The 144,179-nt window shown below is 38.6% G+C and overlaps 1 non-coding gene across 1 annotated transcript; it reads right to left on the reverse strand.

Annotated features, from left to right (window-relative positions):
* Positions 1 to 128,212: 128,212 nt before the first annotated feature.
* LOC148092244 (U6 spliceosomal RNA) lies at positions 128,213 to 128,319 on the reverse strand. Its single transcript, XR_015715239.1, has one exon. It is a non-coding gene; the product is annotated as a U6 spliceosomal RNA (small nuclear RNA).
* Between the last annotated feature and the right edge of the window lie 15,860 nt (positions 128,320 to 144,179).

Consider the following 144,179-nt stretch of genomic DNA (forward strand, 5'->3'; position numbering starts at 1 on the left):
GAGAAACAAATTAGTGCAGAAGCAATAGAGAAATTTCTTCAGCCAAAGTGAAATATGTTGCCCCACCTTATCAGTTTCTGTGTGATAGACATCTCTGATCAGAAGTTAAACTTAATAAAATAAAATGAAAACCACAGTGGTTTTAAAGCCTTTCTAAGTATTTTACTATTCCTTTGAATTAAAAATAATTTTAAAAACCAGCCTAAAACCCTCTGCCCATTTCATAACCGTCTTCCTGAATGCACAGCTTGCTTGAGTTCTGCCTGGGAAAGGCCTCTTGCGGAAGTCCCAGATTCAACTTCTGGCATTCAGGAATTTTCAACTCTCTTGTTAATCAATTGGGTAATTTACAATGGTATCTTCCTTTTTAGTGCCCATGAGTACTGTCATTGTTGATTTGCTGCCCACCTTGGCTAGGCTTGGTGTCCCCTGGAATTTCTGAGATTCCTACAATTGATTCTGCCTGGCCTCCTTGCCTCCAGTCTCTTCCACTTCTAACCCACAGCAACCAGAGTCACCTTTCTAATTCTCCCAACTGACCATGTCACGCTCCTGCTTAACAGCCCACCTCACTGGTATGGAATCAAATGCAAACTCCAAAGCACAGCACCTGAGGTCTTTCCAGTTTGACCAAGTTCTCAACCAGACACACACACACATGCGTGCACATGCGCGCGCGCGCGCACACACACACACACACACACACACATTCAACAACACAGGCATTTTTGCTGTCTGCCAAACATGCCTTTTTTTCACATCTCTGAGCTCGCATATATTGTTCCCTCTATCTATAATGTTCTTCTCTGCCTGTGTCTGGTAAATACTCAGCCCTGTGTGCCTTACTTGATGCTCTCAGATGGACCTATGGTGTTCCTGACTGTCTGACCTTAGTGCTCTGTGCTGAGCCTCCTCCAATTGTACTGATCTCATTGAGAAACAAATGATAAAAGTTTAAGACTATTTTCCCCATTAATATAATCCTTTCGTGCAGGAAATGAAATGAGTGGTCAGTAGGAGGTTATTTTCCAAATAAAGATCAAGAAACTCAAAGGAACTGGTGCACAGGCCAGTCAACCACAAGCTGTAGAATGGATGGGAAACAATGGTTTTGGGTGTGAAAAGTCATCAGTTGGACAAATATTACTGATTTCTTCTGCTGTTGGTAAAAATTGTGTTCTTCACAGTATCACCAGGAAAGCAATCCATGGACTCACATACAGGAGATTTTGGTGTGGTAAGATTTATTTGGGAAATAGAAGGCTGCCCCTGGGTTTCCAATGTCCCATTGCCACCTGTCCTGCCATGGAAAAAGTCCAATCTTGTCTTTATCATGGCCAAAACAAAAGCCAGTGCCCAGAGTTTCTTTGTCATATTAAAGCTTAGACCTTTGGAGCCCACACAGTCTGCCTCAGTCCCAGGCAGCTGCTAGACCTGCATAGTTGCTGGAGATAGCTGCACAAATGAACTGGGGAACTCCTGTTACTGGAGCAGGGTGAGGGGAGAGAGAGAGAGAGAAGGTCTTGGGAAGGACCAGGCACTCTTTTCAAACTAACTAATTTCCCAGGTATTTGCAAGCTTCTGATGGATCAATCCCTTAACCAATCTATTATTTTCCCAGGCCAAATTGACAGCCTCTATAGTCTCCATCTTGGCTTTTATTGCACATGCCTCATAGAAGCACCTCACTGCACCGTTTTCACATCTGCTGTGCATGTGCATATCTGCCCCTGCTCCCTGACAATCTGGTACCCAAGGGCAAACTGCTCCCTACATAGGGGAAGGGAGGGCTGTTAATCCCCTTGATGGGCAAAGCTGCAATCCCCTGGAGTTTGTGAAACTGTAGCTTCCTGGTTAAATAGGCGTATGTTCCTAGTTGATTATGCTTAATAATGTCTAATTCCCTTTGCTCCCTTCCTTTATTAATATCTAGCTAACTACACTAACACTTCCTCCCAAGAGAATCTGGGTAAGCAGAAAGGCTACTAGGCAGCTAGAGAGGACACTAGGACCCAGGAGTGGGGAGAGCCATGGAAGCTAGCTGCTTCTAGTCTACTCAACAAAGAGATATGAAGACTGAATCTGTTCCACAGCAATGATGTCCCTCCCTACATTTTCCAAACCCACCTGCTTCCCATCCTTCTGCTCTACCTTGTCTTCTCTAAAATGCAGTGAATACACCACTTCATCTTTCACTGTAATTGGATAAGATTTTTCTGAGGGCTTTTATCACTGCGAGTTTTGAGCAGTAATCATTCATTGTCACTTGAGCTAATTGAAGAATGTTTTGGAATGTCTGAGGGCAAAACCTGGACAAATATACTGAGTTAATCTGAGTAGTCATTAAAAAATCAAAACATATCCTTCTCTGGGCCCTTTTAACACTGTCATGGATTTGTAGTATTTTCAGTATATTCCGTGATAACATCTGTTCATTTTAGTACAGTAATTCTATATGAGTGTGATCATCAGTGGGAAACTTGGTTGACTCTATACCCATCACAGTTTAAATAGAAGAAAACATCAGAAACTAAAAATTTAACAAACTATTAACCCATTTAGTGGACTGGTTATCCCACTATGAATTATCAACCAGATTCTAAGTTTTTCCTTTTTGTAGCTTATTTTAACAAAACAAATCTTAAACATGGAGTAAAAAAAGAAAAAGTATTTCAGACCTGACTCTGCCACTTCCAACTTGTGTAACTTTGGCTAAGTCATACTACATCTCAGAGCCTCAGTTTCCTTATCTGAAAAATGAGGGTAAGACCTACCTGACTTTCTTACCACAGGAGAAAGCTGTGATTCTCATAATTAGAAATGTTTTGGTTTTTTTTAATGTTTTAAAAAGTGTCCTTAAAAAAAAAATAATTTCCTGGCTTGTTAGTACTACCACCAGGCTTAGATGACAAAAAAAGAAAGGAGATTAAATATGTACATAGTAGCTCATCTTAAAAGAGAAGTTTAAAATTACTGTCTCCAATGAGATTTGGGGGTTACCAGTAGCTTGTTTCAAATGTATTTAATGTAAAGCAAAAAAAAGGCAAATTTCTAAAACCAAAAGAACAACAAAACCTTTGTGTTAAGATATATAAGATCAGTCACAGAGGAAGAAACTATTTATAAAAATAAGCTATTCTATTCTTAGGCTGTCTTTCCCCTTGCTAAATAAGTCTCACCATCTCTAAAAATTCATTTTATTCTTAGAAAATGTAAATTAGTATTATTTGTTTATTCAGTGTTGAGAGATTGCACATTCTCATGCTTATAATTTTATGAGTAGGTCTACATGGTTGTGTTGTGGATGCAGAATACACTCTGAGGATCTAGAATTTGCCCCACCCTCATCTTGAGTGATGGGTGTTGTTGGAGCCTTGAGAGCCAGCCAAGCAGAGAGATGAGTCTGCAGTTCCCCAGTCATGATGCAGCCGTGTCAGGGCCGGCCACTCCCACCTCAAGCTGTGGCAGAATTCTGCTGATTCATCCTCACACAGCAGAATTCTTACTGGGGGCCTGGGAACACCCTAAACTGTGTGACATAGAGTAGGAGCTTGGTAGAAGGTGGAGCAGAGCTCCAGAGTTGTGGCCTGATGCAGGCTTTGTTCAGGCCCCCTCATCTACCTTAGAGCAAGGAGAGGAGCTTGGAGCCATTGGATAAAGAATTGAAAGTGACTCCATGTTCTTCTTACATTATACTGTGTTTATTCCTATTGAGAAATCTGTTTCTTCAAATAGGCTATTACCTCAGGGAGAAAGGGATTCCTGTGGGTTACCCATAAATGCAGTTTGGAATTCTTAGCAGGTTTCTGGGAAAAATGACATCCATCTGTTCAGTGGGAAATATGAATATCCTCCTCTCCAAATTATTGGGTTCGCTGCAGATTTCCACCACCAGAAGCTGTTTCTTGGGAGAACGCTAGCCTGGAGGGGGGTCTCACTGTGCAATATGTCACACATGCAAATCTGTGTAATTTATTTCTTGGTTGTATTTTCTCCAAAAAGAAAGCCTGGATTAGAGATATGTGGAGAGAAGGGAGAACTGAGGATTCCCAGCAGCTTCCAGCAGCTCAGCACCAACTAAATGGTGGTTATCAACCTTAGTTCCAACTACCCATCATTGAGGACTCAAGCTCCCTCTCACTTTCTGAATGGGGGCTAGTTGAACCACCTTTAGCTCTCCTATCATGGACTCCCTCTTTTCTGGACCACATTCATAAGGAAAGGCTACACCTTAAGCACTTATCTCCCCCAGTAGCTAACACAGTACTATACAAGCTCAAATACATTTGTAAAATGAGCCAAATGAATGAATAAATGAACGGATGAACTGTTAGCTCTTATAATGATCTACTGTAATTGCCCATTTTCTAGTCTGTCTCCCTCACTAAACCGGATGTTGTCTTAGGGCAGAAGATGCCTGCCTTGTTTACCAGGGCTGTATGTATCCCACTGCCACAGGTACTGCCAGCCCATAAGTATTTAAAATATGGAAGGATGGAAAGAAGGCACAGGAGGATCCTGATCTTCTAGCAGGAATGGGGAATGTCTAGTCTGCGGGCTGTATACAGCCCAAAAATCATTAGGTCTGACCCTACCAAAGCAATGGCAGGCAGGACTTAAAATTCAATAAATCTAGGAACTTTTTTTCATAGCTAATCTCTAAGTTGATAACTTTGTATTGCCCATGAATGATGTTATAAATGTCCAAATGGCCGTTGGCAGTAAAACATTTCCCCACCCCTGCAAGGGCTTATCTTCTAGTTGGGGAGGCCAGATGGACACATATGGAGTAATCTGGTCCAGTAGTTGCAAGAACCAGTATTGCAAGAAATGCTAAAGGGCATTCTATAAGAAGAAGAAAGAAAAACAGAAATAGAGAGAGAGTGGAACATAAATATAAAGAATAAAATGTAAATAAATAAGTACCTATCAATAATAACTTTAAATATAAATGCATTACATGCTCCAGTCAAAAGACATAGGGTAGCTGAATTGATAAGAAAACATGTCCCATATACATGCTGTCTATAAGAGACCCACCTCAGAACAAAAGATGCACACAAACTGAAAGTGAAGAGTTGGAAAAAGATATCCTATGCAAATGGAAATAAAATTTTTAATAAACTGGGGTAGCAACACTTATCAGAAAAAATAGACTTCAAAACACAGACCATAACAAAAGACAAATCATTACAATACATAATACTGAAGGGATCAATCCAACAAGAGAATATAACCCTTATAAACATATATGCAACCAACATAGGAGCACCTAATTATATAAAGAAAATCTTGGTGGACATAAAAGGTGAGATCCACAGTAATACAGTCACAGTAGGGTATTTCAACACTCCATTGACATCAATGGATAGAACTTCCAGACAAAATATCAACAAGGAAACAGTAAACTTAAATGGCACATTGGATGGGATGGATTTAATTGATATTTACAGAATATTTCATTCCAAAGCACAAGAATATACATTCTCTTCAAGTGCATATGGAACATTATTGAGGATAGACATGTTAGGACACAAAACAAGTCTTAATAAATTCAAGAAGGCTAAAATTATATCAAGCATCTTCTCTGACCACAATGGCATGAAACTAGAAATCAATCACAATTTTTAAAAAACCCTAAAAAACAAATTCTTGGAGGCTAAATAACATGTTACTAAACAACATATGGGTCAAGTTGAGATCACAGAAGAAATCAAAAAGTACCTTAAGAAAAATGAAAACGAACACACAACAAAACAAAATCTATGGGACTCTGTGAAAACAGTACTAAGAGGGCAATACATAGCATTACAGGCCTACCTCAAGAAACAATAAAGGTAGCTATAAAGAAACAAAATGTCAGTAGATAAGTATTTTTCAACAATAACCTTAAATGTCAATGGATTAAATGCCCCAATAAAAAGATATAGGGTGGCTGAATGGATAATAAAACATGATCCAAATATATGCTGTCTACAAGAGACCCACCTCAGAACAAAAGACTCATACAGAATGAGAGTGAAGGAATGGAAAAAATATTTTCCAAGCAAATGAAAATGAAAAAAAAGCTGAGGTAGCAATACTTATATCAGACAAAATAGACTTCAAAATGAAGACAATAACGAGAGACAAGAAAGGTCATTACATAATACTAAAGAGATCAATCCAGCAAGAGAACATAACTCTGATAAACATATATGCACCTAATATAGGAGCACCTAAATTTATAAAAAACTTCTAGAGGACTTTAAGGAAGAGATCAGCAGCAATACAGTCATACTTGGGACTTTAACACCCCACTGACTTCACTGCATAGGTCTTCCACACAAAAAAAATCAACAAGGAAATAGTGATTCTAAATGACACACTAGATCAGATGGATTTAATTGACATTTACAGAACATTCTACCCCAAAGCTGCAGAATATACATTCTTCTCAAGTGCAAACATGACATTCTCAAAAATAGACCATATGTTAGGACACAAAACGAGTCTCTATAAGTTCAAGAAGATTGAAATCATATCAAGCATCTTCTCATATCACGATAGCGTGAAATTAGAAATCAACTACAATAAAAATACTAAAAGATATTTAAACACTTGGAGGCTGAAAAGCATGTTTTAAAACAATGAATGGGTTACCAAAGAGATTAAGAAAGAAATCAAAAACTTCCTGGAAACAAATGAAAATGAACACACAACTCCAAATCTATGGGACACAATGAAAGCCGTCCTGAGAGGGAAGTTCATAGTACTACAAGCCTACCTCAAAAAACAAGAAAAACTTCTAATAGATTCTCTAACCCTACAACTTAAAAACTTAGAAAAAGAACCACAAGAAAAGCACAGAGTAAGTAGAAAAAGGAAATAATAAAGATCAGAGCAGGAATAAATGGCATAGAGACTAAAAAAAAGAAAAAATACAAAAGATCAATGAAACCAAGAGCAGGTTCTTTGAAAAGATAGACAAGATGGATGAAACTTTAGCCAGACTCACCAAGAAACAGAGAGAAAACCCAAATAAACAAAATCAGAGATGAAAGAGGTAAAATAACAACTGAACTAACAGAAATATGAAGGATTTTAAGAGAATACTATGAACAACTAGATGCCACCAAGCTGGACAACCTGGATGAAATGGATAAATTCCTAGAAAAATACAACCTTTCAAAATTCAATCAGGAAGAGTCAGAAAGTCTAAATAGGCCAATAACTGCTGAGGAAGTTGAAGCAGTAATCAAAGGACTCCAAGCACACAAAAGCCATGGCCCGGATGGCATCAACAGGGGAGTTTTAGGAAACATTCAAAGAGGAATTAACACTTATCTTTCTCAAACTATTTCAAAAAATCCAAGAGAAAGGGACACTTCCAAACTGTTTTTACAAGGCCAGCATTAGCCTAATTCCAAAACCAGATAAAGACACTACAAAGAAAGAGAATTACAGGCCAATATTGCTGATGAACATAGATGCTAAAATCCTCAACAAAATATTAGCAAATTGGATCCAGCAATATATTAAAAAGATCATACACCATGACCAAGTGGGATTTATTCCAGGGATGCAAGGCTGGTACAATATTCGCAAATCAATAAACATGAAGCATCGCATAAACAAATTGAAAGATAAAAATCACATGATCATATCAATAGATGCAGAAGAAGCATTTGATAAAATCCAATACCCATATTTGATAAAAACTCTTAGCAAAGTGGGAATAGAGGGATCATAACACAACATAATACAGACCATATATGACAAACCTACAGCCAACATCATACTCAATGGGCAAAAACTAAAACCATTTACCCTAAGAACAGGAACAAGACAGGAGTATCCACTTTTACCACTCTTAGTCAACATATTACTGGAAGTCCTAGCCTCAGCTATCAGACAAGAAGAAAACATAAAAGGCATCCAAATTGGAAAGGAGGAAACAAAATTGTCATTATTTGCAGATGACATGATATTGTACATAGAGAATCCTAAAGACTACACCAAAAAACTACTAGATTTAATAAATAAATTCAGCAAGGTAGCAGGATACAAAATTAACACCCAGAAATCAATGGCATTTTTATACACAAATAATGAACTCTCAGAAACAGAAATTTAAAAAAAATCCCATTTACCATTGCAACTAAAGAGAAAAAAAAAAAGATACCTAGGAATTAACTTATCTGAAGATGTAAAAGACCTTTACTCAAAAAACTACAGGACGTTGAAAGAAGAAATAGAGGAAGATATAAACAGATGAAAAAAATATACCATGTTCATGGATTGCAAGAATTAACATCATTAAAATGTCCATACTACCCAAAGCAATCTCTAAATTCAATGCAATCTCTATTAAAATACCAACAGCATATTTCACAGATCTAGAACAAGCACTTCAAAAATTTTTATAGAACCAAAAACACCCTGAATAGCCATGGCAATCCTGAGAAAGAAGAACAAAGTTGAAGGGATCACAATACCAGATATCAAGTTACACTACAAAGCCACTGTAATCAAAACAGTCTGTTACTGACACAAGAACAGACATATCGATCAGAAGAACAGAACAGAGAACCCAGAAACTTACCCATGCCATTATGGTCAATTAATATTTGACAAAGGAGGCAAGAACATACAATGGAGTAAAGACAGTCTTTTTAATAAATGGTGTTGGGAAAATTAGACAGATTCATGCAAAAAAATGAAACTAGACCACCAACTTACACCATCCACAAAAGTAAATTCAAAATGGATAAAAGACTTAAATGTAAGACATAAAACCATAAAAATCTTAGAGGAAAACATAGGCAGTAAAATCTCAGACATCTCTCATACCAATATGTTTGCTGATACATCTCCCAGGGGAAGAAAAACTAAGGAGAAAATAAATAAATGAGACTGCATCAAAACAAAAAGCTTCTGTACAGCAAAAAAAAAAAAAAAAAAAAAAAAAGCCTGCAATCTTCCAAAACAGAATCAAGAAGAAACAGAATATCTGAACAGACTGATTATAACTAAAGAAATTGAAGCAGTAATCAAAAAACTTCCAACAAACAAAAGTCTAGGACCAGATGGCTTCACAGGTAAATTTCACCAAACATTCTAGAAGAACTAACACTTATTTTTCTCAAACTATTCCAAAAATTCAAGAGGGGGAAAGACTCATAAGCTCATTTTACAAAAACAGCATTATCCTAATTCTAAAACCAGATAAAGTCAACACAAAGAAAGAAAACTATAGGCCAATATCTCTGATGAACATAAATGCTGAAATATTTAAAACATTAGCAAACTGGGTCAAGCAATATATTTAAAAAATTATACAACATGATTAAGTAGTATTTATTACTGGGTTGCAAGGTTGATACAACATTTGCAGATCAATAAATGTGATACAACACATAAACAAAAATACAAGATAAAAAGCACAAGATTATTTTAAAAGATGTAGAAAAGTGTTTGATAAAATCCAGTATGCCTTTATAAAAAACACTCAGCAAAGTGGCAATCAAGGAAACATACCTCAACATAATAAAGGCCATATATGACAAACCACAGCCAATATCATACTCAATGGGCAAGAACTAAAAACATTTCCATTAAAATCAGGAAAAAGACAGGAATGCTTACATTCATCACTCTTATTCAGTATAGTACGGAAAGTTATAGCCAGAGCAATCAGGTAAAATTAAAAAAAAAAAAGGCATTTGAATTGGAAAGGGAGAAGTAAACTGTCATTATTTGCAGATGACATGACACTGCATATAGAAAACCATAAAGACTTAACCAAAAACTACTAGAATGGATAAATGAATTCAGTAAAGTAACAGGATACAAAATAAATATCCAGAAATCAGTGACATTTTTATACACTAATGATGCACTATCAGAAAAACAAACAAAAAAATTCCATTTACATTTGCTTTTAAAAAATTACCTAGGAATAAATTTAATTAAGGATGTAAAAGACCTGTACTCAGAAAATTATAGCGTACTAAAGAAATTGAGGAAGATACAAATAAGTGTAAACATATACCATGTTCCTGGATAGGAAGAATTAACATCATTAAAGTGTCCGTACTACCCAAAGCAATCTACAGATTCTACACAATTCCTATTAAAATATCAATGGTGTATCTCACAGAACTAGAACAAATATTCCAAAAATTTATATGGAACCACAAAAGACCCCAAATAGTAACAGTGATCTTGAAAAGAAGCTCAAAATTGGAGGAATCATGCTACCTGATATCAAACTAAACTACAAGGCCATAGTAATCAAAACATCATGGTACTGGCATAAAACAAACATATAGATTAATGGAACAAAATAGAGTGCCCAGAAATAAATCCAGGCCTTTATGGTCAATTAATATTTGACAAAGGAAGCAAGAACATACAATGAGGTAAAGACAGTCTATTGAACAAATGGTATTGGAATAAAATGAAACTAGATTAACTCTTTACACCACACACAAGAATAAACTAAAAATTGATTAAAGATTTAAATGTAATTCATGAAACAATAAAAATTTTAGAAGAAATCATAGGCAGTAAAATCTCAGACATTCATTGTAGCATTATTTTTTCTGATATATCTCCTTGGGCAAGAGAAACAAAAGAAAAATTGAACAAATGGCACTACATCAAACTATAAACCTTTGCATAGCAGAGGAAACCATTAACAAAATGAAAAGACAACCCACTGAATGGGAGAACATATTCCTTGATACATCTGATAAGGGGTTAATATCCAAGATTTATGCAAAACTTATAAAACTCAACACCAAAATACCAAACAATCCAATTAAAATATGGGCAAAGGACCTGAATAGACACTTCTCCAAAGAGGACATACAGATGGCCATTAGACATAGGCAAAGATTCTCAATGTCATTAATCATCAGAGATATGCAAATTAATATTTTAAAAAATATATCTTTATTGATTTCAGAAAAAGGAAGGGGGAGGGAGAGAGAGAGAGAGAGAGAGAGAGAGAGAGAGAGAGAGACATCAATGACAAGAGAGTTGTTTCATCATCGATTGGCTGCCTCCTGCATGCCTCCAAGTGGGGACTGAGCCTGCAACCCCAGCAGGTGCCCTCACCAGGAACTGAATCACGGTCTCCTGGATCCTAGGTTGATGCTCAACAGCTGAGCCACACCCTGCCTCGTTGTGCTCACGGGACTCGAAGAAAACTGGAGACATGGAGAATGTAGAATTTAGGTGGAGATGCAGAGGGTTGAGGCTCTGGAGGAGCTGCAACAACCCTCGTCACCATCCAGCAATTTTTATTGTGAGCCACAGAAAGGCAGGTGTGAAAGATAGTAATCAGTAGAAACTATAAAATGCGCATGATCAAGTGGCTTTGTTTTGTGCTAATGCTTCACATTTGTTCTTTTTTTTTTTTTTTTTATGATTTTTATTTTTGTTTAAAGTATTACAGATGTCCCTTTTTCTCCCCAATGACCTCCCCCCCCATTCCTTCCAGCCATAACTCTCCTGGAGACAAGCTTCCCAGATTGATAAGGATCTGTTTTCAGTTCCTGTCAGAAATGTTTCCCTCGTTTTCAAGGGGACATCTGCAATTCTGGGAAGCTTTCTACCCAACTCCTTCAGAGTTTGTTTGTTGTTTGCTGGCCTTTTCCTACACGGCCTGGCTGAGAGATGAAAATTAAAACCACAATGAGATATCACCTCACACCCATCAGAATGTCTACCATCAATAAATCAACAAACAACAAGTGTTGGTGAGGATGTGGAAAAAAAGGTAACCCTTGTGCAACGTTGGTGGGAATGCAGATTGTTGCAGCCACCATAGAAAACAGTATGAAATTTCCTCAAAAAATTAAAAATGAAACTGCTGACCCAGTGATTTCACTTCTAGGACTACATCAGAAAAACCCCAAATACTAATTCAAAAATATATGAACCCCTATGTTCATTGCAGCATTATTTACAATAGCCAAGATATGGAGGCAGCCCAAGTGCTCAGCAGTAGATGAGTGGATAAAGAAGCCGTGGTACATTTACACAAAGGAATGCTAGGCAGCAGTAAAAAAGAAGAAAATGTTACCTTTTGTGACAGCATGGATGGACCTGGAGAGTATTATGGTCAGTGAAATAAGTCAGTCAGAAAAACACAAATATCATATGATTTCACTCATATGTAGAATCTAATGAAAAAAATAAACTAACAAACAAAAGAGAAATAGATACTGATAACAGACAGAGCTCTCAGAAGGGAAAGGTGTTCAGAAGTGGATGAAAAAGGTGAATTGATTAAGTAAAAAAACAAAAAACAAACAAACAAAAACATTGACACAGACAACAGTATGGTGATTTCCAGAAGGAAAGAAGGGTGGGGGAGATGGAAGAAGATAAAGGGGGGTAAACGGTGGTGGAAGGAGACTTTATTTAGGGTACTGAGCACACAATGCAGTATGTAGATGATGTATTGTAGAGTTGTACACTTGAAATCTGTATGGTTTTATTAACCAATGTCATCCCAATAATTTCAACAAAAAAGAAATTGAATTTTAAAAATACCAATTATAGGCAACATAACACAGAGAGTTACAAGAGTTTCCTACAGAGACTGCATTATTGTGCATGTGTGGATAGGGTCCCCTTGGGCAATGAGGAGAAGCCAGCACCTGAGTTCATAGACACCAAAACCAGCTGACTCAACTTTAAATGTGTTAGAAATCTCCCCAGCCCTCACCATTTTTAGTCCCTGACTTAGCATGTTTGTCCTGAATTATGTTAACAGCTCCTTAATCAATCTCCCTTACTCAAGGATTTTCTCATCACTCTCCTTTCTCCCCCAAGGCGACTCCATTCTCTTCATAACCATCAGTGTATTCTCTCTAAAATACTATCTTATATGGAATTCAATGGTTTAAAACCTTTCAATAGCTTCCCCTTTCTCCACAAAATGAAATCCAAACCTATTAATTCCTTTGTTTGGCTTAACTGCCCTCCATCATTTTAACCCCTGCAGCCTCAAGTGTTGCCACCTCTGTCAATTTCCAACACTTGGATCAGAGTGTAATGTTTAGGATTACCATTCTGCCACTTGCTTTGTTCACACCTCAGTACCTTCAAATCAGATCTTCCCTCTCTTTCATACTCACTTCATCCAATTAACCAACCCCTACTTATCCTGTATCAATTTCTCAGAATGCAAGAGTAATATGCAAAAATCAATTGTATATCCAAATATGAGCAATGAATTATTGAAAATTAAATTTAAAATCATAGAATTGTTTGTAATAGCATCAAAAACACATAAAGTGCTTAGTGATAAATTCAACAAAATATATGCAAGTTTTATATGTTAACTATAAAACCTTGATGAGAAAAAATAACTAAATAAATGGAGAGGCAGCCTGTGTTCATGAATAAGAAGACTCTATTGGTAAGATGTTAATTATTTCCAAACTGATTTCTAAATTACAATCCTAATCAAAATCCTGGCAGGACTTTTTGTAGACCTTGACAAACTGATTCTAAAATATATATGGAAGGCAGACAGATCTATAATAGCCAAAATTTTGAAAAAGAAGTGCTAAGTTGGAGGGTTCACACTACCTGATTTCAATACTTACTATAAAGCTACAGTAATGAAGACAGTGTGGTCCTGGTCTGATAGACCTATAGTTCAATGGAGCACAATAGAGTCCAGAATTAGATCTTCACATGTATAATCAATTGATGTTGACCAATGTAACAAGATAATTTAATGGAGAAGGGAATAACCTTTTCAACAAATTGTGCTGGAAGAATTGCACATCCACATGTAAATAAATAAAATGGCACTCTGCCCTTATTTCAAATCAAATCATAGTCCTAAATGTAACTTAAAACTATGTAACTTCTAAAAGAGAAAATAGAACATATTGATGATTTTGTGTTAGACAAAACTTTTTTGAACAGGACACAGAAAACATAAACCATGAAATTTAAAAAATGCTAAATTTAATTTTATCAAAATTAAAATATTCTATTTCAAAGCCACTTTATTAGGAATAGAGAGAGAGAGAGAGGGATTTTTGTATGAGAAATTGGCTTGCACAATTATAGAGGCTAAGTCCCACAATCTGATGACTGCAAGCTAAAGACTCAGGAAAGCTGGTGGTATAATTCAAAACTGAGTCCAAGGGCCTGAGAACCAGGGGAACTGATAGTGATTCAGTCCAGGTCTTGGATAACCAAGAGCACCAGGACAGGAAAAAATGTATGTCTCAGCTCAAGCAATCAAGCAGGAAGGAAAAGAGAAAAATTCCTCCTTCCTCTGCCTTTTCTCTTATTCAGACCCTCAATGGATTGGATGATGCCACTGGCATTGGTTAGGGCAATCTATCGTACTGAGTCCACCAACTCAAATGCTAATCTTCTCTGGATACACCCTCACAGACACACCCAGAAATAATGTCTAATCAAAAGCACCCCTTGGCCAGCCAAATTTACACATGAAATTAATCATCCAGCTTCTGTTAAAAACATGAAAATACAACTTATAATTAGAGTGAAAATATTTGCAAAACATACATCAGGTAAGGAACTTGTGTCTAGAATACATAAACAACTCTCCAAAAGAAAACAAACAATTTGATTAAAAATTGGGCAAAAGACTTGTACAGACACTTCACCAAAAGAGATGTATATATGTTGCAAATAGACACATGATATTCAACATCATCAGTCATTAGAAAACTACCAATTCAAACTACAACAAGATGTAACAATACACCTATTAGAATGGGGGTGGGGTTTGTCAATGAAGATGCAGAGAAACTGGAACTCTCATAAGTTGCTTTTGGAAAAGCACAATGGTACAGACACTTTGGAATGAAGGTTGGCAGTTTCTTACAATGTTAAATATATATTTACCATAAGACCCAGCAAACTCATTCTTATATATTCATCCAAGATAAATAAAAACTTATGTTCAAACAAAAACCTGAATGTATATAGCAATTTTATGCATAGTCATCAAAAAATGGAAATGACCCAAATGAACTTCAACTGGTGAATAGGTAAACAAACTTGTGGAATACTACTCTACAATAAATAAGAATTATTGATGCATGTAACAAGATGACTGAACTTCAAATGAGTTATTGTTAAATGAATAAAGCCAGACTCCAAATCTATTTACTTTATGTCATTCTGATAAAAGCAAAAACAAAAAACAGATCAGTGGTTTCCAGGGGCAGGTGGGGAGGAAGGGGAAGAAGGGAATTTGGGAGGTGATGAAACTATTTTATCTTGATGGTGGTGATGGTTATATTACTGGGTTTGTCAAAACTCAGAACTGTATGCCAGAAGGTTGAATTTGATTGTATGTAAATTATCTCAATAATTTTAAAATTAACAAAAGGATTTTTCAACAGAGAGACAAAATAGTGGTGTAGGTAACAGCAGTACCCGCCCCTCCTACAACCACATCAAAATTACAGCTAAAATATAAAACAACCATCATTCAGAACCTCCTGAAATCTAGCTGAAAAGAAGTCCTACAACTAGGGAACTGAAGAAGCACATCGAGACCAGTAGGAGGCATGGGAGCGGAATCTGGGTTGAATCACGGAGATGCAGCCACAGTCCCACACACAGATGCCATGGTTTAAAACTGGGAGGAATATCTCATTGGTGTAGGTATCCCAGAGGAGCAAGGGATCCCAGCCCCACATCAGGCTCCCCAGCCCAGGGTTCCAGTGCCAGGAAGAGAAGCCCCCACAACTCGGAGCTGTAAAAACCAGCAAAGATTATGGCTGAATGACTGGAGGCTGCTGGAGTCCCGGACAGTTCCTCTTAAAGGGTTGGCTCATGGACTTATTCAGACACACTCCTGCTTAGCTCCAGTGCTGGGCAGCAGCTTGAAAGGAACCTGGAACATTCGAGGAGGAACTAACTTGCCTGGAATCCAGGGTGAGAGCTGGAGAGGCAGCTTTCTCACAGACAGAAGAGCTGGCAGAGGCCATTGCTCCTTTGAAGAGCCCTCCCCTCATGGAGCCATCAGGCAGGTGCCTTTTCTGAATCTCCATCAACCTGACTCATAATTTTGCCCCACCCTGGTGATTCCTGGAGACCCCCTTCCTCCCTACTTGCAAGCTATCCAAGTCACTTCCAGTGGCTTTTCTATGCAAGTGGCCTCTCTAGCTTCATGCTTAGGGCTTTCTTAAAATCTCTCAAACAAGCAGCAGCTGACCTCAGCATGCCCCATACCTCTCAGTAAGTGACCCCAGGCCTGACACTAGTAGCAGCTTACATGGTTGATATATTGGCCTCTTCTGGACACCTCCAAGCCCAGCACAAGTAGCAGCTATCTACAGATTGCTGTGTAGCTCATGTTGAGTGGCCCTGGGCAAGGCACAGGCAGAGGCTGACTTTGCACCTCCTGGGAGGCCCCAAAGACAGTACACCTGGTAGTCAGCTTCTACCACACTGGATTACAACCTTACCACACCCATGAATGACACACTCAAGGGCCAGACTCAGTGAACACCAAAGCTTCATTGACATAAATTCTGTTCCATAGGGGTGTTTCCAACTAAGCAGCTCTTTGGCTGTAGCTGCAGCTGGTCCTCACAGCCAATTGGCCAGGGGGTCCATTCTTCCCAGTGATGCCAATAGCAACCAAGGCTCAACTATAACAGGACAGTGCACACAGCCCAGTTCAGGTGACTGGGGAGGCTGAGCCACTGGACCCTATAGGACACCTACTACACAAAGCCACTCTACCAATTCCAGGGGACACTGTAGCTCTACCTAATACATAGAAACAAACACCAAGTAGCAGCCAAAATGTGGAGGCAAAGAAACATGTCACAAAGGAAAGAACAGAAGAAATCTCTAGAAAAATAACTAAATAAAATGGAGCTAAACAAGCTAGTAGATACAGAGTTCAAAACAATGGTTATAAGGATGCTCAAGGATCTTAGTAAGACTATTAAGGAAACTAGTGAGATCATCAATGACATAATGAAGTACCAATCAGAAATGAAGGCTACACTAACTGAAAGAAAAAACAATTTACAGGGAATCAACAGTAGAGTAGAGGACGCTCAGAAGCTAATCAGTAATTTGGAATATGAGGAAGCAAAAAACACCCAATTGGAAGAGAAAAAAGAAAAAAGAATTCAGAAACATGAAGATAGTGTAAGGAGTTTCTGGGACAACTTCAAGCAGCCCAACATTCACATTGTGGAAATACTGGAAGGAGAAGAGAGGGAGCAAGAAATTGAAACCCTATTTGAAAAAATAATGACAGAAAACTTCTCCTACCTGGGGAAAGAAATAGACATACAAGTCCAGGAAATGCAGAGTCCTCCGAACCCAAAGAGGCCCACAGCAAGACACATCATAATTAAAATGCCAAAGGTTAAAGACAAAGAGAGAATCTTAAAAGCAGCAAGAGAAAAGCAATTAGTTACCTACAAGGGAGCACCTATACAACTGTCAGTTGATTTCTCAACAGAAACTTTGCAGGCCTGAAGAGAGTGGCAAGAAATATTCAAAATGATGAAAAGCAAGAACCTACAACCAAGATTATTCTACCCAACAAAGTTATCGTTTAGAACTGAAGGTCAGATAAAGAGCTTCACAGATAAGAAAAAGCCAAACCAGTATTACATGAAATGTTGAAGGGTCTTCTTTAAGAAGCTAATGAACAAAAGAAACTGACAAACAAAATAGACCCAGAGACATTGAAGCATGCAACAGACTGTCATATCTCAGAGGGTATGGGGTAGGGAGTTGGGGGGTGGAGGGTGGGAAAGATTAACCAAAGAAGTTATATTCACATATGGATGACCCATGGACACAGACAATAATGGGGTGAAGACCTGGGGAGGGGGTGGGAGCTAGGTGAAGGGGTTCATTGAGGGGGGGAAATGGGACACCTGTATTACTTTCAACTATAAAGATAATTTTTTTAAAAAAAGAAAAGGATCCTTCTAGTACTCTCAAGACTTCAAAGAATCCATGAGCACTGCATTTAAACACTTAACTTTCAAAATCCTTTTGAATTTGTTGGAGGTGATCATTTACTGATGATTTGTGGATACTCAATTGACTCTGATCTGCAAGGAGAAAATGTAAAATGTATCTATCTTTCTTATTTTTTCTTTCTTTTACTTTCCCTCTTATTTTCTCTCTCCTCCTTCTCTCTCCCTCTTGAGTAAATGTATTCCTCTCTATGTTGCTGACAGTAGGGTCTGGAGATGTATTAATATCACCATTGACAAAAGTACTTTTTGTGAACTTCATTATATGGAGCTGCAAAGCCACACTGACATTGGAAACTCTAAGATGAGCTTTAATTACTAAAGTATTTGTTTTGTATGCAATATAATTTATATAGAGGCTTCCAGGTTTTTTCTTGTATGCTGTCAAATACTGCCCTGTTTCCTGTGGCAAACCTGTGCCTGGGCATCCACAATCTTTCTTATATAGAATAAGGAAGCTGGAGGTAATCTTAGACATCAAGGACATGATTATGAAATTGCAATCTTGGGGAATAGGGTCTACAATCAGAAAGCCTTCCAATAGACAGATCAATGGGGGAGATAGAAGTCTGATATACTTAGAGGGCACTGTGTGTTACTCTTGGAATTCTAGTTGCTGAAAATTTTCTCTCTCTCTCTCTCTCTCTGCAGTGGACATTTTCAAACATTTACAAAAGTAGATTGAATAGTCCATCACCCAGCTTCAAAACTATCAATTTATGATCAACTTTGTTTCAATTATATCCCCATCTACTCTTTACCTTAGGTCACTTTGAAGCATCATATAATTTCTTCTGTAAATGTTTCAGTATGTATCTCTAAAATATAAAGATCTTATTTTTAAAAACCTACAACTCTATTATTACACCTAAAAATGTAACAACATATTCATTGATATCATTAAATATTAGTATTTAAATTTCTAATGATATCATAAATGGTTTTATTCCCTTATATATATTTTTTGTATATGTGTTTAAAAACAGTTGTTTTAAACAGGATCCAAACAAAGTCTACACATTCTGATTTGGTTGTCTTTTATGCCTCTTTAAATCTATAGATTTTTTTCTCTCTTTATTTATTCCTTATAAACTTTATTTTTTAGAACAGTTTTAGATTTATAGAAAAGTTGAGAAGCTAGCATAGAGAGTTCTCATATACCTCATACCTAGTTTCCCCTATTATGAACATCTTACATTAGTGTGGTACATTTATTACACTGAGTGAACCAACATAAATACATTATTATTAAAGTCCATACTTTATTCAGATTTACTTAGTTTTTACCCAATGTTCTTATTCTGTTCCAGAATCCCATCTAGGATACCATATTACATTTAGTAATCATGTCTCCTTGGGCTGCTCTGGGCTGCGACAGTTCCCCAGACATTTTTTGGTTTTGATGACCTTGACAGTTTTGAAGAGTAGTGATCAAATACAGGGTGGGGCAAAAATGGGTTTATAGTTGATTGTATGGAAAATAATATAATAACTAATAAATAATGCAAGAATGAACTGTTTTGTGTACTCATACTGTAAACCTACATTTGCCCAACCCTATATTTTGTAGAATGTCTCTAAATTGGAATTTATCTAATATTTTCTCATAATTATAATAGAGATATGTGTTTTGGGAAGGAATATTGAAGACCTAAATTCCCATAGCATCATAATAAAGGGGGTATGCTATCAACATGATTGTTCATGGTTCATGTTGACTTTGATCACCTGACTGAGGTAATGCTTGCCATGTTTACCCATCGTAAAGTTACTTGGAAGGAAGTCACTATGCAAAACCCACATGTTAGGAGTGGAGGATTATGAATCATCTCTTTAAGGGTGGTGTATTTACACAAATTATTTGAAACTCCTTTACATGGATTTATCTCTTCTCCCATTTATTTATTCAATTAATCATTTATTTATATCAGTATGGACTCATGATTATTTATTTTATTATTTGGGTTATAATTTTAATACACACATGTTTATAACACCTATTATAGTCAAAAACTAAGAACAACCCAAAGTATAGAGAAATGGATAAACAAATTTGGTATATTCAAACAATGTAATACTATGCTGCAATACAAAGGAATGAACTATAAATATGTGCACAATATGTGTGACTCTCTAAATGATTACATTTAGTAAAAGAAGCCAGACATGATACATATTATATGAGTCCATTTAAATTCTACAAAATTTAAACTAATCTATAACACAGAAAGCTGATTAGTCATTGCCTGAGGATGGAGATGTTTGGGACAGGGGCAGGAAAGAGGGACTATAAAGGAACAAACTTTTGGGGATGATGGATATGTTCACTGTCTTGGTTTGGGGATGGCTTCATGGCTGAAAACATATGTCAAAATTTATTTAGTTGTACAGTTTAAATGTGTGCAGCTTACTATATGTCCATTTTAGTCCAATTTTAAAAAGCCTATGCCTTATACCCTTTAGTAATTCATTCTAAAGCAGTGAATTAGTAAATTTTGACAGGCACCTAGGATCATATTAAAATGCAGATTCTGATCCATTATATTTAGGAGGTAACCTGAGGTTCTGCATTTCTAAGCACTCAGATGGTGCCACTGCAGCAAGTCTGTGGGCCACACTTTGGATGCCAGGTGCAGTGATTCATCAACTTTGAGGTATATAAGAATCACCTGGGGGGCTTAAGGAACTTGTGAATACTTGGTACTCAAAGATGAGGATTCCATAGGCATGTGATAGAATGTGGGGGTGCATTATTCGCAAGACCCTCAAAGACTCTGATGCTCTGATATTTACCAACCATACCTGGGAAAACATTAACCAAAGGCTTGCAAACTAACTTAGTCATGATCTCTAAGGTAGTCAATAATTTTCAGATTCGCAGACATTATCTGGATACGTTCAATTCTTCCTTCTAAACTTTTTCCCTAACGTTTTTTTTTTACATAAAGTATATGGAATTGGAGATCCAGACATGAAATTGATAAAGTTGTCAGAGAAAAAAATGCAAAGTGAAGCTGGAGCCATTGAGCAGGTGAAAGTCCATAGGTCATTCTACAAGGAAGAGGGGAGGCAATTTAACATCTGGGGGACAAAGTTCCACCTAAAACTATAAAGAATTCACCACTCTTCAGGTAACATTTAAGAAAGGGCTCCTCCTTCCTTTATTCACTTTAATCTGAGCAGCAAAACTGTAGAAAGAGCTCAGGTTGCAGTTAGGCAAACTGGGATTCTCAGCTATACAGTTATGCAAATAGTATTCTAACTTTGGGAAAATGTCTTGACCCGTGGAGTCTCTATTTCTTTACTTGCTAAGTGGGGATAATAATACCATTTTGAGAGGTTCTGTTAAATTTGGAAATAATGCAAAAGAAGACCAATGAGTAACCCCCTTCCAATAAGCAAAGTAAAAAATATATAGTTCACAGAAAACACAAATGGAGTTTACATATTTAAAATAAGCTTTAGCTTGATTCACAGTAAGAGAAATGCATATTAAAACCACAATGAGGCATATTTTTTACTCATTATATTGACAAAGATCATTTTATACTCTAATAGACACTCTACTACACTAATAGTAAGAATATAAATTGTCAAAATACCTGTGAAGCCAATTTGGCCATATCAATAAAAATTAAAATCTTAATACTCTTTGAACCAGAAATTCCCTTCTAGAAGTATATACAAGTACTAGTATATAGAAAATGAAGCATTTATTGCAGTATTGTTTCTAATATTCACAAATATTAGAAACATCATGAATGGCCATCAATAATTAAATTAATATATAATATATATTATCTATGTAATATTATGCAGCCATTAAAAGAATAACATGTATGGAAGGATCTTTAATATATAAATATGCATAAACACATATGATGTATTTATTTATATACAAAAATTCTGGAAGAATATATGAGCAGCTGTTAATAGTAGCTGTTGGGAAGAAATTGATTCCTAGAGAATAGGTTAGTGGAAACATTGTATACTCTTTTGATTCTTTTAAAATTTTATTTATTTATTTTTACTTTTTAATTTTTCATTTTGAAAAATGTTCAGACTTAGAAAAATGTTGCAAAAATATCAAGGAATTCTTGTATCGTACTTTTCAAATGTTAAGACTTTATAAAACCACCATATAGAAAATTAATCTTAATATAATGTTGTTAACTATTTAAAGACCTTCTTCAGAGTTCATCAACTGTCCTACTGATGTCCTTTTTCTGTTTCAGGGTCAAGTTTTCATGATGCCTCCAATCTAGATTAGTTCCTCAATTTTGCTTTGTCTTTCATGACCTTGCTCAATACTATCAAGTTACTGTGTAAAATGTACTAATTTCAGTTTGTCTCATGTTTCCTCCTAGTGAAATTCAGGTAATACATTTTTGGCAAGAATAGCACAAAAGCAGTGTTGTGCTCTTCTCGGTTCATCATATCAGGAGGCATGGGATGTCAATATGTCTTGTTACTGGTGACCTTAACTTTGACACATAGTTAAGTCAGGTTTCTCCTCTTAAAAGTTATAACCAAAGAACTTATGTGCATTTATGCATAGCCCATGGACACAGACAATAGTGAGGTGAACACCTGGGGTGGGGTGGGAGCCTTGTGGAGGGGGGCAAGGAGGGAAAAAGGGGAGGAATATCTATAATACTCTCAACAATAAAGATAAATTTTTAAAAAATTGTTTCTCCTATTTGGTGGGGATATACTTTGTGGATACCCAAATGTTTTTTCTCAACATATTGACCCTAATAACCTCAGCACCTACTGATGATTGTCTACAACAATCAATGGTGTTTGCCAATTAGTAATTTTGATTTGCAACACTCCGTCTACACATTTCCCTCTCATGCTTATAAACTGGGTTTCTGCTGTGAGAAAACTTCCCGGGCCCACTGTAACTACTTACTTTCATAGTTATTTATATCAGTACAGACTCATGGATATTTATTTTATGTGTGTGTTATAATCTACTAACACTTAGGAAGAGCCTCTTGAATTTAGCCAGTGTGTCCTATTGACATATCCCTATCATTGCTTGTTCATGTCTTCTGGTCATTTTTCTATCAAGTGTTTGGACTTTTGTCTCTCAGTGTCTAAGAGGTTCTTTAATATGAGAGATAGTAAGCATTTGTCTATGATATATGTTACAAAGGCTTCCTTTTGAATTTTATACTACATGAGTATCATACTTATTCAGAAATTTTTAAAAATACTCTGGAATATGTGTTGTAGAAACAGACAAGAAGTAAAAATATGGCAAGCTGCAGGTTGGGAGTGATTTTACTTTAGTCTTTAGTGAGCATTTCTCTTGGTTCTCACTATTTGACTTGCCTTTTCTCTTAGGAACCCTCCAAGCAAAGCAGTAGACATGTGCCAGCTAGCAGACTTGATGAATGGCTAGGTCTAAGCAACAGACGGTGAGCCCTGACTCCCACTCTCTCCTCATCTCTCTTGGCACATGTGTCTGTGCACTGTCACTGGTTTCCAGGGAATAAATGGAGAGTTACACGCATGACTCATTATCCTTCCTCGTGGCCTCCTCATGCTCCAGCAACAGGAATGACACTCCTGGAGGTCTTTCAGAGCTTCTCTTCTAAATATAAATGCAGAGAAACTAAAAATAAACAGTGGTATAGGTGAATTTTATTAGTTCCTAAAATATCAGTACACCAACAGCATCAATTTAGCTCTCAAAGAGCAAGGAAGAAACTGGGCTTTTACAAATGAGAAAAGAAACTGTCAGAGGCTTGCGGAATAGCTAGAATATCTTGATTTTTTTTTTCCTTCAGTTGTGCTAAAGGCAGGACTGCAAGGAATTAGTTCTTCCATCATCTAATCTTTTTGTAGCACATGCCTTAAGCACACATAATGCTCAGGAAAAGAACTGAAGATCGGTGAGTCCACCACAGAAAACCAGGGCTGAGAGAACGTCATGATGAATCCCTGAATCATTAGAAGGTGAATGGGGCATATGAACAGTGCAGTGTGCACAGAATCAAGAATCAGCCTGACAGTGTCTGTCCCACAGTGTGCCACTAATACGTGTTTGAATAAGTGAATAAAAATGTATCCTATACTGCCTTAAAATATTATTAGGGATCTGAAAGCTGGTGTTAAGTGTGTAAGAGTTCAGATGAGAAAAGCAAGGCAGAGAATGAAGGGCAGCAAGACTCCTAAACAGATACTCTGAGCCAGCCAGAACTGGAAGTACAGCCAGTGGGTGAGACTTAGGACAGGACCTGTCAATACCCAACTGCACAAAGTACAACAGGTGACAAAAGCAATAAATAATCCAAGGCATGCCTGGAATGTAAGAGCACACCTGCAAGCAAGGTCAGCCCCTGCCGATGCCTATTCCAACTGCCTAACAGAGAAGAAATCACACTTACTGCAGGTAAAGCAGGCACTTGAGAATCCAAGTCACATAACCAGTTATCAGGCAGAGGCAATAGTATCTTCCAATACAAAGAAGGTAGCCAGAATACTTTTACAGCTTCAATATTACCATAAGAAATCTTTTCCCCAGCCACTTCTGGCCTCCCCATTCTTCCAAACAAATGCATACTATATAACCAACCACAGACATTCTCTGAACAGACTGTGTTCTCATACTCTTCCATGCCTTCACTTATGCTGTTCACTTTGTCTGTAATAACATTCATTTATTCATCCATTTGTTCAATCAGGAACAAATTTATTGATTTGTTCCCCTATTGTGATTATTTTTTTTTAGTTGCCAATTTATTGATCACTAATTGTGTCTCAGGTATTGTGCTAGGTGTTGAGAATATTGTGATGAACAAAATAGACATCTGTCTCTTCGGAGATAGAGACAATAAACAAATAGAAATAAGTATTTATTTACACATTGTGATCAATTTTAAGAAGAAAATGTCTATGTTAGGAGAGAAAATACCAGAATGGACTGACTGAAGAGACTGTGGTTAAGAGAGGCCTCCTGGTTACCTAACCTGTGAAGAATTTCCTCACAACCCACATTCAATGTGTCACTTTTCTCTGTGCTCCAAAATCATTTGTTTCTACCTTTGACTTGACACCTCTCTTTTATAGTTAATTGTTTCTATATCCAAGCCTCTCGGACCTCGGGTTATTAGTTCTCTCAGTGGAAAGAGGATACAGAGGAAAGCACATGAAATGTGGAGTCAGAAGACCTGACTCTGAATTCCATTCTTTCACATAAACTCTGGATACTTCATGAGTCATCGAATCTCATGATCTTAGTCTGGATTCCTTAGAAGCAGAGCTGGAGGTATAAAGGCTGTGCACAGGTATTTTGTTTGGGAAAAGACTCCAAAGAGTAGAAGTGAGGAATGGAAAGTGAAATGAGGAAGGAGGGAGAGCCAACACAAGGATACATTACTGAGTTGGCCATCACTACAGACAATGGGCCTCTAGGCCTTGGGAGGAGCCTTATGAAATGCATCTCAGATGACTGAGGGAAGCATTTATCTGTTGGCAAATCCTCCTACTGACTAAGAGACCCCACATGAGAACAGACCCTTCTCCATTCTAAGTTTCACAATACATGAGTTTCCACCAGATGCAGCAGATCCTCCATCTGAGTGATCAGAGACATTCCAGGGAAGGAAGCAAGAGTGCAAACCCAAGGTCAGATGCTGTGTAGCTGTACCTGAGTGAAGCTGGGTAATCCCTGCAGAGAACTGGCTGATGAGGCAGTAACTGGACTAAGAGGTGGAATGAGAGGATTAAAAGTGGAAGTGTCTGATCCCCTCATCTATAAAACAGATGCAGTAATGCCTGCCTTAGGTGTGTGAGAGTTCAATGACATGGTCTATGTGGAATAGTTTTGTAAACTAGAAACACTATGCAAACACCACCTCTATGACCATTGCGGTGGTGTTCCAGTTTATACCTCCAGGGAAAACACGTAGCAGACAACTAAGCAAAACATAAATATGAGTTGAGTAAGTAAGTAAGGGGAGTGAGGGAGCAAATACAGAAGTATCCCAGGCTCTTTATCCAAGCTTCCTATCAATATAAGATTAATAAATATATTTTACTCAGTCCAGGTTCCTTCCACATTCAATTAGATTTGAATGAAGTAAATGATGGCAGAAGAGGTATTTTTAAAATAGCTTATTTGAAAAAAATCATTAAGACCATGTTCTTGATAGAAGAGAGCTGGGAGGTTTCTTTGCCTCTGAAATGTAACCCCATTTGTGCTTAATTTCCTTTGGCTTTTCCCAGTGTCTAACAGAATGCTCAAACAGAAATCATTCAGAACTAGAAGATAAAATTCTCTCTGTCTTTTTTTCCCCCTCACCCTAGGATATTTTTTCCACTGTTTTTTAGAAAGAGGAGAGGGACGGAGAGGGAGAGAGAGATGAGAGAGACACATCAATTGGTTGCTTCCAGCACGCCCCCCAATTAGAGCCAGGGATCAAGCCTGCAACAGAGATGACATGTTCCCAAAGGGGAACCAACATACTGATGATCATTTGTTTGGATGCAGAAGACAAGGGAAGGGATAGTCAAAGTGAATCCCAGGATCTGCACCAGGTGACCAGGTGGATGGTAGTGCCATAAATTAATCTGAAATATAATTATATTTCAGAAAAGAAGGAAGAGGTTCATGGAGAAAGTAGAACAGAATTCAAAGAAGAGTAGAAACATGGTAGGAGGAGACATATGCTTGGAATGTTTTATTTTTCTCTATTTACTTTTGGGTCACAGGATCCTTTTTTAATATTTTTGCTCAGGAAAAATGATATAGTCCTCAAAGCTCTTAGGGCTCCCACATATGGTTATGCAGGTCATGCCCTGCAGAAGGGCATCTGGCCAAAGAGAGTCAGCTGTGCTGAAATGCAGTTCACGTCTGGTTCCTTAGGTGTGCCTGGCCAGGGCTGCACCTGCCTGGAAAAAAGGACACTTCCTTGCTGAATATTTTCCATTTGTTCTTCCAGATCCACTACCCACCACTCAGTCTCCTCTGTGGCCTGTATGACTGGCCTATATGGACTGCATCCCTCACTCCCTGGCTGAGTTCCACCAGTGGGAAGTGCTAGCAGGAGATCAAAAGAAAGAGAATTTGTTTCTCTTGGCTCCCCACACTCCCCACATGGCCATTGTCTCTTTCTCACTTTGTGGGGGTTACAGCTCTCATAGTACAGTTCCTTGTGGGTTTTGAGTACAGGGTTTTCTCCCCTTGCCCCTCAGGGCTGGGTGGTAATGACTTCTCACTGTTGCTAGCACCAGGGTGCTGTGTGCCATTCCTGGTGGTTTTCCCTGAAACTTTCCCACACTTCTGAAAATGGTGCTTTCTTCACACTCCCCTCAATTATCCAGTTTGCAGTTGTCATATATTTCCTGCAAGGATCAGGACTAATTCAGAATATTTTTTCTAATTAACACAAAGCAACATCTCCATTCATTTCAACATGCATCTGTGGGGTTGCGCCAGCCATAAGAACCCCTATTTTTAATTCTTACAATGGTGCTATATTAGCAAGGGTCCCTATAGATTCTGAAACTCAGGTCTCCTTAATACATCTGGAAAGTGGATGCCAGACTAGCTTTTCAGTCTGACCCAAAGTTTGAGTTGGAAGGGAAGAGGGAAGAGAATAGTTATCTGAGACTGTTCTGGCTGCTACAAAAAAGTATTACAGACTAGGTGGCTTATAAACAACAGGCATGTATTTCTCACAGTTTTGAAGGCTGGAAATCCAAGATCAAGGCTCCAGCATAGTCAAATTCTGGTGAGGGCTCTCTTGCTTGTTCAGATCCAGCGCCTTCTCACTGTGTCCTCACGTGCTGCAAGAGGCCAGGGTCTCTGGAGCCTCTTTTATAAAGGCACTAATCCCATTCATGAGGGCTCCACCCTCAAGACTGAAGCAGATTCCAAAGATTCCACCTCCTAATACCATCACCTTGGGGATTAGAATTTCAGCATGTGAATTTTGGGGGAACACAAACATTCAAAGCACAGCAGTGAGAAAGAGGAAGATACTCGGAGTCAGCAGACCGAGGGGAGAAGTGCTATGGATTTGTAGGTGTTGGGTGTCAATATCTATCCATCAAGCTTTCCTTGGGAATTGAAAGTTGACACTTGGGAATTGTTTGGGTGGAGCATAATGGCAGATGCCAACCTTCACTCTGCCAAAATGGACTTCTCCCCTTCTTTAAGGCCTCTCCTTCTCCTCCCAACCACCCTCTTTCCCCACCATGGCCAAATAAAAACTAATTCTAATTTTCTATAATTTAACCCTGGAATCAGGTACCAAAGAATATGTTCCTTAAACTTGCTGGTTTAATAAGATATTGTAAAAGCCACTGATCTTCACTCCCCCCTGCTATAAGGGTAGAGAAATTACTTTTAAAATGTATATTTTTAAAATGTACCTAATATATGTGTATTTAGATCCAATAATTCATTCATTTATTTATTCATTTATTATTTATTCATTCATCAAAGAGTGATCGAATGCCACCTAAGACTGGATCATTGTTTCTATTCTCAGGTGGCTCCTCACCTAGTCCTAAAGGGAAAGGGATGAGGTATTCAAGGACTACAGAAAGATGGGCTAATACAAAGCCAGAATAAGTAAAGGACAGGTGGAGGAAAAGGGGGGCCTGCAGCCGACCCTTCCCCTAATGACAGTGAGGCTAAGTCCCCATAATTAAGACAACCCTGGGTAGACTCACATTCGCACTACATGTTAATGTTCACTTTTTGCTCTCACCAACAGCTCTGCATGCATGGAGTGAGCTGTGCTAGAGGCCTACATGTTGCCAGATACTTGACCCAGCTGCATGTATGAAAGCCTTAGATATTGCAAATGTGAAGCAAAGGTCAAAGGAGCTAACGAGCCTGTGAGCTTGTTCCCCAGTCCTTTCTGTACTCAGGAAAGAGTAGACGACTTGTTTCACCACCGAGACTGAGAAAAAGGAACCCATTAGTTCACGTTCTTCCTGTGATCCTTACCAAGCTTGAGTAGGTGGTGCTGTGCTGAGCTACAGTGTTAAAAAGGCTCTGGCATCTCAAATTCTTTGCTTGGATATCTGGAATCCTTATTCCAGGAAGTTATACAGCTTCCAAACAGCACATACGAAATTAAGCTAAAATAAATCATTGCACTTTGATGTCCTGGGGAAATCCCAAGTATCTCTCAGAATGATAAATTGAAAAGATGTCAAAGCTTGTTCTGGTTTGCCTGCCTCCCCAGGGATTCCCAATTTCCCGAGAACCAGGAGTGTGCAGAGAGCCTTACTCAGCCTTAGAGAACTTTAGCCCTCTAATTTACATATGATTTTCTACACACCCAGCTACTGATATTTGTACTGAAGTGTGGGATCTCCCACAACCTCTTCCTTTGCCCCGCCCCCTACCAGATTGAAGGGGAGACAGAGAGAGTTTAGAACTTGAATGAAGATTTGCTTTCCAAAATCTTCTATTTTTTTCTCTTTACTTACCACTTTTCCTTCCATTTTTCTTTTCTTTCTCTTCCTTTCTCCCTCTTTATTTATTAGGTTACCCAATTATTCATTTATTACCTTGTATCTGGGGTCTGAGTTTAAGCTAGCTAGCACCCCTTCCTCATTAGGATTTAGACTTAAGTCTTGGACTATCTGGATGATTTGTGGGGTGGGCCTGCCTTGGGTCTATATACCTGAGTGACAGGACCCTCTGAGAAAGGATTCACTCCACAGGGAGAGGAAGTGGAGGACACCTACTAGATTCAATTGCAATGGTCCAGGATTTGGGTGGGGTTTAGGGTAGTCCTGATGGTATTGTGGAAACAGCACAGTATCTGTCACTCAGATGTCTTCTGGCCTAGCACCCAGGGACTTGTGCCTGAGTAAGTAAAATTAGAATATTACTTAGAATAAAAGAGCAAGTAAAAACTAAAATGGCTTTTCACTCAAATTTCCCTAGCTCACAGAAAGCAGCAGGAGTAGCAGCAGCCTGGAGCGAAGCAGATGTCAGAGTCCTTGACCCTGGGCAGCACAGCTTTGGCATGAACAGTGGTGACACAGCATGGAGGCAATGCCTCAAAAGGCCACTTTTGGTGTCAGCAGCAGTGGAGGCTTCAACCCAGTAAGCACAAGCAAGTGCCATGTGTAACAGCAGGGCCATGGTGCTCAGGATCTGTAGGATAATCACTGAAGGTTCCCAGGCTTTGGGGGATAAAACTGATGTAAAGATAGATAGTTGGAGGATCCACATAGTGATTTGGGTAAATCTAGAAAGCAGTGTTTTGTGTCCCATTTTAATTAAGATTCTGTTTCACTCCAGGTAGCTGAATTTAAGGGACACAGATTGTTACATAATCCTTAATTTAGTTCCCAAAAGGATTTGCAGAAGCTTTACATGAAAGCCTGAGCTATCAAAGGGCCACTGTTTTTAAAAAGAGAGTAAAGGAACCGTAGTTAAGAAATAAAGACTGGAAGGAAGGAAAGAGAAAAGACATTGTACTAGAAAGCTTAGTCAAGCAAATGTTTGTAGTGTACTTGAAACCCCTATCGTTTGGGGGCTGAATTCCTGAGGATGCAACTCTATGCCTAATCAATATCTGAAAAAGATGAAATGCAATTATTCCGGTGGAGATGTCATTATGGCCCCCAAATGTATTACTGTGCCCAAACAGAAATGTTCTATACAGTGCTACCTGGAGTCATTGAATTTAGCTCGAGTAGATTGTTAGAAAATTCTGATTATTGCTTCTCTGCCCCAGTGCTATAATCAGGATTGGGGTGGGACTTGGGGTAATCCTGATGGTATTACAAAGGAGCATTATAGGAGACACAGTAGCAAAGCTTCGAAGGCAGGATGAGCTTATAACAAACAGCTCTAAAGTGCAGCAAACTGGGTGTCAGGCTGGGAGTCATGCAATTGCCTGATGGAGCAGAAAGGGCTCCATATTTGTGACTCATGCTTTATCTCCACCTCTCCTTTCATTCTCACAGTGATGTGGGGAGCGTGGAAGGCAGGTACAATTATCTCCACAGTGCAGGTGAAGAAATCCAAAGCAGAGAGGGCTGTGACTTTTCTGAGGCCACATATAAGTATAGGACTGGCATTTGAACATGAGTCTTTGGTTCTATTATCCTGACTGGCTAAAGGTCTGGAATGGTAAATCATCTGGAGTTTTTTTATAAGCACTCTATAATATTCTGATGCTCAGCCAGTTTTTGGAAATTTACTCCCCTACACTATCTGTCTCAGCCAGAAGGCTCAATGGGTGAATCATCTCAGGTTAAACTGGAGGCAATAATAGAGGGATCTAATTGCTAAATGTGATTGGAAGATAAGAAGACATGTCCCTGATCAAGGAGCATACAACATGCTGGCAAATTGAGACAGGTGTCAAAGAATTAACAGTTCTTTTTACTTAATCCCTTTACATGTTTTTATATGTCCAAAGTAAACTCATTCTTACAGACAGCACCAAGGGAGGGACCATCTCTAGATGGATCCCACATGGATCACACTGACAACTGCAGTCAGAATTCAAATGTCCAGAATGAGCAGAGCAGACAGGGCCACGTCTGTCTGGGAGGGACACACACACACTATTCCGTGCTCCTCTCAGGAGAAAGGCCAAGAAACATGCCAACTGACCTGCAGTCCCCTCTGGTCCTTTAGAAATTCAAAATTACTGTAATTAAACATCAAAATGTTCTAAGGGTCCAGAGTATTATAGAAAGTTAGAACTAGAAGTCTTCCCAAGGTGACAGAGGGAGATGAGATGAACAGGAAACAAGGGAGCATTATAGGAGAGACAGCAGTAGCAAAGCTTCGAGGGCAGAAAGCTTCAACCATATGCCTTTGAGACTACAAGGAGAGCCCTGCTATGAAAAAGAGAAGAAATAACATTTATTAAGCACCTAATATGTGCTTAATCCTGTGTTTTCATTTATAGCTTGTTACATTTTATTCTCAAATGTTGGGAGCCGGTGATGTGTCTGGACATGGTCCACGTCACCTGAGGGTCTGAAGTCAAGGACTGGATCCTCCCCACAATTACCTTTGAGGAGGTTTGCTATCCAAGATAAAGAAATTAGCAAGGTCTGGGCTCATGCAGGAGGCAGGATATTTACTCTGAAAGAGTGTTTATGCAGCCTTGAAGGAACTACTTTGTATCACCCTCACCTCATTACCAATTGTTTGTTACTTACTATCTAATAAAGGCATTGAAGCCATTTGGGGCTGCTCCTGGATCCCATAACTTTGTTTGCCTCTTTCATTCCCGCCGCTCGAACCCAGGTTTGTTCATTTCTCGGGCTGGTTCCTGACACTCAAATAGCTCTATAGATAGATATTTTGATTCTATTTTTACAGGTAAGAAAACTGAGGCTTAGACAAGGCAGGTCATTTATCCAAGGTGACCCAGACAGTAAGAAAGAACCAGGACTTGAAATCCAGGTCTATAAGCACACAAAGTCCACATGCATGTGTATCTATATTTAGTGCAGCAAATGCAGTACCTATTAAGTTCCAGGCTCTGTCCTAAGTGACTGACAACGATTAACTCATCTACTACTCACAATGACCCTAGAAAATAACTGCCCTGTTATTTCCAGTCCACAGATGAGATAATTGAAGGAAAGAGAGATTATGTAGCTTGCTAAGATCCCATTTCTTGTGGCTGCCTGGCTAAGAGCCCATTCTTTCACTATGACTCTGTGGTGTCACTAAGTGAAAGGAAGCACAAATGCTGAGCCCTTACTCTGTTGGTGCTGTTTTGAGTACTTTAAATTTATTGACTTGTTCAGTTCCTGTGGTGGGGGAGTCTAGATATTGGAGGTCTGTAAGGTCCATGTAGTATGGTGGCTAAATTATAAGCATGGGCTCTGGAGTCAGTCCCTGTAATTTACTAGTTATATGACCTTGGATAAATCATTTAAACTCTCAGTGGCTATTTCCTCATCTGTAAAGTGAGAGTCATAATTATTTTTACTTCATAGATTAATTATTATTAGCATAGTGTCTGGCACGTAGAAAGTGCTGGAGGATTTTTGTTTGTTTTTAAGGCAAGCAAGGAGCTTGCACTTAATACACAGGGCCATTGTGTATTAAGGACACCTTAATATTGAGGGTGTCCTAGTGAAATCTTGCAGCTGGCTCACAAGGGTCAGCATCTACATAGTACTGTGGCCTTTACCTACTTCTCCTGCAAGGTCACTACCAGCTCCAGGACTGGCTATTTGTGGGTACTGTCCTTTGGCAGGTCATGCCCTCACCAGGGTACTGGCTGGTCATTGCTATTTTAAGCTGGAGAGATAGGTTTGGATATAACCCAAGAAATAAGCTGAAGGGGGGAACTAGAAGTGACCAAGAGACTGCAGAATGCCAAAAAGAAACTTGTCCACCCCAAGACCAGAGAGCTTATCCTTGATAAGTAGCTCAGTCTCTGCATCCTTGAAACTGAGACTTACCTGCCTAGCAATTAATCAACATTTCAAGGTTATTTGACATGGCAAGAAATAATAAATGATTCTGCAGTACAGAGATGACTACTTGGGCTTAGGGCCAAGGATGATGCTTGAGGGGTCCTCCCTGGCAACCAGGAGGCAGGAAGCCAAAGGGAGCAAGGCCAATAAGCAGCAGCCTGATGTACCATGGCTGTTACCAGGCTGGGTGCTCACTCCTCCATCCTCTCTCCAGCCTGGCCTGTCATTTTGGAAATTTGAAGCCCTGGGGATTCACGTGGTGGGGTCAGAAATTGCAGGCCAGAGCTGTTCCACCTATGCTGGGTCCTCAGCCTCAGGAAGAATGGCTGCTTAGTTCTAAATAAATACTGAAGAATGAAGCTGAAGCAGCTTAGTTTTCATGGTTGTCTCCATCTTCAGTGTTCCTCTTTGTTTCCCTTGTGCTTCCCACAATACTTGCTGAGTTTTTGCTCACATTATCTCTTTTGCTGATAGGCATTATTCTCTGTATTTTATAGGTGAAAGAACTGTGGCCCAAAGACATTGAGTAAATTGCCCAGGATGGCATAGAAAGGAAACAGGTCTGGAAAGGTGACCAGAGATGTGGGGAGGGCCAGAGTATGTAGGAACTTTTCTCTTTTATCTTTATCATAGAGCAAAGCAGCACCATTGAAAGGTTTTAAGCATGAGCAGGGCAAAATCAGACTTGCATTTTGAATAGGACACTCTGGCTGCTGAGTGGAGAATGAATTAAATGAAGGGAGATGAGTTATGAGTCTAACTCAGTTGTCCGGGTGAGAAGACATGGTAAACTCAGGTGTTAGTAATGGAATGAAGTGAATGGATTCCAGAGATATTTGAGAGACAAGGACCTGCTTTCTTTTCAGAGAACCCTGGAAAATAAGTGCTTCTTCTTTTCATCACGTTTTCCAGAGAAGAAACAGTCAAAACAAAGTAAGAAATCTCATATTCTGTGCTGGCCAAAGAATACATCTTGAAGTTCACCAAGAATTATTAGAAAAGACTTGGTGCTTTATTTGCAAACTTTTCATAAATGTAGTCTAGATTAAAGCAAGCAAGAGACTGACATATAACAGAGGGAAAGGGTGGGGGTGGGTGGGCAGGAAGAGATTAACCAAAGAACTTATATGTATATACGTATAACCCATGGACATAGACAATAGTGTAGTGAATGCCTGGGGAGGGAGCAGGAAGAGGGGGGAAGGGGTCAATGGGAGGGAAAAAGGGAACATCTGTAAAACTTTCAACAGTAACATAAATGAAAAAAAGAAAAAAAAAGAAATGCAGTCTAGGCAGTGAGCAACTAAAGACTATGGCACAACATAAAGTCTTTGGAGACGAAATAGGCTGGAAATTTTGAGAGCCCTAACATTTTCCAGATCCCTTCCCTGTCCCACATTCTAAGTGCAGAGCACCAGTGGCCTCTGCCACAGAAGCCACGTCTCACTAAGGACATGACAGCTTCTCCCCAATTCTGAAGGTCATTGCTCTTAATCTGTTCTATTTTCAGCATTTTACCACAACCCATGTCAAAATAAATGGAACTGGCAATAATAGATTTATGAAGAAAGAGTGAGAGAGCTAAATGGAGAGCTAGGCTAAGGGTTCAGGGAATGAACCTGACAACCAACTGGTGTAGGCATTAAAGTGTGTAAAAAGGGAACTTCTTGGAAAGCAAGGACAAAAAAGGCAGGGTAACTGAGCCAAGTAAGCCCTAATTATATAAAGATTTCCACTGAGAAACTAGAAGAACCATGGATGGATAAGTGGGTGTAACCTCAGGCATTTTATGGCTAAAAGCTGACGGTTGAAAAAGAGTGACTCCTAAATTTTCAGAGATAAATCAGACTCCAGTATGGGAGCTGGAAGCTCTTTGTTGCTCTCTTTGGGTGAGTGAATGAATGAATGAATGAATGAATGAATGAAACCACTAGATGTCCACTGGAGTTTGGTTCAGCCATGTGCATTGGTTCAGCCATTTTATTCAGCCACTGCCTCAGGAACATGCCTCCATCTGTTTACTCGTTTGGAATTCTGCTCCCACAGGTTTTCACGTGGCTGAATTCCTCATTAGCCTACCAGGAAGTATCCAGCACATCACTTTATTTTCCCGGAAGCACTTATTATTTGACATTCTCTTTTCTAATTTGCTTGTTTATTTATCTATCATTGATTGGTATCAAGTTCCTGACCGCAAAGATTTTATGTTTATGCAAAGCAAAGTCCCAGGCGCTATAACAGTACCTGGTCTAACAGGCACTCAGTGTTAAACAAAGGCCATACACTGATAAATCAGGAAGCTGAAGCTTTGTAAACATTATGTAAAAGTCATCAGTTGAAAGATGGGAAATCCAGGCAAATAGTTCATTTAATGTTTTTTTGGTTTGTTTTTTTAAAATATATCTTTATTGATTTCAGAGAGAGGAAAGGAGAGGGAGAGAGAGAGATAGAAACATCAATGATGAGAGAATCATTGATGGAGTCCACAACCCGGGCATATGCCCTGACCGGGAATCGAACCCTGATCACCTGGATCCTAGGTCGAGGCTCAACCGCTGAGCCACGCCCGGCTGGGCTAGATAAATTTTTAAAAAATTTTATTGGTTAATTATCTTAGAATGTCTCAGGGACTGAAGCATATGCATATTTATAAAACAAATATAAGGCACAATATATTAATGTGAATAAAGTAATGCGCACATAAGTTCACTAATAAAATTAGAGCACTTTCTCAGTAATATCATTGCAAAAAATAGCCCTAATGTAAGTGTTTATCCAAAAGGGTGAAATAAAGTAACTACAAATTTGTTACTTCATTTTTAGAAAGATAATTTTATGCTTCTCCCAGGTTCTTCTAAGTTTACAAACAGCCACTTGAAGTTACAGCAGCCTGAATAAGTTAAATAGAGCCTTTTTTGAGAGCACAATTATTGTAAGATGTGAGAGTTATAGTTGAGATTCAGACCTAGTCTCCTAGAAAAGAAAACCTCAGCAGGAGAGTTCCAATTAGTCATATCCAGGGAATAAGCCAACCAACCATTGCAGAGGAATAAGAACAGGCCCCAGGATATCCAGGTCCCTTTCTCCTCTCCCTTTCATGGACTGGTGTTCACATCCCAGAGGTGAAGACACTCTTCAGATTTCAAGCTGCAGGTTACCAGAGCCAGTGTGAGCTCTGTCTCCTCTAAAATATCCTAAGCAGAGGTGTATTAAATGCTGTTGGGTCAAGATGCTGAGGGAACTGACACATGCTTTGTGTTGGTCAGGTTGTGATTCAGCCAAGAAATATCCATCAGGAGAGCCTGGCAAATGTGGATAGCTCAGTAAATCCCCACATCTCAACCTTTGCAACTGTGTACAAGCTTCTGAGCTATTATGCACAAAGCATATCTGGTTAAGAGTGTCTGAATGGAATTTCAGTCTGCTAATCTGTTTTCTAAATTTCTCATTAGCAATTTTCTCTCACCTGGAGGGGAGTCAGCATAAAATTAAAAATCAAAGAGATACAGGCTTGTGGCCTGTGGCTCTCTCAATGTTTCATTGCTTCTCCCTCCTCCTTCCACTCCTTGGACTGGAAGAAAGAAGGAAGGAATGGGGAGGTAAATTTGCATCTTGCTGCCTGGTGCTGGACAAAAGAAAGAAGATTCTTACAAATGACAGAAGGTCTAGAAAACCTTTGTCTTCATGCCGCATTGGAGCAGAAGGTATCCGGTGAGCTGATCCATCTTTGGGTGCCTATTCTAAGTTTATACACTTCATTGAATGTGGGCCCAATGTGGAGCAGTGATAATCAGAGCTATCTGACACTCCACCAACCCTAGGGTCCTAGCTTTCTTATTTACCTGTGGAACACCCCTTCACCTCCTCTCTACTTGGGGCCTCTGACTTGACAGATGAGTCTTATACACTCTTGGGGATAATTTTTCTGAATAGTCAGATCTTTCAAGTTCAAGATCCTTCAAGTTCAGATCTTTGATCTTTCAAAACATCATTTTGCTAAGCTGTCTCTGCTTTCTTGGAAGATCTATAAGGATGAACTTATTCTTACTTCATTTATTTACACCAACATATAGGCTAATACAGTTACTTTTCTACTTTATAATCTATTCACTCAACAATATCTCTGAGTGTGGGCAACTCACCAAGTGTCATGGATAGGTAGGATTAGGGGAGTGTAGATTCCAGCTCATAGGATTTCTCCCTATTACATATGATGATTATGGGACTGATACTGGAATCAAAAATCATTAATGAGCAATACCCAGTCCCCAAAGTTCCAAAACCACAATCTCACTGGCTTGAAGTATCAGAGAAAGAAATTCAGGGCTGACAGAACAGCTGGAAATTTGGGGTGGAAGGTAAAGAAATCTGAAAGTGATGAGCCACCAAAATGGTGAGACCCCAAATCTGAGTGTAAATTCTGCCCAAACCCCTAGTGACTGTTAAACCACACATGCATAGAGAGAACTGCACTGGGTAAATTTATGAATTTGCTGCTTTTTGACTGAGTACTTTTCTCTACACACTTCTAATATCAGAGGATAGAGCTCAGGGCAAACAGACCAGCAAAGGAACAGAAAAATCTGAGCATAAACCCTATCTAACAGAAATACAACCTACTACATTATACTTAAGTTACCTGGCCCTGCTCCATCCCATAATCATTTTAGTTTATGACCCCCCCTCTAGGAAGTGGTTCTGAAGTGCAGCAAGGACCAACAGTGGAGGGTGTTCTGGATGGGGCAAATCACCACAGAAATCTATAGGTAGAACTGCATAATATTTGCTGTTGGACAGGCTGTGGTGTGTGGAAGAATGAAAGATGAGAACAGTTATGAAAAAAAATGTATTGGATATATGTAGAAAATTCTCCAAACCAGGATTTTACAGGTTTTTCTTTGAACTATTAATAGCTGATAGGCAAGGAACGGTAATACACCCTCAGATGAACTTTGAGCCCTGTCACTAAGTATGGGATGAGAAAATAATCTTTCTTTTAATTGAGTAAAGGATTTTAAAGTCTGTACTTCTGGAAGCATATGATTTTGAGCTCTACTGACCATTTACTGTGTAACTTGAAAGTGATTCACTCTACCTCTGGCTTAACTTAGGTCTTCTAGGTTGAGGATTTCTCTTTGCTTTACAAAACAAATAAAAGTTCAACTCTTTAGCTTATGTTTTATATTAACAGGGATTTTCATATGCTGATTTTGTCCAGTGTAGTATCCACCTTCACAACTAGGGTTATAATCTTAATCTTCTGGGGAAAAAATCAATCACTTAAAAAATACTGACTTTGTAATAGCCACCAAAAAGAGGAAATCAGTCACACAAAGGCTAGTAAACAGTTCAAAATTCTCAGCATCACAGGAAAACAAAGAAATATATATTAATGAGTCTTCCCATAAAATTGGCAAATATTTTAAAAACTATAATATTCATCGTGTTAAGGAAAAAAAGGCCTGTAAATCTCCTTTTGATGGGATGGAAATTGATAGACTTTTTCTGGAAATTATGTCACAGTATTTGTGACAAAAATACACTCAAAAGGATAATGACTCTAACAATAGAAGTTTATTTCTTGCACACATTATAAATACTAGATTGGAGGACAGGTGCCACCAGCTCTCATCTTTAATATATGGCTTTCAAGTTTATGTGGAGCACATCTCCATTCTGACCAGCTGAAAAGGTGAGAAACACAGGAGACTGTCTATGAATAGGCCAGGAAGTAGCATACATCATTCCTGCTCAAACTTCATTAGACACAGTTCAGTCGATCACCAATCATATCTTACTACAAGGGAAACTGGGAAATACAGTTTGTGTGTCCAGAAAGAGAAGAATGTCAACTTTTATGACTGGCTAGCTGTTTCAGCTAGAAACTTTTAAATTGATTTGTAGAGAGAGAGGAAGGGAGAGGAAGAGAGAGAGAGAAACATCAATGGGCTACCTCCTGCACACCCCCTACCTGGGCTCAAGCCTGCAACTGGGCATGTGCCCTGACCTGTAATTGAAAGGGCAACCTTTCAGTACACAGAACAATGCACACCCAACTGAGCCACACCAACCAGGGCTCAGCTAGAAACTTTTAAAATATACTATATACACTTTAACCCAATAATCTAGGAATTTGGTTTAAGAAAATTCAGCTTGTGACAGACCTATTAGTCTTCCCCTAAAAACTATTTCCTTTTTCTTTTGTAGTAATGGAGACTACTTTTTTGCCACTGTGTGGCCATTCGATAAAAAGGCTATCTTTCTCAGCCCCTTTTACAACTAGGCATGGTGTATGACAAAGTTCTGGCTTGTGAAATTCCTGTGGCAATTCTTAAATTCAATTCCTAAAAGATTGTTGTGTACACTTTCCTTTCTTTTTGGACTTCTCCTCCATCTTTCTGCCCAGAACATGGATGTGAAACCTAGACACTTGATATCATTTTGCACCATGAGGATGAAGCCTGCATCCTAGAGATGACAGAGTAATGAGCTGTGTGGAATCAAAGTCAAAGTCAAAGAGCAGAACCCCTAATGCCCACTTCCAGTTTGTAGGTAAGAGAAAAATAAGCTTCCTTCATGTTCAAGGCAGTTATTTGGTTTGTTATCACAGCCAAATATAAACTAACTGATGTAAACACAAGATTTTTCTTCCAATATTTTTCTCTTTTTTCTGCTTTTCTATATAGAATGATGCCAATTTGTTAAAATATATTTATTATAATTCATTGGGTCATATTATATAATTAAATGGAAGATTAGAAATGGGAGCTCTCTTCTCAAAGCTGCAAGCAATGTACCCTCTTAAAGACTGAGATTTCAATTCACTTTTCTGGAAGACCAAGACTTTGTTTTGCAAAGACCACTTAAAAGGGTCCTTAAGGTGTACAAAATAAAAAAATAAGAGCCCACCCATTGTTAGTGTGGAAATTGTGTTGTTCTTTTTTTAAAATTTATCTTTATTATTGAAAGCATCACATATGTTCCCTTTTACCCTCATTGATTCTCTCCACCCCACCCGCAGGCTTTCCCCATACCAATGTATGTGTCCATAGGTTATGCATATAAGCATATAAGTTCTTTGATTAATCTCTCCCCACCCACTCCCCCACCCCCACCTTCCCTCTGAGATCCCTCAGTCTGTTCCATGCTTCTATGTCTCTGAATCTATTTTGTTTATCAGTTTATTTCATTTATTATATTCCACATATAAATGAGATCATGTGGTACTTGTCTTTCTCTAACTGGCTTATTTCACTTAGCATAAGACTCTCCAGTTCCCTCTATGCTGTCCCAAAGGGTAAGAGAGTCTTCATTTTTACAGCTGCATAGTATTCCATGGCATAAATGTACCACAGATTTTTTATCCACTTATTTACTGATGGGCACTTGGGCTGATTTCAGATCTTAGCTGCTGTAAATAACACTGCTATGAACATAGGGGTGCATAAGTTCTTTGTGATTAGTGTTTTGGGTTTCTTAGGATATACTCCTAAAAGTGGGATCACAGGGTCAAATGGCAGTTCCATTTAATCTTTTGAGGAAACTCCATACTGCTTTCCATAGTGGCTGCACCAGTCTGCAATCCCACCAGCAGTTTACTAGGGTTCCCTTTACTCCACACCCTCGCCAGCACTTGTCGTTCGTTGTTTGTTGATAGCAGCCATTCTGTCAGGTGTGAAGTGATACCTCATTGTGGTTTTAACTTATTTCTCTTTGATGATTAGTGACTTTGAGTAGTTTTTCATATGTCTCTTGGCCATCTGTATGTCCTCTTTGGAGAAGTGTCTATTCAGGTCCTTTGCCCATTTTTTAATTGGATTGTTTGTCTTCCTCTCGTTGAGTTGTACGAATTCTTTTTACACTTTGGAAATTAGCCCCTTATCAGATACATCCTTGGCAAATATGTTCTCCCATACAGTGGGTTCCCTTTTTGTTTTGTTGATAGTGTCTTTTGCTGTTCAAAAACTTATTTTGATGCAGTCCCACTTGTTTATTTTCTCCTTTGTTTCTCTTGCCCTAGGAGATGTATCAGCAAACATATTGTTGTTAAGAAAGATGTTTGAGATATTGCGGTCTATGTTTTCCTCTAGGATTTTTCTAGTTTCACATGTTATATTTAAGTCTTTAATCCATTTTTAATTTACTTTTGTGTATGATATAAGTCGGTGGTCTAGTTTCATTTTTTTGGATGTACCTGTCCAATTTTCCCAACACCATTTATTAAACAGACTGCCTTTACTCCATTGTATGTTCTTGCCTCTTTTGTCAAATATTAATTGACAATAATGGCATGGGTCAGTTTCTGGGTTCTCTGTTCTGTTCCACTAAGCTATATGTCTGTTCTTGTGCCAATACCAGGTTATTTTGATCACAGTGGCTTTGTAGTGTAATGTGATAAATGGTATTGTGATCCCTCCACTTTATTCTTTCTTTGTATTGCCATGGCTATTCGGGTCTTCAAAGTGTTTGTTCTAGATCTGTGAGATATGTTGTTGGTATTTTAATAAGGATTGCATTGAATTTCATCAATAGATTGCTTTGGGTAGTATGGACATTTTAATGATGTTAATTCTTCCAATCAATGAACATGGTATATTTTTCCATTTATTTATATCTTCCTCTATTTCTTTTTTCAGTGTTCAGTGTTCTGAGTAAAGGTCTTTTACATCTTTGGATAAGTTTATTCCTAGGTATCTTGTGTTGCAATGATAAATAGGATTGTTTATTTAGTTTCTTTTCCTGAGAGCTCATTATTGATGTATAAAAATGCCATCAACTTCTGGGTGTTAATTTTGTATCCTGCTACCTTGCTGAATTCATTTATTAAATCTAGAAGTTTTTTGGTGGAGTCTTTAGAATTTTCTACATACAGTATCATGTCATCTGCAAATAATGACAGGTTTGTTCCCTCCTTTCCAATTTGGATGCCTTTTATGTTTTCTTCTTGTCTGATTGCTGTGTCTAGGACTTCCAGTAATATGTTGAATAAGAGTGGTGAAAGTGGACACCCCTGTCTTGTTCCTGTTCTTAGGGGAAATGGTTTTAGTTTTTCCGATTGAATACAATGTTGGCTGTAGTTTTGTCATATATCGCCTTTATTATGTTGAGGTATGATCCCTCTAGTCCCACTTTGCTGAGAGTTTTTATTAACAGTGGGTGTTGGATTTTTATAGAATGCTTTTTCTGCATCTATTGATAAGATTATATGATTTTTGTCTTTCAATTTGATTATGTGATGTATCAGGTTTTTTTATTTGCAAATATTGTACCAGCCTTCCATCCTTGGAATAAATCCCACTAGGTCATGGTGTATGGTCTTTTTAATATGTTGCTGGATCTGATTTGCTAATATTTTGTTGAGGATTTTAGCATCTATGTTCATCAGGGATATTGGCTTGTAATTCTCTTTCTTTGTAGTGTCTTTATCTGGTTTTGGAATTAGGCTTATGCTGGCATCATAAAAAGAGTTTGGTGAGAGTTCCTTCTTCTTGGATTTGTTGAAATAGTTTAATTCTTCTTTGAATATTCGGTAAAATTCCCATGTGAAGTCATATGGGCCAGAGCTTTTGTTTCCTGGGAGCCCTTCAGATGCATCAGCAGTTATCAGCTTATTCAGGTTTTCTGACTCTTCCTGATTGAGTTTTAGAAGATTGTATTTTTCTAGGAATTTGTCCATTTCATTCAGGTTGTCCAGCTTGGTGGCATATAGTTGTTCATAGTGTTTTCTTACAATCCTTTGAATTTCTGTTGAGTTGGTTGTTATTTCACCTCTTTCATTTCTGATTTTGTTTATTTGGGTCCTCTCTCTTGTTTCTTGATGAGTCCAGCTAAAGGTTCATCAATCTTGTTTATCCTTTCAGAGAACCTGCTCTTGGTTTCATTGATCTCTTGTATTGTTTTTTTAGTCTCTATATCATTTATTCTGTTCTGATTTTTATTATTTTCTTCCTTCTACTTACTCTGGGCATTTCTTGTTGTTCTCTTTCTAAGTTTTTAAGTTGTAGGGTTAGAAAGTTTATTAAAAGTTTTTCTTGTTTTTTGAGGAGGGCCTGTAGTGCTATGAACTTCCCTTTCAGGGCTGCTTTCATTGTGTCCCATCGACTTGGAATTGTTGTGTGTTCATTTTCATTTGTTTCCAGGAAGTTTTTTATTTATTTCTTGATCTCTTTTGTAAGCCATTCATTGTTTAAAAACATGTTATTTAGCCTCCATGTGTTTGAATGTTTTTTAGCATTTTTACTGTGGTTGATTTCTAATTTCATGCCATTGTGGTCCAAGAAGATGCTTGATATGGTTTCAATCTTCTTGAACTTGTAGAGAATTGTTTTGTGTCCTAACAGGTGGTCTGTCTTTGAGAATGTCCCGTGTGCACTTGAGAAGAATGTATATTCTGCAGCTTTGGGGTGGAATGTTCTGTAAATGTCAATTAAATACATAATATCTAGTATGTCGTTTAGGGTCACCATTTCCTTGTGGATTTTTTGTCTGGAAGATCTATCCAGTGAAGTCAGTGGGGTGTTAAAGTCTCCTACTATGATTGTGTTGCTGTCAATCTCCCCCTTAAAGTCCACCAAGAAATTTTTTATATATTTAGGTGCTCCTATATTAGGTACATCAGTGTTTATAAGGGTTATTTCCTCCTGTTGGATCAATCCCTTTTGTATGATTCAGTGACCATCTTTGTCTCTTGTTATGGTTTTTATTCTGAAGTCTATTTTGTCAGAAATAAGAATTGCTACTCCAGCTTTTTTTTCCTTTCCATTTCCATGGAATATTTTATTTCATCTCTTCACCTTTAGCCTGTGTGAATCTTTTGCTCTCAGGTGGGTCTCTTGTAGACAGCATATATTTGGGTCCTGTTTTCCTGTCCATTCAGGTACCCTATGACTTTTGATTGGACCATTTTTTCCATTTACTTAATTTTGTTAAATATATCTTTATTGATTTCAGAGAGAGGAAAGGAGGGGGAGAGAGAGAGATAGAAACATCAAAGATGACAGAGTCATTGATCGGCTTCCTAGCCTGCACCCCGGGCATGTTCCCTGGCCCGGGAATCGGACCCCGATCACCTGGATCCTAGGTAGATGCTCAACCGCTGAGCCATGCCTGGCCAGGCTACATTTACTTTTAAGGTTACTATTAATAGATACTTATTTAATGCCATTTCCCCCCTTTAGGCTGATGTACCTTTCTCTCAGTATTCTTTCTTTTCTTTAGAGCAGTCCTTTTAGCATTTTTTGCAGTGCTGGTTTCCTGGTACTGAACTCCTTTAGGCTTTTTTTGTCTGGGAAGCTCTTTATTTCACCTTCAGTTTTAAATGATAGCCTTGCTGGATAAAGCAATCTTGGTTGCATGTTCTTGCTTTTCATTATTTTGAGAACTTCATGCCACTCCCTTCTGGCCTGAAGAGTTTCTGTTGAGAGATCTGATGTCAGCCTTATGGGGGTTCCCTTGTAAGTCACTGCTTGTCTCTCTCTTGCAGCTCTTTTTTTTTTTTTTTTTTAAATATATTTTTATTGATTTCATAGAGAGGAAAGGAGAGGGAGAGAGAGAGATTGAAACATCAATGATGAGAGAGTCATTGATCTGCTGCCTCCTGCATTCCCCCGACTGGGAATTGAGCCTGCAACCCGGGCATGTGCCCTGACCAGGAATCAAACCCCAATCACCTGAATCCTAGGTCAACGCTCAACTGCTGAACCACATCCAGCCAGGCTCTTTCTTGCAGCTCTTAATATACTCCCTTTGTCCTTGACATTTGTCATTTTAATTATGATGTGTCTTGGAGTGGGTCTCTTTGGATCCCTCTTGTTTGGAACCCTCTGTGCTTCCTGAACTTGTGTGGTTTTCTCCCTCTCCAGCCTAGGAAAGTTTTTTGTCATTATTTCCTCCACCAAGTTCTCTATCTCTTGCTCTCTTTCCTCCCCCTCTGAAACACATAAAATGTGAATGTTGTTTTGCTTCATGTTGTCCAAAAGCTCCCTTAGACTGTCCTCATGCTTTTTAAGTGTTTTTTCTTTTTGCTGCTCTGATTGAGTGTTTTTCTTTACCTTAACTTCTAAGTCACTTACTCTATCCTCTGCTTCATTGAGCCTGATTCTACTTCCTTCCAGTGTATTCTTGATATCAGATATAGTATTCTTTATTTCTGCATGATTCTTGTTTATAATATTTATCTTTTTTTTTCATGTTTTCACTAAATTCCTTAACCTATCATTATGTTTCTTGTTGTTCTCATTAATTTCCTTGAGCATTTTTATAACCATTACTCTGAACTCTATTTCTGATAACTTACTTAACTCCATTTCATCAAAGTCTTTTTCTGGTGATTTTTTCTTTTCTTTAGTTTGGGGGTCATTTCTTTGTCTCCCCATTTTGGTGGCTCTTAGGTTTGTCTCTATATATTAGATATCTTTGCTGTCTCCCTGTCTTATGGAGTGGGATTTTGTAGTATGAGTCCAGTGGAGCCCAGAGGTGTGTTTTCCTTCTACTTCTGAGCTCTTAACTCTAGGAGTGTCCTTTTTGTGGGTGTTCCTTTTGTGGGTTCCTTGGGTATCCCTGTTGTGATTGGGTCTCGATTGTTGTTGATCTGTCCTTGTGAGGATGCTCCTCTCAGGTTGCCTAACTGTGTATCTCAGCCCCAACCATATCATGTGAGCTGTTGTATCAGTACTTGTAAGGCTGGACAATATACAACTAAACTTCCAAGAAATGCGGGGTATTTTACAAAATATCTTGACCCTCACAATGAAAACAATCCAAGTGAAAATAGAACTGAGAGAGTGAAGGGAGACCACAAATGCTAAACCAAAAAAAAAAAAAAAAAGGTAGAAAAAAAGAAAGAGAGAAAGAAAAGTAAAGCTAGAGAGAGAAAAGTATGTTGTTGTTAATAGTGACAAAAATTTTAAAAATAATAATCATAAACTAAATTAAAATGTAAAAATAAAAAAGCTACTGGGAGGTAAAAGGGACAAAGAAAATATTCTGAAGGAAGGGCAAGCAAAAAATTAAGGGAGAGAATAGGAATAGAATAATGGTTGAAAAAATGAAAAAATAAAAATACAATAAAGAGAATAACAGAAACTAACAATTAAACAAAAAGACAGGAGTACAGAAGGGAGAAAAACAAAAGAAAGAAAAAAAAGAAGAAGAAAAAAAGTTATGCCGATGGATCGAAAGGAGAGAGAGAGAGGTAAAGCCAGGGCAGGGAGGGAGTCCAGTAAGAGATATGGGGAAACTATAGAGAAAAGCAGTAAACTTATTGGTTATAATGTTAAAGTCCCAGCAATCTAGCAGGGAATATCAAGAAAATATTGATAATAGAAACAAAGATAAAACAAAGCAAATAAACAAAACAAAACAAAGAAACAAAACAAGAAATAAGCTAAGCAAAACAAAATTCTTTTAAAAAAATTAATTAAAAATTTTAAAAAGTTAAAAAACATTATAAAATTTAAAAAGACCAAAAAAATTTTTCCTTTCTCTTTTTCCTTAGGGGGAGAGAAAATATCAATCAGGTGAGATTCTTCTGGGCAGCTTATGTTGTCTGTGGCTCACTGTTGTGTATGCTTATTTCAGTTCTTTTTGGAGGTACTTGTGTATCAGCCAATGTTAGTAGCTAAGTTTGGCTCTGGTGTCCTTAGGTAGGTGGTTGATCTAAGGCTCTCTGTGGACCACCTCCTCTTGTCAGCTATTTTGCAAACTTGTAGTTGCCTAGTCTTACTCCAGAGTCTTCTGTAGAGTCCTTAGGGTGCAGGATGGCTAGTGTAGCTCGGGATATCACTCCCCTTACTTAGATGTTTTGCTGTCAAGCACTCACTATGAGGGAGTTAGTCTTTGCTCCACAGTCAGCTTCTCAGTCTCTACCTTATCAGATTCTAGCTCCCCATGCACTGGCCTGCTGAAGTTTCAGATTGACTTCAGCATGTTGCCTTTTCTGTATGGGCCATTTCAGCAGTGTGGGTTCAATTGAAACACATTCCAGTGAGCACTTTGCCTGCTCAGCCCCCAGCAGGAGTTTTCAGCTTTTCCTGCAGTTCTCAAACAACAGTCCCTGAGAGTCTTATTCTTATAATATCCTCCTGTGAGCTGTTCTCCCTTCCCCCCTCAGGACTGTGCTCTGCAGGGTGGGGGGTATATCTGGGGCTTCAGTGAGCTGGACCAGTCTCTTTCCTATTGGGTGTGGTGCTCCTACACTGAAGGAGAGGCAAGAATGCTCCTCCCCTTCCTTCCCAGATTTGGTTGGCTGGTCGCACAACGTGCACACTTCAAACACTCTAAAATTCAGACACAAATCCCAGCTTCCACTGGTCTGTCCACCCAATGCAAGCCAGGAAGGTGGAAGCCAGTTTAGGGATCCAAAACTCAAAAACACACCAAGCAACACACAAGAAGAGAAACTGCCTTGCAAGGTCCTGCTGCCCCCCCCCCCCCCCTGCCAAGGCACCTAGCAGGCGAGGGCACAATGTCAGCCTCTTGCAGCTCTCCAGTACCTCTGATCTCAGTAAAGTTGGGAGGGTTCCATGTGCACTGCCACAGCACGCTTCAGGGCTGGTCAAAAATCCCAGAGTCTCCCCACTGGGAGCTCAGGGTGGAAGGACTCTCTTACTCTTCCCCATGCCACACAGATTAAATGCTTTCTGAGGCTCAACACAATGCCTTACAGGAAGACAGAGGGTCCCTGTATGCAGCTGCTCAGTGAAGACCTCTGGTCCCTTACTACTAGAGTGCCATACACTTTGGGACTGCCTTTCCTATGGTCAGCACCCTGTGCATAAGACACAGGTTGCAGCTGCCATTAGAAGCTTTGTTTCACTAAGAAGGTGCTGTCCCCTCTTCATGGGCACACTGTTTTCCTGGGTCCCTCTGCCCTCTGCACGGGCCACTCCTTCCATTCTCCTTGGCTCTTGATTTGAGATCCCAGCTTTTGGATGCCAGTCCCCACTCTCAAGGGGAGGGAGTTTTGCAGCTTCTAAGCCTCTGGGCTCAGAACCCAGCATAGGCTTCAGCAAGGACTCCCCCTTTCTACAGCCCTCCTTCTTACCAGACTCTGTTTCTTCAGTGCTCTCTACTAGAAATATGTCCACTCAGGTATATTTATCTGGTTTTTCCAAGCTGGTTATGGAGTATTTTAGAAGCGAATCGAGTTTGTGGCTAGGAGCAGGAGCACTCTGCTTCTTCGCACAGCGTAGCTACCTTCCCTCCTCTCTTTCTTTTTTAAAAGCTGTCTATCTAAAGCCAGAGATAATTTTTTTTTAGTCTTATTGATCTGTAATATACATACAATAAAATTTACCGTTTGTAACTGTAATGTTTGATGATTTTTGACAAATACATACAGCCATGCAACGACTACCACTCTAATCAACACAGAGAACATTTCCAGTGACCTGGAAAGTTCTCTCATTGTTTCCTGTTCCCAACCCACAGCTCCAAGAAAACTCAGCTGTTTTCTGTCATAATTTTGTCTATTCTAAGATTTCATATAAATGGAACCATACAATATGTAGCTTTGTGTGTGACTTCTTTCACTTAGCATAATATATTTTAGATTCATCATGTTGTATGTATTGTTTCTTTTCTTTCTTTTTTTTTTTTTTTTTTTACTGCTAAGTGGTATTCCATTGTACCACAATTTTTTTTTATCCATTCACCAGTTTTTTCCAGTTTAGGGCTATTATGAATAATGCTACTATAAACATTTACATACAAGTTTTTGCATGAATATATATTTCCATTCCATTTGGACAAATACCTACAAGTGAGAATGTAAGATAATATTATAGCTATATGAATTTTACAAGATACTGTCATATTGTTTTCCAAAGTGACTGTGCCATTTTACATGCTCATAAACAGTGTAGGAAAATTGCAGTTGCTCCACATCCTCACCAATACTTGATGCTTTAGTCTTCTAAAATTTAGCTATTCTTGAGATTTTCTCGTAATATCTCATTATGGTTTTTAATTCACAATTCCCTGATCACTAATAATGATGAAATTCTTTTAATTTTTAACCATTTGCATATTTTGTGTGTCTATTGAAATTTTGTAAACATTTTTTAAATGGGCTATTTATCTTATTGAGTCATAAAACTGTTTTTTACATATGCCAATTAATTTAATTTAAATTTATGCATTAAAATGGCATTTTATTATACATGCACTGGAAGGATGTCAGGTGTCAGGTTAATAAATTACATTTCTACTGACATAATAAGGAATCACAGACTAACTGAAAACTTATTAAATGCCCACCTGTGCTTGGGTCTATACCTTATAAAAATTCAGCTGAAATAAGGTCTGTCCAGCAGGGTCTGCTCCTACTCTTTGATCATCTGACACCCACCCTTATCATCTTCTATTCCCAGCTTTGGGGCATGTCTCAGGAAAACAGTTTTAAAATTGAAAAATCAATATTCAATTGTTAGTGGTTATGAATGGACATAATGAATAAATAAGGGAATTAATGAGGGAAAACTGTGAATAATACACTCAAATTAAACAGGGCATGGGCCTATTCTGGTTAGCAGAAAACTTGCCATGAATGTTTGACTATAGATTCAAACCAAATGGTGGTGGGTAATACCTACTGGTTCTGGAGCCCCTACTTTGAGCCAGATTTGCTGTGTATTTTATTTTGAATCCTATAGCCTTCCTTCAAGAAAGGGGTTATTCCCTTTCACTCCTCTCATTTTAGAGACAGAGACTGAGGTTTAGTAGGCTGAAATAACCTTGTTCAAAGTCACATGGTCAATAAGGGGCACACTCAACCTCGGACTAGTCTGACTCAAAACTAGAATATTCTTATTCATTATTAGATTAACAAAACAAACTGTAAATAGACTTTCTAGTCATTTCATTGGAATAATAAATGGATTAAATTGCTTTATGAGGTGCAAGTTTGTAGTGGGGTTTTTAACATAATATTATCACTTTTATGAATGCTTTATTTGATTTTCCAAGTTGTACTTTACATTAATACTTTCATTATTGTGTTGGAGTTTGTATCCCAAGTATTCTACTAGCAGATGATGTAGATTATGTTAAAAAAATTTCTCTGCATGATTTGAATACATATATATATATATAAACTAGAATATTCTTTCTTCTCTGCTGGCTGATTTTATCTGCATCATAGCTCTATCCTCTTGCACAGCTATCACCACTGTCTACATGGGCGATTAGCTGGTGATTGCCCTATTGTAAAAGCGCTGACACACTGGACAGTTCTTTTTTTTAAAATAATTTTTATTTTTCAACTACAATTAACATACAATATTATATTAGTTTCAGGTGTACAATTCAGTGATTAGACATTTATATGATTTAAAGCCGGCCCAGGCATGGCTCAGCAGTTGAGAGTCAACTTAGAATCCAGGCAATAAGGGTTCAATTCCCAGTCAGGGCACATGCTCGGGTTGCAGGCTTGATCCCCAGTCAGGGGTGTGCAGGAGTCGGCAGATCAATGACTCTCTCATCATTGATGTTTCTATCTCTCTCTCTCCCTCTCCTTTCCTCTCTCTGAAATCAATAAAGATATATTTTTTTTAAAAAGTGAGCACCCCAATAAATCTAATACCAATCTGCCACCATACATAATTATTACAATATTACTGCCTATATTCTCTATGCTATACTTAACATCCCCATGACTATTCTGTAATTGCCAATTTGTATTTCTTAATCTCTTCACCTTTTTCACCCAATCCCCCAAGCCCCTCTCATCTGACAACCATCAAAATGTTCTCTGTATCTATGAGTCTGTTTCTTTTATGCTCGTTTATTTTGTTTTTTAAATTCCACATATAAGTAGAATCATATGGCATTTGTCAAGAGTCTGTCTTATTTCACTCATCACAATACCTTCTAGGTCCATCCATGTTTTTGCAGATGGCAAAGTTCATTCTTTTTTATGACTGAGTCATATTCTATTTTATATATGCACCACTTCTTCTTTATCCATCCTTTATTGACAGAGACTTAGGTTGCTTTCATATCTTGGCTATTATAAATAACACTACAGTTTACACATGGATGCATATGTCTTTTTGATGTAGTGGTTTGGGTTTCTTCTGATAAATACCCAGAAGTGGAATTGCTGGGTCCTTTTTGTCTCATTGCATATAGCCTTTGTTTTTGAAGTCTGTTTTGTCTGGTAGAAGTATTGTTAGACCAGCTTTTTGTTTGTTTGTTTCCATTTTCATAAAATATATTTTTTCATCTCTTTGTTTTCAGTCTGTGTGTGTCTTTTGATCTAAAGTGTGTCACTTATAGACAGCATTTGTAAGAGTCTTGTTTTGTCATCCATTCAACCACTGAAGTCTTTTGATTGGAGCATTTAATCCATTTGCATTTAAAATGACTGTTGATAGATTATGTGTTTATTGCCATTTTATTATTTATATTTTTTATCTTTTTTCTTTTTTTTCTTAAAGAAGATTCTTTAACATTTTTTTGTAATACTGGTTTTGTGGTGACAAACTCCTTTAGCTTTTTCTTGTCTGGGAAACCTTTTATCTGTCCTTTGATTCTAAATGATAGCTTTGCTGAGTAGAGTAATCTTGGTTGTAGGTCCTTGCTTCCGTCACTTTGAATATTTTCTGCCAATCCCTTCTGACCTGCAAAGTTTCTGTTGAGAAATCAACTGACAATCTTATGGGAGCTCCCTGGTGGTTAACTAACTTTATTGTTTTTCTATTGCTTCTTTTAAGATACTTCTTTTGTCTTTAACATTTGGTATTTTCATTATGATGTGACTTGTTGTGGGCCTCTTTGGATTCATCTTGTTTGGAACTCTCTACACTTCCTGGACTTGTATGTCCATTTTCTTCACCAGGTTAGGAAAGTTTTCCATCATTATTTTTTCAGATAGGTTTTCAATGCTTTGCTCTCTCTCTTCTTATTCTGGTACCCCTCTGATGCAAATATTGTCTCAGACGGTCCTTAAACTATGCTCAATGTTTTAAATCTTTTTCTTTTTGCTGTTATGATTGGGTTTGTTTTGCTTCCTTATCCTCCAAATTGCTGATTTTATCCTCTGCTTCATCTATTCTACTATTGATTCTCTGTAATGTATTCTTCATTTCTGATTGCTCCTTTTTGCTTTCTATCTCCATTTTTATGTTTCCTATCTCTTTGTTGAAGTTCTCACTAAATTCATATACTCTTCCCTTAAGTTCATTTATACCCTTATAACCAGTGTTTTAAAGTCTACATCTGGTAGATTTCTTGTCTCCTTTTTGTTTAGTTCTTTTTCTAGTGTTTTGCTCTTTTCTTTCATTTGGAACATGTTTCTTTGTCTCCTCATTTTGGCTGCCTCCCTGTGTTTGTTTCTATATAATAGGGATAGCTGCTATGTCTACTGGTCTTGGTAGAGTGGCCTTATGCAGTAGGTGTCCTGTGGTGCCCAGTAATGCAGCTTCTCTGGCCACCCCAGCTGGGAGCTTCAGGTATATCCCCCTACCCTCCCTCCAACCCTCCTGTGGGCTGTGTTCACTCTCTTGTTGTAGTTGAGTCTTGAATGCTGTTGGCACATCAATGGGAGAGATTTTCCCCCAGGCTGGTCAGTTTCAATGACTAGCCACAACCACCATGGAAGATCTGTTGTGCAGGGGCTGACCCTACAGAGCATGGCTTGCTTTAGAGGGGCTTTGGTGCCTCCTGAGTCTGTCCATTGAGTGTGTCCTTCTTAGAGGTGCTTCCTTGTGGTCTGAATCTGTCCACCAGGTGCACTGGCTCTAGAGCCTCTCAGGAGGTGCAGGACAAGGTCATCCATCACCTGTGCCCTGCTCAGGACCATCTGGCATGAGCTACAGAGCAATCTGCAGATGGCTGCTACTTGTACTGGTCTTAGAAGTGCCCAGGAGAGGCAAGACTGCAAACCAAGGCTGGTTGCTTAGCATGAGGTATGGGGCATGTCAAGGCCAGATGATGCTTGTTTGAGATATTTTAGGAAAGTCCACAGTAGGAACCAAGACAGGCCATTTGTATGGAAAAGCTACTGGAAATAGCTTTGGTGGGCCTACAAGTTGGGTGGGGTTTCAGGGAATCACCAGGGCATGGTGAATAGCGATAGCCAGGTTATTGGAGACTCAGATATGACACCCATCTGCTGGCTCTCTGGTGGCAGGTCTTAGGAAAAAAAAACAAAAAACCCAATAGCTTCTGCTAGCACTTCCATCTGGGAGAAAGATAGCCCTCCAGCTCTTACCCTGATGCCAGAAAATTAATTTCCTCCCCTTATGTTCCTGGTGCCTTTCAAGCTGCTGCCCCAGCACTGAAGCTCAGAGTGAGTAAATCCAAGTAAGTTCATGTGCAGGCCCATTAAGAGAAACACCTGGGACTCCAACAGCTTTCTCTCTCAGTCACAATCCCCACTGTTTTTCACAGCCAGAAGTTATGAGGGCTTCTCTTGCCAGCACTGAAACCCTGGTCTGGGGTGCCTGGTCTGGAGCTGGAACCCCTCACTCCTCAGGGGGACCTCTTCAGTAGAGATATCTTACCTGACTTTTAACTGCCATACCAGCCCATTCTGCATCTCCACCCCACCTTCTATGTCTCTAGTTATAGAACTTCTGTTCAACTAGATTTCAAGCTGTTCTCAATGATGATTGTTCTGTCCTTTAGTCATGATTTTGATGTGGTTGTGGGAGGATGAGAATACCATATTTACTGTGCTGTCATCTTGACCGGAAGCCATAAAAGTGTTTTGTATATAATGAATATGAGCCCTTGTTAGATATATGTTGTACAAACATTGTCTCCATGTCTGTGGCTTGTTTTTCACACTTTTTGACCACATCTTTTAAAAAGCAGAGGTCTTTCATTTTTAATAAAGTCTACTTTATTAAGTTTCTTTCATAGTCTCTGCATTTTGTGTTTTATTTAAGAACTTTTGCCTAGCTCCATGTCACAAAGGTTTTCACCTATGTTTTCTTCTTTAAGATTAACTGTTTTAGCTATTCTTATTTAGGTTTATGGTTTACTTTGGGTTAATCTTCAGCATAGCAAGAGTTAAAGGGATGAGGTGTTTTGTTTTGTTTTTCCCATACAAATAATCAGTTGTCATTGAATTATGTTGACACCTTTGTGAAAAATCAAATGGCCATATATGTATGGGTTTATTTCTAGCCTTTCTATTATGTTCTATTGATCTATATGTTTATCTTTACAACAATACCACACTGCCTGATTATCATAGCTTAATGGTAACACTTGAAACCTGGTAGTGTAAGTCTTTCTACCTTGTTTTTCTTTTTCAAAATATTTTGAAAGAAATGCATATTTTTCCTTTGTGTGTTTGTGTTCTATTCAATAAATATCAATTACATCAAGGTGATTAATAGTGTTGTTCAGATCTTTGTTGAGAGACGAGTATTAAAATCTCAACTATGTGAAATGTGTCCATTTTTCCTTTTAGTTTGTCAATTTTCATTTTGTGTATTTTGAAGCTTTATATTAGGCATACAGACATTGTTTTCCTTTCTAATGAACTGGCATTTTCATATTATGAAATGTTCCTCATTATATCTGGTAATCTTATAGTATAAAAATCTATTTTATCTGATATTATTTTAACCAATCCAGTCTTTTTACGCTTACTCTTTGCATGGTTTGTCTTTTCCCATTCATTTAGTTTCCACATATCTGAGTCTTTGTATTTAAAGTACATCTCTTGTGGACAGCAGATAGCTGAGTCATGCACTTTTATCCACTCTGACAATTTCTACCTTATAGTTGGAATGTTTAGTCCATTATCATTTAATACAATTATTGATTTGGTTGAGTTCGGACCTATTGTTTTATCATTCGTTTTGCATTCATCTCTGCTGTTTTCTATTCTTGTATTTCCTTTCCTGTACTTTTTTTTTAATTACTAGAATAATTTTTGAATTTTATTTTAATTTTTCTACAGGCTTTTTGCTATAATTCTCTACATTATATATATTTGATTGCTCTAGAAATTACAATATATATTTTTAATATTTCATAGTCTACTAATAATCAATATTGTACCACTTCACATAATAAATATAGAAATCTTACAATTATATATAGGTCAATTTATTCCCACCCCTTATACCATAGGTATTATATGTACTACACTTACATACTTTAAACTCTGCAACATTTTTTTGTTTTAAAGTTATATGTATAATAAAGAAACCAAGAGGAAGAGGGTAAAAACCAAATAGCATTTATTCAGATAGTTACTACTTCTGATATTCTTCTTTCTTTTCTTAGGATCTGAGATTTTATATGACATTATTTTCCTCCAGCATAAGGTACTTTTTTATTATTTCATTTGTCCAGCTTAAGAGAAAGTCTTATAAGAATTTATTTGAATCAAACTGATGACAATTGCTGGGAAGCAAAATCTGAACAGAAACAGATTGAGAAAATGCTCTGGAGAATAACAGTTTTGCATCTTATTTTATATATTAGAATCAAAGGAAGAGACATAAGGAGGGTTACATGAAATTCATTGGTGGTAGATTATGGATGGGGGATAAAGCAAAGCAGAAAAATCTCTAAGACTAGATAAAAAGTAAAACAGAGAGATGCATGATTCTTTTACACTGGATATATGATAGTTAACATTCACAGCACATAGAGATGGTATATGGACAAGTTAATGTGGTTGTGCCTTTAAGAGGCCTGGGAAAGAAAATTACTCTGACATTTCAAATACATGTTATCTTAGATGCACAAAGACAATAGACAATTTCAAAGTTACTGATCTTCATCAAGGAACCTAAAGGCCTAGGACATGACTATCCAACATGACTACCCACCATGACCTGCTTTTAATTTTTATGTTCAGGCCACCCTGTGTAATCCCTCTTTTTCTTTTTTTAATATATCTTTATTGATTTTCAGAGAGAAGAAGGAAGAGGAAGAGAGAGAGTTGGAAAATCAATGATGAGAGAGTCATCATTGATCGGCTGCCTTCTGCATACCCCCAACTGGGGACTGAGCCTGCATCCTAAGCATGTTCCCTAACCAGGAATAAAACCCCAATCTCCTGGATCCTAGGTCAATACTCAACCACTGAGCCATGCATGGCCAGGCTTTAGTTACTTTTATCTCTGAGTTTATAAGGCCCGCCATGCAGGCCTCCCCTGAGCTTGTATGTTTAGTGTGTGGCCCCTTTTTCATCCACACTTGTAATATGGTCTGCTTGCAACAAATTCATTTATTTTTGTCTTATTTGGAAATTTCTTTACTTCACTTCAAATTTGGGAGGCTATTTTCACTGAATGTAGAATTCTGAGTTTTTAGGACTTTTGTGGGTGCATTTTGTTGTTTCTTTGTTTGTTTGTTTTTAGGCCTTTAAAGATGCTCTACTTTCATTTGGCCTCCATAATTTCTTATGAATATCAGCCTTGAAATATTCCCAGCCACCTGATTTCTTCTATAAAAACTAATCATTGTTCTCTTCTTTTGCAAGAATACAAACTGACTTAACCAACTTTCTTTTGACAAAGTATTGGTAGATATGTGAGAAGAATTTTTAGTTCTTTTATATAGTTCTAAATGAAGGGTTATTTAGGAGGAAAAATAGCACCTATTAAACTCAAATATCTCCAACTTGACCTTGAGTTAATTAACTCTGACCATAAGAAAAAAGACAGACAGAAAGAAAGAGCATCCTTTTCTAGCCTTGGGATGTGTGTTCACTGAATGACTTTTTTGAAACTGAGATGAGAGAGAAGTGTTGCTTTGATGGCAGGATTTTATTCCTAGGTGTATGGGAAAACTGGTGTTGTGCATAGCTGACCTGGGGCTGGAAATAAGCCTATAATTATATCAAGAATAAATCATCAAGGGGCTAAGCAACCTTTCTGGAAGCACTCTCATCTCTATGCCCAGATGAAAAGGGTAAGAGGTGGCAAACCCACAAGTCTAAGTGGTATGTGTAAACACAAAGAAATTAACATCTGAAAAATAAAATAAAATAAAAATGGAGGAAACAAACAGACTGTGGTTCCTCATATCCTGAAAAACACATAAACACATTTACAGTTCAGCTCCATTTGTCTTTGGTCTTCTCTAATGGCTTTTGAAAGGAATGTGTCTTGTGTTAGCATGAAAAGGGTGCTTTAGGCTCTTAAGTGTCTGAAAAGTTACACTACAAAGTTCCTTCTGGGTGGAGTATAGTTTGAGAAACCATATGGTATGGTTCAGACTACTATAGGCTTTGGAACCATGTGAATATGAGTTGAAATCTTTGCTGTGCCTCTTAACAGCTGTGTGACTTAGGAAGTGTATCTTGAATGCTCTGCCTTAAATCTTTTTGAAAGAAGATAGAAAATCAACAACAAATATTTAACCTCTCGTTTGTTAGTGTTTGTAACAAAACTTCTAATGCTCACCAGTACTCAGCTTTCCTCTTCCTCTGGGCACATGCGTAGTTAATGTGCATATCCAACCCAACTTCAAATCAGGACAGATACATGAAATTGAGTTCTATTCAACTGAATGTGGGTCCAAATGTTATACACCAAATGATATAATTATAGGCTTAGCTATAATTATGCCACATGATTCTCTTTGCTCCTTTTCTTCACTGTCTCTCATAATGGGAGCCACCTGAACCCCAAGTTATAAGTTGGAGGAGAACTTCTAGGATAGCCACCCAGCCAGAAATATCCACAATGAATTTTTGCCTGGGCAAGTAATAAATCTGTATTTGTATTAAGTTTCTGAGATTTGGGGGTTGCTTGTAAGCATTCAGCCTTCTTGATTAATAGACTTTTCTAACTATTCAGCAGGAAACATAATAATATCTAGTTGGATTACAGTGAAGACTAATTGAAGTTATGTATGTAGAGCACTTAATACAAGACTTGGCACGCAACTGAAGAAAATTTTGTTCTTTTCTAACAGACTACCAACAAATTAAACTAGTCTCCTTCCCTTTGTGGCAAGCAAAAATACAAATCTGTAAGTTCTTAGGCAATTTAACCCTCACTTCTTCTCTCACCAGTCTGGTCTCCCTAGGTGACTGCATTACAAGAATTCTTATAGCTCCAGAATTTTTCTCGATTCTTTTCCCAAGTTCATATGTCCTCTGTACTACCAGTCTGTTTCTGTAATCACTAAAAGAACTCCAGATTTAATAAATGAAGCAAAAACTTTAGATCCAAGGAGCTTTTAGCCAAACCTATACCCCTAAGCACACCAGTTTTTGCAAGCTAAAAGCTGGCAAAATCCATTCTCCATCTTCAGGGTAGATGGCAACATGCCATCTAGCTGAATGATTTGGGCAGTTTTCTGAATTCCAGGTGTAAACTGGCATCACCACTTTGTCTCTGGTAAAAGGGAAACTCTGGAGCTGCATGCATACTTATTTATTCTCTTTTTCTCTAACTTGTGACCAGTTCAAAACTTCCCTCTGTCAAGTAAAGGATATGTTCTTTTCCTGAACATATCCTATCCGTCCTCCCAAAAGATTGTGAAACTTAAGAAAAATCAGAGCAAATTGCAGAACTGGAAATTTTTTCCAGCTTATTGACCAAACAAACATAAGAAACTATCATTTGGGATGGACAACCCTAGATATTAACGTAATGTAGAGAGGTTTGGGAAAACATGTTCTCTTTTAAGTCTTCATTCTTGACAATCCACATTTTTCTTGGTTTTATTGTGCTTTGACTATAAGTTAAATAGGATTATAAATGTTGCCTGGGATTATTAAAAAGTAGGAAGTGATTTACATTGTTTTACATATAAGTAACATATTAAGTTCTCTGGAAATTATCTAAATTGATAGCAGATAAAGAAGTAGTTTCAATTTTAAATACAAGGCTGGGGTTAAGAAAATATGCAAGGAAAATTCTCTGTAATATTAAAAGACCATCTATCAAACCAGCAGAGACCTGAGAAGATGGACAGGGTGTACTCTTAGTCATATGGAGTCAGTAGAAATCCTCTTCCCACACACATCTTCCAGGCCAGTTGAAGAGGTGAGACAGTACAGGCCTATAGCTGTCGCATAGTTATCATGCCACAATTAAACCCATGTGACCAGACCAAGGTATCTAAGAATCCATCCCAAGATAGCGCGGCCTAGTGTATAACTTTCAATTTTGAAGATCCATGAGGAGTGCCCATGTTCCCAAGACCCTGGCCTCTATTGAAAAGTCATGCTGCATATAGATGGTAGATGGTTGGTCCACTTCCTTCTCTGAAACTAAGTGGGCCACTGGAGGGTGAAATCTATGGTCAGTGGAGCATATCCTACCCTTTCACTTTTGTTGTCAAGTTTAGAAAGATTGTGTTATAAGGGAATGACACTTAAGCCACTACTCAGAAAAGCCAAATGCCTTTGCTGTCCTCCTTTGTTGCTATACAGTCTTGGGGTAAAGTTGCCTGCTACCAGGCAAGTTAGTAGAGGTTCATTAAAATTTAGGATTTCAAATCTGCTGCCGAATTCCAGTTGTAGTCACCTTTTATCATCATCCCACCTCCACTGTTGGAGTGTTTTTATAATTTTTTTCACTTTATATCTATCTCAGGCCCCCAAGATTTTTCCAACACAAACACTTGCAATTGTCAGAAAAGGGGTCTCTTGATGTATCACCTTCCAGATATTATGACTTAGGTGCTAACAGATCCTTTAAGTACTAACAGGTAATTAAAAATTAAAATTAGAAAACACGGAAACAAAGAAACACAACATTTACCATCATGGATTTTTTTTATTCCAATAGAAAAGCCAAAGTCCCTCCCCCCCCCCCCTCTCTCTCTCTCTCTCTCTGTCTCTCAGGATAAACCTTATCTGGTTTTATCTTACACTATATATTCTAATTCTTAACCTAAGGCACTTGGGGGTTGGCAAAGATATCAAGTATTTTTTGCATCCAGCTTCAAGGATCTGCCCTTGGACTCAGACCTTCAGATGCTGTTAGGCCCTGACTTATCCTAACCCCAGGGACCTAAAAGTAGACCAACTGCCCTCCTTATCCAAATTCTACTCTTCTGCAAATCTCAGTCTTTTAACTATTATTCTAAACTATATGAAAACACTTAAAAATAATTTTAATTCATTTCAGGTTTTTAATTATATAAGCAATGCATGAACATTATTTTCTTATACAAATGAAAGCAATATGGCATAGGCTTAGGTCCCTTTGATCATCTCTCCAATCCTAGTCTCTTCCCAAATGTAACCACTGTGAGTAATCAAGCATCAACATAACATAAATCCTTCCAAATGTTTCTCTGCACTTACTTCAAATATGTGTATCTACAGAAAATATGTAGCTTTTTTTTTTTTTTTAAACTAAACAGTATACTACAAGAATCATTCTGCAATTTTCTTTGAGTCAAAACTTTAAAGCACACTGACTCTGATGATAGATATCTCTTCTCTATTGTACCTGGCTTTTCTAAAAGCCAGAAGATGTCTTTGTTTCCTCCCAATCCCAGGACTGGCCTCCCATCAGTCTATCCACAAAGTTCCTGTTTCTTCTCAGAGAGAACCCTCTGAACTGAGATGACAAAAAGAGGATTTGAGTTCAGTGAAGAAGGGAGTTAGATTGGCAACACACATTTTGTGTTTTCTCTGATTGTTCATCCAGTAGTTTTTGCCTGAGAAGAAGTGAACTTACAGAGTCTCCTTTTACCATGGGATAAAACTTGACAGAGACTTTTAAGAGACAATTGTCTTCTACCCTGCTCATTAGCTGGAGAGCTCAAAGCTGGGAAAAGTTGTTATGCAGGGCTGATTTTTACTCTGAAGAAAAAAGGTGGGGTCACGATCCTGCCACTGTAATAGGAATTCTTGACATAATTTTCACTAACACATTTAAATTATCAGATTCTGCACAGAATCTGTTGCTTGGTAGTAATGCCCATGTCACTTTGATGACCTATTTCACACTAATGATGACACAGTCTTCTAGAGGAAAGATGCTGCTTCTAAAAAATGATCAGAGCTTTGTCACAGATATGTATGACCACAAGATGATGTGCACATTTTATACAAAGATTATCTAAATATTTCAAGGGACCAGGAGCTCACTAACTTAAAAAGCCACCTACTGCATTGTGGGGCTACTTAATTGGCTCATTTTATTTTTATCTAAAATTTTGGATCTTATTCTGACCTCTAGGGTGACTTTGAATAAATTTAATTCCCCTTACTGATGATCAGAGCCAATTTTTCACACATACAGAAAAAAATTTAGTTAATCTGAGAAAGCCTCTACCTATCTCGAGTATGGCTAGGCCTCCAAGGTAGATTATTTTTACCTAAATACTGTCTATCAGAATTTAAAACTGTTAGCTTTCTTTTCATCGTTAACAAACTTCTTAGCAATGTATTGTTTATTAAAAGTTCTCTATTTGAAGTGAGATTTTTGGAATAAATCTCTTTTTCTTTTATCACAATTTCTGTAGAAATGAAGATCAATGTCCTCCTTAGGTTATATCATATATTTCCCAAAGCAGGAATCCAAGAAATGATCAATGATGACCTAGCTCTTCTTTCTCCACAACACTTGTTATCATTGCTCATACTCATTTCACTAAATTTGTAGTTGATAAAACAGTTTTGAAATATAAAGTTTGTGTGTCTCATGCTTTTGCTTGATAGACATGGAATGCTTCTACTCACCAGGCCTAAATATACTTGCTGCAATCTATATTTATCTTACAAGCTGAAGAACATGTTCTTCTTAGCAAACCAAAATACTGGGTTTTATCCTTTTGATAAAATGCAAATTTCCTCTTTAGAGGCAAAATCTTCAATCAAGAATTTGAATAAAGTGGTGCTTTGTTAAAGAATGTCACCTGGTTAACTTTAGGGTGCTAAAAAGTCATTTAAGAGTATTATTTGGTTCTTGTCCCCATACCATTTTCACTTTATTGTGAATTGAGTGAATCTTCACTCATTTTGAGTTGCTTTGTTGCCAGTGTTTTATTTCTCTTAGCTATACAGACAGTTCTGATAGTCTACTTGTCTTTAGGTACACTGTCTTGCATTGCTGACAACTTGAGGATGGTTTCAGGCTTGTCAACATGCCTTGGAGAAGAGGTACAGAGGTTCCTGTGTGACCCTGTGAGGGTTATAAAGCAAGAGATGAGGGGAAATTCTCCATATCTTCCATCCTACCACTGGCCCCTCAGTCTAATATAAACATTTCTCTCCACCACTGGTCTTCTACAGCATCCACGTGTGTTGGATATAGCAAGAGTGAGTTAGTTTCCTAGAGTTTCCATGACAAATCACCACAAATTATGTGACTTAAAACAACAGAAATCTTTCACAGTTCTGGAAACTAGAAGTTCAAAATCAATGTGTCAGCAAGATCAGTTCCTTCTAGAGGATCTAAGAGAAAAATCTGTTCCATGTCTCTTTCCTAGCTTCTGGTGGTTGGTGGTAACCCTTGGCATACTTTGGTTTGCAGTTGTACCTGCCTCTGTCATTATATGGTGTTCTCCTTTTGTGTCTCTGTGCCCTGGTTTTCATTTTTTATAAGGACATCAGACATTAGATTAGTGTTACCGGGAAACCCCAGTGGGGCTTGGGGCTGCCTCTTGCTGTATCCAATTCAACAGAGGTAGGGTTGAATTATATAAGGTGTTTATTGAAAAGGCTGGCCAACCAAGAATACAGCAAGTATACAAGCATCCAAAACCTGTCTTAAGTAGTGGCCTGAGGAATTGGATTTTATGGGGCAAACTGAGGCTGGGAATGGAATGCAGCTATGTGCAATTTTGAAGGTCATTCTTTTCTTCTTGGTCACCTGCCAATGTCTCAATAAGGTGATATCTTAACACATTGTTCACACCTGCACCACCTCCTTAATTGCTTTAGTCTGGGATCAAGAGGACTGTTGGGTGCAAAGTCCTAGGAGAAAGAAGTTTAAGGAAAAAAAACTTAAATCCCTGCTTACATAAGTATATGTGTTCTACAATTTTATAAGTAATACAATTATATTTCAGATTTATTCAGGTGCTCAATCTTTGGAAATTATAAGTACCCCTATCATTTGCCCCTCTAATTGGTAAATTAGTTGATATCTATCAACCTTATACTATGCTAAATCTTACTCTAAAATCTATCATATTGCTATAATGCTAAAAACTTTGCTTCTGCCATACAGCAGTTACCTCTTCTAGGTCTCATGAATTGACATGCTCTAGAAAAGAGAGGCATACACTGAATATAACAACAAGATACTAGACAAATCATAATAAAGAACAAAAAATGAGGAAGGCTTCCTTTATGCCAGCCCAGCTGGGTAGCCAAGAACTAAGAGCAGCAAATTACTTAGTAAAGAAGCCTTCCCTTTGTTTAACATAGAAAAGAGTATCTTTTACTTTCTGTAACTTATGCTCTATGAGTTCAGAGTTATCAGTAGATTGAAACAGCACATACCCTTAAAATTTTCACACCCCAGATTGTGTCTGAGTAATAAGTAATCAATGACAGATTGATTTTCTACAATGGCTTCTCTTACTTGCCCTAGTTCCTGACGTATAGCCACTATAGCTTGGGAGGTAGATTTCAGAGCATTTACCATAGCACAAGCCAAATTAGTTACTTCAGCATTCAATAATACTACAATCACTGGAGTGACAAATATAGTCATAGAGATATATTCAGCCTGGCTAAACAGATGTATTTCACCACTGAACTTTTCATCTAGTATGAACTCAAGGAGCACTCACTGAGGATGAGGCTTCTGTGGCAATATTACAGTCAAGCGTCTGATTGTGCAAGGGCCTCCCTCACTATTCATAGGTACATAAGAATATGCTGTTAAACCACAGAATAGGAACCAACCTCGGGAAGGTGAACATGCCCATTTCCATAAGATATAGAGGAACTTTCTTTTGAACAGTTCAATTGCTGCTGATTTTTCAAAACCAAACAGTTTTCTGGACATCCTATAAAGTATACACACTCTCCTATGGAATCCCCTGCTACTTTAATAGAAAACATAGTACATCCCTTTCAACAACAGGGCAATTGATAACATCTGGTCCCAATGCAGATGAGTCACCTGACATAGTTTTGGCTCTCAACTTTTCCTGAGGCCTAGATGTTATCTCTACTGAGGAAAGGTCCAGGAGTCCAAACCCCATGACCAGTGATATACTAAGACAGGCCATCCTGGTGGGGAGGTCCCACCCCACCTTATAATTATCCCTTGCTAGGCACTTGGGGCTTTCTACCCTGTTGACCTTCTGTACCTGGCCCCTTGTCCTTGCTCTGCTCATGTCTGTCTGACTGCCTACTACATCCCCCTCAAGGATCTTGGCTCTGAATTATTTCAAAGAGGAGGTGTTCAGAGTCTCTTCTTATAGCTACTTCCTGCTGAAAGGGGGTGGCATCTTCCTTCAGAGCTAATAGATCCTTGCTCTCTGTCAGAGGGACAACAAGGCCTGGGCACAAAAGAAGGTGGCAGTGGAATCTAGAGGTGGTTTTCCCTGAGTACAAGTAGGGCTTGTAACCTGGTGGAGACAAACTATTATAAATTTATTATTAATGGGGCAAAGCTAGAACAACAAGAATTATGACGAATGGTCTCGTAGAAGGAAAAACAACACAAAACAAAAAACATTTCATTTCTAATATTTCCCTATTGAAACAATTTTCCCCCTAAAATCACCCTCATTTCATTAAAGAGCCAAATTATGACCAATCTCTTTACTGTATTATTCAGTTTCAATTTGGCCTGATTGTATGAACCCAATAAGAATAGCACTTGACAATATAGGTTCTTAAAATCTGCTTTGCTGGAATCTCGTGATTGAGCTTTAATTAGCCGGTCAGGACAAAGAAGCCAACCTACCTAGTTGCCATCAGGTTTTGCCTGCAACACCTATAGACTTGGGTGAGGTCCCCAAAATGTCTTGAGGTTCTTTTCTTGCCATCTCCCAGGAAAGCAACCTTCATCCCTTACCTGGAAGGACTGCCTTGAACCATATGACCAAGCAAAATACCAGGCTTTCTGCAAGGTGCTTTTATTAGCTTCAAAGTCAGCCTTCATTTTCTTGAGGTTTTCTGGTGACACCCAGAGTCCAGGCATGTTTCTCTCAGACATGACATTCCAGTCTTGGTTAATAAAACCACACTTGAAAACTGGTCTTATTGAATGCAAAGAAATGTATTGCCACAATTCTCTCATTAAGAATTGCCAAATTCTGAGGGGATCAGGTAGGGAGAAAAATATAATTTACCTAATTGCTTTAAGAAAATAAACAAGTTTCCTTATGTCTGAAAAAGAGAAAGATTAGAAATCAGAAATACTTTTAACAAAAGTTACAAAAACTATAATTATTTTCAGTTCATTCAATCCCATAATCAATTTTTGTTTCTCTTGATTTTTCTTGCCAGCACTTCTATAAATCCAGATACTCTATAGAGTTCTAATAATTCTTATCCAGTTCAAAGGAGATGATCTGAAAATTTATTCTCAGAGATATGTAATTTAAAATAAGTCAGAGTCCTTTCCATGGGTCCCTCAGAAGATGTGACATTTCTGCAAATGCATTACAACAAAACAGTGACTGTATATAAAAAGAAGAAATTTAAAATGACACAGTGATGGATTTGATTATAATGCAGTTGACATGGAACCCTGTCCTTTCTGCAAAACACAATATTCCAGAATAACAATTAGAGTTATGAATGAAAATATGTTAGAATTTATAGACTCCTGGAGATTTTTTACATCTATTTTAATAACATGTATATATAAATAGAATATAGTTATTATTTCTTTACCTGACAAAGCTTCCTATGTATCTTAAGTATAAGCTTTTTCTTCATAAGGAGAGAAAACAAAGTCCTTGAGGCATTCCAGGGCCTATTGGTGTGACCTAAAGCCAATTCTGGATCAAGAAAAAGTTTCTTAAAATTCAAACCCTGGGAAGGTTGTCAAACTTATTTGACCAAAAATCATATATCATTATTATTATGAAATAGTATTAGAGTATTTATTTATTCAAAGTGACAAGAGGTATTAAGTACAAACATAGGCTAGTAAAACTTCAGTTCCCATGATTAAGAAGATGGTTTTTTTTAAAGTAATCAAGTACCCAATTGATATAATATAATATATAACCAAATACAGGGAAGACTTTTCACATTTTAACAGGCTGGAAAGGACTAAACAAACCCTGTATTAGTTTACTTCAGATTTGTGTATCTAATTAAATTTATTATTCAGATTACTTATAATTTCCTTTTAAGATTTCTTTACAACCCTTCTACAACTTTCACAAACTTCTTACCTATTCAGAAATAGAGTAACTTACTTTCCTTTTTCCTTTAAAATGTATCTATATACCTCATGCCTTCTTTAACTAAAACTATACAGTTTCTTTCCAATTAATTAGGATTTTTAACTCTTAGAAACCTTAATTTTTAGGTGACATGTGATTGATTAACATTCCTCAAGTTAGCAATACATTCACATTTTTTAAAGATATATTTCAAATAAAATGCAAGACATGTTTATTAACAGATTCAAGTCCATCTTCTAGATTCTCTGTAATAAGAAGCCAAAAGTAAGAACTAAGATTAACATTTCTGTATCCTACTATTTCAAAATACCTAGATATTTAATAATTTTTATTATTTAACCCAGCAAAACTCCAGTCTTAATTTACCAAAGACTTTGGAAAACTGTTTATATATATATATAATTATTACTGAAAAGCCTTATAAAAACCCTTCATTTTAGTTATATCTAATTGTTATGTCCTTACAACCTTATGAGATTTTAAAGCCTATTATTATTTCCCAAGGCATTTTCTTGGCAAGTTTTGTAACTCCTTGGCCTCAAACAGCCTTAAAGTGAAAATACCTTTTTTTTTCTTTACAGAGTGGATGTGGCCCCTCCCTCTGCCCAAGGGCATTTCAGCAGTTCTGGCCTTTCTGGGAGAAAAACTTGGGAGGGTTAAAAAGATTTATTTCCCATATTTTCATTTCTGAGTAGGATACAATAATGTGAAATCTTGTACATAAAAAGAGATCTTATCCTATTTTAAAACAGAAACAAAACAACTCCTAAAGTAAATGAATGAGTACTCTCAAAAGGAGGATTGCGACAGTAGCCTTAGAATATTTATCTCACACTAACCCAGCACAGCAAAATACCTTCATTCTAAGCTTCACAAAGCCCAAACAGAAGACAGGATTCCCAGTGTCCACAAATGGAAAAGAGCAGACTAAGTCCCCCAAAAGACAAAAGCAAGCAAAGAATATCTACAGTCAAAGTCACATTGGAGACAGATAGACAAAACTCTCACTAGTTAAGCAGTTCAGGCTGCTGATGCCTTGAGAAGAGAGAAGAGCAGTAAGTTCCTGCAATCCCCTGCTCCTCCCTGGGTTCAGCTGGCCACAAGCAGCTGGGGACTCCAGCAAAATGTATATGCTCCCATCTTTAAACACATTTTAAGCAAGGTCACAGGCAAGGTTATACAAGGCAAACTACCCTAATATACATTACTTACAAGTGCGCACAACAGACAGATGACACTCAACAGACAGGCTACAGGCAAAGAGCCATTGTGGTTTATCGTGCACAGCCAGACAGAACACCAGACGGAATGCCCTGTACCACACCAGGCTATGTCTCAATCCTAAGCTGATGAGGCTTGGGTGTGGAGACCAGGCAAAGACCCTGAGAGGCTGCTTGCAACCAAGAGTTGAGCAAGCTCACCCCAGATAGGGGACAACAGACAACAGCAACTATAGACTATAGATGCTCCTCCTTACATGGTTACAGAAGCATAATTCGACCAGAATGTGGCCCAGCAGGGTGCAAGGAGGGGTTGCCAGTGCATTTACCATGCTTTTTGAATTATACAACACCCACAAACAACAGAAACAGAAACAGAAGGTACCTGAAATATGCCTCTCCTGGCTTACAATGTGTGGGACTTACAGATCAGATCGGAACAGGCACACAAACAGAGCGCCGATTCAACCAACAGCAAAGGCAACTGGAAAAGTTTGTGTTTAAAGAAAGTCCCTGAGTTAAATAATTTGGCAGCTACTATGGAGTTTCCACAGATGCTTGCATGAAGTCTCCCAAGTCCAGGCAACCACCCAGAGTCCTTTGGCACTCCCCGAAGGGGCTTACCTTAGGGTTGGGGGTGGTCCCTTCATGGTCACCAAAATATGTTACCAGGAAACCCTGGTGGGGTTCAGGCTGCCTGTCACTATCCAATTCAACGGAGGCAGGGTTGATTCATATAAGGCGCTTATTGAGAAGGCCGTCCAACCAAGAAGACAGGGAGCATATGAGCATCCAAAACCTGTGTTAAGGAATGGCCTGAGGAATAGGGTTATATAGGGAAATGGGATGAGCTGAGGCTGGGAATAGAATACTGCTATTGTGCAGCCCCAGAGGTCTGCAGGAATCAGCTATTGTTCTTGCTCATCTGGCGATGTCTTGATACAATGATATCTTGACTCCTTGTTGGGCCAGCCTGACCATGCATCTTGGTCATTTGGTGAGGTCTTGATAAGATGATATCTTGACTCCTGCTTGAGTCGGCCTGACTGTGCCTGTTCAAGAATACATTGTTCACAGCTGTGTCACCTCCTTAATTGCTTCCTGTGGAATCAAGGGCAGTATATGGGTATAAAGGCCTAAGAGAAAGAAGCTTAAGGAAAAAAAGAAACTTAAATCCCTGCTCACATAAGAATATGTGTTCTATAATTTATAAGTGATATAATTATATTTCAGATTGAATTAATCTGAAATATAATTATATCACTTATAAATTATATTCAGGTGCTCAATCTTTGGAAATTATAAGTGCCCCTATCAAGAATTCATCTGCTATGCTTTCTCTGCAGAATCACTCCAATTCTACTGGGTTCTTTAGCCCTTTCAGAGTGGCTCAAAGTTGCCTGGTGTGAGGTCATAAGTATATTATCGGTGGTCTGAATGCTTTTAGGAAATAATACTGGCTTTATTTAAGTCTCAGTTTTCTTAAACATAAAATGGAATGAGAGGTTTTTATCATTATTAAACAAAATATATGCAAAGCAACTAGTCTATTGCTTGGTGCTTAGGGGATGGTCAATAAGTAGTAATGCCCTTATTATTAGTCTATTCTGCCTCTCTCTTCTCTTTCTATATCATACCACTCTCTGAAAATGACAGTCATTTAAACACTCCCTCCCCTCGGAAAAAAAAATTAAGAAAGAAGAGTGTCATGCTCTCTAGAGCACCTCTTGTCCACCTCTCTACAAGAGGAATCTTCTAAGATTCAGATGTTTACCTGGGCGTCTCAGAACTCAGGCTAGTATTGGTCAGCTTAGCTATATGAAAGCAATCCGAACTATGAAAATTTATGACATGTATGCCAATCCACCATGTTGCACAATAATTATGCATAGCACAAAATATGTCTGAATTTCTTTTAAAGTGTAATTTGATCATCGGATTAATTTCAGTTCACCTGTGCACATTCTTCACCATTTGTTGTTCAGTGTCTTAGAAAAAAGGAAATGCAGTCAACCACTGCACTGAGTTCTCTGGGAAGAGGAAGAGAAATGGGTCCCATGGCCCCTCAGGTCTCCTACGCATAAATGCCTTTCCTCTTTTTTTTTTTAAATCCTCACTTGAGGATATGTTTTGTTTTGCTTTTAATTGATTTTTAGAGAGAGAAAGAGAGAGAGACATTGATGTGAGAGAGAAACAGCGATTGGTTGCCTCCAGTGCTCATCCTGATGGGAGATTGGACCAGCAACCTAGGTATGTGCCCAGGTTGGGAATCAAACCTGCAATCTTTTGGTGTGTGGGATGACACTCCAACCAACTGAGCCATCTAGCCATGGCATAGATATCTTCTTTTCATCCAGGTCTGACCAGCTCAGTCCAAACTCTTACTGGAGAGGAGAGTAAAGGGCTAGCATCTCATTAGGGCAAGAAGATGTGGGAATTTCATTAGAAGAAAATAATAAAGATTCAACTGGAAGTGGCTCCAAAGCAGTGGTTGTTTGTTTGTTTTTGTTGTTGTTGGTTTGGTTTGTTTTGTTTTGGTTTGGTTTGGTTTGGTTTGGTTTGGTTTGGTTTGGTTTGGTTCTCTCACCACAGGTAAGTGAACCCTTCCAGGCAAAGCAACATTAGGTAGTCCCATCTTAGTCATTGATATCAGGGTGACTTTCCTCTTTCCCTCATATCCTGAATCCCTACACTGAATCCAGTGTAGTGCCAATTTCTATCAGCTCTGCCTTCAAAACATATCCCAAATCTAACTCCTTCTTCCACTTCCACAGTCATCTCTCACCTAATCTACAGCCTCTCTTTGGCTCCCAATCCCTGCTCTGATATCTCTGCAGTCAATTTCTTACCCAGGTTACATAGATATCTTTGAATCACGTATCAGGTAATTTTTATTTCCCTACTGTACTTGGAATAAAAATAAAATTCCTTTTCTCAGTCCACAAAGCCCTGCAATAATATCTCTGAGAAATTCTCTACCACTCTCTGCTTCCTTATCACACCCCTTTAGGCACACTGCCCTTCTTGCCATCCTCCTCACTGCCCAAACTTGTTCCCTTCTCATTTGTTATTCCCTCTGATAGAACATTCTTACCTCCTTCCCTTCATTCAGAGAAGGCCAGATTAAAGATGCCTTCCCCACCCTTACTTCTATCACTCTATTCCATTACTTGGATATATTTTTCTTTGTAGTTTTTATCAGAGTCTCAAATTACATATATGATATATATTTTCTTGATGTATTTATCTTCCATCTCCCCATCTAGAAGTTGAGCTCATGAAAGCAAAAATTTGTCTTGCTTACTGCTGCGTCCTTAAGATTTTGAAGAGTACCTGGCCATAATGGGTGCTCAAAAATAGTTGTCAAATAAGGGGATGAATAAATGAGAGCTTTAAAATACTTTTTTGTATTTCATCCTTCACTCCCTAGGCTGTGGTTTACCTTTCTTCAATTAAATCGGTGTTTCCAAGGGCTTAAGCTTCAGGAATTTTTTTAACTTCCCAGGTGATCCCAATGGGTAGCCAAGGTTGAGAACCACTGAGATAAATCAGTAATTTTCTTTCTTTTTTTTTTTTTTAAATATATCTTTATTGATTTCAGAGAGAAGAAAGGAGAGGGAGAGAGAGAGATAGAAACATCAATGATGAGAGAGTCACTGATCGAGCCCACAACCTGGGCATGTGCCCTGACCAGGAATCAAACCCCAATCGCCTGGATCCTAGGTCGACGCTCAACCACTGAGCCACGCCCGGCTGGGCTAAATTGGTAATTTTCAACATATAATATACATATAAATAACCTGGAGATCCTGCTAAAATGCAGATTCTGATTCAGTCATTATAGTAACAGTAGGTGTAGGCTGGAGAGCCTGTACTTTTAATAAGTTCTAAGTGATACTCTGTGGCTGGTCCATGGTTGGTCCTTTGAGGAGAAAAAGGCATAGATGATTTATAAGATCACCTACAACTCTACATTCTGAGACTAAGTGAAGATAACTCAATCCACCTCAACCTCCACCCAAGGAGACTGTCAGTTTCTCTCACCCTGGACAGCTTTTTCCTCACCAATATCAGGAAATAGCCCTCCTAAAACAAGATATTAAAGCTGAACTAATTAGTGGGTGATCTAATCATTATTCAGAGGAAATTGCTTTTCAATCTTTAAGTATGTAAGACTAGAGAGGATTTCAGCTAAAGTCTTTGATGGCTCATCTACATCTGATGTCCAGTTTATAAGAGAAAACTTATTTTCTTTCTATGGGTTTCAGGGTCTTTTGGAGGGCACATGACACTAAAACAATTGAGAGTTCTTAGTAACATTGCTCAGCACAGCCCCCATCAATTAGGAGAAGCATCCATCAAACTGTGTGCGGGGGCTCACCTGTTTAAGATGGGGCATTCACAATGTAAAGGTCTGCAGACTTTTCACTTTCATATTAAGACAAGAAGAAGTGTAGCCTTTGAATATGGAAAGAGCACCAACTCCAACTGGTATTCACTCAAATACAGGACTCTTGATGGGAATGGAGAATGTCAGGTTGTGTTGACACTGGAGCCCATTGGCCCTGTTTGCCAGCCTCCTTGGCCCCACACAGCATTACCTTGGGTGCTAGTAGACATTTCTCTGGCTGAACTTTTTGAAAGGAACAATTTTGAGAACTAGCCCTACTTTTTAGGAGTCCAGAGAATATCAATCAATTCCCTTTTCTCCCCGTAAACTTTAGGGTATTGACCAGAAGCCACTGAAGGGTCTTGTGTTGTCCTAAGATCATGTAAATATTCTGGAAAAGCACAGACTCAAGGATTGCTTAAAACAATAATAGCAGGCCATACTTAGGAATTGTTTTAAGTATTTTTTTGTTATAGTAATTATAGTAACAGTGGCTCTATGAGGTAAGAATTTTAGAGATGAGGAAATAGAGTTTAAGGAGGTTAAGTTACCTGCCTAACAACACTCAGCTTTTGTGTATCTGAGGCAGAATTTGAAGACAGGCAGTCCATCTCCAAGTCAGTGCTCTCAACCACAGCACCCTACTCTGCCTCCCCAGCATTTGCCCAACTAGACCTGCTTACATTTAACTGAAAACCCTGCTGCAGGATGTCAACTAACCCATCAAGGTATATAATGGAAAGGTGGGATGCATATTTTTTTATCAGAGGGAAAATAAATGAAACTTCAGGACCCATTTACTGGGGCCCAAACATTTGCCAAGGCAGCTCTCTACCCACAAACCTATTTGAATACTCTCCCAGACTCCTCAAATTACTAGATTCAGGAAACAAACATTTGTCTTCAGCAGATTCTCCAGGCTTCTCTGGAAAGATGCATACATCCCATAAAATAAAGAAGAATAAAGTGACAGAGTAAGCTTGGACCCAAAGCTATGTTTAGAGCACATGGATAGGTTTCTGGGTGGGATAAAGCATTAACTGTCCCAAGGTCTCCAGAGGATATTTGTAAAGCTCCAAATTGTTTTGATGAGGTCTTGGTCAAACCAAGACCACAGAAACTTAAAGAGAACCACAGGCAGAATGAGAACAGGGTGAATATTTTTCCAGTCAGTTGAGGGGAGAAGCAAGGAGAAATGTCAAAAAAATTCAGGTCCCAAGTTGATGTCAGGAAAGTAGTGTCCATGTCTGGTCACAGCAGAGGGAGCCTAGATAGCCTGGGGGAGAATGAAGTCACCAGCCTTTGGGGAGGGAGAGTTCTAAGGGGAGAACTGAGATCACAGAATAATTCTCACTTGCTTCAGGCTTTTAACTGGGGCCTTGCTTTTTAAGGGCATGAAGGACATTAAAGTACTATGTGGTGATTATTCAGCTACTTTTTTAAATAATGCTAAATTCTGCCCAGTCCCCAGGAACCTCCAAAATGGTCCCCAGATTTCAATGTTTTGGCATCTAAATGACGTCTCTCAAACTATCTTGCACATCTAGAAACAACATTGCAGACAGTGTGACTTGATGATTGGTTTGGAAAATATGGTTCCCATAACTGTTTGTTTATTCTATTAACTCATTTGCACAACACACATATATTAAGTGCCCAGTGTGCCAGGCGAACACTGTCACTGAAGATGCAAGGACAGGACCTAGGACTCACAGATGAGTACTTACAGATATGTCTGTAGCATCTGAGGTTCTAACACATAAATTACTTTCTTCCAAACTTGGAACAGGCATCTGAAAGGGCAAAATCTGCAGTTCCCTCTACAATAACTGTTAAGACATATTCCAGTGAAGCCCTTTGAGTATCTTTCTCCCTGAGCTGTCAAATTGGATTTGGGTGACCAGACGGAGCAGCACAGCTCTGTAGAGGTGCTTGCCTGTTTTGATCACTAGATCATTGGATGCTCTGACCAGAGTTGCTCCAAGCAGAGCCTCTGGAAAGATCTAAAAAGGAAGTAAAGACTAGAGGTGGGTTTGTCAAAGCACTGCATAATGATGGCTGATTTGCTTAGAGAGGGAATGTAGTGGGTACGATGGAAGCATCCTAAGTATACAAATCACTCACTGTGGGAACAGTGAAGTCTAGAGAAAGATGCGACTATACCTTGTTTGTGGCAAAATTAGGACAAGATGCCTGCCTCTTGTCTCTACTACACTTTGGTTGCTGTGAACAAAAACAAAAAGCAAAAAACAGAAACAAACCTTTTTTTAAAATCTTCTCTGCACACATTCTCATCACTATTGCTGTCCCATCTTGCCCTTTGTGTCACCCTCAGACTCTCCTTCTTCCCACCAAGAAGGAGTCCCTGCAAGCCTTTGCCCTGTGTTATCCTAGGCAAAGGAGAAACTTTACTAAATATAACCCACTTGTTTGCTGACACCGTGTCCCCACCAGCATAAATCTAGTAGGTCCTTGCTTCCCTCTTTGAAGATCCCTTCTCTCAGATATTTGAGAAGAGGGGTTACCTTATGACAGCTACCTCACCAATCTGCGGCCACAGCTGTGACACCAACATTCACTCAGTACATATCTTTATTCTCTTTTCCTCCACAGACCCTTCACTTTGCTGCCAGTTCCTCTTAAACCTGTAACTGTGAACCAGTGCTAATGATTGTCCAGGCCTTTAATTCCCAACAGCATGGCTAACCCCAAGATTAATGAATAACTAGACTTTAATAAACATTTGAAACTAACAGACAGGATTTACAACTCTGAGAGTTAAAACTGGTACTAGAAATGAGGAACTGTAAAGTTCACAGGTCAAACCTCTCCATGTAGAACCTCTGCTGGTCACCACCCAGCCCAGCTCTGGCCACTTCCCCAGTCCTAGACTGCTTTTCTTTCCATTAGAGAGAGAGAGAAAGAGGTGGGGAGGAGAGGAGAGGAAGGGAGAGGGGAGGGGTTAGGATGAGGGAGAGGCGGGAAAGGGGGAGGGAAAGGGGGAGGAGAAAGGGGGCTTCTCGCTCTTCCCTCCATAAAGTCCTTGCCTCATAGTCCCTGTTTCAGTGTTCCCCAAGTCCTCCCTTATTTCTGATCCCCATCTAACATGTTCCAGCATGATTAACAGTTGAAATGTCCTCATCAGGGAGGATCAGTCTTGCCTTAGGGTCCCTAACAAGACATTGAACTAGAAAGCAATAAATTAAACATCAGTCCTTTTCCAAAGTCTGGGTTAATTAGTCTAGAATATTGCAAAGAGTAGGACTTGAGCTGCCTAGCCTGGCCCTCCTGGTGATCCCTCCTTCAGCCTGAGTGAGGATAGATTTCCCGTGCCCCTCCTGCACCCAGCTTTCAGGAGCCATCCCAGCAAGAACATCCACATATTTTCCAAGAATGGGAAACAATTTCTCAGACACTCTGAAGACTAAATCTTCTTTAAAGATGAAACATTTTTCTATAGAAAACAATTTGCAGAGCTGTATTCCACACAGAGTGAAACAGCTTCTTATGCTATTGTGCATGACACTGGATGCCCTTGGAAAGGCAGTATATGATTTTCTGCATGCTAAAATATTTGCTATTGCTTTTAATAACCAAATATCCATTGTAGTGTCTCTCCAGAACAAAGGAATATTTACCCCAGAAGGGAATATTTGCCCACCCTCCATCCGCCATAGTCTACAATACATCAAAGATTGAAAGCTTTGAAAATACAGGTCTATTTTTTTTTCCCTCTCAAGATTTCAAAGATCCTAAGACAAATTCTTTGTTATGGATCAAGAACAAAGAGTCATGTCTTTCCTTTTCCCCCAGGAGTCTCTGTAAGGATTTTTTCCCAAGCATGACATAAGGTGGGGTGCCCGCATCATAATCTGACAGGAGGATTACAAAGATTAGTGGTGGGAGAGGCAGAGGGAGCTATGGCAATGTATCTAATGTGGGCTCCTGGCAGCAGGTGCCATGACCATATGGCAGGGGGGCCAGTTTTAATCCCACTTTCCCAAAGGCTCTGGAAGGGCTATCATCCCAACCTTTACTCCTTTTTCACTCATTCCCTGTAAGTGCTAGGTCCAGAGCAGAGGCCATGACAGTGGGTCTGTGCCCATGTTCTCACTCTTAGGCTACGAATTCAGATGTAGCAGGAACTACCTTCCTATAACCTCCTCTCTCTGAAGAACATTTCATGTTCAGAGTCCTAGGATGTTAAACTAGAAGGGATCCTAAGTTTCTCAAATCCTAACTTACTCATTCAGATAAGTAAATTGAGGTCCAGAAGTAAACTTACATTACTAAAGTTGCAGAGTTGGTTCATCCCAGAGCTGAGATGTAAGCCTCCTACCTTCATGAGGCTTATGAAGATGATATTCCCACATAGCAAGGCTTTATAATGATGATGATATGGTAAAAGATCAGGGGGAAATCCTATAGATTTTATCATTCAGAAAGAAGTCCCCAAGAGACTTCTATTCTGCAGGCCATTACTAGTCACTGGGAACACAAAGATCAATAAAATATGGTACTGCTCTTAGACAGCTCATGGTCTGGTCTTTGAGAAAGATAATGCCTCAATAATAAATAGCTCTTCAGATTTGTATGACAGGACATCTAGTTACTTAGGGCTACCAAGAAGAGGCACTTTCCCAAGCTGAAAACTATGTGTCCATTCTGATTTTGACAACATCGAGATAATTTAAGGTTTCCTGGAATACTGTAGCTTTAGGAAGTTTAAACATTGCCTGTTTGTTCAGGTAAAGTGGCACTGAGTGTGCTGGGAGTTAGGGGATGGGTTCCATGACTTCACTGCCTGGAGTGCTGAGTTAGTATTTGTCCCAGCAGCCCCACAGGACTAGGTGTGCCCAAGCCTGGTGATCCACACCCAGGATTATGCCACCCTTGCATGAGTCTGCAGATCTCTTCTAAACAGAACCTGTTTGTATATCTCTTGGTGGGGCAGCCTCTCATAATAGCAAGAGCCAATTCGTGCTTAGTAAGTTGACACTGCATTTTCAAGGCCCAGCACGGGTAGGGACACAGGCAGGTTAGGACAGCCTGGGTGCCTCTCCACAGGGTACCCTCAACCAGGGCGTCCCAGGAAATGTGTTTTTGGGCTGAGGCCAGTGGAGGACCAAGAATCTGGGCAGGGGAGTCTCAGAGAGCAGTACTTGCCAAACCACAAGTCAGGTACACCCTGCCAAGGGGAATCTACCACACACACCTGGTCAGCCAACCTCAAAGCCATTCTGCCTCCCAGGGAGCTCTTGATTACTGAAATTAACTGCTTAAAGAGAGCCCCTGGGTGCCTATGCGTGGTATCTACTGAGATGGATACTGAAAATGGGGCCAAGTGAGAAGAAAGGATACAAAAAACAAAGCAGAGGACAGTTAAGAGTGCAGGGTTTGGGGCCACACTGTCTGGGTTCAAACCCTGGCTCCACTTCCTGCCCCATTAACCTTGTGCAGACTGGTCAGCATCTGGGTTATAGTTTTATCATCTGTAAAATGGGGATAATAGAGTACCTTAGAGTATTGTTGTCAGTATTAAATGGATAAGTGCATGTAAGGTGCCTAGTGCATAATAAGTATTGAGAAAGGAAAGGATTTCTACTGCTCCAACTTAATCAGAAACCAAGGGACCACAGTAAATTCTTAACCAAGGCCTTCCATGGGCACTAGCCACAGTACTTTCAGTACTTTGTAACAGTCCCAATTACAAAGATAAATGATTATAGAATTCAGTGCCTGTTTTTTCTACATCTAGATAAAAGTTTCAAATTAATTGCTTCCAGACACCTTCAAATGACCCCACAACTCCAGGTATTTGATGACCCTACCTTAACAGTACATTCTCTCTACCTGATGTATAACTGTTAATCCTTAAATGGATGTTGCTAACTAAAACTGCTGATGCAAAGCTATATATTTCTTTATCCTCCTGCCTGTATAAACATTCTCTCACTTGTCTAAAGTTAGAGCACTGTTTCAAGGCTTCTTGGAGCTCTGCTCTTGGGCATGTCCTCAGTTTGGCCCAAATAAATTTCTGTTCCTAAATTTACGGAGGTTCAGTTTCTTTTCATTACCGTTTTTAATAATGTTAGATATTATGAAAGCCTAAGACACAGATCTTGTTCCAAAATTCCTTATAATCTAATGGGTGAGATAAGAAAATCACACATGAAACGACAGCATATGGTTCCAAACTGCTAGTTCAGATTCTAAGATCAGGGAGAATTAGCATAGAGTCTATTGTATATTGTCTCTGGATAAAGCCCACCTGTGAAGAGGAAGATATTGGGTAAGCATTATGGTAGAGCATGGACTTGGGAGTCAGAAAACCTGGGATTTGAATTATGGCTCCTTTAATTTCCAACTGTGGGATCTTGAGAAAGATGCTATGATGGTTAATTTTATGTGTCAACTTAATTGGTCAACAATTATCCTGGGTGTTTCTATAAGGGTGTTTTTGGATAAGGTCAACATTTAAATCAGTAGAGTGAATAAAGTAGATTGCCCTAAGAGAATGAGTAAAGCAGATTGTCCTAATGTGGGTGGGCCTCATCCAATCAGTTGAAGGCCTGAACAAAATAAGTAGGTTCACCTTGGCTAAGAGAGGCTTCTTCCCACCTGATTGCCTTAAAACTGGAACATCAGTGTTTTTTCCTGCCTTTGGACTTGAACTGAAACATCAGCTTTTCCTGGGTCTCAAACCTGCCAGCCTTAAGACTGGAACCATGAGCACTCCTGGTTAGCAGGCCTTCAGTTTCAGACTGGAACTAAAGCATTGGCTCTTTGGGATCTCTACCTTGCCAACTGCAGATCTTGGGACTCAACCTCCATAATCACATATTACAGTATATTGTTTATGTATTATATAATATGTATATTCATCCTATTGTTTCTCTTTTTCCGAAGAACTCTGAATAATACAGATGCTAATGTTTCTAAGCCTCAATTTTATCATCTCTAAAATGAACATTGATAGTACCTACTCATAGAGTTGCTAAAAAGATTCAATGAATTATTGCATCTGAGAATTTACATGGTGTCTGACACATTAGGTTGCTCAATAAATGTTAAGCATTAGGAATGTCAGTGTCCTCTAGCCGAAGACCAGCTGAAATACTCCTATAGTTGGCAAGTTGAATCCATTACCCATTGCAGTGAGAGATAACATAGAATAGGGTGACTATGAGCCATGTCAGTAAGAGTGTCAGAAAAGACTTGTGATAAGATTTGAGTTTGTGTTTAAGTAATTTGGAGAGGGTTTAAGAAAATGAGAGCTGGCTCTGGATTGAATGTTGTCAGAAAACTGGCATAATTCTATGGTCAGAGATCTGGAGTGTGTTAAATTGTCATACCCCAAAAGATATGTCCAGGTCCTAAATCCCAATATCTATGAATGTGACTTTATTTGGAAAATGAGTCTTTGCAACAAAATTAAAGAAAGGCTGTAAAGATGAAATCATCCTGGATTAACCAGATGGGCCCTAAATCTAATGACAAGAATGTTTCTAAGAAGAGAAGACACAGAGACAAAGAGGAGAAACACAGGGGAGAAGGCAATGTGAAGACAGAGGCAAATGTTGGAGTGATGTGTCTGTAAGCCAAGGAACACCAAGAATTAGCAGTAGCCACCAGAAGCTATGAAGTAGGCATGGAGCAGATTCTTACTCAGAGCCTCCAGAGGCAACCAGTTCTGCTAGCACCTTGATTTAAGACTTCCAGACTCCAGAACTGTGAGACAATAAATTGTTGTTTTAAACCACCCAGTTTGTGGCCTTTTGTTATGGCAGCCATAGGACACTAAAACAGTATCTCAATAAATCTTATCTAGAAGGCCAACAGACTATAGGGAGGCTAAAGAAGCAGCAGCCACTCCTACTAGCCAGGAGAGGGGTACACTTGGTGTACTGTGACTTGAATATTTTTCAGGTTGTATCTGTGTTCAGACATGATTACAAAGTGGACTGGTTTCTGTCTTGATTCAGCAAAATTATGGAGTGATCCTGTCTTGTGTTGATATTTTCTAAAATTATTTATGTTTATTGGGAAAACACTAAGGCTCCAGGATGTCAGGGGTTACTTTTCTCTTTCTTGGGAGGGTCTAAAAGTCAGTTTTTTGTGGGGAGTTTTTTAACCCTCACCCAAGGATATATTTTTATTGATTTTTTTTTTTTTTAGAGACAGCAGAAGGGAGAGAGAGAGAAACATCAATCTGATGCCTCCCATATGCACCCTGATTGGGGATTGAACCACAACCTGGGTATGTGCCCTGACTGTGAATCAAATCCACAACCTTTCAGTGTACAGGATGATGTTCCAACCAACTGAGCCACACTGGCTAGGGCAAGAAATCAATTTTTAAAAAAATCCTCCATCCATTATACCCAAATTGCCTTTGTGGTGGGGAGGGGAGCTATAATAAGTAGTTAATCTTCCGTTTTAGCCTTTTGCTGCTTGTTGAAGAATTTCTATTATCTGTCAGATTAGAAATTTTATGTTTCCTTCACCCCAAGAAATACATCAGGGTTCGGTTCAGAGCATACAGGCAACCCACTGATACTGCAACAAATGAATTAAAATATGAGCAGTTCCAAGCATCAAGAACATTTTCATCATTCTGCTTGTTGTCAAAGGAGCTGATTGCAGTGTGTGTCCAAACATAAGCCAAGTTGTTGGTGCATGTGCAAGAGGCCCACAGCTTGGGACAACTCCCTGCTGGCAGCCAGCTGAAGCTGGACAGCTCCCTCTGCCATCCAGAAATGCTTTGCAAAGAATATCCTTTACTATTTCATGGCTGAACTACAGTAAAAATGCACTGGCACTAAGACATCATGACTAAGTGATGCAATAATTAAAACCCCACTTTCCCGATTTTCTTCCATCTTTGCCTGGGCACACACATGCATCTTCTGAACAGATGCTGTGACAACCTTCTTCTAGGCTGTCAGACCTTTCAGACATTCTCCATTTTCCCTATGGGCTAAAGAAACCTTGGAGAAACATTGCATATCAGTGTCTTTTTGCTCTTGGTTCTTTTATTTTAAGTTCTACAAAACTGAGCTCAGTTCAGGTGCTCCTAAGGGGTCTTCCTTTGCTTTTCCAACCAACATGGGTCCTCAAGAGACTTACAACCTAACTTGTGTTCCTGTATCCTTACTATACAAAAGTATGCAATTTTTTTGCTTCCCCAGTGCTAAAGGTGGTTAGTGTGTTTTTTATTACAAGAGTAATCATTATTTCTCCACTCCCCCCTTAAATATGTCTTTATTGATTTCAGAAAGAGGAAGGGAGAGGGGGAGAGAGAGAGAAACATCAATGATGAGAGAGTCATTGATCAGCTCCCTCCTGCACACCCCCTACTGGGGATCGAGCCGGCAACCCAGGCATGTGCCCTGACCAAGAATCAAACCTCTGTCTCCAGGATCATAGGTTGATGTTCAACCACTGAGCCACACTTGCTGGGCTGTTATTTTCTTATTCTTAATTACTGTAACAGAATACTATCAGTTACAAGTAACAAAAAATTCAATTAAAAATGACTTAAACAAGGGGAAAAAATCTTTCACATAATAAGTCCAGAGATAGGATAGTTTCAAGATAGGTGTACTTAGCAGTTCATAATACAGTTAAGGACATGGGTTTCTTTTTTCTCTTCACTCTGGTCAGCACATTGAGTTTTCCTTTGGACTGGCTTTCCTCATGGTGGACACAGTGGTGGCTCCAGGCATCACACTTCATAGTACTCAAATGACAGAAGTCAAGAATGGAGAGCATTCCTTCCTTGGATGCTTATTGAAAAGATAGGAGAACTTTCCCTGAAGTCCTACATCAGACTTCAGGCACTCATGAGCCAAAATTGTGTAACATGCCCATTTTGAACTAAATACTGTCAATGGAATTTTATTCATTGACTTAAGATTCACTTCGTTGGGCTGAAGAATTGCCTGGTCTATCCATGAAGGAGTTGGTCACTGGCTAAATTTTAAAAATCAGTCTATTATTAAAGAAGTAAAGTGGGGGATGACTCCTGGGTAGGTAACAGACCAAACCTACTGTGAACCCTAAGAAAGAAGATACCTACCAAGAAGGGCTCTTGGTGGCTAACAGGGCTCATATTTGCAAAGCAGAGCCTAGCAGCTGTTTTTAAACAGGGGTATCTCACATAAACTGCACTTCAGGGAGAAGCCTGCGCTTAACTGCCTGGCTCTTGCCTGAACTACCTGCCTGCATGGTGTTTCTACCATCTGAGCCAGCCCTTATAAAGAAGTTCCTCGAATTGCATTTCAACCAATAGGACTGAGACTTTTCTGATCCAAGTGCAGCTGTACAACATCTTCACTGACCAATAAAAACAGCTTCATTTTGACCAATCAAGACAGTGCCTTTTGGACCAATCAAACTGTAAGGATTTGGAGTCCTCATTTGGATGAGGGTGGACAAATGTGGGGACTTCTGTCTTTGTAAGTCAGCTCCCCTCTGGCTCAGGGAGAGAACTTTCCCTTTCATCCCCAAGATTAAAGACTGCACTTCTCTGGGCCAGAGCAGGGTAGAACAGGTATAACACAGCAGAACTGTCTACCTGGAGAGGGGCCACCTCATAGTCATGCTGTTCCACAGGTGTTCTGCTTTCTAATTGAACTGTGTATCACAATTGACCTGTTTACACTGAATAAAGTTTCTTCAATGTACTCCAAACTGAGGATTCCTGTTGGCATCAAATTGGTGCCAAGGACCATTAGTTGACACTACTATACTTAAAGACTTCCAGAAGAAAGCACAGTTCCAATAGTACCTGCACACATACCACAAAGCAATGTGAAGTTATCTGCTTCCAGGTTAACTGAGAAAAACTCAAATTTCAACTGGAAGTTGCTACCAAACCCAGTATAAATGATGCCATAGATGAGACAAAACAAAACAGCATTTTTTTTTTCTTTTAGTGCAAGCTATAGAATGTGTTCCCAGGAGAAATATAAGCAAGGCATAAGTACACGAGAGATTACTTGAATTGTGTTTCCTGGAGGATTTAACATAAAATGCTGTAGCAATTTTGTATGAAATGCATCAGAGTGTATGTGCTTATTATAGTGATGTTTGATTGCAGTCTGATTTTCCAGAAGGTTTTAGGTAAATACAATTTTGGAGGGTAATAAAAGGGGGAAAAAACCTCTTTCATTCCTCCACTGCCAGGAAGTGGAAGGGTTCCAAGGATTGATTCATTAGGTATAGGGAACTGAGAGCTGATGAGCATTAATTGTACCTATCCAGATGATGAAGTTCTTTTATTAGTTTTTATAATGATTCTGGGTCTTCTTTCTCCATGCCAAACCTCTCCTACTTATTCTAGAAATCACTAGCATCTGACTGCAAGATTCTTTTCAATCTAGAATAGGTTGAAGTTTCTTCTTATTTGAAGGCTGGATTTTCTAAGGGTGCTGAATATATGCAGGAGACAGAAGCATCTGCTCTGGGGCTCTCACTGAAGACTTTCTGCACTTACATGCAGCATTCTACATGGCCAAGAACAGATGCTTTAAAACATATATGTAAATGAGTCCTTGCCCTTTGTTCCAATTATCTATTGCTACGTAACAAACCATCTCAAAATGCAGTGGCTTAAAACACAATTTATCTCACTCATGGTTGTATGGATCAGGAACTCAGGAAGAGTTCAGCAAGGTGCTTAGTCTGTGGTCCACACAGCATCAGAAGGCAGGGCTGAGGGATCTGCCTTCAATGTGGCTTCCTCACTCATGAGTCTGGCACCTTAGCCTCTCTCTCTGTACACACAGTACCTCATTTACTATGGCCTTCTCACAATATCGTTGTTTCAATGTGTCCTATTTTTTAAGTGGTGGCTAGATTCCAAAAAGCAGAAGCTGTCAGGCCATTTAAACATTATGCCCAGAGCTGGCACGACATCACTTATGTTATATTCTGTTGGTCTAAGTAGTCACAGGACTCATCCAGATTTAAGGGAGTTGAGAGATAGAGTCCAAGTCTTCAGGGGATTTGGCAAGACAACACTGTAAAAGAGCATATAGAGGATATTGTTGAGTCATCTTTAGCAAGTACAACCTTCCACCTTCCTTTAAAAAAATGTGACATTTTGTTCTTCCTTTACTTTACAGAGCTTCTTTGAGGTTAAATCACTAGTGCTGCACTAAAGAACCCTAAATAGACTGTGAGGTATTAAAAATAGTGGCCCCTCAGTTAAGTTAAAGGCTTATAGTTCATCCTATTAATTGATTAGTCAAAGAATTTCCAGTAATTGATCTGATCCACACAATATTCTTCAGCCCTTCACACTCTTGCTGGTAGTATATAGCAAAACTACATCACAGAGGCCTTCATTCCTTTTGGAACAAGGTAACTGCCAGGACTTGTGAAAGTCCCAGATGAGTATAAAATCTAGTTGGGGAAAGGACAGGAAAGATCAAGGAGAGTGATAAGACACAAGATGAGGAAGATAACAGAAGAGTTTTCAGCACTGGAAATCATGCTGAGTTGAGCAGACAGGACTTTATATAAAGGATATCTGGAAGCTCACAAAATCACTGGAGACTAAATAGCTGGACTCAGGAGGCCAGGGGTGTGGGAAATTTGGTACAGAGTAGAGCCAAATCATAGCACAGAATCAGTTCACATAAATCTTACACCAACCAATGCCTCTGTTCACCAGATGCCATAGCTTGCCTGGTGGTGTCCATGTCACTGCTATTGCTACCCCCAACCTTGAAGTGATCATTGCAGCTACTGCCACTCAGGACCACAGGGATCATCTGCTGTGCCTATTTTTAGCGCTTTTTCAAGGGAAGGTGCATCTGAATGGCTAAACCTGGGTCACATGTCTGTGCCTCACTGCAAAGAGAGTCTGGGAAAGTGAATATAATTGTCATCTGCTCTCTCTCATTGAGATCCATAAAATGGGTGTTCCCTAAAATAGAAAGTAGATTCAGAAGATGGTTAGCCAAATCATGGGCAAAGTCCACTCTTTAACTACTCAGTCATTCCATAACCCTTTATGGAGACTTTATGTGCAGCGCTATTCTAGGCATTGAGCAGGAAAGGTGAGCAGAAAAGATTTGGAACTTACCTTTGTTTTGGGGGAGAATGACAAAAAATAAGTAAGACAGTGCAGATAGTGATAAGTGCAATGGAGAAAATAAAATTGTGTAATCGGATAGAGAGTCCCTGGGGAATGTATAGGGGTACATGGAGGCAGGGATTGCTTTAAATGAGGTAATTAAGAATGGCCTCTCAGGAGGTAACAGAATTAGGTGGAAAGCTGAGAGATGGGAAGGAGTCAGCCACTATGAAGATCTGGGGGAAGAGCCCTCCAGGTAGAGGGAAGAACGAATGCAAAGGACTTGAGATAGGAACATGTGAGAGGCCATAAAAGAAGAAACAGGAGGCAGTATGCCTGGAGCAAATGAGCAGCAGGGAGACCTGATGACAGTGGGTAGCAAGCTGTAAATTGTATCTAGGCCTCCCTTAATTAGACAAGAGCCAGGATATGATAAGGACAGTTTTAAACTTGGAGATATGGTACCCTTTCTTATGATGGAGACAGTACTGTCTTAGAATCTGTGTCAAGAACAGTTCTGTGGCCAGGCTGGTGTGGCTCAGAGGTTGAGCATCAACCTATGATCCAGGAGATTTAAGTTCAATTCCCAGTAAGGGCACATGCCTGGGTTGTGGACTCAAACCCCAGTAAGGGGCATGCAGGAGACAGCCAATTAATGACTCATCATTGATGTTTTTATCTTCCTCTCTCTTTTCTTCTCCCTTCCTCTCTCTGAAATCAATAAAGACAGATTTAAAAAAAAAAAAATTCTGTGTACTCACAGAGGCTTTCAACTTTTTGGCCAAGACCCACTTCAGGTATAATTCATTTTATTGCACTGTGCTTTATTGTTCTTGACAGATGTTGCATTTTTGTACAAACTAAAGGCAAGGCCCTCCACAAGCAAAAAGATTATAATCTGCTTTATTGCAATACTTGCTTTATTGTGGTGGTCTGAACTGAACTGCAATATCTCCAAAGTATGTTTATATTTCTCATATAGGACATATATATTAGTCACAACTGAAGCATTTGGTGATGGTTGGTGTCCTTGGAGTGACTGCTTTCCAGTTCTTAAGAGAATAAAAATGTATTCCAAGATGGTGGCATGTTAAATGGAAGATACACTGACACTCTCCAAGGACCAAACTGGAATTACAAATAAAATATAGAAAAACCATCCTGAATAATCAAGTGAAGACTAGCTGGAGAGAAACTTTATAACCAAGAATGTAAAGTGGAGACCACACAGAGACTGGTAGGAAGTGTGGAGGTGGGAGAGAGCTTGCTGGGCTCCCATAGGCAGCAGCTGAAGTTCCAGAGGGATATCTCAGCTGTGGGGGATTGTCACTGAGAACTCTGGGATCTAAACCCCAAGCTGGTCACCCCAGCCCAGAGCACCAGAACTGATAAAGGTGCACACATAACATCTGGCTCTGAAAAACAGCAGGGTTTCTGTCTGCCAGGGAGAGATGGCTGGAAATGCAGGTACCCTCTTAAAGGGCCAAAAAGCAAAGTTTTGTGTGCAGCTACTCACCTTGAGCTCTGGAAGAGGGAGGGCAGAATGGGCTAGAACTGAGTGAGGAGAATCCAGGGTTGCATGCTCTGGAGACAGAGATCAGAGTGCACACGTCTGGGTTCCTGGGTTAAGTCATTCCCCCATACTGCAGAGGACATCTTTATCAGTCAGACCTTTGCCACCCAGGCAGCTTTTGCCTTGGAGGAAGGGGGAGAAATTGTTCCACCCTGTTGGAAAACCACTCACCCCACCCTGTGGTCTACAGCCTGAGAATCATTAGAGATGGAGAATATCAATCAGCATTCAGACAAAGGCAGATCTCTGGGTGCTTTGAGTCTTTGCCTGATCCGTTTCTGGCCTCAGGGCTTGGAAAAGTAGATCTTGGTGTGCATCTTGGTCCTCTCCAAACACACCCAGACAAAATCCTACAAGCTGTGGATAGCAGATAACTCCAAACAGGGTAATCAAGGCCAGCCTCAAACAGCATATGACATTGGCTTACACCGGAGACTATAGAAAAAGACTGGGAGTCCTAGCAGATCTACCTATTATATAGAAAAAAAACAAACAAGCTGCAAAAATCGGGAGACAAAAAACAAGCCCCAAATGAAAGAACAGGAGAAATCTCCAAAAGAAAAGCTAAATGAAATGGAGATAAGTAATCTATCAGATACAGAGGTCAGAATACTGATGGTAAGGAAGCTCAAAACATGAGAAAATTTATGGAAACTATGAAGGAAATTAAGAATGACATAGCAGAAATAAATAATACATTGGAAGGAATAAACAACAGATTAGGAGAAGCTGAGGACTGAGTGAGAGAATTAGAAGACAGAGTAGATAAAATCACTCAGACATCCAAAAGGAAAAAAACAATTGAAAACCAGATGAATAGTATAAGAGAACTTTGCAACAACATGTAACATAACAATATCTGCATCATAGGAGTGCCAGAAGGGGAAGAAAGTAAGCAAGGAATCAAGAACCTGTTTCACAAAATAATGGCAAAAAACTTCCCTAACTAGGTGAAGGAAAAGGTCACACAAGTTCAGGAGGCACTGAGAGTCCCAAGAAAGGAGAATCCAAAGAAGCCCATAGCCGGACACATCATAATTAAAATGCCAAAATTTCAAGACAAAGAGAGACTCTTAAAGGCAGCAAGAGAAAAGCAATCTGTTACCTACAAAGGAGCTCCCGTAAGGCTGTCAGCTGATTTCTCATCAGAAACTCTACAGGCCAGAGGGAATAGCATGAAGTATTCTAGGTAATGCAAAACAAGGATCTGAAACCAAGATTACTCTATCCAGCAAGGCCATCATTCAAAATAGATGGTGAAATAGAGCTGTTCAGACAAAGAAAGGCTGAAGGAGTTTATCACCACCAAACCAGCATTGCAAGAAATGTTAAAGGGACTGCTGTAATAAGAGGTAGAAACAGAGAGGAAAATAGGCATAAAGTAATAAAATGGCAATAGGTAAGCACCTATCAATAATACCTTAAATGTAAATGAATTAAATGCTCCAATCAAAAGGCATAGGGCAGGTGAATGAATAAGAAAACATGACCCAAATATATGCTGTCTACAACAGACCCACCTCAGAATAAGAGACTCACACAGGCTGAGAGTGAAGGTATGAAAAATAATTTCCATGCAAATGGAAATGAAAAGAAAAAAGGCTGGAGTAGCAATACTCATACCTGACAAAATAGACTTCAAAATGAAGGCCATAACAAGAGGCAATAAAGGTCACTACATAACACTAAAGGAATTAATCCAACAAGAGGATGTAACCCTGGTAAATATATATGCACACAATACAGGAGCACCTAAATATAAAAACAAAAAACAAACCTTCTGGAGGACTTTAAGGAAGAGATCAACAGCAATATAGTCTTAGTAGGGGAATTTTAAACCCCACTGACTTCATGGGATAGATCTTCCAGACACAAAATCAACACAGAAAGAGTGACTCTAAATGGCACACTAGATCAGATGGATTTAATTGACATTTACAGAACATTATACCCCAAAGCTGCAGAATATACATTCTTTTCAAGTGCACATGGGACATTCTCAAAGATAGAACATGTGTTAGGATACAAAACAAGTCTCTACAAATTCAAGAAGACTGAAGTCATATCAAGCATTTTCTCAGACATTTATACCATGGAATACTATGCAGCTATAAAAAAAAAAAAAAAAAAGAAGGATCCCATGATACTCTGTAAGATGGCTGCACTGTGAGAAGAAGCAGAGTGCCCCTGCTCCTAGCCATGGACTCTATTTACTGCTAAAATACTGCATAACCAGCTTGGAAAAACCAGAGACATATCCCTGAGTTGACATATTTCAAGTAGGGAGCACTGAAGAAACATAGAGTATGGTAAGAAAGGGGGAGTGTAGAAAGAGAGAGTCCCTGCTGAAGCTTGTGCTGGGCTCTGAGCCCAGAGGCCTAGAGGCTGCAAAGCTCCCTCCCCTTGGGACAGCAGATTGGTATCCAAAAGCTGGACTCTCAAACCAAGAGCAGAGAAGAAGGGAAAGAGTGCCACGTGTAGAGGGCAGAGGGACTCAGGGAACAGGGTGACTTGAGAGGAGGGAACTGAGCCTTCCTAGTGAAACAAAGCTTCTAATGGCAGCTGAGACCTGTGTCTTATGCACAGGGTGCTGACCATAGGAAAGGCAGTCCCAAAGTGTGTGGCACCTGAGTAGAAAAGGGCCAGATATCTGCACTGAGCAGCCACATACATGGACATTCTGCTTTCCTGTAAGACATTATGTTGAGCCCCAGAAAGCATTTAATCCGTGTGGCATGGGGAAGGGGAAGAGAGCCCTCCCACCATCAGAAACAGACTAGAGCTACCGGTGGGAGGGAGTTTTCCTCCAGCCCCATGAGCCCCTGGTGGGCATATTCTCAGATTTTTGACCAGCCCTAAGGTGTGCCATGGTGGTGCACACGGAGCTGCCCCCAGGTTTACTGAGATCAGCAGTGCAGGGGACCTGGGTGAGGCTGACTTTGTGTCCCCTCCTGCTGGGTGCCTTGGCACGGGGGTGGTGGGACCTTGCAGGACAGATTCTCTGCTTGTGTGTTGCTTGGTGCAATTTTGAATTTTCAGTTGCTGAACTGGCCTCCACCTTCCTGGCTTACATTGGGCAGATAGGGCAGCAGAAGCTGAAATATGTGTCTGCACAGTGGAGTGTTCGAAATACAACCCAGTGGGACCAGCTAACCAGATCTGGGAAAGGAGGGGTGGAGCATGCTTACCTCTCTTGCAGGCAAGGAGCACCACCCCAACAGGAAAAGAGCTGATTCAACCCCAGATATCCCCCATAGGGCACACTATTGAGAGGAAGGGTGAAATCACACAGGAGCACATTACAAGAATAATACTCTTAGGGACTACTGTTTGGGAACTGGAGGAAAAGCTGAAAACCCCTGCTGGGGGCTGGCCAGGCAAAGTGCTCACTGGAAAGTTTTTTTGTTTGTTTCTTTCTTTGTTTTGTGTTTTTATAAATGAGAAATCATTATATTTATTGATATTTATTTCTAGTAATGCCTAGGGCAAGTCACTCAACTCTGTTGGAGGGAAATTTTGCTATAAAAAATGCTAAATGGCAAAAATTTTAAGTATCCTATTGCATTAACCTTTATTAATTAATTTATTTTTAATTTAATTTTTTTAAATTTTTGTTTAAAATATTACAGATGTCCCTTTTTCTCCCCAATGACCCATTTCACTCCATCCCATCCCCCTCCCCATTTTCTCTCTCCACCATTGTCCATGTCCTTGGGTTGTGCATATATGCATATAAATTCTTTGGTTAATCTCTCCCCCTTCACTCATCCACCCTCCTCCATCCCTCTGACATTCGTAAGTCTGATCTATGTTTCCATGTCATTGAATCATTTCTGTTCATCAGTTTATTAAGTTCTTTAGATTCCACAATAAGCGAGATAATGTGACGTTTGTCTTTCTCTGCCTGGCTTATTTCACTTAGCATAATATTCCCCAGGTCCTTCCACAGTGTCCCAAAGGGTATGAGGTCCTTTCTCATTACAGCTGCATAGTATTCCAAGGTGTAAATGTCCCACAGCTTTTTTATCCACTCATCTATTGATGGCCACATGGGCTGTTTCCAGATCTTGGCTATTGTAAACTGTGCTGCTATGAACATAGGGGTGCATATATTCTTTCTGATTAGTGTTTCATGATTCTTAGGGTATATTCCTAGAAGTGGGATCACTGGGTCAAAAGGCAGTTCCATTTTTAATTTTTTGAGGAACCTCCATACTGTTTTCCATAGTGGTTGCACCAGTCTGCATTCCCACCAGCAGTGTACTAGGGTCCCCTTTCTCCACATCCTTACCAGCACAAGTCCTTTGTTGTTTTGTTGATGGTAGCTATTCTTACAGGTGTGAAGTGCTACCTCATTGTGGTTTTAATTTGCATCTCTCTGATGATTAGCGGCGTTGAGCGTTTTCTCCTTTTCTTTTTTTTCCAGACTTGGTTCATAGTTTTTCTTTTTTTTAAAATTTTTGTATAAAATATTACAGATGTCCCTTTTTTTCCCCAATGACCCATTCCACCCCATCCCATCCCCCTCCCCAGTCCCTCTCTCCACCATTGTTCATGTCCTTGGGTTGTGCATATCTGCATATAAATTCTTTGGTTATTCTCTCCCCTTCCACCCACCTACCCTCCTCCATCACTCTGACATTTGTCAGTCTGATATATGTTTCCATGTCATTGAATCTATTCTGTTCATCAGTTTATTAAATTCTTTAGATTCCACATATAAGCAAAACCATATGATTTTTTCTTTCTCTGCCTGGCTTATTTCACTTAGCATAATGTTCTCCAGGTCTATCCATAGAGCATTTTCTCATATGTCTCTTGGCCATCTGTATGTCCTCTTTGGAGAAGTGTTATTCAGGTCTTTTGCCCATTTTTTAATTGGGTTCTTTGTCTTCTTCTTGCTGAATAGTATGAGTTCTTTCTACACTTTGGAAATTACCCCTTATCAGATACATCCATGGCAAATATGTTTTCCCAGACTGTGGGGTTCCTTTGTATTTTGAGGCTGTTTTCTTTTGCTGTGCAGGAGCTTTTTAGTTTGATGTAGTCTCATATGTTTATTTTTTCTTTTGTTTCTCTTGCCCTAAGAGATGTCTAGGTGAAAATTTCACAACATGCAGTGTCTATGACTTTACTACCTATGATTTCTGCCAGGATTTTTTGGTTTTATGACTTACATTTAAGTCTCTTGTCCATTTTGGGTTTATTTTTGTGTATAGTGAAATTAGCTGGTCTATTATCATTTTTTTTGCATGTAACTATCCACTTTTTCCATTACCATTTATTGAAGAGACTCTTTTCTCCATTGTATACTCTTGCCTCCTTTGTCAAATATTAACTGACCATAATAGTCTATTTCTAGGGTCTCTATTCTGTTCCATTGATCTATATGGCTGGTGTTGTACCAATACCAGGTTGTTTTGATTACAATGGCTTTGTAGAACAGTTTGATGTCTGGTAATGTGATCCCTCTCACTCCGTTCTTTTTTCTCAAGATGGCTGCAGTTATTCGAGGTCTTTTTTGGTCCCATATAAATTTTTGGAATATTTGCTCTAGATCTGTGAAATAGGCTCTTGGTATTTTAATAGGAATTGCCTTGAATTTATAAATTTATTTGGGTAGTATAAACATTTTAATGATATTAATTCTTCCAATCCATAAGCATGGTATATTCCAATCCATGGTATATTCTTCCACTCGTTTATACCTTCCTCTACTTCTTTTTTCAGTGCCCCATAGTTTTCTGAGTACAGGTGTTTTACATCCTTGGTTAAGTTTATTCTTAGGTATCTTATTTTTTTAGTTGCAATGGTAAAAGGGATTGTTTTTTAAGATTCTCTCTCTGAAAGTTCATTGTTGGTGTATAAGAATACCATTCATTTCTGAATGTTAATTTTGTATCCAGGTACCTTACCAAATCCTTTTTTAAAATATAGTAGTACTTTGATGGAGTCTTTAGGGTTTTCTATGTACAATATCATGTCATCTGCAAATAATGACAGTTTTACTTCCTCCTTTCCTATTTGGATGCCTTTTATGTTTTCTTCCTGTCTGATGACTGGACAAGGACTTTCAGTACTATGCTGAATAAGGGTGGTGAAGTGGACATCTCTGTCTTGTTCCTGTTTTTAAGGGAAATGGTTTAGTTTTTGACCTTGAGTATGATGTTGGCTGTAAGTTTGTCATATATGGTCTTTATTATGTTGAAGTATAATCCCTCTATTCCCACTTTGCAGAGTTTTTATCAGAAATGGGTGCTGGATTCTGTCAAATGTTTTTTCTGCATTTATTGATATGATCATATGATTTTTGTCCTTCATTTTGTTTATATGATATATCACATTTATTGATTTGTGGATGTTATACCAGCCTTGCATCCCCGAAATAAATCTCACTTGGTTGTGGTGAATGATCTTTTTAATGTATTGCTGGATCTGCTTTGCTAGTATTTTGTTGAGGATTTTAGCATCTATGTTCATCAGGAATATCAGCCTGTAATTCATTATCTTTGTAGTGTCTTTATCTGGTTTTAGGATTAGGATGATGCTGGTCTAATAAAAAAAGTTTGGGAGTTTTTCCTCCTCTTGAATTTTTTGAAATAGTTTGAATAGAATAGGTGTTAATTCTTCTTTGAATGTTTGGTAAAACTTGCCTGTAAATCTATCTGGTCCAGACTTTTGTTTGCTGGGAGTTTTTTGATTACTGCTTCAATTTCATTAGTTGTTATTGGCCTAGTCATGTTTTCTGCCTCTTCCTGATTAAGCTTTGGAAAGTTGTATGCTTCTAGGAATTTGTCCATTTCACCCATGTTGTCCAATTTGTTGACATACAGTTGCTCACAGTATTTTCATTGAGATGTTTTTTAACTGAACCCACTGAGCCCATGCTGCTGAAACTGCCCATACAGAAAAGGCAACAGACTGAAGTCAATCTGAAACTGCAGAAGGCCATTGTATGGGGAACTAGAATTGGAGGATAGGGTAGAGATTGAGGAGCTGGTTGTGAAGCAGAGACTAACTCTCTCACAGTGAGTACTTGACAGCAAAACCTCTAAGTAAGAAAGCAATATCCTGAGCTACACTAGCCATTCTGCACCCTAAAGACTCTATAGAAGACTCTGGAGTAAAATCAGGCAACCATAAGGTTGCAAAATGGCTGACAAGTGGAGAGAGTCCTCAGAGAGCCAACTACCTTAGGACACCAGAGCCAAAGTTAGATAGTTCCTGATATTGGCTAATACACAAGTACCTCCCACAGGAACTGAAATCAGTATACAAAACAGTGAGCCTCAAACAACATAATCTGCCCAGATAAAACTCACTGGAAAGACTTTTTTTCCTTAGAAAAAAAAGAAAGGAAAGAAATTTTTTTCTTTTTAAATTTTATATTTTTTTAATTTTTAAATTTTTTATAAAGAATTTTGTTTTGCTTAGCTTGTTTTTTTGTTTTATTTTGTTTTGTGAATTTTTTTGCTTTATTTTGTTTTCTCTTTTGTTCAACTATCAAGATTTTCTTGATATTCTCTGCTTAATTGCTGGGACATTATCATTATACCCAATAAGCTTACTGCTTTTCTCTACAGTTTCTCCCATATCTCTCTTACTGGACTCCCTCCCTGCCCTTGCTGTGTCTCTCTATCTCTATTCTCTCGGTACACTGGCATAACTTTTTTTCCTTTTTTCCTTTTTCTTTTCTTTCTTGCTTTCTTTTGTTTCTCTCCCTTCTCTCTTGCTGTCTTTTTGTTTGATTGTTAGTTTCTGTTTGTCTCTTTATTGTATTTGTATTTTTTCATTTTTCAGCCATTATTCTATTCCTACACTCTACCCTTAATTGTTTGCTCACCTTTCTTTCAGAAACTTTTCTCTGCCCCTTTTATCTCCCAGTAGCTTTTCCATTTTTTACATTTTATTTTAGTTTATTATTATTATTTTAAAAATTTTTGTTACTATTAACAATAATCTACTCTTCTCTCTCCAGCTTTATTTCTCTTTCTCTTTTGTGTGTGTGTGTGTTTGTTTCTTTTTGCTTTAACATTTGTATTCTCCCTTCACTCTCACAGTTCTATTTTCACTTGGATGTTTTCATTGAGATTGTCAAGATATTTTGTAAGATACCCCTTGTTTCCTGGAAGTTTAGTGGTGTACTGCCCAGCCTTGTCAGCACCCATACAACAGCTCACATGATGATGTTGGAACTAAGACACAGTTAGCCAACCTGAAAGGAGAGTCCTCCCAAGAACAGGTCAACAATAATCTAGGCCCAAAGAACCCACAAAAGTGACACCCACAAAAGGGACATGCCTAGAGCAAAGAGCTCAGAAGTATAAGGAAAACACACCTCTGGGCTCCACTGGATTCACACTACAAAATCCCTCCCCATAAGACTTAGGGACAGCAAAGATATCTAACATGTAGGTACAAACACTAAGAGCCACCAAAGTGGGTAGACAAAGAAATGACTCCCAAACCTAAAAAAAGGATATATAGCCATAAAAAGACCTAATGAGATGAAGTTAAGCAAGTTATTAGAAATAAGGTTCAAAATAGTAGTTATAAAGATGCTCAAGGAAATTAATGAGAAAACAAGACACTTAAGGGAAAGGTAGAGGAACTTAGTGAAAACATGAAAAAAGAGATAAATATCATAAATAAGAATCAGGCAGGGATAGAGAATACTATATCTGATATCAAGACTACACTGGAAGGAATTAGAAGCAGGATCAATGAAGCAGAGGGCAGAATAAGTGACTTAGAATATAAGGTAGAAAAACCACGCAATTGGAGCAGCTAAAAGAAAAAACACTTAAAAACCATGAGCACAGACTAAGGAAGCTTTAGGACAACATGAAGTGAAACAACATTTATATTATAGGAGTGCCAGAGGGGAGGAAAGGGAGCAAAGGATAGAGAACTTGGTGGAGGAAATAATGACAGAAAAACTTCCTAGGATGGCTAGGGAGAAAGCCACACAATTTCAGGAAGCACAGAGGATTCCAAACAAGAGGGATCCAAAGAAACACACTCCAAGACACATCATAATTAAAATGGCAAATGTCAAGGACAGAGAATATTAAGGGCTGCAAGAGAGAGACAAGCAGTGACTTACAAGGGAACCCCCATAAGGCTGACATCAGATCTCTCAACAGAAACTTAGGCCAGAAGGAAGTGGCATGAAGTTCTCAAAGTAATGAAAAGCAAGAACATGCAACCAAGATTGCTTTATCAAGCAAGGCCATCATTTAAAATTGAAGGTGAAATAAAGAGTTTCTCAGACCAAAAAAAAAAAAAAAAAAGGCTAAAGGAGTTCAGTACCACCAAACCAGCCTTGCAAGACAAGCTAAAAGAATTGCTCATAGTGAAAGAAAGATACATCACCACAAGGGGGAAAATGGCATTAAATAAGTATCTATCAATAATAACCTTAAAAGTAAATGGAATAAATGGTCCAATCAAAAGACACAGGGTAATTGAATAGATAAGAAAACAGCACCCAAATTTATGCTGTCTACAAGAGAACCACCAGACTGCAAAAGATTCACACAGGCTGAAAGTGAAGGGATGGAATAAAATATTCCATGCAAATGGAAACAAAACAAAAATGATGGAGAAGCAATACTTATTTCTGACAAAATAAGCTTCAAAATAAAGACCATAACAAGAGACAAAGATGGTCATTACATAATACTAAAGGGATCACTCTAACAGGAGGTTATAACCCTTATAAATATATATGCACCCAATATAGGAGCACCTAAATATATAAAAAATTTCTTGGTGGACTTTAAGGGAGAGATGGACAGCAACACAATCATAGTGGGGGACTTTAACACCCTACTATCAGCACTGGACAGATCACCAAGACAAAAAATCAACAGGGAAACACAGATATAAATAACTCACTACACCTGAAGGATCTAATTGACATTTACAGAACATTTCATCCCAAAGCAGCAGAATACACATTCTTCTCAAGTGTACATGGAACATTCTCAAAAATAGACCACATGTTAGGCACAAGGCAAGTCTCTACAAATTCAAGAAGACTGAAATCATTTCAAGCATCATCTCAGATCGCAATTCATGAAAGTAAAATCAGTTACTATAAAAACTCAAAACATTCAATTACTATAAAAACTCAAAAACATTCAAACACATGGAGGTTAAATAGCATGTTATTAAACAATGAATGGATTACCAATGAGATCAAGTAAGAAATCAAACACTTCTTGGAAAAAAATGAAAATGAACAGACAAAAACCCACAATCAATGTGTCACAAAGAAAGAAATCCTGGGGGAAAGTTCATAGCAGTACAGGGATACCTGAAGAAACAAGAAAAAGCTCTAATAAACCATCTAACACAACAACAAAAGTAACTTGAAAGAGAGCAGCAGGAAAAGCCCCAAGGAAGTAGAAGGAAGGAAATGGTAAAGATCAGAGAAGAAATTAATATCATAGAGACACACACACACACACACACACAAAACCAAAAATTCAATGAAACCAAGAGCTAGTTATTTGAAAAGATAAATAAGATTGATGCACATTTAGCCAGACTCATCAGAAAACAAAGAGAGAGGACCCAAATAAATAAAATCAAAAATGAAAGAGGCAATATAACAACTGACCCAATAGAAATACAAAGGATAGTAAGAAAATATTATGAGCAACTATATGCCAACACACTGGACAACATGGGTGAAGTGGACAAATTCCTAGAAGCATACAATCTTCCAAAGCTAAATCAGGAAGAGGCAGAAAATTTGAATAGGCTAATAACAACTAATAAAATTGAAGCAGTAAACAAAAAACTCCCAGCGAACAAAAGTCCTGGACCAGATGGATTTACATGTGAGCTTTAACAAACATTCAAAGAAGAATTAACACCTATTCAGACTATTCCAGAAAATTCAAGAGGAAGGAAAACTCCCAAACTATTTTTATGAGGCCAGAATCATCCTAATCCCAAATTCAGATAAAAATACTACAAAGAAAGAAAATTACAAGCCAATATCCTTGATAAAAATAGATGCTAAAATCTTCAACAAAATACTAGCAAAGCAGATCCAGCAACACATTAAAAAGATCATATACCAAGACTAAGTGGTATTTATTCCAGGGACTCAAGGCTGCTTTAATATCCACAAATCAATAAATGTGATATATCATGTAAACAAAACGAAGGACAAAAATCATATGATCATATCAATACATGCAGAAAAAGCATTCGACAGAATCCAGCACCCATTTCTGATAAAAACTCTCAGCAAACTGGGAATAGAGGGATCATACCTCAACATAATAAAGACCATGTATGACAAACCTACAGCCAACATCATACTCAAGGTCAAAAACTAAACCATTTCCCTTAAAAACAGGAACAAGACAGGGGTGTCCACTTTCACCACTCTTATTCTACTTATACAGGAAGTCCTTGCCACAGCCATCACACAGGAAGAAAACAGAAAAGGTATCCAAATTGGAAAGGAGGAAGTAAAACTGTCATTATTTGCAGATGACATGATATTGTACATAGAAAACCCTAAAGACTCCATCAAAGCACTACTAGATTTGATAAACGAATTCAGCAAGGTAGCTGGATACAAAATTAACATCCAGAAATTGGTGGCATTCTTATACACAACAATGAATTCTGATAAATAGAAACTGAAAAAAACAATCACATTTATCATTGCAACTAAAAAAACTAAGGAACCTAGGAATAAACTTAACCAAGGATGTAAAATACCTGTACTCAGAAAACTACAGGTCACTAAAAAAAAAAAAAAAAAAAATAGAGGAAGATATAAACAAGTGGAAGAATATACCATGCTCATGGATTGGAAGAATTAATATCATTAAAATGACCATCCTACCCAAAGCAATTTATCGATTCAATGCAATTCCTAATACCAACAGTGTATTTCATAGAGCTAGAACAAATATTCCAAAAATTTATTTAGAACCAAAAAAATCCCTGAATAGCTCCAGTCACCTTGAGAAAGAAGGACAGAGTGAGAGTGATCACTTTGCCGGATATCAAACTGTACTACAAAGCCATTATAACCAAAGCATCCTGGTATTGGTACAACACCAGACATGTAGATCAATGGAACAGAACAGAGACCCTAGAAATAAACCCAAGCAATTATGGTCAGTTAATATTTGACAAAGGAGGCAAGAGCATACAATAGAAAAGACAGTCTCTTCAATAAATGGTCCTGGGAAAATTGGACAGTTACATGCAAAAAAATAAAACCAGACCAGCAAATTTCACCACACATAAAAATAAACTCAAAATGAATAATAGACTTAAATGTAAGTCGTGAAACTGAAAAAATCATGGAAAAAGACAGGCAGTAAAGTCACAGACATCTCATGTAGTAGAATTGTCACTGATACATCTCCTAGGGAAAGAGAAACAAAAGAAAAAATAAACATATGAGACTACATCAAACTAAAAAACTTTTGCACAGCAAAAGAAAACAGCCTCAAAATACAAAGGAACCCTACAGTCTAGGAGAACGTATTTGCCAAGGATGTATCTGAAAAGGGCTAATTTCCAAAGTGTACAAAGAACTCATACTACTCAACAAGAGGAAGACAAACAATCCAATTTTAAAAAATGGGCAAAGGACCTGAATAGGCACTTCTCTAAAGAGGACATACAGATGGCCAAGAGACTAATCATCAGAGAAATGCAAATTAAAACCACAATGAGGTATCACTTCACACCTGTAAGAATGGCTACCATCAACAAATCAACAAAGAGCTTGTGCTGGTGTGGATGTGGAGAAAGGGGAACCCTAGTACACTGCTGGTGAGAATGCAGACTGGTGCAACCACTATGAAAAACAGTATGGAGGTTCCTCAAAAAATTAAAAATGGAACTGCCGTTTGATCCAGTGATCCCACTTCTAGGAATATATTTTAAGAACCCTGAAACACTAATCAGAAAGAATATATGCACCCCTATGTTGATAGCAGTGCAATTTACAATAGCTAAGATCTGGAAACAGCCCATGCGGCCATCAATAGATGAGTGGATAAAAATGTTGTGGGACATTTACACCATGGAACACTATGCAGCCGTAAAGAAGAAGGATCTCATACCTTTGGGGACACTATGGATGGACGTGGAGAATATTATGCTAAGCGAAATAAGCCAGGCAGAGAAAGACAAATACCACATGATCTCACTTATATGTGCAATCTAAAGAACTTAATAACTGATGAACAAAAATGATTCAATGACATGGAAGCATGGATCAGACTAACAAATCTCAGAGGGATGGACAAAAGTGAGTGGGTGAAGGGAAAGAAATTAACCAAAGAATTTATATGCATATATGCCCAACCCAAGGACACGGACAATGGTGTGGAGATGGATTGGGTTGGGGAGAGGGAGGGGTGGAAGAAGTCAATGGGGAGAAAAAGGGATATCTAATAGTTTTAACAAAAAAAATAAAAAATAAAAATAAATAAAAATAAAGTCCCTGAAAAGAAAAATTAAAAAATTAAGTAATTATTGATAAAAAAAAAAAAAAGAAGAAGAAGAAACCCTTACCCTTTGAGACATCATGATGGGACCTGAAGAGTATAATGTTAAGTGAAATAAGTCTGTCAGAGAAAGACAAGTATCACATGATTTCATTCATATGTAGAATCTAATGAACAAAATAAACCAAAGAATATAGATCCAGAGACAATAGACACATGGAATAGACTGATGAATCTCAGAGGGGGTGGGGGTGAAAGTTTAACCTAAGAACTTATATGCATATATGCATAACCCATGGACACAGAAAATAGTGTGGTGAAGGCCTGGAGTGGGGTGTGAGTGAAGCATGGAGGGGGTCAATGGGGCAAAAAAAAGGAGGACATCTGTAATACTTTCAACAATAAAGATAAATGAAAATATCAAAAAGTAAAAAATAAAAATAAAATAAGAAATGTTTTTTTAAAAAAAGCAGTAAAAAGCTGTGGCACATTTATACCATGGAATGCTATGCAGCTGTAAAGAGGGATCTCTTATCCTTTGGGACAGTATGATAGATCTGGGGACTATTATGCTAAGTGAAATATGGCAGGCAGATAAAGACAAATATCACATGATCTCACTTATATGTGGAATCTAAAGAACTTAATAAACTGATGAACAGAATAGATTCAATGACATGGAAGCATAGATGAGACTGATGAATGTCAGAGGGAAGGCAAGGATGGGTGGGTAGGAGGAGAGAGTAATCAAAGAATTTACATGCATATGTGGATAACCCATGGACACAGACAATAGTGTTGTGAAGGCCTGGGGCAGGGTGTGGGTGCAGGGGTCAATGGGGAAAAAGAAGGACATCTGTAATATTTTCAACAATAAAGATAATTTTTTAAAAGCAATATATGTATATGTTATTCCACTACCCAGTACACATACATACATATATGTGATATTTAATTTTATCTGTCACCTCATCTAGGCTATGTTACAGATATTTGTCTCCTGCAAAACAGGGAATTCTGCCTCCAGATGATCTTCGGACTTGAGCTGCAACATTAACTCTCCCCTGGGTCTTCAACCTGGTAGCCTGCCCTGCAGATTCTAGACTGGCAGGCCTCCACAATCATGTGATGCAATTCCTTAATCTCTCCTCCCTCCCCTCTCTCTGTTCTGTTTCTCTGGAGAACCCCAATGAATAATATATACTATATACTTATCTTTTTGCATACAATATAGTCTGGTTTTCTCTATTGTCTTTCATTACAGAAAATAGTTGATGATTACAACCCACTAACTGGATTTCATGCCTGTGGGGCTTTCCCCTGAATTATCAGTGCATTCATGCTACCTCAATTCTGAGAGTGGTAATAAGTCATAAAGTGGTAATAAAATTTAGAACTTATTTTTATATTTTTTTTAATTTTTGTTTTTGTTTAAAATATTACAGGTGTCCCTTTTTCTCCCCAATGACCCATTCCACCCCTTCACACCCCCCTCCCCAGTCCCTCTCCCCACCACTGTCCCTGTCCCTGGGCTGTGCATATATGCATATAAATTCTTTGGTTACTCTCTCCCCCTCCACACACTCACCCTCCTCCATTCCTCTGACATTTGTCAGTCTGATCTATGCTTCCATGTCATTGAATCTATTCTGTTCATCAGTTTATTAACTTATTTAGATTCCACGTATAAGTGAGATCATGTGATGTTTGTCTTTCTCTGCCTGGCTTATTTCATTTAGCATAATTTTCTCCAGGTCCATCCATACTGTCCCAAAGGGTATGAGATTCTACTTCTTTATAGCTGCGTAGTATTCCATGGTGTATCTATCCCACAGCATTTTTATCCACTCAACTACTGATGGGCATTTGGGCTGTTTCCAGATCTTAGCTATTGTAAACTGTGCTGCTATGAACATCGGTATACATATATTCTTTCTGATTAATGTTTCAGGATTCTTAGGATATATTCCTAGGAGTGGAAACACTGGGTCAAAAGGCAGCTCCATTTTTAATTTTTTGAGGAACCTCCATACTGTTTTCCATAGTGGTTGCACCAGTCTGCATTTCCACCAGCAGTGTACTAGGGTTCCCCTTTCTTCACACCCTCGCCAGAACGTCATTTGTTGATTTGTTGATGGTAGCCATTCTTACAGGTGAGAAGTTATACCTCATTGTGGTTTTAATTTGTGTTTCTTTGATTAGCAACTTGGAGCATTTTCTCATGTGTCTCTTGGCCATCTGTATGCCCTATTTCTACTCAAGTCCTTTGCCCATTTCTTAATTAGGTTGTTTGTCTTCCACTTGCTAAGTAATATGAGTTCTTTACACACTCTGGAAATTAGCCCCTTATCATATACATCCTTGGCAAATATGTTTTCCCAGACCCTGGGGTTCCTTTGTATTTTGAGGCTGTTTTCTTTTGCTGTGCAGGAGCTTTTTAGTTTGATGTGGTCTCATATATTTATTTTTTTCTTTTGTTTCTCTTTCCCTAGGAGATGTATCAGTAAAAATTCCACTACGTGGGATGTTTGTGGCTTTACTGCTTATGTTTTCTTCCAGGATTTTTATCGTTTCGTGACTTACATTTAAGTGTTTTATCCATTTTGAGTTTATTTTTGTGTATGGTGAAAGTTGGTGGTCTAGTTTCATTCTTTTGCATGTATCTGTCCAGTTTTCCCAGCACCACTTATTGAAGAGACTGTCTTTACTCCATTGGATACTCTTGCCTCCTTTGTCAAATATTAACTGACCATAATGGTGTGGGTCTGTTCCTGGTGTCTCTGTTCTGTTTCATTGATCTATATGCCTGTTGTTTTACCAATATGAGGCTGTTTTGATTACAGTGGCTTTGTAATACAGTTTGAAGTCCAGTAATGTGATCCCTCCCACTCTGTTCTTTTTTCTCAAGATGGCCGCAGCTATTCGGAGTGTTTTTTGGTTCCATATAAATTTTCAAAATGTTTGTTCTAGGTCTGTGAAATATGCTGTTGGTATTTTAATAGGAATTGCATTAAATTTATAAATTGATTTGGGTAGTATGGACATTTTAATGATATTAATTCTTCCAATCCATGAGCATGGTATATTCTTCCACTTGTTTAAATTTTCCTCTATTTCATTTTTCAGTGTCACATAGTTTTCTGAGTATAGGTCTTTTACATCCTTGGTTAAGTTAATTCCTAGGTATCTTATTTTTTTGGTTGCAATGGTAAATGATATTGCTTTTTTAGTTTCTCTTTGAAAGTTCATTGTTGGTGTATAAGAATGCCATTGATTTCCGGATGTTGATTTTGTATCCAGCTACCTTGCTGAATTCATTTATCAAATCTAGTAGTGCTTTGATGGAGTCTTTAGGGTTTTCTATGTACAATATCATGTCATCTGCAAATAATGACAGTTTTACTTCCTCCTTCCCGATTTGGATACCTTTTATGTTTTCTTCCTGTGTGATGGCTGTGGCAAGGACTTCCTGTATAAGTAGAATAAGAGTGGTGAAAGTGGACACCCCTGTCTTGTTCCTGTTTTTAAGGGAAATGGTTTAGTTTTTGACCTTGAGTATGATGTTGGCTGTAGGTTTGTCATACATGGTCTTTATTATGTTGAGGTATGATCCCTCTATTCCCAGTTTGCTGAGAGTTTTTATCAGAAATGGGTGCTGGATTCTGTCAAATGCTTTTTCTGCGTCTATTGATAGGATCATATGATATCTGTCCTTCATTTTGTATATGTGATGTATCACATTTATTGATTTGTGGATGTTGTACCAGCCTTGCATCCCCGAAATAAATCCCACGTGGTCATAATTTATGATCTTTGTAATGTATTGCTGGATCCAGTTTGCTAGTATTTTAATGAGGATTTTAGCATCTTTGTTCTTCAGGAATATTGGCCTGTAATTTTTTTCTTTGTAGTATCTGTATCTGGTTTTGTCTTTAGGATGATGCCAGCCTCATAAAAGAGTTTGGGAGTTTTTCCTCCTCTTGAATTTTCTGGAATAGTTTGAATAGAATAGGTGTTAATTCTTCTTTGAATGCTTGGTAAAACTTGCCTGTAAATCCATCTGGTTCAGGACTTTTGTTTGCTGGGAGTTTTTTGATTACTGCTTTAATTTCACTAGTTGTTATTGGCCTATTCAGGTTTTCTGCCTCTTCTTGATTCAGCTTTGGAAGTTTGTACGCTTCTAGGAATTTGTCCATTTCCCCCATGTTGCCCAACTTGTTAGCATATAGTTGCTCATAATATTTTCTAACAATCCTTTGTATTTCTGTTGGGGCAGTTGTTATATCGCCTTTTTCATTTCTGATTTTATTTATTTTGATCGTCTCTCTTTGTTTCTTAGTTAATCTGGCTAAAGGTGCATCAATCTCATTTATCTTTTCAAAGAATCAGCTGTTGGTTTCATTGATTTTTTGTATTGTTTTTTTAGTCTCTATGTCATTAATTTCTGCTCTCGTATTTTTTATTTTCTTCCTTCTACTTCCTCAAGACTTTTCCTGCTGTTTTCATTCTAGTTCTTTTAGTTGCTGTGTTAGATGGTTCATTAGATCTTTTTCTTGTTTCTTGAGATAGGCCTTTAATGCTATGAATTTTCCTCTCAGGACTGCTTTCACCGTGTCCCATAGAATTTGGGTTTTTGTTTGTTCATTTTTGTTACTTTCCATGAAGTGTTAGATTTCTATCTTGATCTCATTGGTAACCCATTCACTGTTTAATAACATGCTATTTAGCCTCCATGTGTTTGAATATTTTTGAGTTTTTTTATAGTGGTTGTTTACTAGTTTCATGGCATTGTGATCCAAGAAGATGCTTGATATGATTTCAGTCTTCTTATATTTGTAGAGAATTTGCCGTGTGCCCTAACATGTGGTCTGTTTTTGAGACTGTTCCATGTGAACTTGAGAAGAATGTGTATTCTGCTGCATTGGGGTGAAATGTTCTGTAAATGTCAATTAAATCCATTAGGTCTAGTGAGTCATTTAAGGTCTGTGTTTTCCTGTTGATTTTTTGTCGTGATGATCTGCCAAATGCTTACAGTGGGGTGTTAAATCCCCCACTATTATTGTGTTGCTGTCAATTTCCCCCTTAAAGTCCACCAAGAATTTTTTATATATTTATGTGCTCCTATATGGGGTGCATAAATGTTTATAAGGGTTATTTCCTCCTGTTGGATTGATCCCTTTAGTATTATGTAGTGACCATCTTTGTCTCTTATTATGGTCTTTATTTTGAAGTGTGTTTTGTCAGAAATAAGAATTGCTACTCCAGCTTTCTTTTCCTTTCCTTTTGCATGGAATATTTTACTCCATCCCTTCACTTTTAGCCTGTGTGAGTCTTTGCTCTTAGGTGGGTCTCTTGTAGACAGCATATATTTGGGTCCTGTTTTCTTATCCATTCAGCTACCCTATGTCTTTTGATTAGACCATTTATTCCATTTACATTTAAGGTTACTATTGATATCAACTTATTTATTGCCATTTTTTCCCTTTCTCTGCTATTCTTTCTTTTTCTTTTTCTTTTTTTTTTTAATATATCTTTATTGATTTCAGAGAGAGGAAAGGAGAGGAAGAGGGAGAGATAGAAACTTCAATGATGAGAGAATCATTGATTAAGCCCGCAACCCGGGCATGTGCGCTGACTGGGAATCGAACCCGGGTCACCTGGGTCCCAGGTCGATGCTCAACTGCAGAGCCACTCCCAGCCAGGCTCCTTCTTTTTATTAAAGCAGTCCTTTTAGAATTTCTTGCAATGCTTGTTTGGTAGTACTGAACTCCTTTAGCCTCTTTTGTCTAGGAAGCTCTTTATTTCACCTTCAATTTTAAATGATAGCCTTGCTGGATAAAGCAATCTTGGTTGCATGTTCTTGCTTTTCATTACTTGGAGAACTTCATGCCATTCCCTTCTGGCCTGAAGAGTCTCTGTTGAGAAATCAGCTGTCAGCCTTATGGGGGTTTCCTTGTAGGTCACTGTTTGTCTCTCTTGCAGCTCTTAATATTCTCCCTTTGTCCTTGACATTTGCCATTTTAATTATGATGTGTCTTGGAGTGGGTGTTTTTGGTCTCTCTTGTTTGGAACCCTCTGTGCTCCCTGAACTTGTGTGGCTTTCTCCTTCACCAGCCTAGGAAATTTTCCATCATTACTTCCTCTACCAAGTTCCCTATCCCTTGCTCTCTTTCCTCCCCCTCTGGTACTCCTATAATATGAATGTTGTTTTGCTTAATGTTGTCCCAAAGCTCCCTTAGACTGTCCTTATGCTTTTTAAGTATTTTTTTCTTTTTGTTGCTCTGTGTGATTGTTTTTCTACCGTGCCTTCTAAGTCACTTATTCTATTCTCTGCTTCATTGAGCCTGCTTTTAATTCCTTCCAGTGCATTCCTGATATCAGATACAGCATTCTTTATCTCTGTCTGGGTTTTGTTTATGGTATGTATCTCTTTTTTCATGTTTTCACTAAGGTCTTTGATCTTATCACCTAGTGTCTTCTTAAATTCCTTGAACATCTTCATCATCAGTACTCTGAACTCTGTTTCTGATAACTTGCTTAACTCCATCTCATCAAAGTCTTTTTCTGGTGATTTTTCCTTTTCTTTAATTTGGGGGTTCTTTGTCTCCCCATTTTGGTAGGTTTTAGTGTTTGTATCTATATATTAGACATATTTGCTGTCTCCCAGTCTTGTGGGATGGGATTTTGTCTTGTGGGTCCAGTGGATCCCAGAGCTGTGTTTCCCTTGTATTTCTGAGCTCTTTGCTCTAGGCGTGTCCCTCTTGGGTGTCCTTTTTGTGGTTTCTTAATGTTCTGTTGTGGTTGGGTCTAGATTGTCATTGATCAGTCCTTGGGAAAACCTTCCTCTCAGATTGGCTAACTGTGTCTCAGCCCCAACATCATCGTGTAAGCTGTTGTATGGGTGCTGGCAAGGCAGGACAATATACAATTAAACTTCCAGGAAACTAGAGGTATCTTACAAAATACCTTGACAGTCACAATGAAAACAACCCACATGAAAATAGAACTGGGAAAGTGAAGGGAGAACACACTCACACACAAAAATATTTTAAAGAAAGAGAGAAAGAAAAGTAATGCTTAGAAAGAGAGATGTATACTGTTGTTAATAGTGGTGAAAATTTAGAAAATAATAATAAACTAAAATGTAAAAAACAGAGAAGCTACTGGGAGATAAAAGAGGCAGAGAAAAGATTCTGAAATAAGGGCCAGCAAAAAATTAAGGGAGAGAATAGGAATAGGATAATAGTTGAAAATGAGAAAACAAAAATACAATAAAGAGAATAAGAGAAACTAACAATTGAGCGAAAAGACAGAAAGACAGAAGGGAGAATAACAAAAGAACAAAAGAAAAGTAGAAAAAAGAAAAAGAAAAAGAAAAAGAAAAAGAAAAAGAAAAAGAAAAAGAAAAAGAAAAAGAAAAAGAAAAAGAAAAAGAAAAAGAAAAAGAAAAAAAAATTATGCCAGTGGATTGAGATGAGAGAGAGATATAGCCCAGGCAGGGAGGGAGTCTGGTAAGAGATTTGGTGGAAATTATAGAGGAAAGAGGTAAACTTGGTTATAATAATAAAGTCCCAATCTTTAAGCAGGGAATATCAAGAAAGTCTTGATAGTGGAAGGAAGGATAAAACAAAATAAAGCAAATAACCAAAACAAAACTAAAAACAAGCTAAGCAAGGCAAAATTCTTTTATAAAATAGAGGGAAAAAAATTAGTTAAAAAATGTTTTTTAAAAAACAATTATAAAATTTTAAAAAGAAGAAAAAACAAATTTTCTCCCCTTTCTCTTCTTCCTAAGGAAAAAAGAGAAAAAACAAACATACAAACAAAAAACAAAGAAAACAAAAAAACTGAAGAAAAAAAGATAGCCAATGAGGTGAGTTTCCTCTGGGCAACTTATGTTGTCTGAGGGTCATTGTTTTGTATGCTGATTTCAGTTCTCCTGGGAGGTTGTGTATCAGCCAATGTGAGGAGCCCTCTAGGTTTAACTCTGGAGTCCTTAGGTACATGGTTGATCTGAGGCTTTTTGTGGACCACCTCTTGTCAACTATTTTGCAACCTTGTAGTTGCCTGGTCTTACCCCAGAGTCTTCTACAGAGTCTTTAGGGTGCAGGGTGGCTAGTGTAGCTCAGGGTATCACTCCTCTTAGAGGTTTTGCTGTCAGGCTCTCACTTTGCTGGAGATAGTCTCTGCTCCACCACCAGCTCTTCAGTCCCTACCCTGTCCTCTGATTCTAGTTCCCCATGCTGCAGCTTCAGATTGATTTCAGCCTGTTGCCTTTTCTGTATGGGCCATTTCAGCAGCCTGGGCTCAGTGGGTTCAATTTTTAAAAATTCTGGTGAGCCCTTTGCCTGCCCAGCCCCCAGCAGGGGTTTTCAGCTTTTCCTCCAGTTCCCAAACAACAGTCCCTGAGAGTCTTATCTTGTAAAGTCCTCCTGTGAGCTGCTCTTCCTACCCCCTCAGGACTGTGCCCTGTGGGTGTGTCTGGGGTTTCATTGAGCTGGACCAGCCCCTTTCCTGCTGGGGGCGGTGCTCCTGGCTGCAGGAGAGGCCGGAGGGCTCCACCTCTCCCTGCTCAGCTCTGGTTGGCTGGTCGCACCAGGCCCACCCCTCAGACAGTCTACTGTGCAGACCCCAATCCCAGCTTCCCCTGGTCTGTCCATGCAGTGCATGCGGGGAAGGTGGGAGCCAGTTCAGGGATCAAACTCCTAAATGCACAAAGCAACACACAGGCAGAAATTCTGCCCTGCAAGGTCCTGCCACCTGGGCACCAAGGCACCCAGTGGGAGGTGACCCAAAGTCAGCTCCACACAGCTCCCTGCACCGCTGGCCTCAGCAAAGCTGGGACGGCTTCACATGCTACCACGGCGCCCCTCAGGGCTGGTCACAGATCCCAGCCTCTAGGCACTGGAAGCTCAGGGCGGGAGGGCTCCTCCCCTTCCCCACGCCATGCAGATTCAGTGCTTTCTGGGGCTCAACACAATGCCCCACAGGGAGGCAGAGGGTCCCCTTGTGCGGCTGCTCAGTGCAGTCCTCTGGTCCCTTGCCACTTGGGTGCCACAGACTTTGGGAAAACCTTCCCTATGGTAGGCACCCCAAGCATTAGACTCTGGTTGCAGCTGCCACTAGAAACTTTGTTTCCTAGGAAGGCGCCAGTCCCTCCAGGACTCACCACTCCCCTGGGTCCCTCTGCCTTGTGCGCAGGGCGTTCCTTCCCCTCTCGTTGCTTCGGGTGTAGGATCCCCACTTTTGGAGGCCATCCACACTCCCGAGGGGAGGGAGCTTTGCAGCCTCCAAGCCTCCGGGCTCGGAGCCCAGCACAGGCTTCAGGGGGACTCCACCTACTATGCCCCCGTCTCTTACCAGACTCCGTGATGTTTCTTCAGTGCTCCCCACTCGCACTCCATCCACTCAGGTATGTTTCTCTGGTTTTTCCAAACTGGCTATGTAAGATTTTAGGAGTAAATGAAGTCCGTGGCTGGGAGCGGGGGCGCTCTGTTGCTTCTCACAGTGCCGCCATCTTCCCCTCCTCTGGAACTTTCTTAATTCACCTCTTGTCATTTTACAAAAAAGGAAACTGAAGAGCAAGAGATGAAATGATCTGCCTTTGTTTTCTTTTACCCCAAGTTTGTCATTTGATAACACAGGCATGCAAAGGTTGTAATATAAATTCATATCTCCTCTCCTTACGTATTTGCCTTTTAAAAATATAATATTCAAAGAAAAACTAATTAAGCTGAAGAAAGTCTACCTAAGGGTGGATTTCAAGCACAGCTGCATCTCAGTGAGGAAGTCAGGCAAGCAAAAGACCTGGGACAACATCTTCTCAACCTTTTCAGGTTGCACTGAACTACCTGCTTAAATAAAACATCATTTATCTTCACAACAATGACATGCTGTTTACTCATTGCCAATTTTTGTTTCCTTCTTGATGCTTGTGCCTGGTTCAAAAGCAGCTCTGTCTTTTGTTTTCTTGTATTGTCAATAACTAGACGTTAGAGTGATGCTCGGGAAGATGAGTACTTCAGCCAGAAAAGATTGCATGCAAAAGTCAAACAAGAGGTTGATGAGTGAATGGTACAGCAAACTCCAACACCTGCTGAGAACAAGCATTTGGAGTGAGTCCACCCACTCCTTAGTTTCCTGCATGCAGATTCTGCCCACAGGGACCCCTAGAAACATAATACAGAGGTGTTACAATAGGCACAGACTACTGAACGAACAGGATATTGGCTCATAAGCAGCTTTGTGAGGACTTGCCCAGAAACCTGATCCATAAGCCTTTTTCACTTGTAAAGCCAACTTGGCACCTCAATGAAATGTAGGATGCAAACCACTTTCATTTTAAAAAAATGTTTTCAGTTTGGCTCTCTGGATTTAATTTGATTTATCTTATGTAAATAACTAAAATGTTAGGAAGACTTTCTTTCTTTGAAGTCTGTAAAATTAGTTATTTCTGTGCATTTCTTTCTAACTTCCATACCAAACTTTTAAGTTTTAAAAGGTACCATGTCTTAATCATTTAATATCCACCCACCAGAGCTACCATACTCCTTGCATGTATCAGAGTTGTAATAAATATCTGTGGGATGAATAACACTTCTGTGCCTAGAAAGGTGGGCAGCATTCCTCAAGTTCTAAGGAATATAGTCTTTATGAAACACTCCTCCCCAAAAGAATTTCATGGTCATATCAATTTAAGACATAATATCATGTACAGTCCCATAAAGTAGAATTAAATGCATATTTCATATAATAAAGTCCTGCTGTAAAGAAACCCAGTATTTCTCACAGCTACCTGAACATGAGACCCTTCTCTTGCTGTGCACTAACATTCTGTAGAACACTGTCACACTTGTTTTATGGAACACACTTTGGGAAAATGCTGCTTTAGAAATGTATGTCAGGAGCTTGGAAGTCATCACTAGGTACTCACTACAACAACAAAAAGCTGAAGAAATTAAACATCAACAACTCTTCTTCAGTCCTTCGGGGAACTGAGATTATAGAGCAAATTGCTGGTCCCTAATTCGGAGAAAGACGCACAGGCAGATACAGAGAAGCACGAACTACCAGAGCAGAGACCTCTGCGGGAACCAGTGCCAGGCAGGGAAACTTAAATTATACTGGGCACATTTCTGGATGCTAAGTGTACACTAGTTGGAGAGATAAAAACTCCAGGGGGATCCAATCTTAAGGTGGAACCCCACACTTCCGTGAGTTTTGCCTCCATGAACACTAACAGTTTCTTGCAGTGAAGATGGGAGAAAAAGTCTATTTGGCGTCTGATTTCCAGTAAAGTAGCCATTTTAAAATATGCCTGAGCACTCTGTTCTTAATAGGGTCTGCCTTCGAGGGAAATTATATTTCAGAATCTAACCAATCGGGGTGTTACTAGAACCTAAGTGACCTAGGAGAAGAGAAATTCCCAGCTCTCACCCACTCTAGCCCTTCTGTCTCACCTAAGGGGAGAAAAGACTGAGAAGCACTTGTAAAGGTTACTTCTCAGGTGCACAGGCTCAGGAAGTGACTGAACCCTAATCATAGGTCTATGGCCTGTTTCCCCTCCCCTCACACCTGGCCACCACATCACCGGGGCTTCTGTATAATAACAAGGGAATACAACAAAACTTGTGGAGAGGTCTCCCTTGAATGGATGCAATGAGGGCCAGGAGGAACAAAGCAGCAGCAATATGAGAGAAGTGCTGCTTCCTCCTCCTAACGTGCTTTTTCTCCTCCCCACTCCCCGTTTGCTTCCATCATCCACCATGCCTCCCCACCTACCCCAGTCCTATCGATCCTTCAACTTTCTCCTCTTGCATGAAGCATCCCTGAGGACTCTAGCCCATAATGCTCCCTGCTGCACTTGTGGCCTTTACCATGCAAGTAACTTAGAGCCCCAGTTCAAACACTAACTGGATTTTCTTTTCTGGTGATTCCATATCACCCCATTAGAATATTAGCTTCTTGAGAGCAGGGAAGTGTGAATAAGTTGGTGCCCTCACCTCCTTGTAACATCTTGCTTCACATCCACTGTTGGATCAACAGACATTTATAAAGTCTCAACTGCCAGCAGACCTCTGGTAAGTGTTGCATGTGAGATACAAAGATAAACCAGATGGAGATACTGTCCTCCAGGAGTTTATATACTTGACAGGCTCAGGTGGGAAGGGAGTGGGGACTGGTTAGTGGATGAGTTGGCTCTTTTTGCACAAGGTGAAAGAAAAAGACTGTGTAGTTGCAGGAATTACCCATGAAGGGGAACAGACTCTCATGGGATTTTTCTCAAACAGCCTTCAGGAGAAGGTCTGGCTGGACTGGGTACTGTTCTCAACACCATTTGCCCAAGAGCTGCTCACAAATTGCAGGTACTTCCATGCTGGTTTGATTGATTGCACTGAAGCAAGAGGGGAAAATAAAAATAAAAAATAAAAACACAAACCCTTGACTCTTAAAGGAAGCGTGATTCCACCTTGGAGTTTCCAGTAAAGGTTTAAGTCTGCTCTAAATCACCTAAACCAGAAGACAACCTCACTCCAAGACAGTTTCTTTTCTTTTGGGGGAGACATTGTGGTAAAACGAAAAGAATTGGTACTTTGCGGTAGCAAGCCTGTCTCTTACTAGCCAAAGTAACCTCCCTGAACCCAATTTTCCTCATCTCTACAATGAAGCAATTATATCTACCTTCCAGGTTTATCATGAGAATTTGAGATAATGCATGCAAGGTGCCGAGGACAATATCTGATAATAAGTAGCAGCAATCCTCATTATGAAAGTAGAAATACCCAACCTGCTCAGCAAGACTCCTTCAACTAAAATTGCAAGAACAAACATAAAATGGAGTGGTTGTCTTCTCGATATGTGACTTAAATTCCATCTCCCTTTTGCAGTGCAATATCAAAAATAGCATTATCCTGATAAATTGATTTTCCTAACATAAAAACACCCAAAATTTTAGATCACATACCAGAAATGGGGACCACCCAGTCTCAAAGCCAATTTGTCCGAGTAAGAGAACTCAGAAAAGTAGAGAGATCATAAATTTTATAGAACTGATAAGCATTTTCCACTCAAATCTCATGCGCAACATGAGTGTCTTATGATTATCCCAGAAGTTTAAAATGAAAAATGAATGAAACGTTTGTGCTGAAAGTTTTGGAAAATTTTTAGTGTGTTTTTGTATTAGTCTGGGAGAAAAAGATTTATTTTCCAGCTTGAAAGCTGATTCTTATCCTCCTTGGTCCCATGTTCTTCCTTCTTGTAGAGTATTTAGATCTGCTCTGTTATGCAAGCTGTTCAATGTGGGTGAAAGTGCTACGTTCCGCTCCTCTTGGTTGTAAGCATCGGGAAAGGCTCTTGGGGTGAATTCCAACCTTTATTACCTGATATATAATTGAAGACCCTTCAGGAAACTCCTGGAGATTTGTGAGTTCTGAAGATTTCATTGGATCCAGATAGGTCTAGACCCAGAACTCTCCCAAGCATGCCCTGATAGGTTGGAAGCACCAGGCGTCTCTAAGCATTTGCTTCTCACTTGTATCTAACTTTGCCTGTTCCAGAGTTTCTCTAAGCCAGAGTAGAAGCAGTCTCCCACTGCCTTGACCTGTACATAGTCTCATGCCCTAAGCTTGGATCAGACCCAGCTGCCCAAATAGCTCATTACTTTTCTAGGGAATGGAGGAGCTGACAAGGAGCCAAGGCCTGGGTAAGATGCCAAAGCTCTTGTTATGTAAAAAAACCTGTTTGGCCCGACTTGCTTGGCTCAGCAGTTGAGCATTGGCCTATGATTCAGGAGATCGAGGTTCCATTCTCAGTCAGGGCACATGCCAGGATTGAGGGCTCGATCCCCAGTAGGGGGCGTGCAAGAGGCAGCCAATCAGTGACTCATCATTGATGTTTTTATCTCTCTCTCCCTCTCCCTGAAATCAATAGAGATACATTTTTTTTAAAAACCTGTTTGACTCCTCATGCTAGAGTAGAGGTTTCATAATGCTGTGTCATCTCCCTGGTATAAGTGACTTGTGATTTAGTAGTTTCTGAAAGTGAAATCAGAGCATGCAGAAGACATGGTCTCAGTCAGATGTGCAGAAATCATTTTCTTGGTTTCTGATCAACAAGCTCTGGAGTACTGTCTTTATATGAGTGGCTGTTCTGTCTGACTTCTGTGAGTGGTTGTAAGTGGCAGTCCTCAGGCTGAGTTACATTTCTCCATGACAGACAGTGGCGACCAGGATCCAAAATGGATGGTGGTTGTACCTATGTTGGTATCATAAAGAGATTCTGCTTATCTAAGCTACCAGCCTGCATCCAATCCATTTTCTGAACCCAGTTCTCTGGCCTTTTCATGAAGTCTAGGAGACCCCAAAATCCAACTAATATAGCCTTTTCTTTTTAAATTAACTAGAGTTTGGTTCTGTTTTTTTCAACCAAGAACCCTGAAGAAAAAACTTAGTTCCAGGAGTGGAATCTGAGACTAGTTATCTAAATTGTCTATGGCTACACATCCCATCACTAATCAGAGATGAGTGACTGACAGACTATGGCAGGCAGGAGAGAAGCTGCCAACTGAATTAATTTCTCTCATCACCAGGCATCAAGTGTCCATTAAAGGCATGGTTTTGGAGAAACTGGATTGCTGCCACCATAAAATGGTTTGAAAGACTTGAGAAATTTGAGGGTGATGGGATTCTCTCTCTAAGGACTGAGCAATTTAAAGAAACAGAATGACAGATTTCAATGATTAAACTATGGGCTCATGACTTGGACTGAAACTAGAGGCTATCTATGTCTGTGCAAAACTACATTATTGTCCCTTCCATCTATAGAGCAGAGGGGGCTGAAAACTAAAAGCATAATTGATCCTGCAGATTGCCAAATTACCTTGCCAGTTGAATTCACAGTCTTGCAAGATCTTTTGTATAAAATGTAGGGCCTTGAGTGTTATTTCTGTATCTGCAACACTTAGCAAAGAGCCTGGCCCTCACCTGATAAACCCTTGTAAAATGAATGAATAAATAATCAAATTAAAGTTTGGTAACATTCTTCTTTCTTTTAAATTAACAGAGCCATGATAAGGCAATGACTGCTGTGATCACATGCTGTATATTTTGCCTTCAGTGGTATTAAAAAGCCGTGACTTTTTTAAATGCCATCACAGTTATCTCCAAGACAGAAAAAAAATTAGAGTTGTACATTTTATTGTAGCCTGAAAGCAAAGATCCATCTGCTGCAATTGTTTTCTCTTTGGGAATTGTACACATTAGGTAAACTTACTCAGAATGATTTAGCATAGCCATGACTTTTAAGAAATGAGCAGCAAGACCTGCAACATTTCAAAAGACTGTGAGGTCTCCCTGTGGCTACATGGAGAGGGTTACGTGGTACACCTCAGAGAGAGTGGTGCTCTTTTCATAAACCCTTCAGAATGTTCACCCAGCAGGATCCAGATGGGCAGAGCAGCAGGAGGAAGGTAAATCAAAGGGCAAACCCTCTTTCTTTTCATTGATGGAAAAATGAACCCAATCTCTTCACTGGACCCTCAGTTCTTGGCTACTGACAGGTGATGAGAGTTTGTATGGTGCTTTTTCAGACTTCAAGTATCTGGACAGGTACACCGTGCGCACTTGCTCTTACTCTGTGAATGCTGGTGAGGATTTCAGACTGCCTTCCCCTACCAAGTCATTGTAGTGCACTACAAATCCCTCCCACTGTCAAAGTCCCTGTCCCCTCCTAGTCTGCAAGGCTCACCATCTCATTCAGACTACACTTAATCAGTGCTTTCTGTGCCAGTTCTGGATTTAAATCCCATATTGTCCATTTGCTAGTTGCATGACTATTGGCAAGTTACTTAACTTTTCTGTTCCTCTAGTTCCTCATCTATAAAATAAGCATAATGATATCTCCTGCTGAAGGCATGGTGAGGATTCAATATGATCATTTATGTAAAGTAACACAGGGCCCGGCCCAGGTCAGACCTCACTATTATTATTTTTGATGCTGGTAAGTTGGGTCCACACCTCCCATGATAAGCTTCTACCTGATAATTTTACTAATTACCATCTTTGACTCCCACCTCTACACTTCTGAGACCTCCCATATAGGCAGGAAAACTGTGTGATTCTAAAGTTTTTCAACTGACTGTATGCTGTTAGGCTGGCCTGGGCTCTTTCCAGAACACTGCAACTATTGTTCCAGAAAGAAAGGAAAGGAATCAGAACTGCTCTCTGTATAGCACTTTGGCTCTCATCTGAACTAACTGAGCACTGCTTCTCTTTGGTTCTTATCCCTTCCCAAGGAAAGCTTTTCCTTTGTGTCTCTTCTTGAGGACACAGTGATTCCTATGGACAATTCTGTTTCTTTCTTTGCTCTGGCCATTAGAATGAACAGGACTCTCTAGAAAATAGTCACAACTTGGGGCTTGCCTACCTTTTGCTTACCGATTGTACACTTACCTTGTTTCTAAATGAATCAGCAATTTGATTTCTAAAATTTATCTTAGAGAAATACACATAGTAATATAAAAATATGTATGTATAAAAATGTTTTATTAGAACACAGTTAATAATAGCAAAAAATAAGAAACTACCCGAATGTCCATCAATAAGGATCATTTAAATAAATTATGGGCTATTTGTGCAGTGGATTAGTAACTAGCTATTTAAATAATGCATTTGATCTACATATACTGATGTGGAAATATATTCAATATATATTAAGATTTTTTTTAAGTTGCCTGATTTATTTTAAAAATTATTATTGTGGTCATGCTTGAGCATGGAGGAAAGCCTAAGGTACACAACAAAACAGTAACAGTGATTCTCAAGGGAATAGACTTTAAAAGAGAGAAGGGGAAACTTTCACCTTTTACCTTATGTAATTATGCTCTTTTTTGCATTTTTATAATAAATTGTGTTACTTTTGCAATAATTTCACCTCAAATCTTAAGATCTCACAATCTACCTTTCACCTTTTACTTTATGTAGTTTTATGTTTGAATTCTTATAATAAATATGTATTGTTTTTGAAATAATTTTCTAAAGTAATCTTAATTATATTTCAACAGAATTCATGTTCCCCACTTCCATGAGCCTTACCTTCAGATGGAGGTTTAACTTTGAAAATCTTTCTTGCAGCAGGAGGATGTATTTTGTTGGGTACATGTGCAGCAATGAGAAGACAGGTTTTGGATGAGTGCCTGCAGATGAAACAATCCTCATCCTACTTACTTAGAAGACAACCTCTTGTACATTTATTCAAAACATATTTATTGAGTATTTATTTATTCTAGGCACTGTTCTCAGAATTGGGAATATATTCACGAGACTGGCAATGTCATGCTTCAGTAGAGCATTCTTTCCAGTGAAAGTCTCCCTAATTAAAGAAAACTCTGCTCTTCTTGGCAGGTCTTGAACCTGGTCTTTTAAGATCAGCCATCTGAAGCCAGTAAGATATCAGAGATGTTGGAGTAAATATTTTGCCAATAATTTTCAATGCTAGAGGTAATGAAAATACTTGTGGTATACCCAAAACAGATAAATAATAGAAATCATTCCAATGATAAAATGCTCTAAAATAAGAGCTAATTTGAAGGAATTTTAATACTATTTCTGTCAAGTCCATGTTATTATTTATATATCCATTCATTCATTCAACAAATATCTAGTAAGCATTTGCTGTGTTCAAGGCAGTAGGTTCATTTTGTTGAAGGAAATAGATAACAAGAAGCTCCTTGATCATGAAGAATTTATCTGTATTCAAGTTCTTCAGGGCTTACCTTCTTTAACACCCAATGAACAGCAGTCTAAATCCTCATCTTATTTGACCACATGGAGTCCCATTACTTAGCAGGTCCCCCTCTCAAGCTCAAGTTCCTCTGGGAAACCTCAAGGAAAGCTCACAGGTTCCCCAAATTCCACTCCAACTGTCACTCTTGCAACCTTATTCACAAGATTCAGAGCCTCCAGTTCAATGTGGAACAGCAGTGATGAGAAAGAATATCCATTCCCTGTTCCTGATTTAAAGGGAGAAATATTCACCGTTAAGTATGATATTAACTGTAGGTTTTTCATAGATGCCCTTTACCAGCTTGTGGGAGTCCCTTTAGTAATACCTACCTTATTCAGATTTTTTTTTTAACAGGAATGAATTTAAAATTTGCAAAATATTTGCTCTCCATTTTTTCTGATCATCCTTGTTTTTTTCTCTTTAGTCTCTTAATATAGTGAATACAACTGATTGATTTTTTTAAGTTAAACCAATCTTATATTTCTAAGATAAATCTCACTGCTCATAATATATTACCCTGTTAATATATTATTTATCAAATTTAGTTTAGAATTTTTGCATCTATTCTTATGAGAGATATTGGTCCATGGTTTTCTTTCCTTGTTACATCTTTATATGATTTCATTATGAGGGTAATGCTACTCTCATAGGATGAATTATAGATTGTTCCCTCTTCACTTTTCTAGAAAAGCTTGTGTAGAATTCATAGATAGTATTTCTATATTAAATGTTTGGTAGAATTCACCACAGTAGCCATGTGGTCCTTCAATTTTCTTTGTTGGAATATTTTAACTACAAATTCAGGTTTTGACTATCTTGTTTAGTGTGATTTGGTAGTTTGTATCTATCGAAGAATTTGTCAGTTTCATCTGAATGATAATAATCTCCTTTTATCTTTGTAATAACTATAGGATCTGTAGTTATGTTACCACTTTCATTCCCAATATTGGTAACTTGTGTCTGTTCTTATTTTTTTCTAATCGATCTGACTAGAAGTTTGTCAATTTAATTGATTGTCTCTAAGAACACATTTTTTACTTCATTGATTATCTTTTACTGTGTTTTTTTACTATAGATGTCAACTATAGTCACAGCTAGTTCTCACAGCCACTAAGCCTGAGGGTTAATCCCACCTACTGGTGTATCAATTGCAAGCAAGGCTCAACTACAACAGGAAAGCATACACAACCCACACAAGGGACACCCTTGAAGCACCCAGGTCAGGTGGACAGGGAAACTGTGCACTGGTTCCCACAAGACACCAACTACATAAAGCCACTCTTCCAAGACTAGGAGATGCGTCATGTCTGCCTAATACATAAAACAAACACAGGGAGAAATCCAAAATGAGGAGACAAAGAAACATGTCCCAAAAGAAAAAAACAGAACACAGAGAACAAACTAAACAAATGGGGGTAAGTAATCTACAACGTGCACAGTTCAAAACACTAGTTAAAAAGGTGTTCAATGAACTTAGGAAAAGAACAGATTATCTCAGTGACTACTTCAACAAAGAAATAGAAAACATAAAAAGGATATAGAAAACATAAAAATGAACCAATCAGAAATAAAAAATACAATAACTGAAATGAATAATACATTAGAGGGAATCAACAGCAGATTAAATGAAGCAGAAGACTGAATCCTCAATTTGGAAGACAAGGTAGCAGGAAATACCCAATCAGGACAACAAAAAGAAAAAGAATTTTTTAAAAATTAGGATAATTTGAGAGAGCCAAGATGGCATCAGAGTAGGAGGAAGCTACACACACCACCTCCCAGGACCAAACTGAAATTACAACTAAATTATATAACAATCATCTTGAATACCCAACTGAAGACTAGCTGAAGAGAATTCTTATAACCAAGGATTTACATAAGAAGCCACATCAAGACTGGTAGGAGTGGCAGAAACACAAAAAATGTTGGCCTTGCTCCCACAGGTGGCAGCTGAAGTTCCAGAGGGGTATCTCAGCTGCTGGAGGTTCCCCCTCAAAAGCATGGGGTCTAAACATCAAGCTGTGTTCCCAGCCGAGATCATTAGGGCTGGGAAGAGTCAGCCATATAACATCTGACTGTGAAAAGCAGTGGTGTTTCTCTCTGGCAGAAAGAGACATAGTCTGCAAGAGACACAGACACCCTCTTAAGGGACCAAAGCACAAAATTTTGTTTGTAGCCACTCACTCTGGGCTCCAGCAGAGGGAAGGCAGAGTGGACTAGAGTCATGTGAGGAGTCTGGGGTTTGTTTGTGGCTCTGGAAAGAAAGATTAAGGGAAAGCTACCAAGATCCCTGTGCTGAGTAAATCTCCCATACTACAGATAACACCTTTCTTGGGTGATGAACTCCCTTCTATGTGACATCAACCTGGAGGAAAACAATAGCTCCACCCTCTGGACTTTTTCTTGCCCCATCTTGTATGAATTACACCCTGCTGAGGAGTACAGCCAGAGGCACTTTCAGCCACTGAGCCTAACAGGCAGCCAGCAGGTGGAGACAGCCAAAGGCATATTTTGGGGTGCCTTGGGACACTTGCTGACCTGCCCCAGGCCCAGTGCTTGTAAAACCAAGCCATGAAGTGCAGTTTGGTCCTTCCTGCACACCCAGACCCAGCAAAGGCAGCCAAAAATGGTAGCTCACTTGCAGCACAAACAGATTGCAAGGGCCAGTCACAGACAGTGTCTGACATTGGCCTGCACCAGAGTCCCTCCCAAGAGGCCCAGAACCAACACACCTAGTGGTCAGCTTCAGGCAACATCAGAACAGGATCCAATAAGCCTCACAAATTGTATATCCAAAAATATACCTCAGCAGGCACCAAACCCTGCTGAAGCAACTTTCACTTCATGTGGTCAGCACCTGCACAGCATCTCCCATACCTTGGTCAGCATTGAGCCTCAGAGTTGAGCAAGCCTGAGGGTCTCAAGTACAAGTGGGCCAATAGCAATCAAGACTCAAATACAACAAGAAGGCCCACATAACCCACACAAAGGACTTTCCTGGAGCACCAACACAGGTGATCAAGGAGATTGTTCCACTGGTCCCCACAGGACACCTACTACATAAGGCCACCCAACAAAAAATGGGTGTCATATCAGATATATATAATAGATAGAAATGAACACAAAGAGGCAACCAAAATCAAAAGACAAAGAAACAGACCACAAATAACAAGACAGGAAAAATCTCCAGATAAAGAGCTAAATAATATAGAGGTAAGGAATTTACCAGATATAGAGTTCAAAGTAATGGTTATAGGGATGCTCAAGAGCATGAAAAGAGGAGATAGATACCATAAAAAAGAACAGTTAGAAATGAAGAATACAATATGAGAAATGAAAAATACACTGGAAGAAATAAATAGTAGGTTAAATGAAGCAGAGGATAAAATCAGTGATTTGGAAGGCAAGGTAGAAAAATATACCCAATCAGAGCAGCGAAAAGAAAAAAGATCTTTAACAAAAGAGAATATTTTAAGGGAACTTTAGGACAACATGAAGCATAAAAACAACTGCATTGTAGAGGTGCCAGAAGATGAAGAGAGAGAACAAGGAATTGAAAACATATTAGAAAAAATAATAACTGAAGATTTCCTTTATCTAATGAAGAAAAAGACATGCAGTCTAGGAAGTTCAGAGAGTCCCAAACAAGATAAATCCAGAGATGCCCACACCAAGACAATTCATAATTAATTAACACCTTGCTGACTTGTCACAAGTATACTCATGTTTCCACGTCTGAACATTGCTGACGAGTCATAAGATATCCCATGTCTGCGCTTACATTAATTTAAGTAACTTTAAGGATTGAAAGCAATGTGGAGTTTTAGAAGAATAGAAAAGAAGCTGGCCACATGGGTGAGTTCTGGCTCAAAATAGTTGGTCAGCGAGGTGTTAAAATGGCAAAGGTTAAAGACAAACCCAGAAGGGAAAGACAGTTAGTTACTTACAAGAGAGCTACCTAAGACTATGAGCTGATTTCTCAACAGAAACATTTCAGAACAGAAAGAATTGGCATGAAATATTCAAAGTGATGAAAAGCAAGGATCTACAATTAAGACTACTTTATCCATCAAGACTATCATTTAAAATTGAAAGATAAATAAAGAGCTTCCTGGACAAGAAAAAGTTAAAGGAGTTTGTTACCACCAAACAAGTATTACAAGAAATGTTAAAGGCACTATTTGAAGAATAGGAGAAGGAGGAGGAGAGATTTAACTATAAAATCAGATATGAAAGTAAAGTAATAACTGACACCAAAGAAATACAAAAATTGTAAGAAAATATTACAAACAAATATACGCCAACAAATTTGACAATCTAGAAGTAATGTATAGCCCAGCCGGGCGTGGCTCAGCAGTTGAGCGTCAGCCTAGGATCCAGGCAATCGCGGTTCAATTCCCGGTCAGGGCACATGCCCAGGTTGCGGGCTCGATCAATGACTCTCTCATCATGGATGTTTCTATCTCTCTCCCTCTCCTTTCCTCTCTCTGAAATCAATAAAGATATATTTAAAAAAAAAAAAGAAGTAATGTATAAATTCCACAAAACATACAGTCTTCCAAAATGTAATGAGGAAGAATCAGAGAATCTGAATAAGCAGATTACAAGTAGTGAAATTTAAGAAGTAATTAAAAAAAACTCCCACAAAAGTCCTAGACCTGATGGCTTCACAAGTGAATTTCACCAGACATTCAAAGAACTAATATCTATCCTTCTCAGACTATTTCAAAAAATTCAAGAGGAGGGACAACTTCCATGCTCATTTTATGAGGCCATCATTATCCAAATTCCAAAAACAGATAAAGACATGACAAAGAAAGAAAATTATAGGCCAATACCCAATGAACATAGACCCTAAAATCCTCAACAAAACATTAGCAATCCTGATCCAGTAATACATTAAAAAGATTACACACTATGATCAAGTGGAATTTATTCCTGAGATCCAAGGTTGATACAACATCCACAAATCAATAAACATGATAAACTACATAAACAAAATGAAGGATAAAAACCACATGATCCTATCAATAGATGCAGAAAAAACATTCCATAAAATCCAGCACCCATTTATGATAAAACTCTTGGCAATGTAGGAATCAAGGGACCATAACTCAATGTAATAAAGGCCATATATGACCATCCCACAGCCAAGGTCATACTCAATGGGCAAAAACTACAATTGTTTCCCTTAAGATCAAACAAGACAACGGTGTCCTCTTTCACCACTCTTATTCAACATAGTACTGAAAGTCCTAGCCACAGTAATCAGATGAGAAGGAATAAAAAGCATCCAAATTGGAAAGGAAGAAGTAAAACTGTCATTATTTGCAGATGACATGATATCTTTAATCTGTAAAGATTCCACCAAAAGAACTATTAGAACTGACAAATGAATTCAGTAAAGTAGCAGGATACAAAATAAATATCCAGAAATTAGTTGCATTTTTATACACTGATAATGAACTATCAGAAAGGGAAACCTGGTAAACAATCCCATTCACAATTGCTTCAAAAAGAATAAAATACCTAGGAATAAATTTAACCAAGGATGTAAAAGAGCTGTACTTGGAAATTTATAAGACACTGAAGAAAGAAATTGAAGAAGATACAAATAAATAGGAGCATATATGGTATTCATGGATAGAAAGAATTAACATAATTAAAATGTCCATACTACCCAAAGCAATATACAGGTTCAGTGCAATTCCTATCAAGATACCAATAGCCTGGCCGGCATGGCCCAGTGCTTGAGCATCAACCCATGAACCAGGAGATCACGGTTCACTTACTGGTCAGGGCACATCCCCAGGTTGCTGGCTGGATCCCCAGTAGGGGGCATGCAGGAGGCAGCCAATCAATGACTCATTATTCATGTTTCTATCTGTCTCTCCCTCTCCCTTTCTTTTTCTGAAATCAATTTTTTTTAAAAAGAGTCCAATAGCATACTTCACAGAACTAAAACAAATATTGATTTTAGAGAGAAACATCAATTTGTTGTTCCACTTGTTTATGCATTCATTGGTTGGTTCTTGTATGTGCCCTGACCAGGGATCAAACCTGCAACCTTGGCTTATCAGGACTATGCTCTAACCAACTGAGCTACCCAGGTAGGGCACCCTACAAATATTTTTGGACTTTGTCCTTAGATGTAGTACAGTTATTTGGCAACAGTTTGATCCTTTCACGGTTGTTTTTCAACTTCATTGGGTGGAACCAGAGCAATGTTTAATCTAGGACTAATTTGTTCCTGTCTAGTGAGGCAAACATCTTACCTAATTCTCCATAAATAATCAGATTTTCCATTCTGGCTGTTGGAAACAGTAACTTTTCCAAGCCTATGTTAGCTTCAGATATTTTTCCCTCTAATTATATGAGTAGTTTCTTCTCCAACACTGCAAGTCTCAGGCATATGCATTCACTGATTAGTACACAGCTGAAGAAAGACTCACTCTCACAGCTTTGAGTCCTCCACTCATTAGAAGTTGGGTTTTTCCTGGATTTCCCTTCCCTACACCATTGCCTGAAACTGTTTCCAGGCAGTTATCTGGGATAACTTGTTTCCCATCTCTTAGAGATTACTTTCTATTATTTCTTGATGCCCAATGTCTTGATGTTCATATATTTTTCTAATTTTTTAGTTGTTTCAGAAAAGAGGGTATGTCCTGTCCCTGTTACTTTATCTTACCAGAATTGGCTATACTTCTTTGTATTATTGTTTTAGTAATTGCTCTAGGATTGCAACATCCTTAATTTCTCATTGTTCACTTACATTTAATATTGTAAAATAAAATGTAGAAACCATGAAACCATTTGTTTCATATGCCACCATGATTTGTTATAATTATTATATATAATACATCTGCATTTGTTATAAATCCTATGGCACCATTATAATTTTTTAAATAGTTCTGTGACTTATATAAAGAAATTAAGATGAAAGGAACAAAGAAAAAATATTCTTTCACGTTTACAATTTTTTGTTACTCATTCTTTTAAAGAGGCATGAATATCCACCTCGTTCCTCAACCTTCAGCTTGAGGAACTTCCTTTAGCATTTCTTATAGTTTAAGTCTGCTGGTGATGATACTTCTAGTTTTACTTCATCTGAAAATATCGTTATTCTATCTTCATTCTTGAAGGATATTTTTTCTGGATACAGAATCTGCATTGATTTATTTTTAATGCCAGTACTTTAAAGATGTTGGTTCACTCTTTTCCATCTTCCATACTTTCTGATGAAAACTCAGAAGTTAATTAAATTATGTTTTTCTCATATATAATGTGTTATTTTTGTTCTTGATGCTTTCAGGACTTACCCTCTATGTTTGGCTTTCAAAGGTTTGACCATGATGTGCCTTGATTGTGGGATTGTTCAAGCTTTTTCTACTTGATGTCCTTTGGGTTTTTAAATTTCTGGGTTTTTAAATCAAATGTTAGAAAATATTTTTACCATTTTTTATTAAGTGTATTTTCCCTCTTCTTCTGGGATTCCAATTACACATATGTTGGAACATGATATTTATGTAAAAGATTCCGTTCTTTTTTTATTTTCAATCTTTTTTCTCTCTATTCTTCACATTGGACAATTACTATTGATCTTTGAGTTCACTTACTCTATTATTTCCATTCAACCATTAAATCTATTCAGTGAATTTTTTATTTCAGATATCATATTTTTCTGTGCTGGAATTTCCATTTGGTTTTGTCTGTTTTTATTTCTCTTATGAAATTTTCTATTTTTTTAATTCATTGAATTTATAGTTTGTCTTATTTCATAAGAGCTATTTGAAAGTCCTTGTCTGCTACCTCTAATATCCAGTTTTCTCAAGTTCTTACTCAACTGATTTTCTCTTCTCTTGAGAATGTGTTCCACTTTCTTGGGGGTTTTTATGTTAGGAAAATTTGGATTTACAATAGAATTTGTGAATGGTAAGTTATATAAAGTATTGATTTTGTTGTTTTTCTCTAACATATGGTTTTCTTTTGCTTATGAAACTGTTTGTTGATTGGCAGCTCCAATCTCAGTTCAGATCATCTGTCTTTAGCTAAGATTACCTGAATCTGTTTCATGCAATGTGGTTCAGTAATCAGCAGAGAAACTGGTAGACAGAATTTGGGAATGTTCTCTCTGTCTCTTTCTTGTCTGGGATGCTCCAACTCTCTCCATCAGCTTTGGATTTCCCTACTAAGAATACTGTGGATTTTCTGACACCTTCCCCACTATGCACTGGCCATGCATCCAGGCTAAAAGCCAAAAGTACAGAGGCCTTGCTTAATACAGCTTCCCTCCTCAAAGTATTTATTCCTCATCAGCTTATGTCTGCTTCTGTTCTGTCTCCAGTGCCTTTGGGTTTTTGCATTTTGCTTTGTGTTTTATAGTTGTTTACTGCAAGGAAGATTTCTAGGATGGTATGATTTAATCATTACCTAAATCAGAAATCCCTCTCACTTATCTTTTACATTCAAGAATCTTATCACTTGAAGTCAAATATCTTCTCCAGGGCCTTGCAGAAACTTATTCAACTAGCTCAAATGATGAAAGGTATCTACTAAAAGGACTACTTTCTGCAGTCATTATTCATCTTCAAAGCACTTAGTGTGCCATTATTTTGAAAGTACTTCTTAATTTCACTTTTCAGCTCAAAAACCCTGTTAAAAACTCTTTCCATGGTAAGCCACCAAATTTCTGTGTATAGCAGTTTTTTGCATGGTCTTTGTCCAGGTGACCCTCTGCACCTGGTTCATTGTTCCTGCTCTTCTCATGCTTATCTAACTGTATACTATAATTTCACATTCTACATGTATCAATTCAAGTAAAAGTCCTGAGAAATATCAAGGATATGAAAAGAAGAAATTATGGGGAGAGAGGTGAGGAGTTGCCATATTCTTGCCAACAAGCAGAGTGGGGAGGCAGGAAAATACTGAGAGGGGTTATATAAATATACTACCCTGTGGTAGCCAGCTTCCAGGATGATCCTCAGTAATTCTTGCCTCTTTCTACTCATACCCTGTGCAGTCTCCACCCACACTGAATCAGGGCTGAACTGTGTGGCCAATTGATGAAGATAGATAACTATGTGTAAATTCTGAAGATAGGCCATAAAAGTCATTGTCACCATTGTCTTGTTCTATTCTATCACATTTTTCTGTAGAAGTTAGCTGCCATGCTGTGAAGAAGCCCTGTAAAGAAGACCACATGCAGAGTAATTGAGGTCTCCTACCAACAGCCAGCATCAACTTGCCAGTCATATGACCAGGCCACCTTTGAAGCAATACTTCATTTCCAATCAAGCTTTCAAATGATTACAGCCCCAGCAAATGCTTGAATAAAACTCACCAAAAGAAAAAAAAAAAAAAAAATCTTTAGCCAAATTATCCAGCCAAGACCACTGAAACTATAAAAAAATAAATGTTGCCCAGCCAGTGTGGCTCAGTTAGTTGAGCATTTTCCCATGAACCAGGAGATCATGGTTCAATTCTCCTGTCAGAGCAGGTGCCTGGGTTGTGGGCTCAGTCCCCAGTAGGGGGCATGCAGGAGGCTATGGATCAGTGTTTCTCTCTCATTAATGATTCTATCTCTCTCTCCCTCTCCCTTCCTCTTTCTGAAATCAATAAAACATATTTTTTAAAAGAATCTAATTTTTAAAAAATAAAAAATAAATGTTTATTGTTGTTTTAAGCCACTAAGTTTTAGAGTAACTTATTACACAGCAAATAGATAACTAATACACTGCTCTCCCAGGACCAACATTGGGTGGGTGTTGAGTAGAAACATTTGTCAATGGAATAAAGAGTTGATAAAACTAGAGAAGGTGAAAGGGTTTCAAGGCTTGAAAATGTGAAGGTGAATTTGGAAATTCAAAGTGAGGAACTCCAGTTGATATTTGAGTTACATAGCAGGGTATAGGAGGGAGCTGAACGCCAAGAGCTAGCTTTTTTTTTTTATATGGAACACTTTATGAATTTGCATGTCATCCTTACTCAGGAGCCATGCTAATCTTCTCTGTATGGTTCCAATTTTAGTATATATGTTGCAGAAGTGAGCACTGGCTCTTTTTTTTTTTAAGTCAAGGGAGTATAACATATGATGCCTTTATGGCTCTTTCTAGGTAGTTAAGCTAAGGTTAGCAGAATGAGAAGAAAACTAGAAATTAAGGGCAATAAGTCAGCCTAGGAATAGATGTTCTTGGTAACTTACTTAGATTCCCTTTACTAGGCCAACATACCATTCCCCAGCTGCTGCATCCTTCTTCAGAGAACTGCTAGCCAGAAATGACTGAGAGGTTACTGTTTCCCCCAGGGCAACCTCCAGCCGTTAACTGACAGATACAGAAATTGAAAAGCCTCCCTGGCCTCAATGTTTATCAATTCTGTGGTATTGTTCTTGCTCCAGAGCTCCCCTTGGGATCAGACTGAGGCTAGACTTCAGCTGAAACCACATCTTACTTAGCTTATCCTCTGTGCTGTCCTCCTCCCCTCACTCCCTTACATCATCCACAAGAGATCACACTCTCAGTTAATCACTTGTGCAAGAATCCCTGCTGCAGGCTTTGTGATAAAAAAAAACCTTACCTAAGACACCATGTTTAAAGAAAGTGCATATGCCTATAGCATCTATTGTGATGTATTTCTCAGAAACCATGAGTGCCTCAGGTAGAGTGCAGGGGTAAGGTTTATACCAAGAACTGCTTAATACCATGGATATTAAATATGTAGATCTTCTGAACCTTAAAAGAAAATTTTGGGGATAATTAAGAGGATGGGGGTCCAAATTATGGGTCCACAGCAACTATAAAGACAGAAAAGGGATGCATAAGTGATTGTCTCCTAATTTTCAAGATTAGTTTCTGAAGAACTGTGGCAGGATAGTAAGGAGCTAGGATAATTCCTGGGCAAGTGGAAAGGGAAACTGAGACAAGAAAATTAAACAAGGCCAAACAGCTTGGGTAGCTTTTAGCTAGCTTGTGAATTGCAAGACCTTCTCTTCCCCAAACAAGGACATTTAAAAGCAAATGGTTAATATTTCTCTCCTTTACCAGAGAATACATAACTTAAATCACCCTGGCCTAGGAAAATAGAGAACAACAACCACAGCTAAACCCAAGGACAAATATCACTTAGGGGATGTTATGACAGGAAAGGGGGAAGGAAATAAAGGGGGAGTTCATCTCACCCACCAGACAAAGTCAGCTCTCTTAGGACTTACCAAACAAGATGCAACAATGTAAAAGGGGACTTTGAATCCTAATGTGCTACCCAAGATAGCCAGCAGAACATTGAAACTCACAGGAAGAATGGTTTGAACCCCCACTGTGCACAAGCTCAGACCATCTGAGTGGCCCACTTGTGCTTTATGCCAAGTGTATTTTTAAAACTTGCCTGCCTTGCTTCTTTAAAAATATGCTTGCTTTACTATAACACTGCTGTCTGTCACTCATTTGAAATATTTCTTATGAGATTGACAAGGGCCAAAGAGGGAACAGCCCTCTCCCTCTGACTCAAGGGGCTGTCCAATAACAGAACTACCACAAAACATTTTCAGACTATATCACTAGTCTGGTCCTATGGGTTAATTATATGGTTTTAGTATATGTCTCAGTCCCATCCACAGTTTTTTGAGAGTATTAGAGCACATGACATAATAAATTGGATACTGGCACCTATATTTGATGCTTCTATCACAGAAGAAAAGATGAACAGGGTTATATGCTGTTATCTGACATGGGATCACCCAAAAGTTCCCAGGAAGCTTTAATGTAAAGATTAAAAAGAATCTAAGAAATTCATACATTGGGTGATGTCTATTCATGGAAAAGAATATAACATATTTGGAACTAAAGCTTTTAAATCCCTGCCCAAGCCAAGCCAAGGAAAAATAATCAATATAAGAAAGATTTTTTTACTCTCCTGGAAAGAGCTTTTGAAGATATTACTCTATTAGTTTAAATTCTGATAGCTTTTTCTTTGAGTGTAATTCCACCATTGATACATAAGCTTTTATATCATTTTTTTCAACGAGGTAGGATTTCTTACCATCTTCATGCTCAAAGTATGACAAGTGGAGGCAATTGCCTCAAACTCTGAGATTAATCCATTCAATCCCTCCTCCCACTATCCCTGCTGGCAACTGGGTTGTCACTGGAGAAATTGGTCTCAGGGAGAAAAGATAATCTACATACACAATCATCATCAAAATAAAGCCAGCTGGGTTGTCACTTCTACTACGTAATCCACCATCTCTCATTACTCAGTTCTAACTTCAGCTATACAGACAAGCTAGCAACGTACAGAATCAATCACAGTTGCCTGCCCAATCACTAATTAAACACCTCCCTAGGAGTGGCCCCAATTCTCATCACTTACTACCAGCTTTTTATATTTTGCATTTGACAAGAACACTGGTGTCAACAAACTTGGGTCTGTAATTGTTACTAACTCTTTGTGACCCAGGGCCCATCACCTTTCTGTGCTTCAGTTTCCTCAGCTGCAAAAAATAAAAAATAAAAAGAGAGAGAGAGAGATTGATTTTGATCAGTGTGTCTGCATCCAGAAACACTAGTTCAGAGAGATGACTTTTGCACAAAAAAGATTATATGATTTTGTAAACCAAAGATCACTGCAAACTATAGACCCTCCTTGGGTCATTCCCACTATACTGAACATAAAAAATGTTTTCTGTAATAAATGAGTTTCACATTGTTTGAATTAAAAAACATTGGCCATGGAAATTTTTTAGGTGGCAAGCTTACTAAAAATTCCAATTCTGTTTTTAGTGGTAACCTGAACTGGAGGAACTTTTCTACCTTTATGAGTCAATGATTGCAGTTGGCCTGGTCAAACACCAGTATAAATGTTGCTTTAAAGGTATTTTTTAGATGTAATTAACATTTAAACCAGTAGACTTTGAGTACAGCAGATTACCTTCCTGTAACGTGGATGGGGCTCATCCAATCAATTGAAAGCTTTAAGAGCAAATTCTAAGGTTTCTAGAAGAAAAAGGGATTTGGCCTCAAGACTGCAGCATAGAAACCTTACTTGGGTTTTTAGCCTGCATAACCTGCCCTGTGTATTTTGAACTCAGCATGGCTTCAACTCCTGCCTGAATTTCCATACTGCCAACCAGCCCTAAGAATTTCAGACTTACCAACTCTCATAATCACATGAGCCATTTTTTAAAATCAATTTTTCAATAGATGATCAGATATATATATAGATATAGAGAGATGATGATGATATAGATATAAATGATGATATAGATATAGAGATGATTACAGATGATAGAGATAGAGAGAGATGATAGAGATAGATGATAGAGATAGAGACAGAGATAGACAGAGATGATAGAGATAGAGATGATAGAGATGATAGAGATAGAGGAGATGATAGATGATAGAGATGATAGAGATAGAGATAGAGATGAGATAGAGATAGAGATGATAGAGATAGGTAGATGATAGAGATGATAGATATAGAGATAGATTAGAGATGATGACAGAGATGAGATAGAGATGATAATGATGAGATAGAGATGATGATAGAGATAGATAGAGATGATATAGAGATAGAGATGATGATAGAGATAGAGATAGAGATAGAGATGATAGAGATAGAGATAGAGATAGATAGATGATAGAGATAGAGATAGAGATAGAGATGATAGAGATGATAGAGATGATAGAGATAGAGATAGAGATAGAGATAGAGATAGAGATAGAGATAGAGATAGAGATAGAGATAGATAGAGATAGAGAGAGAGAGAGAGAGATAGAGATGATAGAGATGATAGAGATAGAGATAGAGATAGAGATAGAGATAGAGATAGAGATAGAGATAGAGATAGAGATAGAGGTAGAGGTAGAGGTAGAGGTAGAGGTAGAGGTAGAGGTAGAGGTAGAGGTAGAGGTAGAGATAGAGATGATAGATAGAGGTAGAGATAGAGATGATAGAGATAGAGAGATAGAGATAGAGAGATATATTCCTATTGGTTCTGTTTCTCTGGAAGACCCTAACTAACATGCTTGGTATTGTGTTGTGATTTAACCAAATATCTATATAGAAGAGCATAAATTTCCATTCTCTGCTTTTTATCTTATAATGTAATGTGAACCCTCTTGAGAGTTTTTCATAAAATCAATAATTCTATTCTGGGGGGAAATGAAGGACAGTATGGTAGTATGGAAACAGTACTGTATTAAAAGGCAATATAACTAGTCCCCATGGCTCCCTTTGATCACTCAGTTACTTGATTGTGCCACCAATAGAAGTAGGATAGTCATGCTCTGCTTGTTTGAGGCAATGACTTGCTGAACTGTTTTTGGTGATCCTTTTAATTTCTTAAAACTGTGGTTTTCTGACTTAATGGCTAGTGCACTTGAGAAAGTAAACCTAGATTATCTCCTGACAAGCCTTTGAACAACTCCACCAAGGTTTGATTGAGGGAAAGAATGACATTGTTAATCCAAGTTCCTGGCACAGTTTCTGGTTCAAACTGGCCCTCAATGGATGACTTCCCCATGCTAATGAACAATTTATAAAAGCTACTTAATGATGATCTTGGCTTCATACACTGTATAGTTACTTTGTAATCCCTAAAGAACTTTTATTTTGGTATAAATATCTATTCCATCTAAACAGTCCCTTGAAAGAAGTAATCACTGCAAATAAAATTGAATCCTTTATAATGCCTAAATGGGTAAGTTTTTCATACTCCCAATGACTTATTTTTATCATCTATAAAATTCTGATAATAAGAATGTTCATCTTTTAAAGTTATAAATATTTAATATACTGTAATAATGAATGCAAAATCCTTAGCACAATGCTTGGCCCAGCAGAAGTGTTCAAAAGTTATTATGAACAGAGTAAACAACAATTTCTTAGATTACCATTATAGATTTTAACTGAATATAAATGTGTTTGGGAATACACTGTTTGTACTAAATATAAAGTAAACTATAATATAATAGCAAGTATACATGTATGAATCGTAGTTCAGAAATTCAAGTGAGCACAAAATATAGCTTCATTTTTCTGTCATTCCACTTAATTCCTCTTTCTGGATAACATTTTGCTAGGGTTATGGAAACTTACTCTTATCAGTTTAGAGTCTCCATTTCCCAAGGTTTGTCCAGGAATCTCTAACAGAGCTAAGGCATTGAGTCATGTGGTAGAAGTGGTGGCATCTCATCCTCCAGACCTCTGTCTCCACAATGTCCACTGAGATATTTATAGTCATGGTTTTGGGCGCAGTTCTTCCAAGTCAGAGCTGAGATACCCATTCCTGTCTTCACAGCCTCTTTCAGTCTAGCCCTTTTCCCTCTGACTTCCATGATGTAAATGGGATGGGCATCTTTCTGCTGCTTCCTTGCCTCTCTGGAGCATGCAAATCTCAGCAAAGCTGTCTATGGCTACCTATTTGCACAGACACACCATTTCCACATTTTTTTCTTGGGGCCTTCCATCCCCCAGGGCTCTGCCTAGTAAATAAAGTTTCTTCTGCTCCTAGATCCCTTAGGTGGGGAGTTCCTACTTAGCTTCGATGAATTTACCCAGAAGCACTTAGCATCACCTTCAATGTGGGCTCAGGTTTTCCCACACACAAGAGTCAGAAAATTGTAGCTTTCCCCTGAATACTGATGAAGGTTTGCTTGACTGGGAGAAAGGGAAGTACTTAGAGAAAACAAATACAAATTAAAAACCTCAAACAACATTGGCATAGGTGTCAATGATAGTCTACTGCAATTCAACATTTATGAAAGAAAAATCATTTCAGGTAAGTATTTCAGTTAAAAACATGATATGAGGTTAAGGTTTTAAGAGCACAAACTTGTAACTGTCAGAAGGGATAAAATGCTGCAGGGAGTGGTGCAGGGATCTCAAAGCCTAACCAGGTAGGGCGCATGCCTGGTTGTTGCTTATATTTATTAGACTGTATTTATTAGACTCTGATTGCAAAGAACAGAAAATGAACCTGAAGTAGTTTATACCAAAAGAAGATTGAGGTGGTTCATGGAAAGCAAGGGTAGCACTAGCTAGAGCCAGGAACAGGAATGTTATCAATAGCTTCATCTCATCTCTGCTTCTTTCATGTTTCCCTCTGTTCAGACCATCTGCCTCCACTTCTTCTAGGCTCATAACAGCAAATGTAGTCCAGAGATCCTGAATTTTACATGTCACTTCTAGGCCCAAACATCTGGAAAGAGACTGACTTGTTTCAGACCCAAGTCTAAATTTCCTGGGAAAGAACTCTATTGATGGAGATTGGATTTGATGTCCACCCCAAGGCCAATAAATGGTAGCCATTTGAACTGACATGGATGCTCCCAAATTACCCATAAGATAAGCCTGAAGAAGGGATAGTTCCTAGAAGGAGGAGGCAATACACAGGAAAGCAAGTGAGTGACTTCTGGGCACACAAAATAATGGAATCCGGTCAATAACCCAGTGGTAAAATCCTCTCTAAATCCAATCTGCCCTCAAACCCACTAACAAACTTTCCTCCAACTCTGATGAGGACAAGTGTGAGGAAAAATGAAACAGTAAATTCTCTTCAAAAGAAGGTTTAGGGGTCTGAATCATTGTTTGGTAGGGAACTTTTTAAAACCCAACATTTTTTTTTTTTTTCAGATAAAAAAAAGAAGGAAACAATAGATTTAATCCCACTAGCTTGAGTGAAGGACAAGCTAAAATTTTCATTTCTTGATATCTTGCCAGGGAAACCTTTTGCCATAGTAACTTTGAAGATTAACAGTATTTGAGAGAGAGATGGAAAATAACTGGGAGAGGGCCTGCCCAGTACAGTAGTACTTGCTTTATTGTGGCTTCATGAAAAGACTGTTACATTGCTAGCTATACTCTCTTGGGACAGAGTGATAGAGAGTGTAATGGTAATGAACTACTGGCTGCTCAGGGCTAATTTCACAAGTCTGAAGATGGGAGATGAAAACAGAAATCATTAAAGGAAAGCCCAACCCCTCCCCCCACACACACTGGATGTTAATAATAGCCCCATTCTTAGTAAATCAAAATGAATTGAGATTTAATTGTTCATTCTTACACAAAAGGTTAAGATTAAAAAAGGGTAGATGAGAAACTAATGATGCTGGTGGTGTGTGGGGAACTGGGTGGCCAAAGTACAGTGGTGGGCAGGGGGATGTTCCATTGTTTACTCTTTTCTAGTTTGTAATTTAACCCATAGGATACCTCATAAAAACTAAATGCACTAAAACATATAAAATTATAAAATCGTTAATAAATAATTGGGGAGGGAAAATAAATGCTGAACAAGTTTCTGGCCAGGCTTGATGTATAAATTTTATAGCAAAAGGGGGGTTATTTTGAAAATGCAGAATTTGGATGTGAGGATGGTTTTAAATTTAAAATACTAGTCTATAATTATACTCCTGGAAAACACTAGGCATATTAACAGTGGGTCTGCCTTTCTCTTTGTAATGAGGACCACATAAAAATAAAAAAGTCATCCTTAACACTGTCCCAAGATCTCTCAGCTCTTGCACCCTGTCACCTCCCACTTCTCAGCACTGATGCCCAGTGAAGGGAGCAATTAGTATGTGGTAGTTGATATTGCCCCCTCGATCCCCCCAACATGGAGAATCATCTTTGCACACCTGTCCCTGCAGGAGGGCCACCCTCTCTCTCCAGACAGAAATATACACTGCAGAATCAAACATTTATTAACAGCCTTCTATATTCCAGCTAATATACTATATAGCAGAGTATACACATAAACAAAACACAGGTGAATAAAATGTAAGTCTCTCCTTAGGAAGGTTGTACTCTGTCAGGACACATAATAAATACGCGCATTTTGTTATTATGATGCTATAGCCTATTTATTAGTGTTATTTCTTTGTTTAAGATACTTAGTTTAAAACAAAAGCCTCAGAAATAACCAAAAGCTCAGTTATTTCCTTATAAAGGAGAGATCTGTTCCTTAATGTCTCCAGTTTCAAAATTAGAGCAAATTGCATTAGCATAGTCCACTCTTTGTGAATTTTTTTAAAAAAATATATCTTTATTGATTTCAGAGAGAGGAAGAGAAAGAGATAGAAACATCAGTGATGGGAGAGTCATTGATCAGCTGCCTCCTGCATGCCCCCCACTGGGTATGGAGCCTGCAACCTCGGCATTTGCCTTGACTGGGAATCAAACCTTTGTCTCCTGGATCCTAGGTCAATTCTCAACCACTGAACCATGCCCTGCCAGGCTTTTTGTGAATTTTTTATGATGCAAAAAAAAGCAAAACAAAACAAAAAATCTCTAAGGTTTGTTTCCACATCAGAAGCACAAACCCTCCTTAATTTTCCCCTGATTTTTCACCCTAGGAATTCAATCCTAATCATTTTATTTCCTTTTAATATTTGGACCTTTTGGATTATCTTTCATTTCACATGTGCTTTCAATAGTCTTTCTCTTTCCATGGATCAACCAAACAAAGGAATATTCAATTCATTAGTTTATTAGATTTCTTCTGGTGGCAGAGAATTGTGGCTGTCTTCAACTATGCAAAAAATTATTATGTTGAAAGAAACATCACACAAAACACAGAAAACTATGATCAATAGGTGCAGCTATGGAGAGGTAGATTCCAGCACAGTATAAAAACAAATTTTCTAACCATTCGGTCTTCCCCGAACTGGGTGGCATGGGCTGCTTGGAGATTATCTGGTTCTTCTTGCTCAATGAGTCCACACAGAGACTGGATGACCACTTCTCAGGAATATGAAAAGGGGGAGTTGAGACTCAGAGGATGGCCCGAGCAAGACCAGTTACATCATTTGTGGGGCCCAGTGCAAAGTGAAAATGTGGGGCTTCTTGTCCAAAAATTATTAAGGATGTCAAGATGGCAACAAATAGGGCATTAAACTAGGTGTGAGTTTCTTCTAAGCATGGTGCCATGTGCGACTGCACGGGAAACACCTCATGAAGTTGGCCCTTGGTCAGAGAATTGATGGGGAAATAAAGGAGGGCTTAAATTCCTGCCAAAGGCGAGAAGGTATGAAAACTGTGCCAAAATCAACTATTCTCAAGCACAGAATTTAGAATAAGAAGAGAGAGAAAATGAAGGGGCCAGGAGTTTTAAACCTGGACTTAGAAACCACAAGTTTTCAAATTGTGAAGCCCTGATCATATGGAAAATGTTGGTGTCTGCATTTTCTCTGGGAAATGCAGGGGGTCCAAAACTTTTATTTAATTATTAAAGAAATATGACAACCTCCCTGCAAAATTTAAGAACCTCTCTAATCTAACGTCCTCATTTTGTTCATGAGGAAATTGAAGTTTAGAGAAGGCAAAATAACTTTTATGAAGCTGGAGAGCTAGCTAGTTCCTTTGGATTATACAGGGGTGGGCAAAAGTAGGTTTACAGTTGCATTGTTATTTTCTTTTGAGTTCATAAACTTATTGTAATAATTATAACCTGCATGTCTTTTGCCATATGAATAACTATAAACCTACTTTTGCCTACCCTTGTTACAGACTTCAAATCTAAATGAGACTTTTTATTATTTATTTATTATTATTTAACTTGTTGATAAATTTAATTGCAATTGCTTTGGCTTTACCCATTTTATCATTCTATTTTAATCTTGAACAATAATCTGGAACAACCAATTTTTAACTTTAATTTTATGCCATTAATTTCCAAAATACTTATACTGACTTCTCAAAAAAGTATTGAAGACATGTTTTAGGAACACTGATGTCAGCAGTGTGCTCAGTCATGTGATTAATAGAGTAAAATTGCAGTCATGGGAATTTTAAAACAAAAGAGGCTAGTACCATTTCCCACCCTCTCTTATTTCTCAAGCATCACTGTAAAAATAAGTAAATTAAACTATTTTAATCAGAAATACTAACATGTAGAAATAACGAGAGATTTATGACATAAATGTCACTTTTACATTTTCTTTATCAGGCTTCTGTGTTTATTGCCCTTTAAGCTTAATATGGTAAAACCTGGGTATTTTTTTCATTCATCTTTCTGTTAGATCTTTCCTCATTAGCATATTCCTGACATAGCCAGAGAATTATTTTCAGTTCACACTGATCTCCTTAGGATCCCTCAGCCCATTCAGGTCTTCAGCTCTATATTATGTTTTTGTCATTACAGTCTTTTAAAATATTTTCTCATTTAACCTTTACAAATACCCCACAAAGTGTGACTGATTATATTTTCAAAGACAGCCACACTTTGTGGGGTATGATGTTGACACTCCTCCATCAAGAGATGGAGGTCTGTTTGCTTCTCTTGAATTTAGATGGGATAGAGAATGTGGTAGATATGACTCTATGACTTCTGAGACTAGGACAGATGATGGAACTTCTTAGTTTTCTCTCCTTTAAAACATGTGCCTTGAGAGCCCTCAGCCAACATGTAAGAACTTCAGTTCTCCTGAAGTGGTCATGCTGGAGAGATCACATGGAAAAATGTGTGTGTGTGTGTGTGTGTGTGTGTGTGAGAGAGAGAGAGAGAGAGAGAGAGAGAGAGAGAGAGAGAGAGAGAGAGAGAGAGAGAGAGAGAGAGAGATTGGAAAAAGCCTGAGCTTCAACCAGTCTCAGCTGTTTGAGTCTTCTCAGCCCAGGTGCCAAACATGTGACTAAGCAAGCCTCCAGATGATTCCAGCCTCCAGCCTTCAAACCACCACAGCTAACACTGAACACAGCAGAAATGTTATGCCTCCAATTCTTGCCGAGACTGTGGCAAAATAAGTGATTTCTCATTTAAAACCATAAAATTGTCTCATTTCAAACCACGAAGTTTTGGGGTCATTTGTTATACAGCCATAGTAACTAGAATAGTAGGTAATGTTACTTTTAGGATTCATTTAGGTACAAGTAATTAAAAGGCCAATTTATACTTCTTTAAGCTTAAAAGCAAATGTCTCACAGAACTGAACTGAAAAGTCCAGGAGTGATGTGGACACGCTTTAACAAGAGCCATATATGACATCCCCCAAGGTTCAGGCTTCCTATACTCTAAGGGTTCAGATGAGCAAAAAGACTGAGCAGCTTCACATACTTGTCCTGTCTGACTCAATTCAGCAGAAGCAGCAGCAAAGAGAACTCCGCTTCAACAATTCAAACAAGGTCTTAAACTTAATCCCAGTGGCTAAATTTAATTTGTCTCCATCCCTAAACCATGAATGTGTTGATCAGCCAGGCCAGAGGCACATATATAGAGAAACAGGAATGAATTCAAATACACCAAAAGTACAGGAATTGAGGAAGAAATTTCCCCCAAAGAAATTTCTGGATACTGATATCAAAGGAAGGGTCAATGGATACTAGCTAGCCAAAAACAAATACTCACTTATACCAGGACTATGTATGAGAAAAGATATTTCAACAGTTTTCCTCAGCCATGGCCCTAAATTAGCTGAGTAGCATTTTCATTTGTTACCCTACAATGAGCTGAGTTAGGATTTGAACACAGGCCTATCCAATACAAAAGTTCACTTTTTTTGCTCCAAACCATGGTGAAATAGCATTTCCACTCTCTTTTCTCTCTTTTCTTCTGAAGTCTTATACTTTCCAAAGCATAAATAAGAAAGTTGAGAAATATAATCTTGCCACTGAAAACAGAAATATTTTGTGATTGGTGTACTGCAAGAATTTTTAAAACATGCAATACCTGACTATTTAGTCAGGAGCACTGACCTCTTTTCCCTTAGATTGTCGAATAAAAAAATAATAACATCCAGCACAACAATAGCCATCCTGTGTGAGCAAATGAAAATTATGCCTATTTTTTGTTGTCAGATTGTCAAAACATACATATATATATATATAGGAAGGAAGGGAGGAAGGGAGGAAGGGAGGAAGGGAGGAAGGGAGGAAGGGAGGAAGGGAGGAAGGAGAAAGAGAAAGAGAAAAGGAAAGGAAAGGAAAAGAAAGGCAAGGCAAGGCAAGGAAACAAGAAACATTTTGTGAAATCAGAGAGAGCTAGTTTTCAATCATATTCTGTTTAATTTACCCTTTTATAAAGCTTTCTCTGGCATTCTAGGATAATATCTACTAGTATTTCACTGTTAGCCTGCTTGGCAGTGAAATTCTAGTGGCTTGAAGTTCTACGCAGGAAAATGTCTTCAGAACTAATTTTTAAGGGATTTATTTTATATCAACAGAGCAGTAATATTTTTTTATAACAGCTTTATTAAGATACAATTTGCATGTGATACAGTTCACCCATTTAAAGTGTACAATTCTATGGTTTTAGTATGTAAATAGAAGTCTGCAACCACCACCACAATAAATTTTAGAACATTTTTCATTACCATAAACACACACGCACACACACACACACAAAACCACCTGGTACCAATTAGCAACTACTTCCAATTTTCCCTCCCCCACCTCACCAGCCCTATGTCTCTACAGCTTTTCTTTCTGCATATTTAATATAAATGATATCATACAATATGCGGCCCTTTTTACTGGCTTCATTCACTTAGTATGTGTTCAGGTTGCAGCATGTATCAGTACTTCTTTTTTTATTGCCAAATAATATTTGGATATATTACATTTCATTGAACCATTTATTAGTTAATGAACATTTGAGTTCTTTTTTTTTAAAATATATCTTTATTGATTTCAGAGAGAGGAAGGGAGAGAGAGAGACGGATAGACACATCAATGATGAGAGAGTCATTGATCGGCTGTGAGCCCGCAATCCAGGCATGTGCCTTGACCAGGAATAGAACCCCAATTGCCTGGATCCTAGGTCGACCTCAACCACTGAGCCATGCCAGGCCGGGCAACATTTGAGTTCTTTTCACTTTTGCAATGCTTCTATGAACATTCATGTTCAAGTCTGTGTTTGGACATATGTTTTCATTTCTCTTGGGTATATACCTAACAGTGGAAAGGCTGGGTCATATGGAAATTTTTTTTTTTTTAATATATCTTTATTGATTTCAGAGTGAGGAAGGGAGAGGGAGAGAGAGAGAGAAACATCAATGATCAGAGAGCCGTGGATCGGTAGCCTCCTGTACGTCCCCCGCTGGGGATTGAGCCCCCAACCCGGGCATGTGCCCTGACCTGGAATCGAACCTCAATCTCCTGGAGCCTAGGTCGATGCTCAACTGCTGAGCTACGCCTAGCTGGGCTGGAAATCTTTATTTAACCCTTTGAGGAACTGCTAGACAGCTTTCCAAAGTGGTTGCATCATTTTACATTCCCACCAACAGGGTATGAGGGTTTCCTTTCTCGTCATCCTTGTCAGCACTTGTTACTATCTGTCATTTTTATTATAACCAACCTAGTGGGTGGATGAGGTATTAGATAGTGAGGTATCAGCTCAATAGTGTCTTTTAAGTGCATTTACCTGGTGGGTAGTGATGCCAATCATCTCTTCATGTGTTATTAGCATTTGTATATCTTCTTTGAGATATATCTATTCATATTATTTGCCCTCTTTATTTTCTTATTTTTGTTAAATTTATCTTTATTGTTGAAAATATTACAAATGTCCCATTTGAACCCCTCCATTGAACCCTGAACCCCTCCCCCAGGCCTTCACCACATGATTGTTTGTGTCCATGGGTTATGCATTTATGTATACAAGTTCTTAGATTAACCTCTCCCCATTCACCCCTGCCTTCCCTCTGAATTTCATCAGTCTGTTTCATGATTCTATGTCTCTGGATCTATTTTATTCATCGGTTTATTTTATTCATTAGATTCCACATATGAGTAAGATCATGTGATACTTGATCTGGCTTATTTCACTTAGCATAATACTCTGTATGTCCCACCATGCTGTCTCAAAGGGTAAGAGGTCCTTCTTTTTTACAGCTCCAGAGTATTCCATGGTGTAAATGTCTGAGAAGATGCTTGATATGATTTCAATCTTCTTGAACTTGTAGAGACTTGTTCTGTGTCCTAACATGTGGTCTGTCTGAAAATTTTCCGTGTGCACTTGAGGAGAATGCATATTTTGCAGCTTTGGGGTGAAATTGTTGTGTAAATGACAGTTAAATTTATCTCATTTAAAATCACTCTTTCCTTGTTGATTTTTTGTCTGGATGATCTATCCACTCAAGTCAATGGAGTGTTAAAGTCCCTTACTGTGACTGTATTGCTGTGAATCTCTCCTTTAAAGTCCTCCAGAAGTTTTTTGGTTTTTATTTTGTATTTTGTTTTGTTTTTTTCCAGCCTGTGTGAGTCTTCTGTTCTGAGGTGGGTCTCTTGTATACAGTATATATTTGGGTCTTGTTTTCTTATCCATTCAGCTACCCTATGTCCTTTGATTGGAGCATTTAATCTACTTCTATTTAAGGTTATTACTGATAGTTACTTTTCTATTGCTATTTTCTTTCTTTATGCCTATGTTTCTTGTTCTATTTCAACTTCTTTTTACAGCAGTCCCTTTAACATTTCTTGCAATGCTGGTTTGGTGGTGATAAATTTCTTAAACATTTTTTTTTTTTGTCTTGAAAGTTCCTTATTTCACCATCTATTTTGAATGATAGCCTTGCTGGATAGAGTAGTCTTGGTTTCAGATCCTTGTTTTGCATTACCTAGAATACTTCATGCCATTCCCTTCTGGCCTGTAGAGTTTCTGATGAGAAATCAGCTGACAGCCATATGGGAGCTCCTTTGTAAGTAACAGATTGCTTTTCTCTTGCTGCCTTTAAGAGTCTCTCTTTGTCTTGAATTTTTGGCATTTTAATTATGTGCCTGTCTCTTTGGATTCTTCTTGCTTGGGACTCTCTGAGCCTCCTGAACTTGTGTGACTTTTTCCTTTACCAGGTTAGGGAGGTTTTCTGCCATTATTTCTTCAAACAGGCTCTCTAACCCCTGTTTACTTTCTTCATCTTCTGGAATTCCTATGATGTGAATATTGTTATGTTTCATGTTGTCCCACATCTCCCTTAAACTGTCCTCCTGTTTTTTAATTTTTGGTTCTCTGATTGAGTTATTACATCTACCCTGTCTTTAAATTCACTGATCAGATCTTTGGCTTCTGCTAATCTGCTACTTATTCCTTCCAATGCTGTTATTTTTATTTCTACTATGTCATTCTTAATTTCCTTCATAGTTTCCATTTCTTTTCTCATGTTGTTGAGCATCCTTATAATCAGTATTCTGAACTCTACATTTAAGAGACTGCTTATCTCCATTTCATTTAGCTCTTCTTCTGGAGAATTCTCTTGTTCTTTCATTTGGGGCTTGTTTTTTATCTCCCCATTTTGGCTGCCTGTTTGGATTTGTTTCTATGTATTAGGTAGATCTGCTAGGACTCCCAGTCTTTTGGATGGTCTCTGGTGCAGGCCAATGTCAGATGCTGTTGTGACTGGTCTTGAGTACCCTGTTTGAAGTTTTTCACACTTTACAGCCTGAGGTTCCTTCTGCTGGGGCTGGGTGCATTTGGAAAGGACCAAGATGTGCACCAAGGTCTGCTTTTCCAAACCCTGTGTCCAGAAGCAAATCAAACATAGACTCAAAGCACCTAGAGGCTGATTGTTATTCAGTCTCTTGAAGAGCCTCAGGCTGTAGAAACTCCACAGGGTGGAACAAGAGGTTTTCCAGCAGGGTAGAGCTATTGCTTCTCCCCCACCCCCAGGCAAAAGTTGCTTGGAAGTTAAATGTCTGCCTGAGAATGATGTCCTCTGCACTTTGGGGGAGTCACTCAGCACAGGAATCCAGATGGCTGCCCTCTGAGCTCTACCCCCAGAGCCAGCTGCCCTGGATTTTCCTCATAGAGTTCTAGTCCATTCTGCCCTCCCTCTGCCAGAGCCCAAGGTGAGTGGCTGCACATGAAACTTTGTGTATTGGCCCTTTAAGAGGGTGCCAGCATTTCTAGCCATCTCTCCCTGGCAGACAAAAACCCTGCTGCTTTTCACAGACAGATGTTATGTGAGCTCCTTTCTGAGTTCTGGTGCTCT

Source organism: Miniopterus natalensis, chromosome 10 (assembly GCF_054644295.1).
Source record: "Miniopterus natalensis isolate mMinNat1 chromosome 10, mMinNat1.hap1, whole genome shotgun sequence".
NCBI lineage: Eukaryota > Metazoa > Chordata > Mammalia > Chiroptera > Miniopteridae > Miniopterus > Miniopterus natalensis.